This window comes from Thalassophryne amazonica, chromosome 11, assembly GCF_902500255.1.
Source record: "Thalassophryne amazonica chromosome 11, fThaAma1.1, whole genome shotgun sequence".
Taxonomy (NCBI): Eukaryota; Metazoa; Chordata; class Actinopteri; order Batrachoidiformes; family Batrachoididae; genus Thalassophryne; species Thalassophryne amazonica.
Genome location: NC_047113.1, coordinates 39417343 through 39543044, shown reverse-complemented (window position 1 = coordinate 39543044; position 125702 = coordinate 39417343). Strand labels below are relative to the sequence as shown.

The 125702-nt window shown below is 41.4% G+C and overlaps 2 protein-coding genes across 6 annotated transcripts; both read right to left on the bottom strand.

Moving 5' to 3' along the window:
• Positions 1–14584: 14584 nt before the first annotated feature.
• On the bottom strand, positions 14585–44559 carry kif3a (kinesin family member 3A). The gene is made up of 17 exons (XM_034181271.1): positions 44430–44559; positions 43713–43995; positions 40622–40766; positions 37791–37875; positions 37498–37603; positions 36624–36763; positions 36303–36500; positions 35904–36078; positions 35693–35791; positions 31498–31654; positions 31121–31301; positions 30346–30456; positions 24161–24286; positions 20476–20529; positions 19180–19248; positions 18675–18805; positions 14585–14688 (listed from the first exon to the last, which is right to left on the bottom strand). The coding sequence occupies exons 1-17, from the start codon at positions 44433–44435 to the stop codon at positions 14640–14642; spliced, it is 2115 nt and encodes a 704-aa protein (XP_034037162.1). The 5' UTR covers positions 44436–44559; the 3' UTR covers positions 14585–14639.
• An 11699-nt stretch (positions 44560–56258) lies between these two features.
• On the bottom strand, positions 56259–110453 carry sh3rf2 (SH3 domain containing ring finger 2). 5 transcript variants are annotated; one of them, XM_034181432.1, is made up of 11 exons: positions 110050–110453; positions 109512–109901; positions 103910–104041; positions 85446–85541; positions 84181–84564; positions 62097–62218; positions 61793–61963; positions 57693–57949; positions 57279–57583; positions 56865–57157; positions 56259–56783 (listed from the first exon to the last, which is right to left on the bottom strand). In XM_034181432.1, exons 2-11 carry the CDS (start codon positions 109866–109868, stop codon positions 56603–56605), a joined length of 2298 nt encoding a protein of 765 aa, XP_034037323.1. In that variant the 5' UTR covers positions 109869–109901; positions 110050–110453; the 3' UTR covers positions 56259–56602. The 5 variants fall into 5 exon arrangements, with proteins under 5 accessions (XP_034037323.1, XP_034037322.1, XP_034037326.1 ...); XM_034181431.1 differs by having other exon boundaries at positions 109512–109911; positions 110100–110453; XM_034181435.1 differs by having other exon boundaries at positions 110100–110453.
• Between the last annotated feature and the right edge of the window lie 15249 nt (positions 110454–125702).

The following is a 125702-nucleotide window of genomic DNA, read 5'->3' as shown; positions in this document are numbered from 1 at the left end:
CCTGCAGTGCCAGGAGTGTCCCCCTGCTTAAGCCAGTACATGTCCAGGCCTGTCTGAAGTTTGCTGGGGTCATCACGGTAACCACAACCCCAGCCCTGCCCTATGAGAAAATATCGTAAATTTGTCATTTTTAAACAAAGATTTCTCAGTTGAATGACAAATCTGGGCTTGCAGATTTACTTTACTACATTCAGAAGGATCTTATGTGTAAATATGTCATTTTTTGGTCCAAAGAGCTGACTGTATTTATTTCAAAGCAGGTCTACTTTAATGCTTACAAATTATACTGTATTTGTTGTCTTTCTGCCACCTGATTCTATTTTTTTTCTCTCTGTTTGAGGTGCAGCTCCATCCAGAAGTTCCCAAAATTTCCTGTGTATTTGTACGGTCAACTGTGTCAGTACCATGGTCCAAGCAGAGGGTCACCCCTTTGAGTCTGGTCCGCTTGAGGTTTCTTCTTCATTATCATCAGAGGGAGTTTTTCCTTACCACTGTCGCGTGTGTGCTTGCTCTAGGGGTTGGTAAAGTTAGACCTACTTGTGTGAAGCGCCTTGAGGAAACTTTGTTGTGATTTGGCACTATATAAATGACATATACTCAACAAAAATATAAACGCAACACTTTTGGTTTTGCTCCCATTTTGTATGAGATGAACTCAAAGATCTAAAACTTTTTCCACATACACAATATCACCATTTCCCTCAAATATTGTTCACAAACCAGTCTAAATCTGTGATAGTGAGCACTTCTCCTTTGCTGAGATAATCCATCCCACCTCACAGGTGTGCCATATCAAGATGCTGATTAGACACCATGATTAGTGCACAGGTGTGCCTTAGACTGTCCACAATAAAAGGCCACTCTGAAAGGTGCAGTTTTGTTTTATTGGGGGGGGATACCAGTCAGTATCTGGTGTGACCACCATTTGCCTCATGCAGTGCAACACATCTCCTTCGCATAGAGTTGATCAGGTTGTCAATTGTGGCCTGTGGAATGTTGGTCCAGTCCTGTGGACCAACAATGGCTGTGCAAAGTTGCGACGACAAACTGGAGTCAGGTCGAGACCCCGATGAGGACGCCGAGCATGCAAATGAGCTTCCCTGAGACGGTTTCTGACAGTTTGTGCAGAAATTCTTTGGTTATGCAAACCGATTGTTTCAGCAGCTGTCCGAGTGGCTGGTCTCAGATGATCTTGGAGGTGAAAATGCTGGATGTGGAGGTCCTGGGCTGGTGTGGTTACACGTGGTCTGCGGTTGTGAGGCTGGTTGGATGTACTGCCAAATTCTCTGAAACGCCTTTGGAGACGGCTTATGGTAGAGAAATGAACATTCAATACACGAGCAACAGCTCTGGTTGACATTCCTGCTGTCAGCATGCCAATTGCACGCTCCCTCAAATCTTGCGACATCTGTGGCATTGTGCTGTGTGATAAAACTGCACCTTTCAGAGTGGCCTTTTATTGTGGGCAGTCTAAGGCACACCTGTGCACTAATCATGGTGTCTAATCAGCATCTTGATATGGCACACCTGTGAGGTGGGATGGATTATCTCAGCAAAGGAGAAGTGCTCACTATCACAGATTTAGACTGGTTTGTGAACAATATTTGAGGGAAATGGTGATATTGTGTATGTGGAAAAAGTTTTAGATCTTTGAGTTCATCTCATACCAAATGGGAGCAAAACCAAAAGTGTTGCGTTTATATTTTTGTTGAGTGTAAATTGAATTGGAATATCATCTGATGTTTGAAAAAGTACATGGTGATGACAGGTGGAAAATGAGGGCACTAAAGCAACCATCCAACAAGCTGCATATACAAGGGTAGGCTGAAAAGTTCTAAGGCTCACTATGATACAGTTACCTCGTATGTTCATCACTGAGGAAAAAAAACAAAAACAGGATCTTAATCAGTAGAAATTTGAAAGCATGAGTATTAATGTTTCATATACTTTCACCTGTAAAGCCACAGTCACACAGAGATAAGACTGTGGGGAATTTAGCAGTCATCGACTGTCTCTGTCACAGCTCCTTCAAGAATATGACCGTTGATTTTGTTGAAAAAAAAACTTTCAGTCACATATGTATGACTATTTTGCAATTGCAACAAGATGAAGTCCAGATTGAAAAGATGTTCCTACACAGTAAAACCACCAGTGTTAAATTAACACTGACAGTGTACATATGGTCCCACTCTGGCCAGAGTTAGGACCATATGTATACTGGCAGTGTTAATTTAACATTGTCAGTTTTACACTGGTGATTTTACTGTGTACTAGCTTGGCTAGCAGGGAAATCCCTTTTGGCGAACCTGGTAGGACATGGTTCAAGTACTGAGTTACATTTTACTGACATAGAAGCCAAAAAACAAACTTTCTTATAACACAATAAAAATACTGTTTCTAGCTGAACAAAATACGTATCAATATATAATCGAAAGAATTAATACAAAATCTTTATCCAATAAAAAGTTATGTGAACTTAACCGAAGCTATAACTAACCTTGGCAGTAACTAAGTTTTAGAGACCTATGAGACAGACAGCGGTCTCACCATAGGTTGCTTAAACTAAATTCATCAAAATCTATGAACTTATTTTCTACAATATTCTTAACATTTAGTCCTGTCTCAGCTCAGACAGTATTTTCATTGCGAGAAGCCCTGCTTGCATCAACTCTATTCTCAGCTAGGAGATCAACATTTGAAGACCTAATCCTGCTGAAGGTTCCATTTCCATACCACTGCACAATGACAGTATCATTGGTTGACCTGAGCAGTGTGCTTTTTCTGAAATGAGTAGGAACATCATTCCTGGTGATAGATATATCTGTTTCAAAAATAGATCTAAACTCTCATGACATACACCATGTTTTCAAAAAGACCTCTACAGCACCACGGTGAAAAAAAAAAAAAATCGCAAAAAATACAGGAGATGCAGAAATCTAAATACAATCTCATTAATTGACTTATATTTGGCAATAGAAAGATATGTTTTTCATTTAACTAGGATGAAAATCTTTTGAGATTTTTTTTTTTACACAGGGCAGTATTTTTTCACACATTCAACTTCTGATATGGCTGGCTGTCTACTTTGTGACTTAAGCATGCTGTATTTACCAATAGATAAAAATTGATTATTTTGTGTATTAATATATTATGTTCAATCAATTTTTTTATTTCGAACTTAGTTGTCAATTCCAGTATCATGTCAGTTCACAATATAAGCAAATCAAATGAACAAAGCTTCTTTGTACTCTCTGTACCTCTACACTCATATGAAAAAATAAACAAAATCAAAAAAGCAAAACAAAAAATGACAACAAGAAAGTTTGAAAGGGAGTGGGAAGAAGTAAATACTTTTTAAATCCCACCCCCCGGTGCATATATCTTCAGTGGTTGCTTAATTGACAGTAAATACAACTGCAGTTAATTTACAATACCTCAATATATTTACAATTCCAATAACTAATGAATAGACAACAATTTCAATAATTTATCAATATACTTGCAATTTTAATAGCTCATGAATGGACTTACAATTCCAGTACCCGTGAATATGCTTACTCTTCAATCACTCATCAATATACTACAAATACTAAATAATTTAGTAAAGATTCAATATTCAATACAATACAATACCTTAACTCTGATATACTTATTGTTACTAAATGATTTAATGTTTTATGATCTTAATACTATAATGACTATAGTAAGAATTTTCACTGTGTAATGTACTGTAGTAAAATGTTTTCTTTGTATTTGGCTTTGAATTGGACATTGTTTGGACATTGTTTTAAATTCCATTCTAAACTATTCCACAATCGCACTCCACACATGTTCACAATGTTTGTGTGAAATATCAAAATTTTACCATGAATAATTTGGAGTAGACAAGTATTAGAAGTTCCGCTTTTGGCTCCAATGTCTAAATTTTGTTGTGATTTTCATCTTTGGTTGTTTGTCATTTGGCAATAATTTTCTTAGACAAATTGTAATGGAATACCTAAAAACTGGAGTTTTGACATTTCAAATATGGTTTGTGAGTACCATGCAAACCTTTTGGGTGCCTATATAAATAGAAAATGTATAACAGGCCAAAATAGGTGGCACTGTCTGAAATTTTCAACTCAAAAATACAGCAATTTCATGCGATTTTCACCATATATCAGTACTTTTTTTTAATAACATATTTTCATGACTACAGAAAGGTTATAGATCGAAAGCCAACTATTTTCTACTAATAATGCCACAAAAACGAAACAGATACCTAAAAAATTGGTTTCCTGAGATTTTTTTCACGCCGATGTCAGTAAAATGTAACTCAATGCTTGAAGCTTCTTGTAGAGCCTTGGTCTCAAGTATGAGTGATCTGGTGTTCAAACCCCATCATGACCACAAAGATATGTCATCTGGTCATATGATGTTTGCAAAAATGTTCACAATGGTGGCAATATTGTTGTGAGACAGCATGCAAATTTATAAGACAGTCTTCCTTATTTTCCTGAAATTTACATGACTGTGGCAGGACTGCGACTTGAGTGACATGCATCTGAAGTGCAACTGCATGTCACAGACAATGACAGTGCCACAGTTCAGCACCACAGCCAGCTGGTACTGAACCGTGGTGCTTTTTGTTGCACTAGACGGAGGACGTATCTTTTCCAAAATGTGCATCTGCAGCAACATGCAAAAATGTGTGTGCTACTGTATGTGGAGACACCACGCTATGCAATACACCCAGACACATATAGACACATCCTAATGCAGTTTTTCCATAGTGCACCCCAGCATATTTGTCTCATAGATGTGTACCAAAAAACTGCAGGTTTTATAATTGCAATCTGAGTTGAGTGTATTACATCTGCAAAGTCCAGTTTGTTTGAAAAGAGTGAGTAGATTCTTGTTCTTACTACTACTACTACTACTACGTATTGAATGATACAGTCTTTATTTCATTCAGCAACATTTGGGGTAAAAACAAGTCTGGTTTCTCACCTTACTGATGAATGTGCCTCATGGTCAGGGGCAAAAGCTGCATAGTATTTCCTCTTCTGTCTCCATGAAAATCTTATGTGTGCAGTATGACTAAGTGATAAATCCCTTATTACATGAATTATTCAAGTGTGACAGGCTTTTCGTTGGATTAGGTTAGATAAAACTTTATTGATCCCTTGGGAAGACTTCCTCAGGGAAATTGAGGTTGAAGCAATGTTGTACAGCAGTACACAGGGTAAGAAGCACACAGAGTATCAAAAGTGAAAAACAAAACAAAACAAAAAATAAAAATAAAATAAATACAAATATACAATCTAATAAATATCAGACATACTGGTTTACTGGGGAATGTTCCTCTCATTCTCATTTCTCATTTGATTTCTGGGAATTATTACCAGAAATCTTGAGTATTTTTGCACCATACCGACGATGGGGATACAGTCACTCCTTTCACCTTCTGTACAGTGATCCTCAGAAATTCCCTCAAGTTATAGTAATATTGTGTGAACACAAGTGTCTGTATAAATGGAGTTTTCTGTTGTTTCTATCGTGGCATGGTGGCGCATAAGAAGATGGATTTGAAAAATGCACTTTGCATCTTTAGCTTGTCTACATTGTTGAATGCACAACAGTCCAAGACTCTGAATGCAGATTAAAAACTATATACATAATCCAATCATATCTGTTTTCAATTCAATTTATTTATAGAGCACCAAATCACAAAAAATGTCACCCTGAGGTGCTTCACAAGGGTACGGTCTAACATGACAGTCCCCAGAAGCAACCATGTGGGGTAACAGTGGTAAGGAAAAAGTCTGGCATTTCTGAGGAAGAAACCTCAAGCAGACCAGACTCAGAGGGGTGACCAACTGCTTAGGCAACAGTAAGAATAACAAGAATCAGTTGAACACAAAACAACAAAGTACTGTCTTACATGCAAACAAAACTGAATGTCCAGTTGGCAGCACTGCCTATAGTTCATCACAAAAATGTAGCATTCAGCAGGGGACTGCCAGGTAGTTCAGCCATCATTGAAAATCAGCAGTGCCTCAAAACAGAGAGAAAAAATGGAAATCACTTAGTTGGAAAAACACCTCACAGACACTGATTCTCAGCATCAAAGGAACAACGTAACACACAGAATGCTCATGTGACGACCAGCAACTAGCCCTTTGTTTCACTAACAGTCCCAGAATTTAGATATGAGTGAGGTTGAGTCCTGCTCCATTATTAGTTACATAATTTAAGATGGAGGGCAAAGTAGTTCAGTACAACAGTAATACGATATTCATCCAACAGGGTGAACAGATGGGTCTTTGGTCTGAATTTGAATGTCTCGACAGAATCAGACTGTTTTGTCTCAGCAGAGAGACTGTTCTACAGAGAAGATGGACAATAAGAAAAAGCTTTGTGGCCTGAGGACTTCTTTTTATCCTTTGGAACACACAATAATCCTACATCCAGAGCATGGGCCAGTACATAAGGTTTAATTATCAGCCTGATTGGGGGGGGGGGGGGGGGGGGGGGGGGGGCACTAATCCATGAAGGATTTTGTATGAGAGTAACAAAACATTACAATCTGAAATTGGACAGACATCACTGGAGGGTGGGCCAAAATTGGTGTAATATGCTCAAACTTTCTTCTCATCTGAACTCTAGCAGCACCATTTTGAACCATCTGGAGACTTTTTATCCTGGACTGTAGTAAGACAGATAATACTCGTAGGGCATTACAGTATTCCAATCTACACAGAAAAATCACCAGTGTAAAACTAACACTGACCATGTTAAATTAACACTGCCAGTGTACATATGGTCCTACTCTAGTCAGAGTGGGATGAAAGGTCCCCCCAATATTTTTCACTTTATCACTATGATGAATAACACACAAGTCCAAGGATAATGTTAAAAGTTCAAATTGATGTCTGTGTCTTGCAGGACCAATGACCATCATCTCAGACTTATCAGAATTTAAGAGTAAGAAATTGCTAGACATCCAACTTTTCACTGAAGCCAGGTAGTCCTCTAAAAAGTCCTCGTGTGGGTGAGATTATCTGCATTTATTGGCATGTAAAGCTAAGTGTCATCAGTATAGCAATGAAAACCAATTCCATAGCTTTGCAATATGTGACCAAGAGGTACTATAAGAGGAAAGGATCTAATATTGGCCTCTGCAGTACTCTATATTTTATTGGAACAAGATTTGAAGTAATGTTGTTATACAGAACACAACAAGAGTGACTAAATAAGTAAGATGTCAACCATGAGAGAACATGGCTAGTAATACTAAAATAACTCTCAATCCCATCCAGTAATACACAAAGATCAACCATGACAAACAGGGCACTAAGATCTAGCAAGCAACACTGTGGTGGTTTCAGAGTCCACTGCAAGCAGAAGACCATTCATCACTTTAGTAAGTGCTGTCTCTGAGGAGTGGTGCATTTCTAAATGCTGACTGCAGTGGCTCAAAGAGGTCATTATCAGCAACAAAATCCACAAGCTGCTGTGAAACCACTTTTTCAAGGATTTTGGTGCAAAAGGATGGAATTGATATTGGTTTCTAATTTTTCAATGCACTCTGACTTGTTAGGTTTCTGAAGAATAGGTTTGATCACTGCAGATTTAAAACATGTAGGAACAGAACCCGATGTTACTGACATGTTAATAATATTCACCATATTGGGTCCAAGTGTAGCCCACATATCCTTAAACAGTTTAGTTGGTATCTGGTCAAATTCACGGGTTGGGACAACATAACCAGAGAAATAGCATAAGAATTGGTCTTGGCTTCCTAGCAGAGATAGTGCCTACATCAGTTACATACATGATCTAGTAGCAAGACTAGAGTTTATCCTCTGCATTGTGTTTTCCCCCTCAGGGTGCCAACTCACATCCTCCTGGATGGGAGGCAGTGACTCTAACCACGAGGCTGAAGCCCATGGGCTGTAGTGACTGTTGCTAGAATATCTTATGGTGTTGGGGAGTGAGGTTTTCTGACTACATATGTACAGCACTCTGGCTTACCTCCATCAGACCCACCACCCTAAACCTTCCATCCAGAATCACTGCACTAATTTAACATCTGTGTCGTGTTGACGCTGAGTCTGACTGTGTCACGAAGCATCGCTTCGTTAGTGCTGAATCAGGGACAGCTTGCTGCAATGTAGCATTATTGTTGGTAAATGTTGATCAAAAGAAAATGTTAGTGTGTTGTCAGATATAACAATATGAAATGGTATCTCTTTTCATAGCCGTTTCACGTACAAGCTGCAAAAAGCTTCATCATTTGGAAGGGTCATACTAACTTCTTCTAGTATATGCTTTGTCATGTGTCACCACAGTAGCTCATCGTCATACTGGCATCTACTGATCAAATAAATTGTAGCATAATACTAATATTAAAACTCATTTTTCTTTTGGCTTCTCCAGCAAATAATATTGCAGTCATTACTGATTATATACATAGAACCACTCTAGATCACCTAACACTTCATTTAATTTCACTGCTGTAGATTTTTCTTTTTGTTTTCACTGTATAATTTATCTTGCTTATATGTTGGGATATTTATTATTTCAGTGAAATTTGTCCATATTCCAAATTTACATTTCAATTAACTTTGTGTTCGTTGTGTACACCAAATATTACCATTTCAATTTAAAATGTTCAAAAATGGTGGCTCACAGCAAAAAGGTCATAGGATCATCTTCCTACCTGGTCCTTTCTGTGAGGAGTTTGCGTGGGTTCCCTCCAGATGCTCTGGTTTCCTCCTACTTCCAAAGACGTGCATATTAGGTGAATTGGAAACTTTAAATTGACCCTAGGTCAATTTAAAGGTCTGTTTCTATGTGGCCCCACATCCTGTCCAGGGTGTACCCCACCTCTCGTCGAGTGACTGCTGGCATAGGCTCCAGCTCCTCTGTGACCCTTCAATGGAACCAGTGGGTATAGACAATTAATTTCAAACTCCCCCTGGGTCTGTCCCTTTGCTCCCTCCCTTCAGAGGTTTCACTTATTTTAAAATTTTCCAACGATTTCCCCGAGTGTTGTGCCACTTTCTCAGTGACTGTTATAAATCCTGGTTTTACAGACCATTGTGTTTCCTCTGCATTGGTGTCTACAATTCAGAGCCTTTACAGTACAGTCTGGCCATATGCATTCTGTGGGGAATTTGGAAGTTAGGCAGTGCTCTGAACTCACAGGCTCACAAGATCCACGCTCATGAACAGATTCTAACTGAGTCAACATACCTGTCATTGATTACAGTTCTCAGAAGAGAACATACTTAAACATTGTGAACTGCTGACTGGCCAGCAGCCATCCTCAGAAGGAGCAAGTGAGGCTCCTCAGTTTCTAGGAGCCTTAATAATATCCCAGGGAGCAGCCATGTTCAGCTCTTCATCTCCAGTACCACAAGTTGAGCCCTCCCTGCCCTCCATCAAGTGATAAGATGGTAAACCAGAGACCTGTTGATCATTTTTGTCCCTCTGTCAAATGATCTTCAGCCTCAAGCCTGGTTCTTGTCCAAGAGATGGTAAATGGCCTGCATTTATATAGCACTTTCCATTTGCATCAGAAGCTCAAAGTGCTTTACAATTATGCCTTGCATAATGCCTCGCATTCCCCAGCACCGATGCTGCCTTCTTCATCCACTTCCGAGCTCCCAGAGGAACCAATGCAAATATGCCAATTTCGACTCAGATGTTAAGAATGCCAACAAAGATTCAAGTTGGGCCTATGCATACACTGCAAGTCTCCCAGTCACTTTATTAGCTAAGTGTTCACTAACAGTGGACAGGCTCATCACTGCAAGGAGGATGCATAATGAGTCACACCTCTAAGTCCTCTATCATCTGACCCATTGTAGGTGCTACTATACACATGCCTTCTATTCCCACAAACATCAGTGTGTTTATTGATTCTGGCATCAGTGAGAATTTCATTGACCTGTGAAGCTGGTCATTGTTTTTTAAAGCTGCTGTTGTGTTGTTTTTGTGTATAGCTGTTTGGAAAGTGCCATCACAATTTTATCGCAGAAATGCTATTCTATTCTATTCTAATTAGCCAAGCAGCTACAAGTGCCTCTCTAGCCCGTAGGAGAGCCCAACCAGGCATATGCTCTGGATGGGCGGCTGTTGGCAAGTAGTCACTCACATGACAACAGGTAACTGTTCAGAGTTAATCCATTTTTATGGTATTAGTTCTCCTCTTAACCCTTTGTTCTTGGTTATCCTTAGTTGTGGGTTAATGACCTACTTGGTGAATTTTATACACCATTGGTTCTCAAACCTGTCATCAAAGGACCACCTAACCTATACATTTTCCATGTTTCCCTGCTCTGCCACAAGCTGATTAGCTCATTCAGGTGTCTTTTAGTACTTGATTGGTTGCACACCTGTTCTACAGATGATATTTGTAGTTGGTCTAGAAGATGTACTTTTTTGTGAGACCCTGAGCTCCAGCCAAATACAGCCAGGTGGGACTAGCAGCTGGGATTGTCTGCCAGTCCTGATCACAAGCTGGAGCTGGCTTCTTCTTTGTAGAAAAGGACAAGAGTCTACATGCTTGCACCGATTACAGAGGTTTGAATGAGATCACTAATAAAAACAGGTACCCCTTTTATGTATTCCTCTTCATGTTCCTGTGATTTTCTGTCCATTTGGTTTTAGCCATGCTCTTATTCTGACATCTGCCTCAAGTTTTAATTCTCTTGTCTTTCATCAGCTGTAAAAACATCTCCTCCTCGTCCGCTATACCTGTTCTCTTGTGTTCGTCTTTGAGCTATTGATTCATTGCCATTCTGTGTTTGGTGATTTTTAACAGCTGTTTTGATTGTTTCCTGTCTACTGACCCTTGCCTGTCTTTTACACTTCTATTGCTCCCTATGAGGAAACCGTTACTGAGTGGATCAACCGTCTGTCTTACTGACTGTAGATTGTGTAAATGAAGACCAGAACTGTTTGATGACTCAAGAACTGTTGAACTGACTATTAGCATGGTGTGACTTCTCTCAGTGACTGCTTTAATAAATCCTGGTTTTATAAGCCAACGCTGTGATTCTCTGTATTGGGGTCCACTGTCCCAGTGACCTTTAACTCTGAAAAAGGAAAACTTTAAAGATTGATGTAATAAATTGTTCAAATATGCTTCAATATGAGGTATTTGAAAAGGGTCTTTTTATTATATTTTAAATATATATTGTCCATGTTTACTTCATTGCAATTAATAAAGGTTCAAAACAACAGCACGATCTGGATCTTCAATACTGTAATGCATTCAAAGATGCTTTAAGGTTAGTATGACTTTAAAACTGATGTACAGAAAGAAAAATCCAACACCACAGGCACACCAGGATCTCTCAGAGCCAAAAACAATTTATAAAATATGAAGACAGCATATATGAAATTAAGTTTGGTTAAAAGTCTCAGCAAGACAAAATTCACATAAAACTAGTGGCATTCTCCTGCCACATTTATCATGCTCAGTTTTTTTTTTATCTTGTTCAATATTCAGCTAGTAACAGAAAAAAAGATGTGGGAAAACAAAGCAAAAATCCTTTAAAGCGTACCTTAGTTTCTAATTTTATGATAAAGGATCGTTGGTGCAAATTGCATTGTGTTTTCCAGTCGCAGCACATAACTAATTTTTCTTTAATGGGATAAGTCTTTCATAATAAATACTTCACTTTGTTTATTAAATAATGGCATCACTTACATATTTTGAAGAGAAATTTATGCATCACTTTGTCACCGAGTGTAAAAATGAAACCTTTTAGTCAATGACATCCTGCAGGGAACCTATGACACCTTGTATTGTCACATTTCCCCCTTACTAATGTGGGAGATAAAAGTTTGACTCAAAAAATAATTCCCCTCCCTGTTCACACATGCCAGTAGTAGGCAGCCAGGAAGTTTGAATAAAATGTCTAAATCGCACAAAAGGCAGCACCCGTAGTAGTCTAATATTATGTTTTAATCTTTGTATCACATAAACTATAAAAACCTACTTCAGAAAAATATATAAATATGACAGTTTTACTGAAGCTTTTATGATGGAAATATTTTAGGTATTTCGACACACCATTTCTATCTTCTATCCTTTTTTGTCTTGTCATCAGAATAGCTTCCATAATAAAAAAAAGTCTCACAGCTTTGCTGACTCAGTTGAGATTAACTAGATAACAGGCGGAACTTTTGATCAAAAAACGTACATCCATCATCGATCTATTTAAATCACCCAAGTCCATATTTGGCCCTCAGGAAGAGCACAGCCTCTCTCTTAGATCTATAAGTACTGACTTGTTTGCGTGAGGTGGTTTTAACATTCCACCTAAGCCTGGCAGTGTTGAGATCGTAGTTGAAAGACATGAAGTGTGCGAGTATTTTCTACTGGTTTACATTTCTTCTTGCACTGATGATGCCGATTGCTACGGTAAATTCAGCACCAGCTACGCGACCCCATGAAGACAAATCACATCGAACACATGAAAAGCTTAAAGACGAAAAAGCGTTGCTGCTACAGATAATGCAAGAATTTCAACATATATCATTAAATGAGGTAAGATATCAAATTGTTAAAATTGCTTATTTGTTTAAAATTGTTTGTTTGATAATATCCTAAATTTCTGTTGTGTCTAGACGGACTCGCACAGAACTGAAGCAGTATGCACAGTACGTTGGAAGCTTTTTCAAAATTATAGCGCTCATCATCGAGCTAACAGTTAATAGTTCACATTGTCTTTTTTTAAGTAACTTCTCGATTCTATAACAGTAGTATGCAGCAACTGTAAACTTACAAGACAGTTACAGATTAACTTGACTGTAATTCAGTCCTACCGCCGATGACGTTTATTTCTCATTATTTTTTTTTTTTTTGTGACAGAAACCAAATTTCTTCTGTCTGGCAGAGAAAGCAACGCAGCTTCAACCTCTGCACCGCATGCTTCAGAGATACAACAAGGTACAGTAAACACTTACTGGTCAGGATCTCTGTTCCGTAGAAGAAATCAAAAGTTCAAACATTCTAATGAGCTGACCGTGATTTAAAATTCCTTTGTTTTAACAATGCTCATTGATTTCAGTAATGTTTAATGTCATTTTGTTCTGTGGTCAGCAAGGTCCTTCTGCATCACAATTAACGTTTGCAACATGTCTTTTTCAGCTAACTGGAACTTGTGTTTCGGGAAACCATGGGCATGGTCAGAATGACATATCACTGGAAGACATTCTGATGTGTGTCCAACTGCGCTGCATTGCCATAAAATGTTTTCCATAACAACTTATCTTATTTATTTATAGTACAAAATGTATTTATTTTCTTACTTATATTTGTAATATTCATATTTATGCAATAAATAAATTATAACAGTAGTATGCATCAATGTTTCTTCCTCCACAAAATTACTACATGCACTGCAATAACATAAACTCCACCTCCATGATAAACACATGACGTACCGTTAAGCTGCACTGTACCAACTTTTATACTGGTGAACAAGGCTGCCATTGAACTTCATGATTAACTGGTTTATACAGTTTAACCAAAAACAGGGGGGTGGGAGGGGGGAATTATGATAAATTATTATAATGTATATTAATAATTCCTGATTAACTTTTTAAAGCATGAACACAAAAGAGCAACAAGGATACACATTGAAAGGAAATGTAAAATAATTTAATATTCAGGGGCTTGTGATGTACACATCTGACATACATTATGGTGAAGAATATAGTTTGTCCCCACTACAGTGCAACATAAATTAAGTGTCACACAAACCTCTTACGAGTGCATTACACAAAGGCATACAGTATGAACGGTTTAAACACATGACACCTGTAAATAAAAGTGAATTTCTTAGCATTTGCCACTAATAATATCACCGATGAGCATGCATTCTCCTATTCTGACTTAAAGAAAAAAGCATAAAGCACAATTTTCAGTTACAAGCTGTACATGATATACTCATCACTGGAGTAAATTACTTTTTTTTTTTTTTTTGACAGAAGGCTTTCTCTCTGCATTGCTTGTCCCTCCATGGTCGAATGGATTTTGTGTCTTGCTGTCAGTGTCTTATTTATCTTCAACTGGACATACTGTTAAGACTACAACTTGGTTTCAGGTTTTTCTTTATGTGAAAATACATTCACATTAGAATTGATTGTTACTGGTATGGACTAATTAATATGAAACATTCTCTCAAAGTATGAAACCAGTGTTCATATTTTGTTTCTCATTTTCATCATGAATCACATTACCGTCATATTTTACTTTTTTCAACGGTTATTTATTTCCAAAACTATGGATGATGCTGTGTTGAAGCGAATTCTATTAATGGTAGAGTTAAACATTCATGCTACTGGGATTTATGCAAAACAGTCCAGTATAAACAGAGGCCATGGCTGCTGCCTAAAGAAGTTTTAAATCAACATTAAAATATTAGTCATCCTTTAAGACATCTTGCACGATATCACCAAATTGGGTACAAACTATGAATCTCATCATGGGTGTTCACAGAACAACCTCACACTCACATTTAAACTTTGACAGCTATACAGTGTATTCTGATAACCTTTTAAATAAAGATCAATAATAACGTCTCCTAAGGTAACATACAGCTTGCAGTTAACAGCTGAATTTGGTTGTGCTGTCGTCACTGCAGAAGCGATTCCATCACAAAGTCAGGCTTCGCAGATCTTTTCCTGTGTGGGAGATGAATATGTGATAAGTGCTATCACTGAAAAACTTCAGGGAACTTTCAGCCTTCTTATTTCTTAGAATGACAGTATATCATAACAACATCAATCACTAACATGTTCCTGCATCATATCAAGCATGCTATAAATTAATATACATTTGGTTGATTCTACTATTAAGAACTCATGTTTTTTTATGTGCTCACCTATGTTAAACCTGGCAGGGGTGGTGGACAAGTGGTTAGTGCAGTTCCAGTTCAAACCCCACCCTGCCACATTTCTCCATGTAATGTGGAGTTGCATCTGCAAGGGGATCCGGCTTAAAAATTGTGCCAAATCAACATACACTTGGATCTGCTGTGCTGACCACAAGTGAAAACAAGGGAGTTTCTTACCTATGTTAAACCTGTGATAACTACAAGTTGTGTTTACGTATAAATTCACGTGAAAATGATCCTTTACCTATGGATATTTGTCCATCAATTCCAAATTACATAGTGGAAAAGGAAATACTGGGGTTAGTTCTTACTTCTGTCCTCTTCATTAGGTTGCCCAGATCATATGGAACAAGCTACTGCACAGCCAGGTGGGATGTGAGGACAGCTATATCCAAGGGTTGAGGAAAGACTGGTTGTCTGCCGGGATGTGACAGCAGTGCATGCTCCCAAAACCTGATGGGATCTTCCTGGGACTTGATAGTTAAGGGTCCACAAACACTCCAGTGTTATTTTAAAGAATAAACTGCCCATTCTATATGCTTTGAGCCATCATAACCACGTCTAAAACTAGCTTCTAGACTGATTCAGGAAGTTCCTGAAGTTTGACCTGTCATTATGTCACAACATGACATTGTTCTTACGCTTTGTGATTTTAATAGTGTTTGGTGCCACTCTTCCTTCCATTTAATTGTAATTTTATCATCATGTGAAACACCCTAGCCATGACGAAGGGAACATAACAAAAAACCCCACCCCCCACCCCCCAGAGTTTCTGTGTGTATAGTGTGAACTTGGTCGACAAAATTGTCTCAGTCTATAGCTGTGGTAGGAAGTTTACAAACACTCATCATGGGCATGAATGTCACGGTAATTTGGGGCCATTAATAATTTCTCTGAACTAATGTTTTGCCAGGGTGGAATGATTGTACAGCGTACGTCATTAATGACTCAAAAAAACAAACAAACAAACAAACAAAAAACAAACAAACACAAAAAACAAAAACAGGGCGCACAAGTTTGAATTTTATTTGGGATCTTCCCCAATCATCAATCCCACATTTAGTGAGAGGAGGGGAGCAGGATCGCAACAGGGCCACAGATTTCTTTCAAGGACTGTTAGAAGTTTTTCATGTAATTTGCATCATTAAAATGTTAGACTTGTATTCCCTTAAAAGCCATTCATTTTTCAGCGTTCAGATTTTTTTTTTTTTTTTGCTGCAAGGAATTGCATGTAGTAGTAAAAGTAATTAAATGCTGGCCTAGTATTCTGGTACATGTACCTCAAATAAGTCTTGTTTTTCCACTGGTTGAGAGGGACCAGTTCATGGATCTTTTCTGCAAAAGCTATCAGGACGCTTCCTTTTCACTATTAGAGCACATACGCTGCTGTTTCATACATCACTGTATGGAAATGGTTCCACAAAACACCAAATTTTCTGAGTACAGAAGATAAATGTCTGTAACACTGTAAAAACATAATTTCGATCTAAAGCTGGAAATACAAAATGTGTGGTGTTTTTTTTTTTAATTCTTCAAATCTTTAGTGAATACACACTTTTATTTATCGGGACCAATGTTTTTTTAAATGGGTTTACCAATGTACAGTGGTCCCTCGCTATAACGCGGTTCACCTTTCGCGGCCTCGCAGTTTCGCAGATTTTTTTTAGTGTAATTTTGCATGCTTTTTTTTTTTTTTTTTTTTTTTAAGTGCATTGTGTTCTGCGTCCTTATCAGGCGGGCCGGTCGTGGCACCGGTCAGCATCACCGCGACTGCTCTCACTGCCTCCGATGCACTTTCTGCGGGCTCGGTAAACGCAGCAGCGGGCCACTCACACTGCCCTTCTGTCTGCTGTGCGGAAGTGCGCCAAATCAGACAACAGGTCCAGAGACTACGCTCGCTGTTTTGATGCGGATGTTGACCACAGCTACAGAGCTCCGTGGCCACCGAGAGAGGACTTGGATTCTTTGCGGGTCCCGCATCCGTACCCCCGGAGGCAGTGAGTGAAGGGAGCTCATGTGCATTGTGTTCTGCGTGTGTCTGTTTATAATCTTCTTGCACAGAAGAAAAAAAGAGAGTGTTTACACAGGAGAGAAAAGTGAGAAAATGTTAATGCCTGTTTGAGAAAAGTGCATAAAGTGTGTAGTGAGGGGTTTTACAGCCTTAAAACATCTATAATAATTGCAAAAAATAGCGCTGAGTACTTCGTGGATTTCGCTTATCGCGGGTTATTTTTAGAACGTAACTCCCGCGATAAACGAGGTACCACTGTATTTAGGTCACACAAGTAGTGTAATATATGAAAAAGACTTCACAACAATCCCCCATGTTTTTCCCTGACATTTTCTTTGTAAGACTAAATAAAAATTAAAAAAAAAGCATTTGCAGGTTGACAGGACTGTTCTTTCAAAGTTTTTGAGCATTTACAAGCATATTTCAGTGAGGATCTCCCACAAAGAGATATATCAGAATCTTGCAAGGACAGAGAAGAGACGCACCCATGTGACAAGCTCTGGCCACTAGGACTGGCTGATTTTACTGCTGAGAATTTGTAATTTCATGAAGTGGTTTAATTAAGTCTGCAACATTCCACTTCTGATCCATTAATAGAAATATGACGAAAAGAACACTTAGACATGCTGCCACATCCTGTGACCTCAGAGGGTTCAAATAATGATTACCATAGAAGAAATAAATTGAAAAAAGACAAAATACAGATGTATACCATTTCAGTTTACAACTGTATACACCTCTGTATATAGGTGGGTGTTGGACTTTGCCAGGCCTGCCCCACGTCACCAATCCTGTTCATTATGTTCATGGACAGGATTTCATGGTGCAGTCAGAGACTGGAAACTGTCCAATTTTGTGACCTTAGAATTACATCTCTACTTTTTGTGGATGATATGGTTCAGTTGGCTTCATCAGAATGTGACTTTCTATGTGCACTGGGCAGGTTTGAGGCTGAGTGTGAAGTGACTCGGATGATGATCAGCACCTCCAAATCTGAAACCATGGTCCTCTGATGTACAAGGGTGGACTGCCAACTCGGGGTCAGGCTAGAGTTCAAGTATCTCAGGGTTCATGAGTGGGGTAGGTTGGATTAGAAAAAGATATTCTGCGGATGCTACTGGACCATTGTGGTGAAGAAAGAGTTGAACCGAAAGGCCAGATTCTGGATTTACAAGCTGATGTACACACCTATCCTCACTTATGGTCATGTACTTTGGTTAATAACTAAAAGAACAAAGTCGTGGATACAACCGGCAGAAATGAGATTCCTCTTTGGGGTAGCTGGGCTTACATTCAGGGACAGGGTGAAAAGCTTGAATACCCAGGATGGACTCCGAGTAGTGCTGCTGCTTCTTCATACTGAAAGGAGCCATCTGAGGTGGTTCAGGCATCGAGTGAAGATGGGGCCTGTTTGTCTTCCCAGATAGGTCTTCCAAGCATGTGCAAATGGGAAGAGGCCATGAGGAAGAGCCAGGATATTTCCCAACTGGGTTGGGAATGCCTCAGGATCCCCCAGGAAGAGCTGGAGGACTTGGTCAAAGATAGGGAAGTGTGGGATGAGCTGCCTGATTGACTGCCACTGTGGCCCGGACTGAGATAAGCAGGAGGAAGTGAATAAATGAATGAATACACCTTTGTCAGCAGTCAAACACTGTAAATGTGTCCCATGTCTAAACAATGCTTTCTTAAAATAAAAGATTTATCAAAATATCCAAAATATGTAGAGGTGCAGGCTGTCTGTGGGCTGTATTAAAAGGGGTTACCTTCGGCCAGTCTTGGGCCGGCCACTCTTACTACTTTTTGAAGTTCTAGGCCTGTCTAGTTTCATCAGGGACTGCCGCATGCTCTCCTCCGTGTAGGCCAAATAAACATGGGATAGGTCCATCTCAAATGGCTAAAAGAAGCAGGAAGGAAGATTCAAAAGAAGGAAAAGAGAAGATCATCAATTTATCACACGAGGGAAGACTATATACATCTGCTGACGCAGTCAGTTTCTTTATCACCATATGATGCTCTGATCCCAGATCAATCATAAATCTATCAATACCCCCCCAATCAAAACTTTTTTACCATGTTCAATTGCCATTGTGTCCAATGCCATTGTTTAAATGAGAAAATACCAAATATCGCAATGGTAAAGAACTAGGTTAAAAATAATCCTTGTCGAACTTCAAAATTTAATGTGTTGTCAATGCCCTTTGCCGCAACCATCCTACTAAATTTCAGTACAATCACTTCAGGATTTTTTTTTTTTTGTCATGGACTCACATCTTTTTCTTTTTTGTCAGGAGCAGGGGTCTGCTTTCTCATATTGTTGCCAGTGTATGCGACACATTTCTGCAAGACAGCAGTTAACAAAAAGCAATGTTTGCAGTTTGCATCTTTGACTTAACATCAAATGTATCACAAACCACATTATGTACATACACTCAACAAAAATATAAACGCAACACTTTTGGTTTTGCTCCCATTTTGTATGAGATGAACTCAAAGATCTAAAACTTTTTCCACATACACAATATCACCATTTCCCTCAAATATTGTTCACAAACCAGTCTAAATCTGTGATAGTGAGCACTTCTCCTTTGCTGAGATAATCCATCCCACCTCACAGGTGTGCCATATCAAGATGCTGATTAGACACCATGATTAGTGCACAGGTGTGCCTTAGACTGTCCACAATAAAAGGCCACTCTGAAAGGTGCAGTTTTGTTTCATGGGGGGGGATACCAGTCAGTATCTGGTGTGACCACCATTTCCCTCATGCAGTGCAACACATCTCCTTTGCATCATCCGTGAAGAGAACACCTCTCCAACGCGCCAAACTCCAGCGAATGTGAGCATTTGCCCACTCAAGTCGGTTACGACAACGAACTGGAGTCAGGTCGAGACCCCGATGAGGACGACGAGCATGCAGATGAGCTTCCCTGAGACGTTTCTGACAGTTTGTGCAGAAATTCTTTGGTTATGCAAACCGATTGTTTCAGCAGCTGTCCGAGTGGCTGGTCTCAGACGATCTTGGAGGTGAACATGCTGGATGTGGAGGTCCTGGGCTGGTGTGGTTACACGTGGTCTGCAGTTGTGAGGCTGGTTGGATGTACTGCCAAATTCTCTGAAACGCCTTTGGAGACGACGTATGGTAGAGAAATGAACATTCAATACACGAGCAACAGCTCTGGTTGACATTCCTGCTGTCAGCATGCCAATTGCACGCTCCCTCAAATCTTGCGACATCTGTGGCATTGTGCTGTGTGATAAAACTGCACCTTTCAGAGTGGCCTTTTATTGTGGACAGTCTAAGGCACACCTGTGCACTAATCATGGTGTCTAATCAGCATCTTGATATGGCACACCTGTGAGGTGGGATGGATTATCTCAGCAAAGGAGAAGTGCTCACTATCACAGATTTAGACTGGTTTGTGAACAATATTTGAGGGAAATGGTGATATTGTGTATGTGGAAAAAGTTTTAGATCTTTGAGTTCATCTCATACAAAATGGGAGCAAAATCAAAAGTGTTGCGTTTATATTTTTGTTGAGTATATGTAATGCAAAGTGGGCTCACCAGCTGCCACTCTCCAATGTCTTCATTCCAGTGTACATAGTTCTCGATCATCTCCTACAAAGGAATATATGTGATAAGTTTAAATTTTTGTATGACAGGACATAGTCTTAGATGCATAGCACCCAGACACCACCAAAAGTCACCTGAGCTGCATGCGCAGCAGTTTTAAACAGATGTAATCGCCACTTGTGCACCATAAGAAATGTGAACTGACTAATCTTGTGTTCGGTGCTGAACATACAAACTAATGAAAAGTTGTCTAGTATTGAAATTCTCTTATATCTTTTAATTTTAGAATATTCGGCTACAGACTGGTGACTGTGTCTGCAGAAAAAACAGGGACACATTGTCATAATTATTCAATTAAAACACACACACGCACATACACACCACTTTATTCCATAAGAACCTCAACTACACCATTTCAATTTCATGTTCTGGCAACAGCATAGGGTTTGAACAGGAAAAATGTACATGAGTGGGTGGGATAGTTCCCATTCCAGACAGCTTGTGTAGACAATAACTCAAAATCAATAAATGTTATGTTGCAACTCAACAAAATAAAATAACACAATGAGAACAAACCCTGTTGATACACAATATCAATTGAAAAAGCAAATTTGTTTTGCCTATGTAGTATAACCCATAGTAGTGGTGCAACGAATCACAGTTGAGCCGTAATTCGTTCAGACCACCCCCCATGGTTTAGAATGCATGTGAGCTGTGGATTACTTGCAGAATTTACAAAAGTGTGATTTTGTGTTGTGGTCACTGTCTCTATCTCAATCTCTACCCTATGTATCCATAAGCCAAATGAACAGAGCATCACACTTGAAGTGCATCCACAGCCGAGGTGGCTGAAAGACCACCGAAAAAATAATGGGCACTCCCAACTGTTTCCAAGCTTTTGTGTGCCAGGATCAGTGGATAGGATGAATGTATCCAGAAATAAAATAAATAAATAAATAAAATTATTAGCATTACCTTCCCAGACCATAAAGACATCCTCATCTCTTACGAAAAAAAAGAAGTTGAAGCTATGAATTCAGATCCATGCTGCTCCTTTTCTTTTAGTTTTTTTTTGTACTTTTAACAATTTTGACAAAGGCTTTTATAATTCACTTTTTATACTGTTAACAGTTAAGTATTTCATTTTAAAATATTATGTAAAACACTGAACACCTTGTTTTCATTCAGGGCCACAAATAGATGTTATTTATTTTCATTATTCATTAGGTTATTTTTAAAAATAAAAAACAAAGGAAGCTTCCTTTTTTTGGCTGATCTGAAAAATGATCTGATCCGTGGCTATAAAGAAAAAAGAAAAGAAAAAACCTGTATCTGAGCCAAACTGTGGCTTTTGTGATCTGTGACAACCCTATTGCATAGATGTGTCTGTCACCTAATGCATGGTTATTGGATGCTGGATAGATTATCTAAAATTATGAACAGCTGCAGTTGAACTCATGTCTTTTGCGTACCTCCTGAACATCGGGTATAATGTGTGTTCATCGCCGCTCTCTGCTCATAATTTAAGGTAGCAACCATAGAGAGAACATTATGCCCACTCCATGGGAAAATCAGGGAAGAAATAAACTGTATTCTCCAGACCATAAGTCTAATTTTTTATTAGTTTTTTTTTTTTACTTGTTTGGTGACTTATATGTCAAAAAATATGGTATTACCATCAGAGGCAGGGAAGCTCAACTTCCCCTAAAATGTCAAAAAATTAAATGGTCAAATATGCAGTTTGTTATCATTTCATTGACTACAAATGCGTTACATGTTCATCTTGAAGACGGGTTCATTCAGAATGAGCTACTTATCACAAATCGAGTGCCTATTTTGTTAACTTCTCATAAATCTTTTTCTTATACGGTCTGTGGTCAATGCATGTTCCTGTAGAAGCCGAGCGTTCATTCACTTCAATGGGACTGCCTGGAAAGGTTTTCTTCATTGCCACGAAATGCAACGGTCATTGGATAAAGCCACCAGTATGTCCTGCCCCCAGACGCTGAGCGTCTCTGGGGGTGAATGGAGCTGTGGACAGGCCTGGATGCTGGAGTTCTGCACAATGATTGGATGATCAGTTGAAAGGCTGAATCCCATTTTGATTGACAGCTAGGAATGTAAGAATTAGTTTGCATGTGTTTGCGAATTTATGCATTTTTAAATTTATGCCAAAGTGCAAATCAGTCTGTTTTAAAGGTGCACACAGAAGCACACTGGATTAGACATTACGTGAGAATGTCAGGTGAGTTACTCTCTGCTTCGTTCTTCAGTAAGTGTTTAAAAGTCATCGCACATTAATTAATGCCCCACTTCGCAACACAACATCAAAATATTTGTGATTATAAGCCTATCCGGGCATATGTGGTAATAATTAGTGGTTGCTGATGTATTCCTTGCAATTGAACGTTGAGAAACTTTTTTCTGTTGGACTATTTTTTCATGCAATTGTTCATAAAGTGGTGATCCTTGCCCCACTTTGCTTATGAATGGCTGAGCCTTTTGGGGATGCTTCTTTTATACCTATTCATGACACTCGAAATTAGTGTCCTCAGTTCCCAAATGGTTAAGTGTTGTTAGAAGGAAAGGTGATGTAACACAGGGGTAAACATACCACTGTCACAGCTTTTTTGAAATGTGTTGCAGGCATCCATTTCAAAATGAGCAAATATTTGCACAAAAACGATAAAGTTTATCAGTTTGAACATTAAATATATTGTCTTTGTGGTGTATTCAATTGAATATAGGTTGAAGAGGATTTGCAAATCATTGTATTCTGTTTTTATTTACATTTTACACACCGTCCCAACGTCACTGGAATTGGGGTTGTATGTAATAGAGATATAAATTGTGAAATGATTGTACAGCTAGGGACTGTTATGACCATTTTACATATTTGAATTTACATATAAATAAAATGACAAATTTTATGATGTAAGCTGACAATGAGCTTCCCCTCTATGACAGACCAGCAGCCGCCACTGGTTAGCATCTACAGCTACAAGATGGCTACATGTATGACAACTAAAACTGGCTCTGTACAAAAGTAATAATTCGTGTTCTCAAAGTGACAGGCCACACTCTTGAATAAAGCTACGGAATAACCTTCATATGCTCTTGAATAAAGAGAGTGAATAACCTTCATACAAATCACCACTCCACTTGTTTGCACTTTGGGACAACCGGAACCGCAACAAGGATGGCTAGGCTACGGTAAGGCTAACTATGATGTTTTAAAAATATATAGTACCTTTATCAAGTTTATTTACAGTTTGTGAGGTGTAGGTGTGGTGGCCAAGTGGTTAGTGCACTTCAGTTGCAGAAGGTTCCCGGTTCAAATCCCACCGCTGTCACATTTGTCCATGTAATGTGGAGCTGCGTCAGGAAGGGCATCCGGTGTAAAACATCTGCCAATTCAACATGCAGCTCCATCTCGGATTTGCTATGGCGACCCCAAATGAAAACAAGGGAGCAGCTGAAGGCATGTTTAGCTGGTCATTGACATTTTTATGTGGTCAGTGGTGACAAGAAGCAGTTTAATCTTCAGTTCTTTGTTCATCACTAATTAGCCCGTTAGCTTCTGCTTGCTAATGCAGCATTTGCATTATAAATTAATAGTGCTGCAATTAAATTCATTTTGAGAGACACAGAGCTGAAAAATGTAATACCCACACACCTGATATTCCTGCGGAATAAAGTTGTCTATTATGAGCATCTGGAGTCGAAGTTCTCTGCTCAGCTGGCGGATGTTCTCCAGGAGGCCTTCAATCTCTCTGTGATGCTCTTGTTGCAGATCTGCCATCTTGAGGAGGAAGAAGTAAAATAAACTATGGCCTAACTTGCCTTAATTCAGTGATTTTATTACAACAACCTACAGCAATTTCAATGATGAAAGGAAAGGGGAAACGCCAGAAAATGTGCAAATTTATGACAGTCACATCAGTCTACTACAATAACTCCTCAGGTGTGCAGCGGTGTCGGTGTAGTGCTATGTGAGTAAAAAGATTAATCCAGGTTTTGAGTACATTTCTTATTGTTACATGGGAGACAAGGTACCAGTAGATTCAGTAGATTCTCACAAATCCAACAAGACCAAGCATTCATGATATCCACACTCTTAAGGCTATGAAATTGGGCTATTAGTAAAAAAAAAAAAAAAAAGTAGAAAAGGCACAATAATAGTAGTGTGGCATTCAGTCAATGAGTTTGTCAATTTTGTGGAACAAACGTGTGAATCAGGTGTCCCCTATGTAAGGATGAAGCCAGCACCTGTTGAACATGCTTTTCTCTTTGAAAGTCTGAGGAAAATGGGACGTTCAAGACATTGTTCAGAAGAACAGCGTAATTTGATTAAAAAGTTGACTGGAGAGGGGAAAACGTATATGCAGGTGCAAAAAAATTATAGGCTGTTCATCCACAGTGATCTCCAATGCTTTAAAATGGAAAAAAAAAAAAAAAAAAAAAAAAAACAGAAATGTGTGGAAGAAAACGGAAAACAACCATCAAAATGGATAGAAGAATAACCAGAATGGCAAAGGGTCACCCACTGATCAGCTCCAGGATGATCAAAGACAGTCTGGAATTACCTGTAAGTGCTGTGACAGAAGACGCCTGTGTGAAGCTAATTTATTTGCAAGAATCCCCTACAAAGTCCCTCTGTTAAATAAAAGACGTGCAGAAGAGGTTACAATTTGCCAAAGAACACATCAATTGGCCTAAAAAGAAATGGAGGAATATTTTGTGGACTGATGAGAGTAAAATTGTTCTTTTTGGGTCCAAGGGCCGCAGACAGTTTGTGAGACGACCCCAAACTCTGAATTCAAGCCACAGTTCACAGTGAAGACAGTGAAGCATGGTGGTGCAAGCATTATGATATGGGCATGTTTCTCCTACTATGGTGTTGGGCTTATATATCGCATACCAGGTATCATGGATCAGTTTGGATATGTCAAAATACTTGAAGAGGTCATGTTGCCTTATGCTGAAGAGGACATGCCCTTGAAATGGGTGTTTCAACAAGACAATGACCCCAAGCACACTAGTAAACGAGCAAAATCTTATTTCCAAACCAACAAAATTAATGCCTCGCAGATGTGAAGAAATCATGAAAAACTGTGGTTATACAAATAATACTAGTTTAGTGATTCACAGGATTGCTAAAAAAGCAGTTTGAACATAACAGTTTTGAGTTTGTAGCGTCAACAGCAGATGCTACTATTATTGTGAACACCCCTTTTCTACTTTTGTTTACTAATAGCCCAATTTCATAGCCTTAAGAGTGTGCATATCATGAATGCTTGGTCTTGTTGGATTTGTGAGAATCTACTGAATCTACTGGTACCTTGTTTCCCATGTAACAACAAGAAATATACTCAAAACCTGGATTAATCTTTTTAGTCACATAGCACTACTAGTATTTTGAACACTACTGTATATGGACACACACAAACTGAGTGACCATGCTGGAAGAAGATGAGTGAGTTAAACCACCAAGACACCCAGACAACTTTGAAAGAGATATAGGTTTCTATGGATGTGAGTGGAAATAATGTAACATTTGCCTGTTGAATTTCCAATCACAGTTTCATGATGGAATAGAGCAGAAAAGGCTTGTAAAACAGGAAATGGCTTAAATCTTGGCTCAGGTTTCCCTTATGGTGTCTTCTGGCAAACAACAGCTGAAATGTTGCATGTTCTCTTTTAGAAAGTTCTCCTCTACATCACTTCTTCATTAAAGCTGTATAACTGGTGATGCAAAAGACAAAAGTTGCACTGGGTTTTTGTGGCTTTCGTCACTAGTCTTCTATCAGCATGGTGATTTAATTTTTGAGAACGGCTTACTTGACACAGATTAATCACACAGTTCCATTACGTTTTTATTTCCCAATGACTGACTAAAAGTGATGACTGAATCCTTATATATATAAAACAAAATTGCCCTGTTCCTTTTTTGCAGGCCTTAAATGTAGTAATGGATGCATACTAACAAATTAAAATGAAGTTGCCCACACAAAATATGAAATATCTTGGATATATATATATATATATATATATATATATATATATATAGGGCAGCATGGTGGCTTAGTGGTTAGCATTGTTGCCTCACAGCAAGAAGGTCGTGGCTTCCATTCCCGTGGCCTTTCTGTGTGGAGTTTGCATGTTCTCCCCATAAGTGCTCCGGTTTCCTCCCACATCCAAAGACATGCGGGTTAGATGGATTGGAGTCTTTAAATTGTCCGTAGGTGTGTGTGTGGGTGTATCTGTGCTTGTTTGTGGCCCTGCGACAGACTAGCGTCCTGTCCTGGGCGTACCTCGCCTCGCGCTCTATGACTGCTGGGATAGGCTCCAGCCCCCCGAGACCTTTAATTGGACTAAGCGGTAGAAGAAGAATGAATGAATATATATATATATATATATATACATACATACATACATACATACATACATACATACATACATACATACATACATACATACACACAAGGTCTATTAGAAAAGTATCCAACCTTATTATTTTTTTCAAAAACCATATGGATTTGAATCACGTGTGATTGCGTCAGACAAGCTTGAACCCTCGTGCGCATGCGTGAGTTTTTCCACGCCTGTTGGTTGCGTCATTCGCCTGTGAGCAGGCTTTGAGTGAGGAGTGGTCCACCCCCTCGGCGGATTTTCATTGTCAGGAAATGGCGGAATGATTAATCGGATAAGCGGGGAATTTTAAAAAAATGTGCCAGGGAAACAATTTTTCTCTCCTTCCATCACTTTATTTAACAGTAAGTCCCTTCGGCTGCTCCCTTGTTTGCACTCGGGGTCGCCACAGCAAATCCAAGGTGGATCTGCATGTTGAATTGGCACAAGTTTTACGCCGGATGCCCTTCCTGACGCAACTCCACATTACATGGAGAAATGTGGGGGGGTGGGACTTGAACCCGGAACCTTCTGCACTGAAACCAAGTGCATTAACCACTTGACCACCACCCCCTTCATCACTTTATTTAACAACAGAACATTATTTGAAAACTTAAAATACTTGAAAATCAACAAATTGTCAAATGTCCCTTGGCTGTTGAAATATAAAATAATAAAGAATAAAACAGTTTATAATAAAGAACAAAAATAATTATTTCAAATGGCACTGCTTTATCAAAGGGCTGAGTTGCCATAAAACAACACTGAAACATATAAATGTTATAAAATACGTATACGGTGAAAAAAAGAGGTATTTTATTGCTGCAAATGAGCAATTAACATAACCAGTTAACCATAAAACCTAAATCAAAAACTGTAGCCTGACTCATTATATGTGCAACATTCTCTGTATAATTTGTAAACTATGTGGTCATTTCACAATGACACACGTGACTCATCCCACATATACGTATTTCTCTCTCTCTTTTTCTCTTTCTCCCTCTCTCTCTGTCTCTCTCTCTCTCACACACACCGTATTTGAGCAAACTTTGGAAACATGAAGACTTTCAACAGTAAAATAAAGCCTATAAATGAATTTCTGGAGCTATACATCCAGAAGGAGCTCGTTTTATGTGAAGACTTTGACGGAATTGTTTTCCGCTGCAGCGTCTGCGGGGGAGGGGGGGCGGCCACTTCTGCACAAACAGCCTGGCTGAATTTTTAAAAACGACCTGATAGCAGTGCAGAGTGTGACGGCGCTGTCAGAACACTGATGGCGCGGCGTCGTTGTTCCACTGTTTGGGGAGAACCTGGTGTTATCATGTTTTCCGATTGTCCGCTGCGTAGAGTGTGGCAGGAAAAACCGAAGACGCTTTCTCGCGAGGTGCGAGAAGGATTTGAACGTTTTAAACCAAGAAAAAAAAAAATGCCACTTGACCGGTCGGACAACAATTTAGAGCTATTACTTGTCCGATCACATTTTCACTTGTCCCGGACAATCGGACAAGCGTTAATGTTGATGGTAGGACTTTGACAACATTAATAAAAAACTGTCTGTGCTGTTACTGTTCTTTCTTTTTCTTTTTCTCTCCCTCTCTACCCCTCACCTTGCTGCTCTGGGAGACGCGCAGACAGCCTGAGCCTCCCGTGCCATTCGAGGTCCGACTTGCAAATGTTGCAGTTAACAAACGTCTTTGAGCTGTTTAACGTAAAGTGCACCCACACTTTCAAAGTCTTAACTTTATTTCATCTACTTGCATCTGCCATATTCTAACTGTGCAGTTGTACGAAACAGCATCTGATCTGCTCTGTGCACTGGTCGCTACTGGCGTCAGAAGCAGCCAGCAGTTTCTAGCGCCATAATCGCTCGACACAACGCATCGATCATGCAATGTGTTACCAACGCCTGTTGTAATCAATTTTTATCGATTCGTTGTTGCAGCCCTACTTTTCACAATTCCTGTGCTAGTCAGATGACGTCCCGGATAAAACACAGCGTCCAGTTTGGAAATGAACGGCACATTCCACTGTTACAGGAGTTTTTGTCATGGAAAGAGGAGCGGAGGCTTCGCGCGTCGCGGCGGTGCCGCATGGCTCAAAGCAACGCCATGATGAAGCCTCACGGGACATGTTCTGGCATATCCAGGCACATCCACAATTTCTCGGATAATCACTCGATGGAAAAACCACCGACAGCTGTCTGAACGCCATCTCAAAGCCGTCCTGTGAGACCAAAACGGAGGTGGTTTTGTCTCACTCCAGTAGTGAATCCATCGTGACGCGCGAAGCCTCCGCTCGGCTTTCCATGACAAAATCTCTTGTTAAAAATGAAATCTGCCGGAAAATGGTTGATGTCCAGCTCTTGTGATAACCAGAGAAATGGCACACGATGGTCACTGATCCAGACAGCCATCCGTTTAGAAATGAAATGGTCGTTCAGCCTGTCGATGGCGGCTTCGGAGCTCGGCGCGCCCCACAGCCGCTGGGGGCCGTCCTTAAAGCGACAGTAACACTCCTTATTCTCTACCAAGCCCGTAACATTTTCACCAAAAGCCAGATAAATTTTTCTAATGGTTTCCAAGCTGCCAGTCTCTAACAGTTTCTGAAAAAAGTCTGATGGAAAAAAAGCCCAAAATCATTCCGCCATTTCCTGGCAATGAAACAACGACGAGGGGGCTGGACCACTCCTCACTCAAAGCCTGCTCACAGACGAATGACGCAACCGACAGGCGTGGAAAAACTCACGCATGCGCACAAGGGTTCAAGCTTGTCTGACGCAATCACACGTGATTCAAATCCATATTGTTTTTGAAAAAATAATAAGGTCGGATACTTTTCTAATAGACCTCGTATATATATATATATATATATATATATATATATATATGTGTAAATAAACTGGGTCCTGCAGAGACGGAAGGACCGCTGAAAGCGGGCGTCATCCAGATGCAGCTCCTGCAGCAAATAATGATACTCCCCGAATTGGGAACGTCTCATGACGTTTGTCAGCTTTCCACACAACAACTCGCTCCGTGTGATCAAGGTCCGTCATGATAACTTGACTGACAACCAGCTCCTCCTATTTGACGACGCAATGGGTTGAATTTTCGCAGCGAAAGCAGTGTGACACACCAGGCGATGGTGGCGCATCTGTCGCCACGCGACCGACGCAAATTTGTGGCGTCCGGTCGCGCCCGGTGTGAACACGGCATGTCGGGAGCAGCCGAGAGAAAAAGAAGACGACGATATGAAAAAGTGTGGGTTGCAGGCTGTTCACAAACAAACACACAGGGGCAAAAACACAGCCCAACTTTGTTGGCAAAAGTAATAAACAAACACAAGGATCATAATCCTTCAAAGTACGATGAAAAGTTGAATGAAGGGGTTAAAAGACTTGCAGAGGAGGCTAATACACTGGGGCTAAACCACTGGCATTCATGTTGTACTTACTTCAGATTTTGCAGCCATAAGCATGGTCCATACTTTCTTCAGTTTTTTGGTCTTTCCTTGAGCTTCTTCCTGAAGACTTGTGTACTTCTCTTCAATATCCAGACGTTCTTGCTATTATAAGAAGCACAGAAATCAGTGCTATTGTACAACCCAGTGTCTTAATGAAACAAGTTGATGTGTCAACATAACTCTGCAACACTGACATATGTACATAAAAGGCAAGTGTCAACTTAATAATAGTTTAGAAGAATTTTCCAACATTTTTGCATCATTTGAAACTGCTGGGGTTCTTTTTTCCAAACCCTACTTATTAACATGTATATTTAAAAACATAAATATATGTTTTTAAAGGGCCTCTGACACACTCACTGACTCAAATCAGTGAGTGTGTCAGAGGCCCTTTCATTGGCGAGATAAGCACTTAATAGGTTACATGACATACCCTACAATGTGGAATCCTCCGGGTCATGAGAATAGCTGTGATTTTTATACACTTAGTGGTACACCCATCTGGCAACTGTGGTGAAAATGACTGAATGATCATCGATTTCACAACAAAAAGTAGGACTCTACAAGGTCCAGGATCCTGGTTTCAGAATGTAGAGCAGCACCCCTGAGCATGGTACTCTGGGAGTGCTGATATACAGTCATGTCCATTAGTATTTGGACAGTGACAGTTGTCATTTTACCTCTATATGACCACAATATGAAGTTTTGTATATAACACTGTGCTGTTCAAAATTATTGAACTCTACTAACTGTCTTCTATACTTACTTCTTTCTCCTCCAACTCTTTGCGCAATTGCTCTGCTCGCTGGCGACGTTCTTCGAGCTCATTGTTGGACTCCTCCAAGAGCTTCTCCTGCTCCTCAGCCTTTGCAAGGAGGTCCACTCCACCCACAATGACCTTCTTCTCTAAAGCAGACAATTTCTCTAGCAGCATATGATGCTCCTGCCTTAAATTAAAGGTGAAAGCAACACACTAGAACCTAGAGGTTTCACAGACTGACGACAACCTATAGTTAACGACTATGACATTACTACATGACTCACTAACAAATAACAATTACATTATAGATTAGTTTACTTGTATTAAAGTGTATGCTACATTTAAAATGTTCCTTAAAATAAATTTCACACCCATGGACTCACTGTGCTTTGAGCAGGTCCTTCTCTCTTTTCTCAAGCTCTGCTCTCGCCTTGTTCCTCTCTTCTTCCTCCATGTCCAGCTTGGCCTCCAAAGCCTTCCTTTCCTCTTCGATTTTTGCCTGCATCTCCACAATTTCATCTGGGGAAACCTTCTTTTTCCCTACAGACAAGTAAATTTTTGGTTAATAATAATAATTATTATTATTAGATATTTTAACTGACAATTACCAATGCGGATCTGGTTGTATCCGCTGTGGCGACCCCGAACAAAACTGGGAGCAGCCGAATGAGCAACAATTATTAGTTACTTTAACACCATAGAAATAAGTTATTCATAATACAGCAGAAACAACATAGTATCAATGATTGAAGCACAAACAAAAGAATTAAAATAATAATAATAATTTTAAAAATAAGGATACATATAAACAGAACTTAAAAACAATAAAATTTCCTTCCATGAATGATTAATAGGCAGTTAAGAACACATTTGTCTTTAGGTTTAAAAATGTCAACAAAACCTGACTAATCTCAACTGGCAGTTTGTAAAACACATTATCATATACCTATAAATGATACGCCAATATGATTGGATAAAACACTAAAGAATAAATAGCAATACACCGTTTTGGCGGATGGGTAATATTTTTCATACCACCCGATTAATCAGCCAATCCGGACAGCGGAGCAGTGCCACGACGAGGAGGCGTGGTCAGAGGAACTGTGAAATACTGGTGAGTCACTATTAACAATTTCTTACGTGTCCAACCTCATAGGTTGATTGTTAAAATTAAATTTGTTAGTTCTAAAAGCCATCATAATTATTTATAGGAAAACGTTCTATTTTTTTCTACTAAGGTTTGAATTTTGAATGTTTATACAGGAGAGAAAAGTGAGAAAATGTTAATGCCTGTTTGAGAAAAGTGTATAAAGTGTGTAGTGAGGGGTTTTACAACTTTAAAACATCTATAATAATTGTAAAAAATAACAGTGACTACTTTGCGGATTTCACCTATCGCGGGTTATTTTTAGAACGTAACTCCCGCGATAAATGAGGGACCACTGTATATGATAAAATTGTTATCAAGTTGTTCACCAATGAATATGGCTTTTTACACCCTTCAGAAAACCATACAACATTTATCATTTATAGGTAAATGATAAAATTGTTATCAAGTTGTTCACCAATGAATATGGCTTTCTAGACCCTTCAGAAAACCATACAACATTTATCATTTATAGGTAAATTATAAAATTGTTATCAAGTTGTTCACCAATGAATATGGCTTTTTACACCCTTCACAAAACCATACATCCTTCGGCCTCAAGGTGTATGGTTTTCTGAAGGGTGTAAAAAGCCATACTCATTGGTGAACAACTTGATAACTGATATTACCACATGCTGCTTTCTGCCTAATGAGTGGCATACAGAAAAACTTTGATTCAAGGAAACAGATGGCTTCTGAGAAACTGTGGCTGAGCTTTCAAATCTTCTTTTGAAGAAAATCCTTCTCTGTTCTACACCACCAAGATGTTGTGCAACTGGGGATGTAAAACATAAAACTTGCACAATTCCTAATTTCTCCACTGACAACCAAAGAAGAATTTAGTTCTTTCAGAGTTATGTATGTCTTGGTGGCTTCCCTCACTAGCCTCCTTCTTGCATGGTCACTCAGTTTTTGAGAAGGTTCTACTCTAGACAGATTTATCACAGCAGTAAATACAGCAGTATAATAATCAATTCTGGACAAACGCAAGGTTAACCCCTCAGTATCAGCTCTAAACAGAATTCGTCTTGTGTTTTAAATATTTATTTCTGAGGTGCAAAAGATTTTTGTGAAACACTTCACTTTTTGCTTAAAAAAAATCCAGACATGACTTATGTTAACAATGACAGAACCTATAATAACTGCTGAGTTTTAATATATTGTTGCATGTACCAGAACTAAAGCTACTACTCACTTTCAGGATGTAACAGAGTACAGGAAATTCCGTTTCTAAACTACACTCAAAAACCTCATCAACAACTAAACCACTGAAAGTTTTTTTTTTTATTTACAAAATAGACTGAAAACATGCAACCATATGCCATGAAGGTAGAGTTATTTTTTAGTTGTTGATTACACGTTGTATATTAATTTATAAATATTAATATCAGATATTTTTCATTAATTTAAAATTTTTTAGGGCTATTTAATGTGTCTAAAATTATTTTGAGCCACAGTTCCATACATTTTGTTCAGTACAGATTTTTTTTTTTAAGACAACTGATCACAGGTTTGGAAGGTTTTTTAATCACTTAAAGAAAATGTATGAAAACTTTAAATATACATCGTCCTCACATTTTCCAACACATCATCAGTAGTTTTAGTTCTAAGGTGTTTTTTGTTTTTTTTTGGGGGGGGGGGGGGGGGGGGGGGGGGGGGGGGGGTGTAAATAAATAAAACAATGTCACTTGTGTACAGTCCCGACATTTTATTTACTTATTTATTTATTTACTCTAAATGTTACAATCCAGATGTGTGTAGTTTTCTTGAAGCTAGCAACATTATTAGTTTAATGTGGGACACAGTCTTAGACAGTGGGGAAAATCAGTCAGTAAAGCAGAACATTGGCCTGTCTCCCTGGTTTGTTTGATCTCAGTGGGTTGTGACAGTTTGGAACTGAAACACGTGAAAAACTAAACACACCAAAACTACGAGACATAAACATAGATAGAATAGGTTTCTTAGCGCAAATGCATTGCCACTTACACTCAAACAAAACTGTCATCTCAAATCAATGTAGGAGTGTTAAGATATAAATATAGCTATGTCATACTCATACAAACTAAATTATTTGGTTACTAATTCAGTGTGGCCTACCACTATAGTATGTGAAAGTACACTACTGAGATTATTATTTGCATTTTTCCACATTTTGATGACCAAAATATGTGTTCATCTATATTTATTACTTCCCACATGGGAAACTCCTAAATGAAGACAGTGTTACATTATTGGACTCCACGTAAAGGGATGAATCCAGCAAGCAACTTTATAAAAACACCCTTTCCAAGGTACTGGATGATGACTCATATTAATCAGCATAAATCACTTGACTTGATACTTATAAGAGATACAACTAAACTAGCTGTAAGACAATTATCTGATCATACTTCAGCCCAACATTTAGAGGAGCAAAAACTCACACCCTCCACTGTATTAAACAAGAGTCATCAGGAGTTCACATATCCCCCGCAAATCAGAAATACAAAGTGCCGGGATAACCCAAATACACCCATATCTATCTAATATATAAAGCTGACTGCGTGTGCGTGTTCACTAAGCACAGCTGCAGTAATTGAGCAACTGGGGGCAGCAAAGGGGAGGTCACTGGGGCCTTAGGTTGAAAGCGCATGTGTGTGAACACACACACACACGATCAGTCTTATATAGTTGATCATGACCCACTCACTGGAGCCCTTATTTTCGCAGTTCACGTGGTAATCAGGTCAGGTAGCAAGCATCATACCTTACTTACTACGTAGCAGTGGCTGGCTCGGGTGCACTTTAATTACAATCTGAACAAGTCAGTGAGCACCGCATGTGAGTTAAGTTTTTTTTCCAATTAAAATGTACCTGCTGTGTACAGCATGCTAGAGCATTGCACTGATATGATGTGCTATCATCTTTTATCATCATTCACTTGAGTCTCATGAATCACAAATTGCTCTATGAAAATTAATGACAACAATATACACACAATGCAATGCAACTTAATAAACTTAAATTAAAGTGACATGAAATATACAATGACAAGCTGAAAATTCTTCTCTATTACCCGTATGTAGAACGGGTAACTCAGCTGGTACTAAATATCAATGAAATTAGTCAACTGGTTATTGAGGTATCACACTAACAAGGATGGCAATAGCAATAAACTGAATAATCTCACTGTGACCTTGAAATGACCCCAAGATCACCATAATCAACTGGTGTTGGGAGATAACCCAAGTACACGCTTATGCTAAGTATGAATGAAACTGGTCAACTGGTTCTTGAGATATTGCGCGAACAAGCGAAAATGGACGGACGGACAGATGGACATGCTGATGACTACATAAAAAGGCCACAGATTCATGAAAAGTGCAACAACAAATATTGTAAATTCTTGCAATGTTTAGAACTACTTGTGTTTGTCAGTGATTAATTCATACCTCTTCTTCTCCTGCGGCCATCTCCTACAACCCCTCCTTCTTCGTCAACTTCATCCATCTCTTCTGACCCACTGGCCTCTGAGCCAGAGATCTCTTCACCTTCATGTCAACAACAAAACCTGTTAGACTCATATATATGGCTGGCTCAAAAAACAAACAACCAAAAAAGCATCTTTGCAGCTGTACTATGACAAAAGATAGCAGCCAATACCTTCCTCCAGTTTCTTCTTAAGCTCTTCTATCTCCTTCTGAAACTGTCGCAATAAGGCATCTTTGGGATCCTCATTGATCCTGGCTTTGTTTTTGATGTTTTTGGCCCTGTTTGCGTAGCGCAGGGTACTAATGGTCTCATCATAATTATAGTCTGCAGGCCCTATATTTGCACACTATTGGAGAAAAGTACGTCATTTCTTAAATGCAAAAAGTTTAATGGAAAAATCTAACTGGAACAATCATTAGCTATTTGCAATAATAAATGGGCGCATTTATTGCTCAGAGAGCAGTTAAAAATTAAAGATGCATTTGACACTTTGAAGATGACTTCAACTTAAAATGACAAGACTGGATGCTATTCTACAAGTCATGCTGAAACATGCTTAGAGTATTGTACCATCATGGTCTTGGAGTTTCCTCCAAGTGAATCTTGTAGCAGTCGGGTAAGTTTGGAGTTCCTGTACGGTACATGGGTGCTCTTGCCATCCACCAGGGCAGAGATGACATTACCAAGTGTAGAAAGGGAGAGATTGATCTTTGTTGCTTCTTTTAACCGCTGGCCTGTAGCTCCAGTCTTCCCCTGTCTTTCTGAGCCCTGTGTGTGGAAGGTGGTAAAGGACGCGGTGGTTCAATGACTGCAAGTAATTAACACATTTGCAACATATTTTTCCCACCAAGCTTATTTCTGGTACAGAGTATTGGCTATATAGGTACATACTGCGAGATCAACCAAATGAAGCTTTCCCATGCGTACGTGCTGGTTTCCATCCACACCCTTTTCGCTGCACTCAATGGTGATAGTGAAAATGGCGTGGGACCGAGAACTGTGTTCATTCATGTTTGTGGCACCAACAGATCCTAAAGTTAAAACAGCCACACAACACACCATAATGGTATCAAATGTATTAATAAACTATAAAATGTGGTGTGATTTTTTTTTTTTTTTTTTATGGACTGTCAAAAAATGCAAGTAAGAGGTGGTGCAACATGAAAGAAGAATTCAGTTCCTTAAAACTCCCACTGATGTGTTTTATGACTATTTGTAGGATATACAGGTGTTTTTCTTTTCTTTTTTCCTGCACAATCAGGTCCAGTTCTGTTTGGTTGTGTTCATTTCAGGGAAGCATTTCATATTCATTTAACGGAGTGATTGTATTTAATATTTCTCTTATTGTTGGAAATATTTCCTCCCTCGTCTCCTTGCGTGGTCACTCAGTTAACTGCCTCCTCCAGACAGACTTAGCAAAAATGTTCATGTATCAATCCCTTGACTTGTCTGAAGAAAACTGGCTGTAAAAGTGATGATGTACTGTAGCTGTGTTATGCTTAATTGTATACTTATGTATGCCACTGTTTAGGGCTTTTGTATTTTTATTTTATTTGTCATGTTGTAGAGGTTGCTTTCACTATGTTTATAGTGCATTATTTCAGAATTTGTATTATAAAAAAGTCTGAATTATGGTTTTTAAATCTGATTTCATTCCAAAATTCAGATAGGTAACAGCTCAAAGGTTCTCAAACTTTCAAGCACCACTATGTTAGCTTATGTGGGTATACATTTGCATCTAAATGCTGTTAAATGCTCTACTTACGGTTTTTGTGGCCAAGTGTCATAATTGTATCCATGTCGTCAGCATTGTTCACAACATAAACAGAAAGATCTTTGATATATACACCAACGTCTGGCCTTTCTTTCACCTGTTATGAGAAAGAAAAAAATCTATATATCAGGAAAACAAAAACTGATAAATTATTCAGCTGCACTACCTTCTGTCAGATTTCAAAAGGAAAAGAATTACTATACAGATTTATCAACAAAGCAGATTTGTTGTTAATCAATGAAATCTATGGGGTAATGTGTTATTTCATCTAAATGTGCTTTTACCTCTAGCCTTTGCATCTGGTCCTTTCCAAGCAAGTCTCGCACTTCTTCATTGTAAATTTCAAGGTATGAGACACGAACCAAAAACCTGTAAGGGGTGTGTACTTGTATATAGTAAATGGGTAGTTGCTGGAAAAAGGTTAATTATAAACAAACAAATAAATAAGTGAGGACATGTCTCGGAGAATGCACGGGTGTCACATGTTTTCATATCAGGTCGAAGAACATGTGACATATGCAAACCAGTATCTCGACTGCAATCATACGTTATGACTGTGCCATGATGTTTAAGAATGAATGCTTCAATTTCTTATTAAGTAGGTCAAGAATCAAAAATGACTTGCTGACAGACTCCGCCTATAAATGCCTCGTCTGTCCTCACAGCAATCTTTCTCAGTTTGCTGTACAGCTCACAACTGCCACCAATCCACATTCTGTTAGCTGTCTGGATGGTAACTGGAGTGCCCTCTGAGATGAAACATCATCTGTAGGACATTTTCAATTCCGAAGCAATCCCTGGCAGCTTTCAGGTTCTTGTTGTCGAAGGTCTACCACACTGCATCATTTGTCATGCCCCAGACAGATCTGAGAGAGCAAAGCTATGCAGCTGAAGGTTTAAGTTAAAATATATGTAGGAACCAACATAGAATTGCTTCACACACAATGTAATGCAAATGACAAAATTAGTCTTTGAAAACATAGGTTCAAATAGTTAAACTAGATGCTTTTTTTCCTCAGACTATCCACTTACTTGCTTATCTTAAGTCAAACATGACTCCCTGGAGTCATACACCAGAGTGCTTATTTTCTCAATTAATTGTTTGGTCCATAAAATGTCAGAAAATGGTAAAAACTGTCAGTGTTTCCCAAAGCCCAAAAAGACATCCTCAGATGTCTTATTTTGTCAGCAACTATAATATATTCAGTTTATTGTCAGAGAGGAGTTAAAAAACAAACACAAAACCTAGTGTGTGTGTGTTATATATATATATAATGTTCAGAATAATAGTAGTGCTATGTGACTAAAAAGATTAATCCAGGTTTTGAGTACATTTCTTATTGTTACATGGGAAACAAGGTACCAGTAGATTCAGTAGATTCTCACAAATCCAACAAGACCAAGCATTCATAATATGCACACTCTTAAGGCTATGAAATTTGGCTATTAGTAAAAAAAAGTAGAAAAGGGGGTGTTCACAATAACAGTAGCATCTGCTGTTGACGCTACAAACTCAAAACTATTATGTACTGCTTTTTTAGCAATCCTGTGAATCACTAAACAAGTATTTAGTTGTAGAACCACAGTTTTTCATGATTTCTTCACATCTGTGAGGCATTAATTTTGTTGGTTTGGAACCAAGATTTTGCTGTTTTACTAGTGTGCTTAGGGTCATTGTCTTGTTGAAACACCCATTTCAAGGGCATGTCCTCTTCAGCATAAAGCAACATGACCTCTTCAAGTATTTTGACATATCCAAACTGATCCATGATACCTGGTATGTGAGATATAGGCCCAACACCATAGTAGGAGAAACATGCCCATATCATGATGCTTGCACCACCATGCTTCACTGTCTTCACTGTGAACTGTGGCTTGAATTCAGAGTTTGGGGGTCGTCTCACAAACTGTCCGCGGCCCTTGGACCCAAAAAGAACAATTTTACTCTCATCAGTCCACAAAATATTCCTCCATTTCTCTTTAGGCCAGTTGATGTGTTCTTTGGCAAATTGTAACCTCTTCTGCACATGTCTTTTATTTAACAGAGGGACTTTGTGGGGGATTCTTGCAAATAAATTAGCTTCACACAGGCATCTTCTAACTGTCACAGCACTTACAGGTAAATCCAGACTGTCTTTGATCATCATGGAACTGATCAATCGATGAGCCTTTGCCATTCTGGTTATTCTTCTATCCATTTGGATGGTTGTTTTCCGTTTTCTTCCACGCGTCTCTGTTTTTTTTGTCCATTTTTAAGCATTGGAGATCACTGTAGATGAACAGCCTATAATTTTCTGAACAATGTCTTGAAGGTCCCATTTTCCTCAGGCTTTCAAAGAGAAAAGCATGTTCAACAGGTGCTGGCTTCATCCTTAAATAGGGGACACCTGATTCACACCTGTTTGTTCCACAAAATTGACGAACTCACTGACCGAATGCCACACTACTATTATTGTGAACACCCCCTTTTCTACTTTTTTTTTTTTACTAATAGCCCAATTTCATAGCCTTAAGAGTGTGCATATCATGAATGCTTGGTCTTGTTGGATTTGTGAGAATCTACTGAATCTACTTGTTTCCCATGTAACAGTAAGAAATATACTCAAAAACTGGATTAATCTTTTTAGTCACATAGCACTACTATTATTCTGAACACTACTGTGTGTGTGTGTGTGTGTGTGTGACACACACACACACACATTTAATCATGTGAAATCAGAGAACGTGGACATTTGAGGGGAAAAAAGACAATGTTATTAATATCAATTGTAAAAACAGATGGGAATTATTTTAGCAACAGCTGATTAATCATTGCAGTAGAAATACAGTCAATATAATATATAAAATACAGTCACTGACTTCTCCAAAAGTTCAAACGTATTCTTGTGAATAGAGTAGATATGCCATTTTTAGATGTTGAAATTGATCAACAACAACTTAACAACAGTGAGTTTTAATGTTTTAATTATTCTAGTCATTTTCAAGCAATGATTATCTAGTGACAGCAAATGTTTATAAGAGTTGTAATCTGGACTAAGTACATTTTTTTAAGGAAAATAAACCTGGACCATTTATCACGTTAGCAAAAATAATTTTATTGTTTGTGAAGTCTTACCTGGTGTCACCCTCTGCCTTGGCAATGTGTCCAAAAATATGAGCAAAGGAATTAGGGATTATTCCCCTGAGCTCAGGCACTGCTCTCACACCCTCCATGGTGAATGTTTTTCCTGTGCCAGTTTGCCCATATGCAAAAATGGTCCCTGAAATGGACGAAAGAGAGAGCATAAAACAATAATTACTCTGGTGTATTATAGGTAATAAAGAAAATGACAGTTATAATATCACTACAAGGACCCAGCACATATAGAGTGCATACCTCCACTGGAGCAGTAATAGCCAATATCATTTTTGCCAAATGGCAGAAAAGCATTGTCAGGAACTCAAAACCAAACACACATACAGCAGGTAAAATAGGTATTGAACACGTTACCATTTTTCGCACTAAATATATTTCTAAGGGTGCTGCTTACATGAAAGTTTCACCAGAGGTCGGTACCAGACCAAGTAATGCATAGATGCTAAGAAGCCAAAACAAGTATGTACAGAATTAAGTTATGTGTCATAAAATTGAATGAATAAAATAGAATAATTAGCGAAGCTAACTTTTTGTTAGCTTTTCAGCAAACTTCGAAAACCATCAGTGGACCAATTAGCTCCTGCTAAATGTAGTTTTGCTAACTTTTAGTAGGCAAATGTTTTTTTGCTGGCATAGTTAGGAAAGCCGAATAATCAAAACTGTTTGTAAACCATAACATCATACATGTTAGTTCCTGTCTGTTATGTGTTTTGCAGCAGTCAGGCAGCTGTGAGGAGCTGAGCTCAACCCTACCCCAGCAGAAGGGGCCTAGCTGCCAAGCTGCTACAAAAAAAGTCTGTGGCAGAAGGCATCAAAAGCAAAGCCGTTTTGACTTATGGTTTTATTTTAAAACCAAACTAACTGACGTCAACTCTGTCATTTTTACACAGTGAAGATATCACACATATCTTTAGTTTTAAAGTAATGCGCTAATTCTGAAGGTCTGAGCATTAACACTCACATACGCCAAAAGGCCTTATGGGAAAATGAGACTCCTCATTACTGGTTGGTTCATTCATTTGTAAAAACAAAACAACAAAAAAAAAAACACACACACATACAGGTTACTGTAACGTGTATGTTGGTTTTTACAAATGTGTATCTGTAAATATGTATTTTTTTATTTGTAAAAAGGCATTTGCAAAACTGAAAATTCTGTTTGTTAAGTGTGATTCAGTGCAACGAATAGCGACCTTTGATAATTGGATGCCATTCACACTCCCATCCAGTAGATGGCAGTGTTCTATGCATTTTGGGTCAAAATCCATAGAACACTGAGATAGATGATGACTGGAGTGCAGTTTTAAGCAGAAACAAGGTGATAATCGGTGGATCGCAGCTGATGCTCCGAAACAATGCATGTGCGCTGAAGGCAGCGCATACCGTTTTTTAGGGGGGGACCGTTCGGTCGGCAACACTGGCTGCGGAAGCTGGACACTTCACTCCCATGCCATTTCAACTCAAATATAAACTGTGATATAATCAGCAAATAGTGTTGGGCTGGGATGTTACTGTTTTTTTTGAACAAAATTAATTAAAAAAAATTCATGTTGTTTTTGAGCACAATTACATAAACCAGACAGCATCCCATTACTTTAGATCACAGAACACGCCTGGATGACTGCTAGTTCTGTGTTTTGTTGTGTTATATTTTGTACATGAGTAAGTGAAACTTACACACACTACTATATTTATGGATTCTAAAAAATAATAAAACATACCAAACATGCACTGCCATACCAGCTTAATAACACTACCCATTTATATATTAGGAGTGAAAAGCATTGAAATGAAGTACCATGGACGCAAAACTGATCAGGTGCAAAGTGTCTAAGGAATAAGCCTTTTCACACTCTGGCTCTCTTCAGGGTCTCACACGTGAGGTCAAAGAGCAAGAGGTGTAAATGCTAGTCTCGAGGCATCATGACTGACTGTGAGGCAGCGAGAATAACAGAGATCTTGATTATTTTTCCTGTTGGAGTGTTGATTCCTTGAAAGATTTCTTATGAAAACATGACATTAGTGTCCAAGGAAGAAAAGCTGAAGCTTATGCTGCACAGGAACTGAAAATTCAGGTTCTGCACAAGTCGTCAACTGTGACCCAGGCAGTATCTAGTCATAAACACTGAATCAGCTGATCACTGTTTCACTTTGCGGGTATCTATGTATCTTGTGCACTATGTTCATATTTCCAAGAGTGTGAAATTAATTATCATAAAGAATAAAATAAAATAAAAAAAAATAAAAAATTATTCCCCGACCCAATACCCGAACTTGACTCCGGCTGGTTGGATGAGAAGGGCGCATGACTCAATGGCACATGCGTGCATTTAACCCGCGCACTGTAGCGCAATTCACCGTGCCAATGCAACTCGCTGTATGCTGCGTTTTGTGGCGCAGGATGCCTCGTCACATAAAATAATTATTTCGTAGCAGATTAATCACTTGCTGTCAGAGACTGGCTGATAAAACCATCTCTAATCACTCTGGAAGCACAGAGGAATTTTCTACAACAGCTTTTCTTGTGCGCTTTGTGAGATGGAGAAAGCGTTTGGGATAATCTTAAGGTAATTATTTATAATATTTATATTGTAATGGTTTGGTAAAACAGTTGCATTTTCCTTCTTATAAGTATCTGTAAAAGAGCCAAATATAAACTGTGCGTGCTCCTATACCCATCAATATAGCCATGTGGTATTATGTTTATTATGGATTTAGACAGTTGTTTTGACTGACACTATCACTGACCGACCAAGCGTATGTTTACGTTTTTACGAGTGTGAAAAGGCTTACTGTACCTGCCAGTCAGCTATAGTGGCTGATGTCAACAAAATCTACATCTGTTAGTCTGCTATATGCATGTCCAAACTTGTTCACTAGACTTTGTGAGCAAAGCAGCTGCTGGTCCTGACCATGCTTGTCACTTATATTTGGAGGCTGAGTCTGCATATACAAATGTTTTTTATAAAACCACACAAATACACCATGGTGTAGCACTTTTTATCTTTGTCATGTTACATGCACTTGATTTACATGTAATGTGATTTTATCGTTGACGCCATAAACTTACCATTGTAACCTTCTAGCACTGAGTCAATGATGGGGCGGGCTGTCAGATTGTAAACATCCAGCTGTTTGCTGTCTGGTCCAAAGACAGTGTCAAAGGTGAAGGTTTTTGGGGGCTCCTGGGGAGTCTCCAGTTTGTTTACAGTTATGGTCCCACGGATCTCGTCCACAATGACGGCCTGCTTGTTGCCCATCATCTTTTCTTTTTGGTTGAGGGGACGACATCTTACTACCACCTTAACATTATCACTGACGTCCAGCTTGTCGGGTTTGTCAAGTTTATTAATCTGAAAACAACAGTAACAGTCGCATGAGTTTAACAGTGGCTGAGAATAAAAAAACTGCACTTCACAATAACCCGCAGTGATTAAATGAACACACAGAAGCGAATCGAAACATTTTTTTGAAGATACTGGCCATTTCCTTGCTCCGTTGCTAGGCAGGCGAAACGCTAGGCTAATGATAGGCTAACACCGCAGACGAACTATAGCAATTCCCGATAAAGACCCATGTCGACACCGTATCTCGTTGACTAACCTGCGATGACTCTCAAAAATAATCTTTGCCAGTAGAGTTCTATTTCACAGAAACATAAACAATTAACAGTACAGAACACCGTATGCTAACGGTTGCTACCGGTTAGCATCACGTCGGTGAGGTTGGAAGGGAGGTTCCCTTCTGCAAACAAAATAAAAATTAACAAACAGGCTTAGAGACTTACCGGCATAGTGAGACCACAGAAAGGCAGTTACAGTATTTGCGTAATTCTTCGCGAGGTTTAGTTCATTTGCTTTTTGTGTTGCCTGGAGATATTCATTGTCAGAAGTCCATCTCCGTACGCATGCGCAGTAGAACAGCCAGCTCATTCCATCATTCACTTAAAATACGACAAAATTAAAATAAAACAATAATAAAATTGTAGATTGTCTTACATTAATTGTCTTACATCTAAAATTGTCTTACATGATTGACAAAGAGTTATGCAAATTCATTATTTGTCAATTGATTGATTGAATTTATTTAATGAAATAATGCACAAAATACATAATGTAATTGCATATTAAAATACAAGTGTTTTTCACATGAAAGTGAAAAAAACATTTGTTTCCATTGTGGTCCGACATTTATCTATGTGATTTATCTATATCATAATATATGATTCTGTGTGGGCTTGACGTTTGGGCTCCAAAGTGTTAGTGTTAATGACTTTATGACCTTGAGTTTGGCCTTTCAAGGTCACTCAAGGTCAAAGATATTGTAATTAATAGAAAGGTGATATATGACTTCATATTAGTTTTTCATTGTAAGCATAAGCACAGTCAACTAACCCATCAATATAGCCATTCTAAATATCATGTATTTAAAAACATTTGGCCAAAAGTTTGAACTTGGTCTTTGAGCTTGACTTTCAACTGATAGTGGAGCAGATAACTGTAACAATTGTTCATTTCTGGAAAGAAGCACCAAAGTTGGCACAAATACTCCTTAGACATTACTGTTTTGAAAAAACTGAGTAGCCACTTGAATTTTCAGTAGGCGGCCAGGTAGGGGTCAATTGAAGAATTACACAGGGGTCAAAATTTAAAAATGCTCCAATCATATTGAAAGCTATACCACATTATTTGTCTGATCACAACGATACCAAAAAGGTATAGTTTGGACTATCTATGACTGAATGTTATGGAGTTATGGGGTAAAAACAACAAGAATGGTGACAAAGGTCAATTTCAGTTTGTACAGGGGTTAGACGTTAAAGTTGCCCAATTTTGTTAAAGTGGTGCAAATTATTGGTTGAACTAATAGGATTAATAAATTAAATAGTTTTGACTGTGTTGAATGCTTGGTCTGCAAGGTAAAGGTAGAGCAATGTCGACGTCCATTGGATTCTATGACATGTGACATATGTTACCCTGTAACATGATAACTAAGCATGCCACATAGTGCAAACTATTCCTTTTTAAAACCCTATTAACTCAAACAATAATTTGCATCACATTTTACAATATATAGAGCAACTTTAACATCTGACCCCTGCACAAACTAATGCTGGCCTTTGTTACCATTCTTGCTGTTTTTACCCCATAACTCAATAACATTCAGTCATAGATAGTCCAAACTATACCTTTTTGGTATCGTTGTGATCAGACAAATAATGTGGTATAGCTTTCAATATGATTGAAACATTTTTAAATTTTGACCCCTGTGTAATTCTTCAATTGACCCCTACCTGGCCGCCTACTGAAAATTCAAGTGGCTACTCAGTTTTTTTCAAAAGAGTAATGCCTAAGGAGTATTTGTGCCAACTTTGGTGCTTCTTTCCAGATTTGAAGGATTCCTCTGTAAATATTCTGTTATCTGCTGCACTATGATTTTTTTCAAAATCAAGTCACTTTGCCTTTGGTGAAACCTCAATCACTCCACCATGTTTGGTCCCAATCAGATGAAAATTCTTTTGAGTTATTTTGTTCAAATGTGGACCGATAAACAGGACAGAAAACAAAACTCACACATGCTACCATGCACATATGTTAAATAAATAATGATGTGCATTATTTATTTCGTAAATCTGGGTTATATCATATCAGGTGCATATGCAGCATCTTACATGAGCAACAGAAAACAGACTGTGGGCAAACTGGAGCAAAGACAGCTTCCCAAGAAAAGCAATGGTGTTCATCAAGGGCACAATTTAGAACTAGAAATGGGGGGAGGGACAAAGTGCGAGGCCCGCAGGGCCGAAGCCTATAGGCCGGGGGTGTGGGGGCCGCTTTAGGCCCCCAGAAGCCAACAGTTTCTAGATAAGCTCAAATGCTTTCTGAGCATCCAGAACAGTAATTTTAATGGTTTGAGAAGACCATAAAGTGGACACCATTTGACTTATGTAATTTGAAACTGTGGATACTTTATTCTGAGAATAGCCAGCATTGATTTTATTAACATCCTGGTGTAAATAAGGTATCACCACATGTGTAGAACTCAAAAAGAATGATAGGCTGAATTTTCATAAAAAACAAAACAAAAACAAAAAACTGCAATGTGGTAAAATGTATCCATAAATATGAAAGAACAGGCTCTTAATAATTATTAACTATCGCATACTGTATTTTTTTTCTCAATATTTGTTTTTTTTATTAGTTTGAAAAAACAACACATCATAAGTTTAGGATATATTACTTATCATGAATTTAATTTTCAAAGTGGTACTAATGACAACACTCATACTGAACATAATTTTGCTTGCATAGACTGATTGTGGAGATCAAGCAATAATTGCAGATGGGCTTTCTGAGGTCCCAGATAGCTTTTCTAATTTCCTATTCTAGCTTTCAGAATTTAGTAAATTAGCATATGGTCCATTGATACTTATGTGTAGACACTAGTCCCTAGAGGCAACTATTTTTGGTTTCAAATCTGGGCAAATGCAGTCCCAGAAAATTCTGAATGTGACAAACAAGAAACAGTTGTTGTAAACAAGTCTATGCTGCTAAAAATACAAACTTGCAGAAACAAAGATACTATTCTGACATGGTTTTGCACATAAGACTGACATGGTTTGCACATAAGACTGGCATAGCATGTTTCAAGTACACACATATATGTCAGAAGGTGGGGGGACATACCATATTCTGTCGCCCCTAGTTGAAAAGGTGGGGGGGACATGTCCCCCTATCCCCCACCAAATTGCGCCCATGGTGTTCATAACAAATTGTGTTTAGTCATTATATTCTGTGTTGTCATTAAAAATTACAGCTAAGTGTGAGATTTCAATTACAAATACTTTAAAACTAAAATATAGCATCAATTACAGAATATGATAATAAAAAAGTTCTTGCCTGTTTGTGTGGACAGTAGAGCGACATACATTTTCTTTAATAGAACACAATGCAATGCCAATATTTAAACAAAAATCCAGAGGTTTTACAAACTAAATAAAATACAGATTTAGATATAAAAAAAAATTAAACAATGCTTTATCTAACCAAAGTATTATTTCTTTATAAGCTTTCTGATTTTGAATAACTGATTTTGTTTTTTGTTTGTTTTTACTGTTTAAGTTTTGGCAAACCTGTAATACTTCAGTTAAATCTCAGTCCATCACCTAAAAACTTGAACATGATGGGATGTTCCAAGAGGACCCCAAAAACCCATCAAGGCTAGTTATGGAGTGGATAAAGCACGTTAACATTAAGCTTTTGAATAGTCTTCCAAAAGTCCTGACTTCAATCTGTTCAGAAATCTTATCTAAAACTGTGTTTAAAAGTCCAAAAAACAAAAAGACTTAGAAACCTTTGAATGACTACCACAAGCCTCTGGTCAATCAGAAACTGCTAAAGGATATTCAGCTGAACATTACTTGTGCTCGCTGTATTAATTTGGTCCATAAAATGTCAGAAAATGGTGAAAACTGTCAATCAGTGTTTCCCAAAAACCAAGATGACATTCTCAAATGTCTTGTTTGTCAGAGGAGTTTGACAACTTTTACCTGGTGTCACCCTCTGTTTTGGTAATGTGTCCAAAAATATGAGTAAAGCAATTAGGGACTATCCCCTTTAGTAAATCAGGTCCTATGCGGCAGCTCCTTATCCACTGAGCTACCTCCCTATTCAAGGGAAGAATCTCTGTCTTGGGTCTGTCTCTCCACTGTCTGTGTTTTGTCACTCTTGTTCCGAGTTCTTCCAGTTATGTTTCCCCTGTGGTCTCCTGGTGTGCACTGTCCTCGGTTGTAATCCACATTGACTATGTGCTTAATTTGATTGTTTTTCCCCTTTAATAAGTTCATCTTCATGTTAGTTTTTCTACTGTAGCACTTTTATTCTATGCTGAGCTCCATGTTGCTTTTCTGTTTGAGTTCTTGACTTACGTAGCCTTTGGTTTTTGTACTGTTCTGTGATCGCCTCTTTTTTTTTCTTATGTTACACTTTTTACACCTTTGAGTTCCATGGTTGTTTTTACTTTTGTGTACTTGAATTTATATTTTGGTTCTTTACTCACCTTCCATACTGTTGTAGTTTTTTGTCAACTTCCTGATGTCTTTTGCATACGCCTGTTTTTCATTTACTCATTAGTCCTTTTGCATTTAAGCCACACCTCAGTTCCTGTTTTTTTTTTTTTTGCCAGTTGTTTCACGTTGCTTTTCAATTCTTGTGAGTATTCAGAGTTTGACTTTGTTACAGTGTTATTCCAAGCGATTGTTGATTCATTTCCTTGTGACTCAGTTTAGACTTTCTAGATGGTTTGTGTGATTTTGGACCTTTTAACCCATGCCTCACTTTTTGTCAGTGTTTGGAGTTTTTTTGGCTGTTATTTGGACAATGAATCACCTGTTGTTTTTTTTTTTTTAGACTTACCACCTGCCTCTTGCTGCCTGCATTTTGGGGTTCTATCAGACATTGCATCAAACCTAACAGGGTAATCAGGTTTTGTATATTCTGCAAACAAAACAACAAACCTATAAAACGTAACCTCCCATGCAAATGTCAAATTTGAAATGTTTTGTGCACGTGTGGAACTACAAACTGTGGCTCTCTACTTCATATCATAGAAAAAGAGAGACTGGAATGCCAACTCAAGATCTCGTTCCATTGAGTTCTGTTTGTGAGCTTGTGACCCCGAGATTTCAGCCACTCGGCCTCGAGAGTTGGGGTAATTTACTTCTGGTCATCTGCCAGCAATGTACTTCTAAAGAACAGTTTCTGCGTGTTTTCTACCATGGCTTCAGCAAGTTGTCCCCTGAAAGTGTGTTCAAAGTGTAACTTGAAGTTCTTGTTGCTTTTAAATCATATTCAGGACAAAACTTGCTGATATTATTGATAAGAGCATCCAGACTACCAGCAACTGTTGCAGAAAATCACGGTCAATAATAATTATTCATAAAACATGTATAAAAATACAATAAAAGCACACATCATTTGTTATTTAAAAAAGCACCATAGTACCAAAACTCATAAATATAATAGCAGTCAAAGTCATCAAACACCATAATAAAATCATCAATCACAATAAAAATGAAACACTGTAAAAATAATCGTAGTATTTAATCGTAGTATTTCTTTAAAGTAATAACACTTGGAGCATTTATCACCTGATGCAGGAGGCTGTTCCACAAAGTTACAACTTTATTTGAAAAAAATATTTTCTTGAGTCATATCTGCATCTTTGCACCTCAGCAATGTGAGAGTGACCTCTCAAACATAAATAAAGTCTATTTTGGGAAAAAATTCCGGCCTGAAATATGTGTGTGTGTGTATATATGCAGGGGTGGTGGCCAAGTGGTTAATGCGCTTGGTTTCAGTTCGGAAGGTTCTGGGTTCAAATCCCACCCTGGGCTCGACAATAGCACTGGTCCGATGGCCCGGCGGCCTTTTTTTACATGTTCCGGGCCACCACGGGCCAGTGAAGTTCATATTTCACTGGTCCGTATGGGCCAGTAAGAATTGAAATCGCTTTGGGCAGATTTATTAGTCTAATGCCGCGTTCACACCGGGCGCGATCAGATGCTACAAATTCGCGGGGGTCGCGTGGCAACGGACGCGCCTCCTTCACCCGGTGTGTCGCTCTGCTTTTGCTGCGAAAATTCGCCCCCGGTGCGTCAACAAATAGGAGGAGCTTCCATTCAGCTCGCCGGCTCCGGTTGTCAGTCAAGTTAACATGACGGACCTTGATCACACGGAGCGAGTTGTTGTGGAAAGCTGACAAACGTCATGAGACGTTCCCAATTCAGGCAGTATCATTATTTGCTGCAGGAGCTGCGTCTGGATGATGGCTGCTTTCAGCGGTCCTTCTGCCTCTGCAGGACTCAACTTGAGGACCAACTGTCCCGTTCACGCGCGCACATGTAAACAATTAAAAAAAAAAAGAAAAAAAAAAGAAAAAGAAACTCCGCTCCCGCTGCTGTGGGGCTGCTGCTCCTCCAAAAACTCTTGTCATAGTTGTGAAATAAAGGACAAAAGAGACATACGTCCTACTCACAGGCTGCTACCAGAGACAGGACATGTTGCACCACTTCGCAATGTTGCCGAAGTGCAGACAAACTTCGTCTGCAGGCGCATCTTCTGATGTGGCGCAAATTTCGCTTCAACATCGACGCGTCATTTTCGCTTAAGCAAGATCGAGCGCAGTGAATATTATGAATTTCTTGAAACCTCCTGCCCAGCAGCTATCAGCTATCACCCTCAAAACAAGCACAGAAGAGGAAGGCTGTTGATGCTGAATATGAGAAGAAAAGGGTGAGGAAAACTTGGCAAACTTCCTGGAAGAAAAGACGGCCATAGCTGGAGCGTGATGAGGAGAGTGAGGTTGTCTTCTGTGGAACTTGTAGGGCCATGCCAGAATATGCTAACAAGTAAGTATAAATATACCATGTCCTGGTAGACAATGTGGTATGATTTCATACGCCAGTTTAAAAGTCTAATCAGTATGCCCTTGTGGAAACCCCACGGTGACAACATTAGCAAGGGAACTTGGTTTATGAAATTTAACATATTAATTTTGTAAATGATCAAGAAATAAATTTATTTTTGTATTAATGTCTGAGTGTTGAAAAAATTCCTATCAGTTACCTACCGACATTTTTTTCAAAGTTTACTCACTTTAAGGTTTTTATCATGTAGTATAAGAATTTTGTGTTTGTTTTCAAGTGTTTTTACATTAAGGAAACCCAATTCTAATGTCTGAGTGTTGATTTAAAAAATTCTTATCAGTTACCCCCTGGTTCGGCACAGGCGTGAAAGTATGGGCCAGTGATATTTTCATCCGGGCCAGTAACTTTCAGATTCTACTGGCCCTGTGGGCCAGTGCATAAATTGCCTTATTGTCAAGCCCTGCCACCCCTGCCACATTTCTCCATGTAATGTGGAGTTGCGTCAGGAAGGGCATCCGGCGTAAAACCTGTGCCAAATTAACATGCGGATCCACCTTGGCTTTGCTGTGGCGACCCCGAGATGTGTGCAATATCAGAAGGATGCAGGCCTCACTGCAGCAATTTCTGTTTTTTCCCCCCCAGGATTTCAAAGAAATATTGGCTGGTATCAATCATGAAGATCCTGATATTGTTCCAGAAGAACCTCTTTTGCTGAACAACAAAGCACATTAAGAACAATTCACATTTTATTTTCAGTCATAAATTACGCGTGTCACTTATAAATTATATCACTGAGGTATCACACGGGCAATACGATGAGCTATGCATCATTTATTTCCATCCACACAAATCAAAGAAAATATGAGAGGCATCATGAAGGACCTGACACCTGCCTTCAGTTTCTATGAAGCTGCCAAAACTGTGGAAAAATCACCAGCAAGGTCAGCAGTTTTGTATGGTATTACATGATTTAAATTGACATAAGTTTTGTAGTTGCAGAACTGTGCACATTGCTAGAGAAGCATCTGAGTCCTTGCATCATCAAGACATCCAGGATATCTGGGATCAACTGCAAGGCCTCACAGGCGGCATTCCACCAGATGGCGGCTGACAGGCTGACAGGATGACGCAGGTAACAGCTGTCTCCAGAGACCACCAGCTGACCATGTGGCTGACACTGCAGGTGTTCACCAAACTGTTGGATGCCGAGTCAAGCAGTTCCCAGTCTGGTAATGTGGACAGTCTTGTTGGGTGCATCTCAAGCCACACTTTTTCCCCTCAAATAAAATAGTATTTAGAGTAAAACAGAAATCATCAGTATTTACAGAATTGAATGAGTTAATTTTGTAAAAGCAATATAAACACAGAAAGGTGAATATATCAATAATACACGGATAACACAATAAAGCATAAACACTTATTTCCATTGTGGTCCATGTGAGGCCAAAACTTGACACAGAGGAGCTCGATTACACGTGTACAGATTGCAAAGACATTATAATCTCCTCAACTAAGTAGCAATAAGTGTATAGTTTATATATAATCATGTACACTAGGATGCCATTGAAATAAAGTACAAATTGAACAGAGAAAAATAAGACCTTAATAAATTAAAATAAATAGCATGTATCCCTTTAGAAGTGTAGAACACAACAAATTTAGCACCAAGTTTCAGACAAGAAAACAGCAACAAATAGTAGAGATTTGCACTAGAAAATAATGGATTGGAAGATAAGCTCGTTTTTTTTTTTTTTTTTTTTTTTACCAGAAATCACATTAGAAAAAATAAAAACAAATAAAAGGGTGGCATTCCTCTTCCCTTCTTTGACTGAATAAAATTGACTTTAACTGTCTTTTAAAACTTGCCTTGTTGCTAATCGACTGCAAGATCTGTATTTTACGAGATATATTTTATCTGAATAGTTCCAGACGTGTGGGATACATAGTTTATATCTTGATCTTTCAACCTAACTGGTTGTTTGCAAACATTTGCACCAATAACAGTGCAGCATTGACAATACATCTTCATTTTGACAGCAGGGTGACTTTGTGAGCGATAATGGGGGCAGCTACAAAATGTAAGGCTCAGTGAATTATTTAGATTAATTGATCAAAATATGTTAATCTTTAACCTTATTTTGTGATGTTTGATATTGTCGATTCCCAGCAGAATACTGGAGTTTATAATACCTGAGAACAAATCGCTGGCTGCAGAGCAAAAGACCAGAAGAACCCAAACTCCTCTCGCACATGCGTGATACAACCTCAGTTCTCGAGATTAGAAGTTGACATTCCACCTCTCTACTTCTATGTTCATATCAATTAACAACATATTACATTATTTTCCTTGGAGATTTTGTGTACAAAATAGCCTTACCATGACATTCTGAACAATGTATACATTTTACTGCTAATAAGTATGCATTATATATATTTCAGCCAACAAAGTTGGAGGAGGTTATGTTTTCGCCCGTTTGTTTGTCTATCTGTCTGTGAACAGCCTGGAGCCCACAATTTTTCTTTTATTGTTATGAAATATTTACTGAAGATTTGTATGTTGATAAGCAAGCGCTAATTCAATTTTCAAGGTCATAGGTCAACATCAGGAAAAATCTGGAAAAATCCCCATTTTTGGCATTGAATGAATTTTCATAAATTCATACCTCTGTCAAAAGCCAGCCTTGTCACATCTCAGAAGCTAAGCAGTGTGTGTCCTGGTTAGTACTTGGATGGGAGACCTCTTCGGAACACTAGGGGCTGTGTCTGCTTCTCCAGAGAAACCTGGAGTTGCATCAGGAAGGGCATCCGGCAAAAAACTTGTGCCAAATACCAATGTGGATTTGACTGTATCTGCTGTGGCGACCCAAACAAATGGGAGCAGCCAAAAGGACAATAACACACCTCTGTCAAAAAGACTGAATTTCTTTCATATTTGAGAGCCTTATGTAGGATAGTATCCTTTATCAATTGACGAAGTTTGATCCAGATTACACATTTTTTTGGCCATTTAAATTTAACCTTGAAAACTCCATTTTATGTATATTTTACATTATATCTTAATCAAACATTCCGTAATCACTGTCATATTTGAACGTTAGGTGCAGACTGGCACTCACGATCACCTGACAAAGTTTGATCCGGATTGTGGATTTTGTGGACATTTGAATTTAATACTGAAATGCCCATTTGGTGTATCTTTTCCATTATATCTCAATCAAAAGTGCCTCAATCAATGTCATTTGTTACAATGAGGTGCAAACTAGCACTCTCAATTAATAAACTAAGTTTGATCTGCATCTCTTTTCATTTTATTTATACGTATAGTGCCAAATCACAACAAAGCTACCTCAAGGCGCTTCACACAATAAGGTCTAACCTTACCAACCCTTAGAGCAAGCACACAGGTGACAGTGGTAAGGAAAAACTCACTCTGATTTGACGAAACCTCAAGCAGACCAGACTCAAAGGGGTGACCCTCTGCTTGGGCCATGCTACTGACACAATTGACAATACAAATATACAGGAAATTTTTGGGAGTCCATGCTGGTGCACAGGACGGGAGGCCTGCAGAAGATGACGCACACTCCCACTTCTGGATGGAGCCACACCTCAAACAGACTGGGGAAAAAAAAAAAACAGAGTCAGGCAGCAGAAAGACAAGAAATAACGTATACTTTGTCAGTATTAAGCAACAAGGAAAACAGAAGAAATACTAAGGTGATCACCAGCCACTAGCCCTAAGCTTCACTAAAAGACCCAGACTTTAGATAAAATTGAGGCTGCGGGCTGCTCTCTTTAATAATAAAATGAATTTAAAAGGGTAGGAAGCATAATACCATACTATGCCAGTATGCTAGCCATACAAAACGTAAAATAAGTGTGTTTTAAGTCTGGACTGCATCTGATCTGTATTGCGGATTTGATTTTAACACTGAAAAGCCCCTTTTGATCTATATTTTGTATTTGATCTTAGCTTATGAAAAGCCACTTCTAACACGACTTTGACCTTGAAAATGTTTCCAAGGTAAAAATTTGTGGAATTGGAAACTCGTATTGGTGGAGGTTTGCACTCTACGATTGCAGTGTTCTAGTTTTACTTGCAAATACTGAATTGATTTAATAACATACCTCCATTATGGCATTGTAACTCCAATCATTTCACTTTTTTCCCTACTCTGTTGCACAAGGTAGGCCTCAGGGCTTCCTGACTCTGTGTGTGCAGGTATCCATGTGGTCAATGTGTGTTCGATACCTTGACAAGCACTTGATATCAAGGTGAAACCTACAACTCCAATTCCAATAAAATTGGGACGTTGTGTGAAATGTAAATAAAAACAGAATACAATGATTTGCAAATCCTCTTCAACCTATATTCAAATGAATACACCACAAACACAAGATATTTAATGTTCAAACTGCTAAACATTTTTGTTTTTGTGCAAATATTTGCTCATTTTGAAATGGATGCCTGCAACACATTTCAAAAAAACTGGGACAGTGGCAACAAAAGACTGGGAAAGTTGATGAATGCTCAAAGAACACCTGTTTGGAATATGCCACAGGTGAACAGATTAATTGAAAACAGGTGTGTCATTATTGGGTATAAAAGGAGCATCCCCAAAAGGCTCAGCCATTCACAAGCAAAGATGGGGCGAGGATCACCACTTTGTGAACAACTGCATGAAAAAATAGTCCAACAGTTTAAGAACAATGTTTCTCAACATTCAATTGCAAGGAATTTAGGGATTCCATCATCTACAGTCCACAATATAATCAGAAGATTCTGAGAATCTGGAGAACTTTCTACATGTAAGCGGCAAGGCCGAAAACCAACATTGAATGCCTGTGTCCCAGCTTTTTTGAAACATGTTGCAGGCATCCATTTCAAAATGAGCAAATATTTGCACAAAAACAATAAAGTTTATCAGTTTGAATATTTAATATCTTGTCTTTGTGGTGTGTTCAATAGAATATAGGTTGATTTTGCAAATCATTGTATTCTGTTTTTATTTACATTTTACACAATGTCCCAACTTCATTGGAACTGGGATTGTAGCACACAAGGTAACTTCACAAAGACTTGGCAACACAGGCTAGGGTAATTGCTCTTGTTTAGTCCAAGTCTGATTTAAGATGTCAATCTGCAAATATTCTGGAATTTCATTTCACATTCATTTACATTTAAAGTAATCTCTTTTCATGCATTTTGTTTCTTTAGCGGTTTTAACACAGGCACTAACCAATAGTGTAACATGGACATCAAAGAGGGAACAGACATTTGGTGGGTTTTTGTTTTTGTGCAAAATATTATAATAGTACATGTGCATACATAGATGGACAGAAAATATACTTCTTCAGGTTTACACAACACTCTTCTGAGGTCACTTATGAGTACACATCTCCTTCAAAGGGTAGTAATTTGGCAGGATTCATTAGGATCAGAACTCCCTTACAGTCTTTCACTGTTTGAAAGTCACATCTCTCGGTAATTTGAACATGTAGACTATATAAACAAATACTTCACTACAACACAGTCAGCTGAGTCTCTCGAGGGCTTGAAGAATACTGCTGTGGAATAAGCCTGTCTGGCCGCTATTCTCTTGAGTAATCAGAACTCGTCCATCAGGTCGAGGTCTGTGGACTAGGACGAGCTCTCCTTGCAGCAGACTGAGCTCAGAGTCTGCCTGGGCTAAATGTGTCATGGTCACTCTGTGTCTGGAAAAACGAAGGAAAAGAGGTTACTGTTGCTTTAATTCACACTGTCTGCTTCTAAACAAGTCTCTGCTCTCTGTTTACCTGCTGGGGCTGAACTGAGCTGACACAGCTGGTAACGAGGACTGTGACAAAAGTGGCTTCTGAAGATTAGAATTCAGATCTGAGATGGTTGTTTCTAGGTTTTTCCTGAGAATGGGAGCCTTTCCTTCTTTGAGAATGATCCCTGGCCCGTCTCTTCCCAGGGTGAGAGATGGGGCCCACACTTCTAACGGCGGGGGGCCAGGGCGACTGTTATACGAAGCCTGACTTCCTGATGTCCGAAGTCTAGAAGAAGGGAATTCGTCCTCCGTGACAAACCGTACTGACTTTGCAGGCTAAAAAAGTAACATATTTAGTGTTAAAGACATGCTGAACTGTGATCACAGAAATTATATACCTATGCACTCTGAAAGAATCATAAAAACAGCACATTATTTTAAGACATCACAGCACTACCTTATCTGCGCTGTTCTTGTGTGAGTCTGGTTTGACTAGAATTGATTGAGGGGCACTGAATGGCTGTCTGTCGCTCACAAAATGTGTTTCTTGTGGCACAGTGAACTCCCTGTCCATGAAGATTGCAGCAGTAGAGGGCGCAGCAGACTCAGTCATTCGGCCCAGAGTCCTGCTAGGGATGGACAGGATGTTACTTTTCTTCTTTCTCTGTAAAGCAGGCGAGTATCCAGAAACCCTGACCTGTGCAAAGTGCTGTGAGTTGTTGGAGGCGTGCAGATTGGAGGGATGACTGAACTGGATTGAGCCTACACAAAAACAAACAATGAAACAAACAAAAACCCCTTAAGAATCAAGGACAATACATCAAAACTTGCTAAACATTCTAGCATACAAAAGGTGTTGCACGTGACTTACGATCATTTCTACGTGGGTTAAAGATACGCCTTACTGTGTCCCAGCCTTGTGAACCTCCATACAAGAATGGCTTTCCAGCACCAGCAGATGACACTGCATGCTGCACTCCATTTGGTACAGGTGGGACCTGTGCTGTTGAGTACATTGCTCCATCTGTGTTTACCCTATTTTTGGAAGTGGGGAGTTTCTTTCCAGATAATGCGTTGTGCTGTGAGGACGAAGAAGCTGTTTTGGTCTCAACGAGTCGTGCCGAGGTTCTGCAATGAAGCAATAAGGTACGCTTGTGTCAACTGAAGAACCTATGCTACTGATCTAATTCACAGACCTAACAAATAGGAAGAAATCAAAATTTAAGAATAAAAAAGTAGTGCAATATATTCCTCTCTGTGTATGTGTGTGTTTACTCCCATGGACTAAGGACCCACTGGCTGTATGATCTAAATTCAGGTTCAATCATGTTTTAATGGAGCACTTAGTCAGAAACTGAAATGTTACCATGGTAATAGACAAAAACGCAATATTCACCCATTACTCGGATCTTTGTAATCACACCAGATCCCGTGAGACTCCACGTTTTGTCACTTGTTCTCTCTAACATAATAACCTGTCATGCATCGTGAGCTCATCTGTCACTTTAATCAGTCACATCACTCATAGAGACCCAGCAAATACAGTACATAAATGCAACTTTGTGTTTTGGTTGAAGTTAATGTTGCTGCAATAGCCTTCTGTAGATTCTCAGCAACTTTGCTACAATGTTGAAGATGACCAAATGTATACATGTTGTTGTAGTTCTGAACCATTTCTCATCTCTTCATGGAGAGCCAAGGTGGAGCAAGGATAAGACATTTAATTGCTATGTGAGGTAATCGCAGCTGGAAGCATGGAAGCGTTCCCATGACTTCAAAGGTGCATAGACATGGCTTTCAACATGAGTATTTTTGGAGTAAAACCTACTAAATATTTTCCAGTAAAATGCCAACAAAAGATTTCTTTCACTGGCTGTATAATGGTTATAGTACAAGTATAACAATGTTGTATTACAACACTGTTCAACTTCTCCACAACTCTACACATTTACAGTTGTGCTCAAAAGTTCAGAGAAAATGAATAACACAAACTTTTTTGTCACTCATAGTTAGTGGTTGGATGAAGCCATTTATTGTCAAACTGTTTGTTCACTCTTTTCATAATGACAACAGAAACTGCCCAAATGATCGTGATCAAAAGTTTACATACCCCTGTTCTTAATACCGTGTATTGCCCCCTTTAACATCACTGACAGCTGTCTACTCCATGCTGATTTACCATAGAGTGCCATACTGTTTGCATTTCTTCATAACTGATGCAAAGTCCAAGTCATATTCAGTGGCAGCTTTACCATCACAGAGCCTCATCCACAACAACCACAAAACTCCAAGCTGTCAGTGATATTAAAGGGGGCAATACACGACATTAAGAACAGGGGTATGTAAACTTTTAATCAAGGTCATTTGGGTAGTTTATTATGATTAAAAAATGGGAAATACAGTTGTTTGACAATAAATGTCTTCACCCAACCACTAACGAGTGGAAAAAGATTTTATCATTCATATTCTCTGAAAAATGGCCAAAAAAACAACAACAAACAAACCAAAAAAAAAACAAAAAAAACATCCTGCCAGAGTATGTAAACTTTTGAGCACAACTGCATGTTGGTGAAATCTAGATTCCTTACATCACTACACCTTTGCCACAATGTTGTAGGAATGTAAAACTGACAGTTTCATCAAACTGCATTTTTTGGGGGGAAATATAAGTTTAGTAATGGTCTCTCCTGCCAGTAAGGATATGACATACAGTAGATATTATATCCATGTTAAAATGCTTTGCCTATTGACTTGCTCCCTAGCTGTCTGCGGGACAAAAGTTGGGTTACTGCTCTAGACTGCCCCTGCCGCTTTTCCCCCTTGGATGCTGCCCTACAACTTCTTGTTTGAGTGGGAGGTGTAGTTGGTATGAAGTTATTGGTATCTCCTATCTCAATGAGTGAGCTTCGTCAGGACCATCACACTGGTGTAGGAGACATCAACCCAAACTTCCACCTCTGTGAGGTGCGTGGGTGTGGACAGACTGTCATCTGATTCTTCCTGTGTGATGAGAAAGGGTCCAAATGGGCGCTCTGGGAAAACCTCAGTCCAATAGGCCGCAAATCTTACACTACAAAACCACTTGTGACACATTTTTTGAACAACTCTGTGATGGAGACTTACATCTCTTTGTATCATGACAGTCCTGTCACTTTGCTATAGCAAAATGGTTTTTTTTAATCCATTTAATCATTTACACATTGAAGCAAACTGCTTCCTTATTTTAGCAATTGAGTCTCAAGTTAAATGAAACTGTGTTGAAAATATTCTTTATTCTCCCTGCCCCATCACTCACTTTATCAGGTCCCTTAATCCTACTGTTAAAATGATAGTCTACTCTACGAAAATGTTCTTACACCTTGTTGCAGTGAAGTCAATTGTATTATTCCAACATTGTGCATAACAAGCTATATTTTGTTGTGTCAGTTGCAATATTGCTGTTATTTACTGCATATTCAGTCTTGTTTTGTGCCTTTTGTTCTGTCTTGCTAAATTGGCCTGAGCAGATGGCTAACCCACTGATTCTCGTCTGCTTTAAGTTTCTTCTTGTAAAATAACAAAAACTGCAGAGGGAGTTTTGAGCCTGTCAATGCAGAGGTGCATCCGCAAAAGTTTTGTATAATTTCGTCCACACTCTTTTGAAAACTGTTCCCTAAGCAGAAAAATCTCAAAATGCAGCCTTTGTGTCTTCGTGTGTACAACCAATACACAGCTTTTGTGAAATGATGATGCCACAGCTCCACCTCTCTAACGTCACAACCTTAACCTCAGCTGCAAGACGTCACATCTTTCTCTGTCGGGTGTCTTGGATGCCGCGCCTGAAATGCGTCTATTATATTGGCATTTTTGGACTGACCCGATTCCCAGTCAACATTCTCTTGTAGTTTAGCCAACTTTATAATCCAGTGTGATTTGAAATAGAAGTTCGACTTTGTGAGAATGTGCTCCCCATCTTCTTCTGTTTTTTTTTTTTTTTTTGTGGGGTGCGTTACAACGCCACATACAGGACTGGCATATAAACTACAGTTTTTTCAGTGGTTTCGTGTGCATACAGTTATTTTGTGAAACCATGCAGTGTTTACTTAACACTTTTTGAAAATGACAAAGAAAAAGATCGTATCGGGAAAGTTCTGTTTCTATGTGGACAAGACCTTTGTCACAGTTCTCAGTTTTCACATCTCTGGAGTTTTATGATCTCTTTTCAGTGTTGCTTATAGTGTATTTTATATATATTATAGTGTATTTTATTCTTTGTAGCTCCTATTGAATCTTCCTCCGTGTTGCTGTTTCCTCCTGTACTTTTATTCTGGTAGATTGTTCCTTGTGCACTCCATTGGCTTTACTTTCTGTCTAATGGACACTGGCATTTCACATGCACACTCATTTCCTGCTTATTAAATCACACACTATTTAAATGACACAACCTTTCCCTCCTGGTCCAGATTGTTTTGCTCGTATATTTGCTCTCACACAGTGCTTTCATGTTTGATTCCCAGTTGCTGATGCATGATGCCTTCCTGTGTTTCTCGAACTTTGCCTGCCGTCGACCGGATTTAACCCAGCTCTTTGTTTCCACCTGATCAACTGTTGTGAATGGACTAGTTTTCCTGTATTCCTTCAATTGCCTTTTTGTAAAGGCTGCAAATAAAGACTGGCTGCTTCTTAAACCAGTGTGGTTCTCCACTCAGGGGCCTTTGACTCTGCCTTATGCATTAGTTTTTCCTTACCAGTTTTGTCAGTGTGCTTGCCCACAGGGGAAGGTCTACACCTTACTTGTGTATAACACTTTAAGGTAACTTATGAGATGATTTGGTGCTATATAAATGAACTGAACTGAATTTATCAACATAAACAAACCTCAGCATTAATAATGAAATGTGTGCATGGCACCATGTCTTTCTGCTCTAAACACAAGTGAAAGTCTAAACCTGAATGGCATTAACTCCCACATGCAGTCAAGGATCCTTTTACCTGAGCACAGGCGTGATGTAGTTGTTGGGCAGAATGCCTACTTTGCCTGTCCTGAGGGATAACCCACGCAGCCAGCCTTCTCTGAACTTGCTATACACTCCCACCATCTCGCCTTTCTTCAGCTCGAGCTCCTCTGGTCGCCGTGGCTTATAGGAGTAGAGGACAGCACACCTGAGAAGATGCAGAGGAGTTATTGGCTTTTATCCAAATTAAGTCATTGGTTGATATTAATTTTTCCGCTTGTTGTGACTGTAATCCTTTATTACCAGGCTATTATAAATATTAAAGCATTAATGTAGCTCACACACTGATGGAGAGCTGCTGCGCTGAAGCATTTCTGCTATCTGTCATGGCCGGGGCCATTTGGGGGTTGATGAGTGCCATTGAGATGGTAGGTGGTGTCTCACTGGTCATCTTCTTCTCACTCTGAGTTGGGAAGGTTCAAAATTATTATCTTATGGAAAAACTGCAAATGTCAACACAGAACCTACATCCTTCTTTCTTGATGTCTCTGTATACAGTATACATCAAGAAAAATGGCATAGACAAGTTCGTATATTTAAAGATATTTTAGCAAAAACAAATCAGTTTTGTTGGAACAAGAGTCAAGCAAGTTTATTTCGATTCATACTGTCATACTTTAATAAACATTCTTCAGTTGAAAATTGAATATATACTATAAATCAATTGTGTCAGGTGAACCTTCAGCTTGTTCTGCCTTTACTTTCACCATCATCTTCATCAACTCCATCATCATGCATTTAAGAATTAAATTTATTAAAGCTAGTGTGTAGGATTTAGTGTCATTTAGTGGTGAGGTTGCAGATTGTATTAAATGGTAAATGGACTAGATTTATATAGCGCTTTTCCATCTATATCAGAAACTCAAAGCGCTTTACAGCAATGCCTCACATTCACACCAATGTCAAGGTGCTGTCATGCAAGGGGCTCACTACACACCGGGAGCAACTTGGGGATTAAGGACCTTGCCCAAGGGTCCTTAGTGATTTTCCAGACAGGAAGGTTTGAACCAAGGATCCTCTGGCCTCAAGGTCACTGCTTACCCACTAGACCATCACCTCCCCGATACTTATGCTGTCACTGGACATAATTTTGTTTTCCTCTACGTTTTTGTTTGCTCCCTTGCCTTTTTTAGTGATAAACATGATCCTTATTTTATATTATTTACTAGTGGCTGCAGTCTGGGGTATTTCTACAGCTTCTTTTCACATAATAGCGGCATACTATAGCAGTATAACAGCAGCGCACTTCAGTGATGTACAAACCGAACATATGCCGCTGATTCACATGTATCTCACAGCTCAGTGAGCTAGTACCATTAGGCATTTCTTTTCTGATGGCAGAATTAGTCTTTCTGTGTCTACGAGTAGTGTTCATGACCTACACCCAAACAGAAGAATACAGAGCACCAGAGATTTCAGGAGCCTATAGTTGGTGACTAAGCCATTGTTGTTTTTCCACACTCTAGTGAATGTAGCCATCGCTGCAGTGGTTGTAGCAACGTGGATGCAAATTTCTGTTGTGCTGCTCCCCGCATTGCTTCACTGTACAATCAAACAATAAAAATTATGGATAAAAAGCCAATTCACTACCATCACTGAAACATTCTTTCGAAGTATAAACTGCTAAGCTTTGAAAGCTTTAGTAATCTATGCTTTCTCAAACTGTTATTTAAATGTTAATAATCAAGCACCTGAGCCACTCAGTTCATTTGTTCGGAGACCAAATGGAACCAGAGGTTCCATAAATAAGAATTGTAAGATCTCACAGTGTCGGACCTCATTTGGTCAGTCTGCCTTTTCTTTTAAAAGCATAAAGCTGTGGAATTCATTACCGCTTGAGCTCAAGACCATATCTGAGTTTAGGATGTTCACCTCATGGCTCAAGTTTTGGCTTACAAGTCACCGAAGTTGTAACCATGAGTAAATAGCACTGTGAGTGAAAGAGTGGGTGAAGGAAGGATTGAATGGAGTGTGTGTTAACACAGAGAAATTCAATTTTTAGATTTTGTACATTATAGATGTGTGTTGGTAAGTGTGGAAATGCAAGAAAATTTTAGATGTGAGAAGGTGGACCAATGATTGAATGAAAAGTTGAATGAAGTCATTAATTATGTATGCTGTCGAAAGGCCCAACCAGCACAAGAGCTGTGAATTAGCTGCAGCTATAAACTCTCGGTGCATCATAACAGTTGCAAACACTGCTTGCTCTATGTCTGATTGTATTGTTCCTGATCAAATAAATAAATGAAATGAAATCCTTTGACAAGGTCACTCTGCATTTTTGAAGCTTGACACTTATTCTCACAGCATGGTGATACTGGCACTCATGCTGCTTAAAGGTAATATAAATGGTATTTAAAGATGAATATAGCAGCCAACAACTATTTACTATGTAAAGATGTAGTATTGTAATGGTGTCCGACGCAGAGAATGAAACAACACTCTCTATATGCGTGCAAGCTTTTCTGTCCCTTGTTTATACAGCTGGAACTGTAACATGTGCATACTTAGTGCACGTGAGTCCTGCCGTGTGAAACTATTGCCACTTGCTGCATTTATAAAGAGACATTAGTGACATTGAACATTGATATGTACATGAACCAAAAGCAGAGCACAGCAGGGTGCTGGACACAAAGGGGTTGGATAAAGTCATGTGATTTGTCACAGGCATATTTTGGGCATAGCATTAAAATAAACCAATCATCGTATAATCTGTCACTGCCTTTAGGACATATAGTAGTGTTCAGAATAATAGTAGTGCCATGTGACTAAAAAGATTAATTCAGGTTTTGAGTATATTTCTTATTGTTACATGGGAAACAAGGTACCAGTAGATTCAGCAGATTCTCACAAATCCAACAAGACCAAGCACTCATGACATACACACTCTTAAGGCTATGAAACTGGGTTATTATTAAAAAAAAGTAGAAAAGGGGGTGTTCACAATAATAGTAGTGTGGCATTCAGTCAGTGAGTTTGTCAGTTTTGTGGAACAAACAGGTGTGAATCAGGTGTCCCCTACGTAAGGATGAAGCCAGCACCTGCTGAACATGCTTTTCTCTTTGAAAGCCTGAGGAAAATAGGACATTCAAGACATTGTTCAGAAGAACAGCTTAGTTTGATTAAAAAGTTGACTGGAGAGGGGAAAACTTATACACAGGTGCCAAAAATTATAGGCTGTTCATCTACAATGATCTCCAGTGCTTTAAAATGGACAAAAAAAACCAGAGACACGTGGAAGAAAATGGAAAACAACCATCAAAATAGATAGTAGAATAACCAGAATGGCAAAGGCTCACCCACTGATCAGCTCCAGGATGATCAAAGACAGTCTAGAGTTACCTGTAAGTGCTGTGACAGTTAGAAGACGCCTGTGTGAAGCTAATTTATTTGCAAGAATCCCCTGCAAAGTCCCTCTATTAAATAAAAGACGTGCAGAAGAGGTTACAATTAGCCAAAGAACACATCAACTGGCCTAAAGAGAAATGGAGGAATATTTTGTGGACTGATGAGAGTAAAAATGTTCTTTTTGGGTCCAAGGGCCGCAGACAGTTTGTGAGACGACCCCCAAACTCTTGAATTCAAGCCACAGTTCACAGTGAAGACAGTGAAGCATGGTGGTGCAAGCATCATGATATGGGCATGTTTGTCCTACTATGGTGTTGGGCTTATATATCGCATACCAGGTATCATGGATCAGTTTGGATATGTCAAAATGCTTGAAGAGGTCATGTTGCCTTATGCTGAAGAGGTCATGCCCTTGAAATGGGTGTTTCAACAAAACAATGACCCCAAGCACACTAGCAAAGGAGCAAAATCCTGGTTCCAAACAAACAAAATTAATGCCTCGCAGATGTAAAGAAATCATGAAAAACTGTGGTTATACAACTAAATACTAGTTTAGTGATTCACAGGATTGCTAAAAAAGCAGTTTGAACATAATAGTTTTGAGTTTGTAGCGTCAACAGCAGATGCTACTATTATTGTGAACACACCATTTTCTACTTTTTTTTTTACAAATAGCCCAATTTCATAGCCTTAAGAGTGTCCATATCATGAATGCTTTGTCTCAGTAGATTTGTGAGAATCTACTGAATCTACTGGTACCTTGTTTCCCATGTAACAATAAGAAATATACTCAAAACCTGGATTAATCTTTTTAGTCAAATAGCACTACTATTATTCTGAACACTACTGTATGTGCCAAGTCATTGTGCACTGCTACTGAGAGCGTGCACTATGAAGTAAGAGATTTTCTGGCTAGAAAATTAATCAATGTGCATGACATGCTTGTGCAAGAGATGCAATAACGGGAAGTTACTGCTATGACAGCTGGATTAACATATGTGGTGTCCACTTCTATGTGTGCACATTATATGCATACTATGTGCATACATAGTATGCATAGTATGCTATACATAGTATGCACGCAGTGTATTCCATTTTGTTAGCTTTGATATTATTTGATGTATATGTTATAGAGATTTGTTTTGACTCAGTTTAAATGGCATCATTTCAGAAGTTTCAGTTCATAGATAAATGAGTTATTAACTGTATTCAATTATTATTTATTCTGAATTAGATTTGTTACAAAGAAAATTAAATGTGTAAAAAACACAAGATGCCCAAAATTTTTAATGCCACTTCCAGAGTAATTTGTCATCATCTCCTTTTTTAATTTCGAAAATATAATTTCTGTGTAATTTACAAGATTATTTTTACAACTAACAATTTTGACAATTTCCAGATTGCAGAAATAGTACATATTGTCTTTGACATGTTCAATAATAATTTAGATTTTCTGAAAGAACATTCTTCTTCTTTGTCTTTCGCCTCACTGGTGCAGAATGGTTTAAATATGACTAGACAAATGTCCCTCAAGAGACAGCTTCTTCTTCTTCTTCTTTGTCTTTCGGCTGTTCCCGTTAGGGGTTGCCACAGCAGATCAATCGTTTCCATCTCACCCTGTCCTCTGTATCTTCCTCTGTCACACCAACCACCTGCATGTCCTTTCTCAGCACATCCATGAACCTCCTCTTTGATCTCCCTCTTCTCCTCCTGCCTGGTGGATCCATCCTCAGCATCCATCTCCCTATATACACTGGGTCCCTCCTCTGCACATGTCCAAACCATCTCAATCTCGCCTCTCTGACTTTGTCTCCAAACCGTCCCACCTGAGCTGTCCCTCTGATATGTTCATTCCTAATCTTGTCCATTCTTGTCACTCCCAAAGAGAATCTCAACATCTTCAGCTCTGCCACCTCCAGCTCTGCCTCCTGTCTTTTTGTTGCCACTGTCTCTAAACCATACAACATAGCTGATCTCACTACTGTTTTGTAAATTTTCCCCTTCACTCTTGCTGATATTCTTCGGTCACAAATCACTCCTGCCACCTTTCTCCACCCACTCCACCCTGCCTGCACTCTCTTCTTCACCTCTCTACCACACTCTCCATTACTTTGAACAGTTGACCCCAAATATTTAAACTCATCTACTTTCACCACTTCTACTCCTTGTAACTGCACTATTCCACTGGGCTCCCTCTCATTCACACACATGTACTCAGTCTGCTTCTACTGACTTTCATTCCCCTCTCTCCAAAGCATATCTCCACTTCTCCAGACTAGACTCAACTTGCTCTCTACTCTCACTACAGATCACAATGTCATCTGCAAACATCATAGTCCATGGGGACTCCTGTCTGATCTCATCTGTCAACCTGTCCATCACCACTGCAAACAAGAAAGGACTCAGAGCTGATCCTTGGTGTAATCCCACCTCCACCTTGAATGAGTCTGTCATTCCGACTGCGCATCTCACCGCTGTCACACTATTCTTGTACATGTCCTGCACTACTCTAACGTACTTCTCTGCCACTCCAGACTTCCTCATACAATACCACAGCTCTTCTCTTGGCACCCTATCATATGCTTTTTCTAAGTCCACAAACACACAATGTAACTCTTTCTGTCCTTCTCTGTACCTTTCCAACAGTATTCTCAGAGCAAACATTGCATCTGTAGTGCTCTTTCTCGGCATGAAGCCATATTGCTGCTCACAGATCTTCACCTGTTTTCTAAGCCTAGCTTCTACTATTCTTTCCCATAACTTCATGCTGTGGCTGATCAGCTTTATGCCTCTGTAGTTACTGCAGCTCTGCACATGACCTTTGTTCTTGAAAATAGGAACCAGCACACTTCGTCTCCACTCCTCAGGCATCCTCTCACTTTCCAAGATTTTATTAAACAATCTGGTTAGAAACTCTACTGCCATCTCTCCTAGACATTTCCATACCTCCATTGGAATGTCATCTGGACCAACTGCCTTTCCACTCTTCATCCTCTTCATAGCAGCCCTCACTTCTTCCTTGTTAATCTCTTTTACTTCCTGATTTACTCTCACATCATCCAGCCTTTTCTCTCGCTCATTTTCTTTATTCATCAACTCTTCAAAATATTCCCTCCACCTTCTCAGCACACACTCCTCACTTGTCAGCACATTACCATGTGCATCTTTTACCACCCTAACCTGCTGCACATCCTTCCAGCTCTGTCTCTTTGTCTGGTCAATCGGTACAAGTCCTTTTCTCCTTCCTTACTATTCAACTTCTTGTACAGCTCGCAATATGCCTTTTCCTTTGCTTTTGCCACTTCTCGCCTTACGCCGCATCTCCTTGTACTCCTGTCTACTTTCTTCATCTCTCCGACTATCCCAAAACTTTTTCGCCAACCTCTTTCTCCTTATGCTTTCCTGGACCTCTTCATTCCACCACCAAGTCTCCTTGTCTTCCTTCCACTGTCCAGATGTCATACCCAGTACTGCCCTAGCTGTCTCCCTCACCACATCTGCAGTACTTTTCCAGTTGTCCAAAATTGCTTCCCCTCCAACTAGTGCTTCTCTCACCTGCTCGCTAAATTTCACACAACAGTCTTCCTCCTTCAGCTTCCACCATCTGATCCTTTGTTGAGCTCTCACTCTCTTCTTCTTCTTTACCTCTAACATCATCCTACAAACAACCATCCTATGCTGTCTAGTGACACTCTCTCCTGCTACCACCTTACAGTTTGTGATTTCTTTTAGCTTGCATCTCCTATAAAGAATGTAGTCCACCTGTGTGCACCTTCCTCCACTCTTATATGTTACCCTGTCCTCCTCCCTTTTCTTAAAGTAGGTATTCACCACAGCCATTTCCATTGCATGATGATAATATTACGTTTGGATTAAAAAAATATGTGTGAGAGGTGAAGATAATTTTACTTTCCAAGCTTCTTTTATCCTCCCAGTGACATCCACAGCTTGCTACTATTTAGAGCACAGCTATAGTCAATTAGCACTTAAAGCATTATTGCTGCTCTGTGAGCTATCACAGATTCCTGTATACTGTACATCCAAGTAGCTTAAAGCTCTTCCTCCATTAAGCTACAGTACATTCTCATCATAAATAATAGAAGCACATATTGAGCATTAAGAAGCAGGCATTGCTATCAGCATTGTCTGATTTCACTTATCTTATTATCTTATCTTATCTTGGCTTGCCTGCCTGTGTACTGAACCCTGGCTGAACTTTTATTAAACCCTGTTTTACTGACATATGAATCCAGCATTTGTGTCCAGCCACGCCGTTCCAGTAAACCTGACAGCTATTAAACAACCTTGGATACATCTGATACGGTGGATCACCGGGACGTTGTGTAAAAAGTAAACAAAAACAGAATACAATGATTTGCAAATCCTCTTCAACCTACATTCAATTAAATACACCACAAAAACAAGATATTTAATGTTCAAACTGATAAACTTTATTGTTTTTGTGCAAATATTTGCTCATTTTGAAATGGATGCCTGCAACACGTTTCAAAAAAGCTGGGACAGTAGGTACGACTTCAGCTGTTCAACAGTCCAGGGTCTCAGTTGTCGTATTTTGCGCTTCATAATGTGCCACACATTTTCAATGGGCGACAGGTCTGAACTGCAGGCAGGCCAGTCTAGTACCCACACTCTTTTACTACATGCAGAGTGTGGCTTGGCATTGTCTTGCTGAAATAAGTATGGATATCTTTGAAAAAGACGTTGCTTGGATGGCAGCATGTGTTGCTCCAAAACCTGGATGTACCTTTCAGCATTGATGGTGCCATCACAGATGTGTAAGTTGACCATGTCATGGGCACTAACACACCCCCATACCATCACAGAAGCTAGCTTTTGAAATGGTGCCATCACAGATGTGTACGTTGACCATGTTATGGGCACTAACACACCCCCATACCATCACAGAAGCTAGCTTTTGAACTTTGCACTGGTAACAATCTGGATGGTCTTTTTCCTCTTTTGTCCGGAGGACATGACGTCCATGATTTCCAAAAACAATTTGAAATGTGGTCTCATTTGACCACAGCACACTTTTCCACATTGCGTCTGTCCATTTCAAATGAGCTCAGGCCCAGAGAAGACGGCGGTGATTCTGGATGTTGTTGATGTATGGCTTTTGCTTTGCATGGTAGAGGTTTAACTTGCACTTGTAGATGTAGCGACGAACTGTGTTAACTGACAATGGTTTTTGAAGTGTTCCTGAGCCCACATGATAAGATCCTTTACAATGATGTTGGTTTTTAATGCAGTGCCGCCTGAGTGATCGAAGGTCATGGGAATTCAATGTTGGTTTTCGGCCCTGCTGTTTATGTGTAGAAAGTTCTCCAGATTCTCTGAATCTTCTGATTATATTATGGACTGTAGATGATGGAATCCCTAAATTCCTTATAAATGAAAGTTGAGAAACAATGTTCTTAAACTGTTGGACTATTTTTTCATGCAGTTGTTCACAAAGTGGGGATCCTCACCCCATCTTTGCTTGTGAACAGCTGAGCCTTTTGGGAATGCTTCTTTTATACCAAATCATGACACTCACCTGTTTCCAATTAACCTGTTCACCTGTGGAATGTTCCAAACAGGTGTTCTTTTGAGCATTCATCAACTTTCCCAGTCTTTTGTTGCCTCTGTCCCAGCTTTTTTCAAATGTGTTGCAGGCATCCATTTCAAAATGAGCAAATATTTGCACAAAAACAAAAAAATCTATCAGTTTGAACATTAAATATCTTGCCTTTGTGGTGTATTCAACTGAATATAGGTTGAAGAGGATTTGCAAATTATTGTATTCTGTTTTTATTTACATTTCACAAAATGTCCCAACTTCATTGGAATTGGGGTTGTACTTGATAGGCTGGAGACTTATTTTGAGATTACTGGGAATGCCCATGCATGGTTGATCTCTTAACTGACTAGTTGCTCTCATTGTGTCCTGTACAACAACACGACCTCTAACTTTGGTGACATGAAATATGGGGTTCCACATGGGTCCATCTTAGGCCCCCTTGCTTTTCTCCTTTTATATAGCACCCCTCGGGCATATACTGTGGTGTTATGGGATTACTTTTCACTGCTACAGTGATAACACTCAGTTGTACATGCCGATAACTACTGGTAATCTTGTACACATAAAGTCCTTAGAGGAGTGGCTTGCCTCAGTGAAAACCTGGCTGTCCAGCAATTTCTTACTTTCAAACTTGGTAAAGACCGAAATGATGGTTCTTGGTCCAGCGAGACGTCGGCATCAGTTTGACCAGCTAATGTTTAGCCTAGACCTGTGTGTCATACATCACACTGACAAAGTGAGGAACCTTGGGGTGATTTTTGATTCCATGCTGTCCTTTGACCTACACACTATATATTATGAGGACTGCTTTCTTCCACCTGCTAAATATAAAAGATTCACCCCATCCTGTCTATGGCTGATGCAGAGACTCTGATCCATGCATTTGTCTCTTCGAGATTGGACTACTGCAATATTCCATTTTCTGGGTTATCGCAGTCCAGCATTAGGGGTCTCCAATTGGTGCTGCTGCCAGAGTTTTGACAGGAAGCAGAAAGTTCGACCACATTACACCCATTTTGGTGTCTCTTCACTGGCTTCCTGTTTCTGTGAGGTCGGATTTTAAGGTTCCGCTACTAACCTATAAAATTATGCATGGACGAGCACCTCCCTACTTAGCTGACCTAATTAAACATTACGTACCAACACGGGCTCTACTTTCTCTGGGCACAGGACTACTTTGTGTCCCTACAGTGAATAAAAATGTCTGTGGGCCACAGAACCTTCTCTTATCATGCCCCTGTTTTGTGGAATGATCTCCCTATGGAGATAAAACAGTCAAATTCTGTAGAGATATGCAAGTTCAGACTTAAGATGCATCCATTCTCCCTCTCGCATGGTTAGCACACTGGAATAGTACGGTTTAGTGCTTGTTATTCCTTTAAATCATCTCATTAGCAACATACAGGTCCTCGCCTCACTTCATCTAAATTCTGGGTCTGTCAGTGAAACCTATGGCTAACGGCCAGTGATCACCTTAGTACTCTCTCTGCGTCCCTGTCGAATTATTGCTGGTGAACTCATACCTTAGGTGCAGTTTTCCAGCTGACTAATTCTGCTCTTTTTCTCTCTGTCCGAGGAACAGATGACACCTCACAAGGTTGACAGCTGCAAACTAGAGGCTGACATTTTTTCGGGAATCCCACGGGTCACGGGATTCCCGCGGGATTCTCACGGGACGGAAGTCAACTTTGCTATTTATCACATGATTGGGACGGGTACAGGATTAAATGTTATCGGGAGCAGATGGGCGCGGGAACCAAGGTTTTAGGCAGTGAGTCATCCTGCTGTCACTTGGGCTGTCAATTTTAAAAAAAGATGGCCGAAAAAAATACCCCTGCCTAAAATTTGAGCCGTCTGTATGTTGTTTGTGTGGGTGGGTGGGTGGGTGGGGTAATGAGTCGCTTCAGTCAGTCCATGGAGAGCGCGCGCGTTGAGCACAGAGTGAAGAAACGTGTTAAGAAAAGAAACAAAACTGTGGCGTTGCCTTTATTTCTCCATCCCTCTGACAGTACATCCTGTTCACACCGTGTGCGTGTGTCAGTGACAGTTATACTGAAATTATGAGATGAAATAAATAGTCAAAATTCTTTTAAAAAATGAGAATATATGAATGAACATTATAAAAATCACACACGTTAAAAAACCTTGATGTGGAGAAACTGCAGTGATGTTCAGAAGCAGAAATCACATAAAGCAGCTGAGAACTCTGAACTTTAACAGGCTGTTATTTTCCAAAGATATTTATTTTAGATGGCTTAATGTAGTTGTTTTATGTTCAAGCACAAAAGGTGACTGAGGAAGAGAAAAACAGGAGCTGCAGCTCTGCGTTTCATTTATTTCAAAGTAAGTTACCTTTTTTTTTTTTAAATCAGGAGAGTCAAATCAGCCTGCATTGTTCAGTTTTTCCTGCATGTTTGTGTATTTTTTCCTTCTTTATAAGAGTTTGGTGTTTGCGTTTGTTCTACAAAATCTGAAAAAACAATAAAATGTTAACACTTTTCTTTATAGCAGTTCTGTAATTTCAGAAATGCAACAGAAACAACCACAAATCAGAAAAAAGTTGGGACTGTATGTAAAATGAAGATAAAATAAAAATGTTGCACTATTCCCAGTTTCTCCACTCACACCCACAGAAGCCAAAAGTTCTTCCAGAGTTGTGTCTTGGTGGCTTCCCTCACTCGTCTCCTTCCAGCATGGACATTTAGTTTTTGAGAACTGCCTACCTGACACAGATTTACCATAAAGTACCACACTGTTTGTATTTCTGAATGATTGATATAAATAAAGTCTAAGAAATATTCAGTGACTCGGAAATGTTCATGTTTTCATCCTTGTTTTTCTCAAGAAAACTGGCTGTAAAAATGATTAATTAATTCTTATATTTAGAAAAAAATGGCAGGGAGGGGTGGTGGCCAAGTGGTTAATGCGCTTGGTTTCAGTTCAGAAGGCTCCGGGTTCAAATCCTACCCCTGCCACATTTCTCCATGTAATGTGGAGTTGCGTCAGGAAGGGCATCCAGCGTAAAACCTGTGCCAATTCAACATGCAGATCCACCTTGGATTTGCTGTGGCGACCCCGAGTTCAAACAAGGGAGCAGCCGAAGGGACTTTACTTTTTATTTAGAAAAAAATGGCCTGTCCCAACCTTTTTTTCTTAGAAAATGCTGCAGGCCTTAAATGTAGGAATGGATATATATTAACAAAAAATAAATAAAAATGAAGCTGACCACACAAAGCATGAAATATGTCAGTTTCATACAGTCTGCAGTTACAGAAATAGAAGTCAAAGTAAATGTCAGGATCATTACATGTCCAGCACCATCACATTTTGAAAAACTATAAGACCACAGGCCATGCATTATTTATGTTTTGTGTCTTTTACTGAAGTTTTTTAAATTTGGATTTAGGCAATAAGTGCCTCCCTGTATTACCACAGATAAACTGTTCTTGTTGCCATATCTTCTGAAATAAAACTGCAGAACACAAAGTAATCCAAAAAAGAATGGGGAGAAGATCAAATCAAATTCAGTGTATTGCCTAAAAACTAAAAGAAGGAAAAAATGGGAGCAGTACAGGAGTGGGAGTCATTCTGAATGGGAGCAGTACAGGAGTGGGAGTCATTCTGAATGGGAGCAGGATGGGAGTGGGAGTCATTTTACCAGGAATGGGATGGGACAGGAATTTTTCTGGGGGAGTGGGATGGGACAAGAGTGAAAATCTACTCCCGTGTCACCCTCTACTGCAAACCACAGGATGCTGGACTGACTACGAGATGCCATGGCTGAAGCTGATGCAGCACATTGTGTTGCAAACTCATGAATCATATTTTCAGATGTAATGTTGTGATGTCCAACTCTGTGTCAAGCAAACTCGAAAACAGCAACATTGATGCTGAAAACCTCTATATGCTTTCATTTTTTTCCACACAGAAAACACATCAGGAATTGCTAAGCAACTCTAAAACAAATTGGACTGACAGGCAGTCAAAAACGACATTGATATCAATAAAATTTTTATATAACGGCTGAGTGGATCCTTGTCATTTGATTTGTGCTTTGTATATCACGTGACATGGATTAATCGTCCCATTTGTGTTGCGTTGCATTTAGAGTGCAATTTGGTTCCATTCATTCATCTTCTACCGCTTAGTCCAATTAAGGGTCGCGGGGGGCTGGAGCCTATCCCAGCAGTCATAGAGCGCGAGGCGGGGTACACCCAGGACAGGACGCCAGGCTGTCGCAGGGCCACAAATAGACAAACAAACACAGACACACCCACACACACACCTGCGGACAATTTTTTAAAGATTCCAATCCACCTAACCCGCATGTCTTTGGATGTGGGAGGAAACCAGAGCACCCGGAGGAAACCCACGCAAACACGGGGAGAACATTCAAACTCCACACAGAAAGGCCAAGGGAATTGAACCCACGACCTTCTCGCTGTGAGGAAACAGTGCTAACCACTAAGCCACCGTGCTGCCCCAATTTGGTTCCACTTAGCGTGCAATTTTGGTTACATATGTTTGGTACCATTGCACTCTGCGCACACACACACACACACACACACACACACACACACACACACACACACACACACACACACACATGCATGCGCATATACACACACAAAACACGTGTGCACACACACAAAACAAAACCCTGGCACTATAAGCCATCTGGAGGCATGAGTAGCTGTCAGGAGGAAGTCAGAATGAAAAGCTGGACTAATTTTTTTTGCTGCACTGAGGAAGTACACAGTCTGTTTTTTTTGGAAGTACACGAAGTTGGTGCACAGCATCACGGACGACATCGTCAGAATTATTTTTGGACTCCTATTTAAAGTTGGTGACGAATTGTTCATGTCAGAGGAGCCCTGATGCACCAAAGCTAGACAAATTTCTGACGTGACTTTTCGCTGGAGTGAGGAAGTACACAAACTTTTTTTTTTTTGGAAGTACACAAAGTCAGTGCAGTGCCGCACCAAAATGTATGTCCCTTTTCTGTTGTTTATAAATTAATATAAAATCAAATGACAAGGATCTATTTTAGCTGTTATATAAAACAAATAATGAATGTTTTTACATTCTTTCAATGGAACAAATACTTCATGACGTGAAAGCTGGAACATACCACTGAAATCGGCTTCACCTTATTGAAAAGCATGTTCCAGCTTTCACCTCATGAAAATTCAGTAACTTATATCTTATATATAAAATTCCAATTCTAAGGTGGAACTATTTTGAGGTGCCTGGTCTTGAGAACCAGGGATGGTAGGTTGAAAAGCTTTTTTTATCCCATGGGAACTCTACCTACACACCCAAGCAGCTCAAGAAAAAGTATATATAATAATAAATAATAAGACATAAGAAAGATAAGACATCATATATAACTATATTTAAATATTAAGGGTAATAAACAACATATACAATAAATATGGTACTATATAATATACAGGAGTAGATATTGAAACCTAAATATTAATACAGGAGAAGATCATGAAATATTCGTACCACTGAACTCAAACATTCATTATTTGTATACTATGCCTATAGTTACTTTACCATAACCACTGACCAGACTGACTATCCAGCCATTCTTCTTTACAGCCTGTTTCTGCTTTTCCCCAAACAGTGCAAATAACTGGAACGGATCAGCAATGGTGCATCAGATTTTCACTAAATAAATTGGTGCTGAAATAAATCAATAATGCAACTTGCATATTAACTACAAAGTCATATTTTACAAACGTAAACCAACCACATATCTGATGTAGCATGCACAGAACAGATAATATCATTGCTGTGTGACGATCAGAAAGTGAAAATATGCATAATTTCAGCCACAGTTGATGGAAAACAGCATCACGACAAAGCCAGAAGTGAGAACAAAAAAACAAACAATGAAGAGGTGAACCTCATCTTTTGTCATTCTTTACAAAAAAAACTGCATAGGCTCATCACTGGCCTACTGATTTGAAAGTGAGCATTACCTGCTTAGTGAAGAGGAAGGAGTCTGACGGCAGTGGAGAGAGGGGTCTGTTATATAACTAACTTCACCAGTGACTCATCATCATCAGCATGAAAGATAAGAGCGCACACACAGCTAGGAACTCTCTAAGCCTCCCACTCCATAAATCGCTCTCTTTTTTGTCCTCTTCCTACTTCTTGTGTTTTGCCTTTCTACAGCTCGCACATTTTGTTTTGATTCAGCTGCTCCACCCAACACTGTGCTTTGCTTTTTTCATCATTTTCTCTCCATGTTTTAGCGCTTCCTGTTTTATCACTTATTCATTTCCTGAAAACCTTTCTTAGCACAACAAGCATGAGGTTTAGAATGATGAGGTTTAGAATGATGAATGTGTGATTGTTCTCTGTAGACTGTTTGAATTTTTCAGCTGAATCAAAGGAAATTGTTATCTCACGGGGCAGGGCACTTGGCAACAATTTATATTAATAAACCTTGCAGAGGCGTTCGGCACTGCACTCAGGCACTAGCAAGCCTTGATGCAGTATTCCTGAAGTATTATGTTGAATTTTAATGTCAATGAATGCTAGGATGTGCTGCTAATTTGGCAATATAAACTGTCAACATATCACCTGTATTTATTGCTGTAAATGTTGCAAATCACATTTACCTATATATATATATATATATATATATATATATATATATATATATATATATATATATATATATATATATACACACACACACATGCCCAGCCGGCATTAAGCTGCCTTTTCATGTCCGCAGCAGAAAAACTGTCACAGCAGAATTCCGTTTGCAGCGGCATTCTGCAGAAAAGTGACGCGCAGTCATTTTTCAAAGATAACACAAAAAATCATTTACTTGATTGAAATATTTTGCACAGCTTTTACATTAAAACAGGAAAACCTGGCTCTGATGGTAGCTTAATGATGGTATCATAGAGATTATTCCTACCTGTTTAAAACCAGATGGTTCTCTGCACTTAAACATTTCATCTATTTTTTTTCTTCTTGTTAAAGATAAAACAACATCCATTTGGCATAGGAGGTGGAATTTTCCCATCAGCATCTCAATGAAAATAATGAAACATCCAGTTTGCCTTTGTCACTGACTGCTGACATGGGAAAGCAGCTTTATATGTGTGTTATTTGTTTGTCTTGTATTCGCGACCAGAAACACTGCACACCAGCAGTCTATGTTTACCCACTCATTCTATCAGAGCCCGAAATACCCCAAAACCTGCTGCACTGGACGATTTTTGCTACAAGACAAATTATTAATTAAATCTCTTCTGTCAGTTAACTTAATCCGTCGCAGTGTGTGAGCACTGCCTCTGTGCAAGATCTGTTCCAGCTCTATCTGCTGCAGCTCTATCACCGCAAACTTTAAAACTGCTGTCACTGTCATATGACTACAACCCCTGGGAAAAATTATGGAATCATCGGCCTCGGAGGATGTTCATTCAGTTGTTTAATTTTGTAGATAAAAAGCAGATCACAGACATGACACAAAACTAAAGTCATTTCAAATGGCAACTTTCTGGCTTTAAGAAACACTATAAGAAATCAGGAAAAAAAAATTGTGGCAGTCAGTAACAGTTACTTTTTTAGACCAAGCAGAGGGAAAAAATATGGAATCACTCAATTCTGAGGAAAAAATTATGGAATCATGAAAAACAAAAACGCTCCAACACATCACTAGTATTTTGTTGCACCACCTCTGGCTTTTATAACAGCTTGCAGTCTCTGAGGCATGGACTTAATGAGTGACAAACAGTACTCTTCATCAATCTGGCTCCAACTTTCTCTGATTGCTGTTGCCAGATCAGCTTTACAGGATGGAGCCTTGTCATGGACCATTTTCTTCAACTTCCACCAAAGATTTTCAATTGGATTAAGATCCGGACTATTTGCAGGCCATGACATTGACCCTATGTGTCTTTTTACAAGGAATGTTTTCACAGTTTTTGCTCTATAGCAAGATGCATTATCATCTTGAAAAATTATTTCATCATCCCCAAACATCCTTTCAATTGATGGGATAAGAAAAGTGTCCAAAATATCAACGTAAACTTGTGCATTTATTGATGATGTAAATGGTAAATGGACTGCATTTATATAGCGCATTTCCATCTGTATCAGACGCTCAAAGCGCTTTACAATAATGCCTCACATTCACCCCGATGTCAGGGTGCTGCCATACAAGGCGCTCACTACACACCGGGAGCAATAGGGGATTAAAGGCCTTGCCCAAGGGCCCCTAGTGATTTTCCAGTAAGGTGGGGATTTGAACCCATGATCTTCTGGACTCAAGCCCAACACCTTAACCACTAGACCATCACCTCCCCGATGTAATGACAGCCATCTCCCCAGTGCCTTTACCTGACATGCAGCCCCATATCATCAATGACTGTGGAAATTTACATGTTCTCTTCAGGCAGTCATCTTTATAAATCTCATTGGAACGGCACCAAACAAAAGTTCCAGCATCATCACCTTGCCCAATGCAGATTCGAGATTCATCACTGAATATGACTTTCATCCAGTCATCCACAGTCCACGATTGCTTTTCCTTAGCCCATTGTAACCTTGTTTTTTTTCTGTTTAGGTGTTAATGATGGCTTTCGTTTAGCTTTTCTGTATGTAAATCCCATTTCCTTTAGGCGGTTTCTTACAGTTCGGTCACAGACGTTGACTCCAGTTTCCTCCCTCATTTGTTTTGTTGTGCATTTTCGATTTTTGAGACATATTGCTTTAAGTTTTCTGTCTTGACACTTTGATATCTTCCTTGATCTACCAGTATGTTTGCCTTTAACAACCTTCCCATGTTGTTTGTATTTGGTCCAGAGTTTAGACACAGCTGACTGTGAACAACCAACATCTTTTGCAACATTGCATGATGATTTACCCTCTTTTAAGAGTTTGATAATCCTCTCCTTTGTTTCAATTGACATCTCTCGTGTTGGAGCCATGATTCCTGTCAGTCCACTTGGTGCAACAGCTCTCCAAGGTGAGATCACTCCTTTTTAGATGCATACTAACGAGCAGATCTGATTTAATGCAGGTGTTAGTTTTGGGGATGAAAATTTACAGGGTGATTCCATAATTTATTCCTCAGAATTGAGTGAGTCCATATTTTTTCCCTCTGCTTGGTCTAAAAAAGTAACCGTTACTGACTGCCACAATTTTGTTTTCTTGATTTCTTATAGTGTTTCTTAAAGCCAGAAAGTTGCCATTTGAAATGACTTTAGTTTTGTGTCATGTCTGTGATCTGCTTTTTTTCTACAAAATTAAACAACTGAATGAACATCCTCCGAGGCCGGTGATTCCATAATTATTGCCAGGGGTTGTACTACCACAGCACACTGATGACATTGTCAGAAGTAAGATGTGGAAGAGACGAAAAGAACATCGTGAAAACTCAATATGTTTTGCTTTTTACCATGTCTTGCAGTCACAAAATGTATTTATTTTAGGGTGGGCATTTAATAAACGTTAACAAGCAATTTAATCTAGGGTAGGCATTTAACCAACATTCTTCAAAATAGGGGGTGGGCTGATGCTCTGGTCACTCACACACACACACACACACACACACACACACACACACACACACACACACACACACACACACACACATTTTATATATATATATATATATATATATATATATATATATATATATATATATATATATACTCTCTTTACAAACACATCAGTTCATGAACATATTTTTCAAGTGAAAAAAGCACCAGTTTGTGAATAAAATCTCAGTTCATGAACAACATCTGACCTTCTGCCAACCGCCATTGAATTTCAAAGAAGAAGAACATCCAGCCACCAATATAGACGTGCGCTAGTCACTCTGCACCTGTTGCTCTTTGTACGCTGTATGAACTCGCACGCTCAACTGGATTTTGACATACGTACAATGAATTTTCTTTATTTTATGGCTTTTATTATTTGTTGTCCGTTAAGAAGCCACTACGGAGCCAAAGAAGGGAAGCAAAGGTGAAAACCCAAAGAGAAAAGTTGTGAGAACCACAATAGAGGTGACGAAAGAGATCATATCGAAGCAAAATTGTCCATCTCTATCACCATACTGACAAACAAAGGGGCAATAAAGTGAGCTTATGTTGCCACAGGAGTGACAATAATTACCAAACAAAGATCACAGACACTGGAAGAGGTGGAAAAGTTGTTGCTGATGTACCATGTATGCCATCAAGTCTCCTCTGAACAGGCAAGGTGAAATTAAATTGTCTTTTAATTACTGTACAGTATTTAGTATAAGACGTCATGCATATTCATTGTTTTTGTCTGCCTTTTATGCATGAAATGCTGAAAAATGTAAAACACAGTGTTGTTTTTGGGGCCAGGAACAGATTAATCCATTTTACATGGTTTCTTATGGAAAAATTTGTTTGGGTTTCAGGAAACATTTTGGAACTAATTAAGTTCTAAAACTGAGGTTCCTCTCTCTCTCTCTCTCTATCTATGAAATCTGTCCATTGGTTTTTAAGATATGCTTCCTTTTTACAGACAAACAGACTGAGGTGATTCACATAACCTCTGCCCTGCCTTTGTCAGTTGGTGGAAACAATAGTCCAAAGTAATACAAGCGTCATCATACTGAATCATGCAAAAGGTATGCAGCATGTGTCAAGTGGTTGAACTGAAACTCGTTGTGTGGGCCACCAGAAGAGGAGGTACTGCTGACCCACCACCAGAGGGCGCCCTGCCTGAAGTGCGGGCTTCAGGCACGAGAGGGCGCTGCCGCCATGGACACAGCCGGGGGTGACAGCTGAGCGACAGCTGTCACCCATCTACTCAACATCATCTCACTCCATAAAGACCAGACGTCATCTCCACCTCGTTGCCGAGATATCATACTTCATTGGAGGTAATATCCTCAGCCATTTGTGTTTCTAATAAGCTGTATATTGTGAGTGTTTGCAGGAGTACTGGTCCCTCTTCTTGTGGAGGCTGAGTGAGTGCAGGACGGCACTCTTTTCCTCTGAGGGATCACTGTAAATACCTCAGCATTCTGAGTGAGAGGTGGAGGTGGCATTCCCACCGTTGTTGTTACTGGGTGTACACACACCCACACTTGACTGTCTTTGTTCTTTGCCAGCAGTACCAGATCCGACAGTCGGGGACGGTGATCACCTGGGAATTCGGGACTTGGCGGCTCCAGTATTCACCAGGTTCTGGGGCGGCGGAAATCGTGTGGTTCCGGCTCTTCTTGGGACAGACGTCTTCTATCCTCGAGCCTGCCCACACGTCACTTTTGTGTATTGACTGTTATGATATTCTGAGATTGTCTGTATGTTCGTTGTGCACATTCACAACATTAAATTGTTATATTTTGGCTCATCTATTGACCGTTCATTTGCGCCCCCTGTTGTGGGTCCGTGTCACTACACTTTCCCAACACTCATGCTTTGTAATTTCTCACATTTTGTGTTTACTTGAAAAAAGTTGCGAAATCAATTATCTCACTTTGCCCAAGTAAACACAGAAGATAAACACCAAGTTATTTACTTCACATGGAAACAGTTATTTGATTTCCCAACTTTGGGTTATTTGTGCAGCTAATTATGCTTATAAACCTCAACATCCAAAAATTATTATCAAATGTTACATGAATGATGTTATAGTTCTTTTCCATATGTATTTTTCTCCCAGCATCAACTCTGCACAAGAAGAATAAATAAATGACTTTAAAAAGGAAAAAAAAAAAATGGGTGCAATTTGTTACAGCAGTCCTAAAGTGTGGGTCGCGTCCCCCTGGTGGGAGGTGGAGGTACTGCAGATGTGCAATGAAAAAGCATAAAAAGAAATAGATATTTGTCAATTTTGTAATAAAGTTTACCTGGAAATATGATTATGTTTATTATGATCACTGTGGTGATGCTCAAGGTCCAGTTTCATAAAGTGGTCTAATCTTTTTGTCTACCAAACTTACTTCGTCGACTAAGGGTAATCGCCCAACATTATCCGTCTAATAACTGTTTCACATCAACAGATAAACTTGTAGATTAACCGTCTTACGTTAGTCAACAATTTTCAAGGTCATAACGGCTTTGCGAGTGGCGTTGCCAAGAAACGCCTCCAATGCATGAGTTTTGTTTTTTTTTTTTACTTGGTCATTGTCACGATCTATCTAGCCTTTGCTTCACGAGCTGGCTTTATTAACATTTACAGACACATTACAAACTGCAGAACGACGTGCTTAGCTCTTAGCCTAGCAGTTCTTCTTCTACATACTTACAGCACTTCCATCAAGCCTTTTTGTGCACACAACACTGCTCAGCATAACAGCAACGTCTGGTGGCTAATGTGAGAACTGTCACAAACACATCATGACAGTCATCTGCTACAACCATGGCCAAAAGCGGAGGAAGATCTCCTTTTGGAGGAATACAAGTGAGGTAGGGGTGCTCTTGAGTGCTCCATCAAGTGGTGGTACATCATAGCCGCCATTTTTGAGGTAAGACTCTGAAGTTTTGTTGACTAAAATAAGATTAGCCTCCTCTGTGCCAAGGTAAAAACTTTAGTCGGGTAACATGAAACTTGGCTGACTAAGTGCTTTGTGCAACGATTAACGTAAAAAAAATGAGTCAACTAAGGGAGTTTACTTGACTAAAGAAGATTAGACTGCTTTATGAAACCGGACCCTGGTTTACATCACAGATCTCTGATTAAGGATCTCTGAGACTTTCCATCCCCTTGCCTCACTCCTTTCCCCCGAGCATGTTTAAGTAAAAAAAAAGTCCAAGCACTTTTCCACATTTGCCTTCCATCATGTGTCTAAATGAGAGCTTATTAATCAGGGTAACAGCAAACATAAGGGTGATGCTGAAGTCTCACTCATTCCTCAAGTCATGATTCCCTCCCTGCATTCCCGAGGACGGTTTGACCTCTGGGTGGGTCAACTATAAACGCATTCCTTTCATGAAAAATGTGATGTTTGCTAACAGTGTTTTCTGTTAAAAGACCAAAAAGGCTTCATGGATTTACTGCATGTTACTGAAACTGAAGAGTACTTTCAGCATTTTTTTTTTTTTGCATGTTCACATTTTAGTCATTTGAGAACTTACAAAAATGATGGCATAAAATTGTTCATAGTTAAAAAAACAGTTGACATATGTCAACCGTGCTTTTAAAATAAACAGTTTGATTGTAAAAGTGGAACTGCACCATGTAATTCATTTAAATTAAGGTTAACAATTTACATGGACATTTCGGAGTAGAATGGCAGTAAAATAAAGAAGTCAGAATAACTTAAATGAAATCATTTCTCTACCTAATAACACCAAAACCTTTTTTTAAGTTGAGTAGAGTATAATTACGGGACAAAGTTATTAAAAAAAAAATCTCAAAAAGAAACTTTATGACATCACCATGACAAACATTATGATGTAGTACTGTGATGTATGACTCACCTGTGACAGGTGTCTGCGTGTGCTGTCAGACCGGTGTTTGGTGCGATAAGAGTTCACCCTAGACGGCTGAGCGTGTCCGTGTACAGCAGAGAAACGTGCTGGAGCCTGATGGTTCACTCTGTAGGTGCTGATGTTGGTGCTCTTGCCTTTGGCTGCCTGATGAAAGTGGCTGCTGAAGCTGGACTGCTTCCGTTGGTTGGAGAAGGGCAGGGCACTGATGACGGGTGTCTTTGTAGGGACCTGAAGCACTCCGACATGTGTGGCCCAATTCGATATGTCAGCGGCCTTGTCCTTGCCCCCGCTCCCTGTCCGAAGGTGAAATTCTGCAGAGTCACTGGCTCTTCGACTCTTTCCCTCTAGAAGTTTTGCAGCCACGGAGTTGGGCTAAAAAGATGAAGCGCACACAGTCAAGATTAACAACGGCATAAATCATGACAATTTGTAACACAGAAGATCCTCCCGGCTCCCTCCTACCTGCTGCTAACGCTTGTCAACCACTGCTCTTGCAAAACAGCTGTCTATATACATCCACTTATCGCCACACTGCCAACTCTATAACTTGTTGGACAGACAAGCATGCCGGAGGATAAGTACCAGCCAAAAGCAGGACGCAAAGTGAGGCACGGAGCCTCAGAGCCAGGCATGCATGGCGGCGTTAATGCTTTCACTCCCCACAGTGGTGTGCTGTTATGCCACCCAAGCAGTGAAAGCATTAGTGTGTCTTCACGCCTGGCTGCCTGACACAAAGACAGGCAGGCTCAAAAAGAGAGGGAAGAGCAGCAAAGTGGAGGATGAAAGAGCAGCATAGTGAGGTAAAGATAGACGAGGGTAACTGTGAAATTGTGGGCTTTGTAAAAGACGTTTGTAAAAGAAAAAGGTCACAGACCAGAGGACTCCAGAGAAAAAAAACAGAGTAGAGGGGCAAACCAAATTAACCCTTCTGTGGGAGCGTGTTTGTGTTTCCTGGCATGGATGAAGGTTATTTCTCAGAGGAAAACAACAGCCAGCTACAGCAAGATAGGCCAACTCTGCAAACCGGAGTAACGCACACAGTCAAAGGCTAACGGACACGAAAAGTAGCTCTCCGGATCTGCACTTTGCAGCATAGGAGTGAAATTCATACATAAAACTCTGAATCAAACTTAAGGTAGTGACCTGGAAGAAATAAATGTTGGCACCAGCATCACTGACTCGCTTTGTTTGACACGGACTGTCAAACAGCAGGCATCAACCTCGACCACAGAAAACAATGTAACCGAAATTACCTCTGTGAACTGCAGAGGGCAAATTCCAACTTTGTCTCCAAGTTTCGCCTCAATCCAGTCTTCATCTACTCTCCTGATGACAGTTAGGATGTCTCCCTGTAAACCACAAATAAATGACACAGACACTGAGAAACATGGATTTAAAGAAAGTAGAGACCAGGTGAAAGCTGGCTAAAAAACAAAATAAAATGGTGCCAGAGTCTTATAATAGAGTGTGCAGGCTCTGGAGAGGGAGCACTCAGCTCAGAAACAGTCTGAGCACTGTTTTCTCCAGTACCATATGACATCAACCCCTTTTGAGTCTGCAGGTTGAGTTCTTTCTGCAGCCTGCCTGGCTGTACAGTTGGTCATCTGGTTTTTAAATAAATAAATAAATGAATGAATAAAATGGCTGAAGTGTACCCTAATGGAAACGATACAAGTACTGAGTCCTTTATACAACTCCCTCAGGGTAAGCAAGTACTACTGCAGTGGAGATTTGATCTTCCAGCTCTTTGTGTCTCTCCAAACACAGGAAAGGCCAATAAAAGTAATGACGTTTAGTATCAATATAGGGAACATGTTGTACTATAAACACACAGAAATTGTAAATAAAATACAACAAAAATAATTAAAAGCCATAAAAATATAACCAGTAAAAATAACAACCATACAATAAAATCAAATAAATGAACACAACTTTTTAGTACATGTCAAAGGCCAAGGAGAAGAGATGGGTTTTCAGCAGAGATGAGGGCTGTGTAATCTGCTGAGGCAGGTCGCTATATAATTTTGGAGGTACTAGGTGTGTATGTATATATATATATATACATATATATATATATATATATACACACTCAACAAAAATATAAACGCAACACTTTTGGTTTTGCTCCCATTTTGTATGAGATGAACTCAAAGATCTAAAACTTTTTCCACATACACAATATCACCATTTCCCTCAAATATTGTTCACAAACCAGTCTAAATCTGTGATAGTGAGCACTTCTCCTTTGCTGAGATAATCCATCCCACCTCACAGGTGTGCCATATCAAGATGCTGATTAGACACCATGATTAGTGCACAGGTGTGCCTTAGACTTCCCACAATGAAAGGCCACTATGAAAGGTGCAGTTTTGTTTTATTGGGGGGGGATACCAGTCAGTATCTGGTGTGACCACCATTTGCCTCATGCAGTGCAACACATCTCCTTCGCATAGAGTTCATCAGGTTGTCAATTGTGGCCTGTGGAATGTTGGTCCACTCCTCTTCAATGGCTGTGCGAAGTTTCTGGATATTGGCAGGAACTGGTACATGCTGTCGTATACGCCGGTCCAGAGCATCCCAAACATGCTCAATGGGTGACATGTCCAGTGAGTATGCCGGCCATGCAAGAACTGGGACATTTTCAGCTTCCAAGAATTGTGTACAGATCCTTGCAACATGGGGCCGTGCATTATCCTGCTGCAACATGAGGTGATGTTCTTGGATGTATGGCACAACAATGGGCCTCAGGATCTCGTCACGGTATTTCTGTGCATTCAAAATGCCATCAATAAAATGCACCTGTGTTCTTCATCCATAACAGACGCCTGTCCATACCATAACCCCACCGCCACCATGGGCCATTCGATCCACAACATTGACATCAGAAAACCGCTCACCCACACGACACCACACACGCTGTCTGCCATCTACCCTGGACAGTGTGAACCGGGATTCATCCGTGAAGAGAACACCTCTCCAACATGCCAAACGCCAGTGAATGTGAGCATTTGCCCACTCAAGTTGGTTACGACGACGAACTGGAGTCAGGTCGAGACCCCGATGAGGATGACGAGCATGCAGATGAGCTTCCCTGAGACGGTTTCTGACAGTTTGTGCAGAAATTCTTTGGTTATGCAAACCGATTGTTTCAGCAGCTGTCCGAGTGGCTGGTCTCAGACGATCTTGGAGGTGAACATGCTGGATGTGGAGGTCCTGGTCTGGTGTGGTTACACGTGGTCTGCGGTTGTGAGGCTGGTTGGATGTACTGCCAAATTCTCTGAAACGCCTTTGGAGACGGCTTATGGTAGAGAAATGAACATTCAATACACAAGCAACAGCTGTGGTTGACATTCCTGCTGTCAGCATGCCAATTGCACGCTCCCTCAAATCTTGCGACATCTGTGGCATTGTGCTGTGTGATAAAACTGCACCTTTCAGAGTGGCCTTTTATTGTGGGCAGTCTAAGGCACACCTGTGCACTAATCATGGTGTCTAATCAGCATCTTGATATGGCACACCTGTGAGGTGGGATGGATTATCTCAGCAAAGGAGAAGTGCTCACTATCACAGATTTAGACTGGTTTGTGAACAATATTTGAGGGAAATGGTGATATTGTGTATGTGGAAAAAGTTTTAGATCTTTGAGTTCATCTCATACAAAATGGGAGCAAAACCAAAAGTGTTGCGTTTATATTTTTGTTGAGTGTATATAAGGGTGAGGAAAATAACCATTTGAACACCCTGCAATTTTGCAAGTTCTCTCACTTAGAACTCATGGAGGGGTCTGAAATTTTCATCTTAGTTGCATGTCCACTGTGAGAGACATAATCTAAAAAAAAAAAAAAAAAAAAAAAAAAAAATCAGGAAATCACAATGTATGATTTTTTAAATAATTTATTTGTATGTTACTGCTGCAAATAAGTATTTGAACACCTGTGAAAATCAATGTTAATATTTGGTACAGTAGCCTTTGTTTGCAATTACAGAGGTCAAATGTTTCCTGTAGTTTTTCACCAGGTTTGCACACACTGCAGCAGGGATTTTTGTCCATTCCTCCATATAGATCTTCTCCAAATCTTTCAGGTTTGGAGTTTCAGCTCGCTCCAAGGTCTGTAGAATGGCCAGGCCACTCCAGGACCTTGAAATGCTTCTTACAGAGACCCCTCCTTAGTTGCCCAGGCTGTGTGGGGTCATTGTCATGCTGGTAGACCTAGCCATGACCTATCTTCAATGCTCTTACTGAGGGAAGGAGGTTGTTTGCCAAAATCTCGCAATACATGACCCCATCCATCCTCCCTTCAATACGGTAGAGTCGTCATGTCCCCTTTGCAGAAGAGCACCCCCAGAGTATGATGTTTCCACCCCCATGCTTCACGGTTGGGATGGTTTTCTTGGGGTTGTTCTCATCCTCTAAACATGGTAAGAGGAGTTGATTCCAAAAAGCTCTATTCTGGTCTCATCTGACCACATGACCTTCTCCCATGCCTCCTCTGGATCACTGGTGAACTTCAAACGGGCCTGGACATGTGCTGGCTTGAGCAGGGGGACCTTGCTGCCCTGCAGGATTTTAAACCATGACAGCATCATGTGTTACTAATGTAATCTTCGTGACTGTGGTCCCAGCTCTCTTCAGGTCATTGACCAGGTCCTCCTGTCTAGTTCTGAGCTTTCTCAGAATCATCCTTACCCCACAAAGTGAGATCTTGCATGGAATCCCAGACCAAGGGAGACTGACAGTCATCTTGTGTTTCTTCCACTTTCTAATAAATAATCATAACAGTTGTTGTCTTCTACCAAGCTGCTTGCCTGTTGTCCTGTAGTCCATCCCAGCCTTGTGCAGGTCTACAGTTTTGTCCCTGGTGTCCTTAGACAGCTCTTTGGTCTTGGCTATGGTGGACAGGTTGGAGTGTGATTGATTGAGTGTGTGAACAGGTGTCTTTTATACAGGTAACAAGTTCAAACAAATACAGGTAAAGAGTGCAGAATAAGAGGGCTTCTTAAAGGAAAATTAACAGGTCTGTGTGAGCCAGAATTCTTGCTGGTTGGTAGGTGATCAAATACTTATTTGCAGCAGTAACATACAAATAAATTATTAAAAAACATACATTGTGATTTCCAGATGTTTTTTTTAGATTATGTCTCTCACAGTGGACATGCAACTAAGGTGAAAATTTCAGACCCCTCCATGATTTCTAAGCGAGAGAACTTGCAAAATCGCAGGGTGTTCAAATACTTATTTTCCTCACTGTATATATACCCTGAGTTAATATTTACCTATGATAGCTATCCCAGGGTGGTAGCTACAACCTCTGGCAAAAATTATGGAATCAAAGTCATTTCAAATGGCAACTTTGTGGCTTTAAGAAACACTATAAGAAATCAGGAAAAAAAAATTGTGGCAGTCAGTAACGGTTACTTTTTTAGACCAAGCAGAGGGGAAAAAAATATGGAATCACTCAATTCTGAGGAATAAATTATGGAATCATGAAAAACAAAAGAACGCTCCAACACATCACTAGTATTTTGTTGCACCACCTCTGGCTTTTATAACAGCATGCAGTCTCTGAGGCATGGACTTAATGAGTGACAAACAGTACTCTTCATCAATCTGGCTCCAACTTTCTCTGATTGCTGTTGCCAGATCAGCTTTGCAGGTTGGAGCCTTGTCATGGACCATTTTCTTCAACTTCCACCAAAGATTTTCAATTGGATTAAGATCCGGACTATTTGCAGGCCATGACATCGACCCTATGTGTCTTTTTGCAAGGAATGTTTTCACAGTTTTTGCTCTATGGCAAGATGCATTATCTTCTTGAAAAATGATTTCATCATCCCCAAACATCCTTTCAATTGATGGGATAAGAAAAGTGTCCAAAATATCAACGTAAACTTGTGCATTTATTGATGATGTAATGACAGCCATCTCCCCAGTGCCTTTACCTGACATGCAGCCCCATATCATCAATGACTGTGGAAATTTACATGTTCTCTTCAGGCAGTCATCTTTATAAATCTCATTGGAACGGCACCAAACAAAAGTTCCAGCTTCATCACCTTGCCGAATGCAGATGTGAGATTCATCACTGAATATGACTTTCATCCAGTCATCCACAGTCCACGATTGCTTTTGCTTAGCCCATTGTAACCTTGTTTTTTTTCTGTTTAGGTGTTGATGTCTTTCGTTTAGCTTTTCTGTATGTAAATCCCATTTCCTTTAGGCGGCTTCTTACAGTTCGGTCACAAACGTTGACTCCAGTTTCCTCCCATTCGTTCCTCATTTGTTTTGTTGTGCATTTTCGATTTTTGAGACATATTGCTTTAAGTTTTCTGTCTTGACACTTTGATGTCTTCCTTGGTCTACCAGTATGTTTGCCTTTAACAACCTTCCCATGTTTGTATTTGGTCCAGAGTTTAGACACAGCTGACTGTGAACAACCAACATCTTTTGCAACATTGCGTGATGATTTCAAGGAATCAAGGAATCAAGGAAATTTTATTGTCATATGCACAGAACAGAAGAACATCTTCCCTGCACAATGAAATGTGGCTACTGCATTTAACCCATCCTATTTGCCAGTAGGAGCAGAGGTCGCCATTAGGCGCCCGGGGACCAGCTCCAGATGTACATCCCTGCCTTGGTCAACAGCAGGGCTGAGCAAACCAACACCGACCCATAACAAACAACACACACAACACACAACACATAGGCCGGTCCGGTACATAAAACATATATATGAAAGCAAAACACGAGGGAAAAGGAGAAGAAAAAAAACCCTCATAGCTGCTGCATTACACAGCGGCAATGAGGAAAAAAAAAATCCCATCAGCACAAAAAACAATAATCACAGAGACAAAACAAGGACACAGGACGACAACCGAGATTTGAAAGGACCAGTTTATCAGAACACTCCGGAAGGCAGCCAGTTCGGCGCCGTCAACGGCCTTGTCCGACAGTCTGGAGGGGGAAGGGAACAGCCCTGCGCAGTCTGAGAAAGTCCTGGACAGTTCACAGTTCACGTCAGAGCTGGAGAAGCTGAGGGGAGGGGGGAAGACCAGGGAGCGAGGCTTAAGTGTTGATCTTCTGAGGAGGTTCTTATCACAGCGACCTTGAAGTGCAGCTGTATTTGGGGAAGCCAAATGAATAGCCAGATTAACAGACGCCTGAATGATTCCACAGTTCTGAGAACAGAGTGGCTCTCAATGCATCTGAAATGTAGAATGTGGTCTTCACAGACAGTCATAGCAGGTTTCCAGGGCTGCGATCTTCCTCGAGATGTTTTCCAACGCGCGGTTAACCCCCGCCGACTGCGCAGCCACTGCCTTCCCAATCGAATCAATCATATAGGGCAGCTTGGAACGACCAATCAAAGCTGCTTCCACTTTCTTGATTTTCCGGTGAACCAGCAGAGTTTACCCTATTTTAAGAGTTTGATAATCCTCTCCTTTGTTTCAATTGACATCTCTCGTGTTGGAGCCATGATTCATGTCAGTCCACTTGGTGCAACATCTCTCCAAGGTGTGATCACTCCTTTTCAAAGGAATTTTATTGTCATATGCACAGAAGAACATGTTCCCTGCACAATGAAATGTGTCTACTGCATTTAACCCATCCTAATTGCCAGTAGGAGCAGAAGTCGCCATTAGGTGCCCGGGGACCAGCTCCAGATGTACATCCCTGCCTTGGTCAACAGCAGGGCTGAGCAGACCAAGACCGACCCATAACAAACGACACACACATAACACACAACACACATAGGCCGGCCCGGTACATAAACATATATTGAAAAGCAAAACACGAGGGAAAAGGAGAAAAAAAAACCCTCATAGCCGCTGCGTTACACAGCAGCAATGAGGAAAAAAATCCCCATCAGCACAGAAAAACAATAATCACACAGACAAAGCAAGGACGCTTGACGACAACCGAGATTTGAAGGTCCAGTTTATCAGAACACTCTGGAGGCAGCCTATTTGGCGCCGTCAACGGCCTTGTCCAACAATCCTGGAGGGGGAGGGGCTCAGCCCTGAGCAGTCCACTGTCCACAGTCAACGTCAGAGCTGGAGAAGCTGAGGGGAGGGGGGATGACCAGGGAGGAGGTTTTTTATCACATTGACCTTGAAGTGCAGCTGTGTTGGGGAGGCCAAATGAATAACCAGATTAGCAGACGCCTGAAAGATTCCACAGTTCTGAGAACAGAGTGGCTCTCAATGCATCTGAATGTAGAATGTGGTCTTCACAGATGGTCAAAGCGGGTTTCCAGAGCTGCAATCCTACCCGAGATGTTTTCCAGCGTGCAGTTAACACCCGCCGACTGCGCAGCCACTGCCTTCCCAATCGAATCAATCATGTAGGGCAGCCTGGAAGGCCCAATCAAAGCTGCTTCCACTTTCTTGATTTTCCGGTAAACCAGCGCCATGCCCGCTCCACACAGCAGAAAGCCGGTCACCACCAAGCCGAATATATACACATCTTCGACGTCCTCCACAGAAAGCATGTAAAGGCACATGACCTGCCATCTCCTCCACGAGTCCATCACGTAACCCATCACATGCATCCCGGCAGGACAGGTTGGGTCCTCCGCCCCCGAATGTCTTGTAGAAAAAATAGTGTCAATTGCGTTCAGAGACCACTTTAACAGATCCATTTTTGTCGTTTTCCAGAAGAGCAAAGCTGCAGCCTCACAGACAACACGCCACAGAAGCAGGAAAGATAAGGAGGGAGGGAGAAGAGAAAAGTGCGTCCGTCTCCGCCGAGTGCAAGCTGGCAAAAAAAACAAAAAAAATGATGCAGACTAACGAGCAGATCTGATGTGATGCAGGTGTTAGTTTTGGGGATGAAAATTTACAGGGTGATTCCATAATTTATTCCTCAGAATTGAGTGAGTCCATATTTTTTTTCCCTCTGCTTGGTCTAAAAAAGTAACCGTTACTGACTGCCACAATTTTTTTTCTTGATTTCTTATAGTGTTTCTTAAAGCCAGAAAGTTGCCATTTGAAATGACTTTAGTTTTGTGTCATGTCTGTGATCTGCTTTTTTTCTACAAAATTAAACAAAAGAATGAACATCCTCCGAGGCCAGTGATTCCATAATTTTTGCCAGGGGTTGTATAGCTAGGTATGGCCAATGAAGGATTAAACAGGGGGTGAACATTTAAAAAGACTCCAATCATGCCACGTTAAAAGTAAGTCCCTTCAGTTGCTCCCTTGTTTTCATTTGGAGTCACCACAGCAGATCCAAGGTGGATCCACATGTTGATTTGGCACGTTTTCCACCGGATGCCCTTCCTGACGTGGACAAATGTGGCAGGTGGTGGAGTGTGAACCGGGAACCTTCTGCGCTGAAACCAAGCGCACTAACCACTTGGCCACGACCCCTGCTCTGGTAATTTTACCACATGATTTGTTCAAAAAAGTATAGCTTGGACTATTTATGATTGAATGTTATTGAGTTATTGGGCAAAAGCAGCAAAAATGGTTATAAACATCAGTTTGTTTTTGTATGAGGGTCAAAAGTTAAAGTTGCCTCAGTTTTGGTGAAATGTGATGTAAATTATTAGTTGAGCTAAAAGGATAAATAAATGGAAGAGTTTTGACAGTGTCACATGCTTGGTCTCCAAAGTCATGGTCAAAAGAGATCAACATTGGATTCAGTGACGCATGACATACGTTACCCCATAGCATGATCAGTACGCATGACAGATGGTGCAAAACGTTTCTTTTTAGAATCCGATTAGCTCAACCAGTAAGTTCCATCACATTTGACCAAAATTGGGGCAACTTATCTTCTGACTCCTGTAAACACTGAATTTACATTTGTCACTAGTCCAAATCATGCCTTTTTGGAACCACTATGATCAGACAAATGATGTGGCATAATTACGTCCGCCAAGGACGTAATAAAATCATCAGCATTTATTTATTTATTTGTCTGTCTGTTAGCAGGATTACGTCAAAACTACTGCACGGATTTTCACAAAATTTTCAACACAGATACATATTAGGCCATGGAAGAACCCATTAAATTTGGGAGGTGATCCGTATCCGGTTTTGGATTCAATTTCAATTTAATCAGCTTATAAAGCGCCAAATCGCAACAAAAGCCATCTCAAGGCACCTCACACAGAACAGTTCAACATTTAAAAAAAATTAAATAAATAAATAAAAATGAAAAAATTAAAATACATAATTAAAAACAGAAGTAAAAGAATAAAACAGACAAAAAATAAAAACTATTCATAAGAAAGAGAATAAAAATATGTTTTAAGTCTTGACTTAAAAATGTCCATGGACTCCACGGTCGCAGGAAGACTGTTCCACAGAGCGGGTGCACAATAAGAAAAAGCTCTTTGACCCGCTGACTTGTTTTTCACCCTGGGAACATGGAGAAGTCCCACATCCTGCGACCGCAAAGCCCGGGCCGGCACGTAGGTTTGCACCAGCTCGGCCAGATAAAACGGCGCCAGTCCCTGAACAACCTTATAAGTCAATAATAAAAACTTAAAATCTGCTCTCACAGAGACAGGGAGCGAGTGTAAAAATGCCAAAATGGGTGTGATATGTTCAAACCTTCTGCTTTGTGTCAAAAGTCTGGCAGCAGCGTTCTGAACCAGCTGAAGACCGTAATGCTGGACTGCGATAACCCTGAAAATAGGACATTACAATAATCTAGTCCAGAAGAAACAAAAGCATGAATCAGGGTCTCAGCATCAGCCACAGACAGGATGGGGCGGATCCCTGCTATATTTCACAGATGGAAAAAAGCAGCCCTAATAACATCCCTGATGTGAAGGTCAAAGGACAACGTGGGCTCAAAAATTACCCCAAGGTTCCTCACTTTGTCCGTATGATGTGTGACACATGAAACCAGGCTGAGCGCCAGCTGGTCAAATTGATACTGATGTCTCGTTGGACAAAGAACCATCATTTACTGCTTGGCAATAATTCGGACTCATTTCCGGAGGAGGTTCGGCCTCTGCCAGGGCTGCGCCTTGTCACCAATCCTGTTTGTGACATTCATGGACAGGATATTGAGGCGTAGTCGGGGGAGGAGGGTTTCCGGTTTGATGGGCTCAGGGTCTCATCACTGCTTTTTGCAGATGATGTGGTCCTGTTGGCTTCATTGGCCGGTGACCTCTAACACTCACTGGATCGGTTCACAGCTGACTGTGAAGCAGCTGGGATGAGGATCAGCACCTCTAAATCTGAGGCCATGGTTCTCAGCAGGAAACCGATGGATTGCCTACTACAGGTAGGGAATACGGTCTTGCCCCAAGTGAAGGAGTTCAAGTACCTCGGGGTCTTGTTCACGAGCGAGGGGACAATGGTGCGTGAGAGTGACCGGAGAATCGGGGCAGCAGGGGCAGTATTGCATTCGCTCTACCGTACTGTTGTGATGAAAAGGGAGCTGAGCCAAAAGGTGAAGCTCTCGATCTACTGGTCAACCTTCGTTCCTACTCTCACCTATGGTCATGAGAGTAGGGTCATGACCGAAAGAACTACAACCCCAATTTCAATGAAGTTGGGACGTTGTCTGAATTGTAAATTAAAAACAGAATATAATGATTTGCAAACCCTCTTCAACCTATATGCAACTGAATACACCACAAAGACAAGATATTTAATGTTCAAACTGATAAACTTTTACAACTTTGTTACATCACCTTTCCTTCTAACAACACTAAATAAGCGTTTAGGAACTGAGGGAATTGTGAGTGTCATGACTAGGTATATAAGGAGCATCCCCAAAAGGCTCAGCCGTTCACAAGCAAAGATGGGGTGAGGATCACCACTTTGTGAACAACTGCGTGAAAAAATAGTCCAACAGTTTAAGAACAATGTTTCTCAACAATCAATTGCAAGGAATTTAGGGATTCCATCATCCACAGTCCATAATATAATCAGAAGATTTAGAGAATCTGGAGAAGTTTATGCACGTAAGCGGCAAGCCTGAAAACCAACACTGAATGCCCATGACCTTCGATCCCTCAGGCAGCACTACATTAAAAACCGACATCATTGTGTGAAGGATCTTACCGTGTGGGCTCAGGAACACTTCAGAAAACCATTGTCAGTTAACACAGTTCATTGCACATCTACAAGTGCAAGTTAAAACTCTACCATGCAAAGCGAAAGCCATACATCAACAACATCTAGAAACGCCACCACCTTCTCTGGGCCCAAGCTCATTTGAAATGGACAGACGCAAAGTGGAAAAGTGTGCTGTGGTCTGATGAGTCCACATTTCAAATTGTTTTTGGAAATCATGGACGTCGTGTCCTCCGGTCAAAAGAGGAAACAGACCATCCAGATTGTTACCAGCGCAAAGTTCAAAAGCCAGCATCTGTGATGGTATGGGGGTGTGTTAGTGCCTATGGCATGGACAACTTACACATCTGTGATAGCACCATCAATGCTGAAAGGTACATCCAAGTTTTGGAGCAACACATGCTGCCATCCAAGCATTTTTCATGGACGTCCCTGCTTATTTCAGCAAGACAATGCCAAGCCACATTCTGCACATGCTTCGTAGTAAAAGAGTGCAGGTACTGCCTGCAGTCCAGATCTGTCACCCATTGAAAATGTGTGGCGCATTTATGAAGCACAAAATACAACAATGGAGACCCTGGACTGTTGAACAACTGAAGTCGTACATCAAGCAAGAATGGGAAAGAATTCCACCTACAAAGCTTCAACAATTAGTGTCCTCAGTCCCCAAACGCTTACTGAGTGTTGTTAGAAGGAAAGGTGATGTAACACAGTGGTAAACATACCACTGTCCCAGCTTTTTTGAAATGTGTTGCAGGCATCCATTTCAAAATGAGCAAATATTTGCACAAAAACAATAAAGTTTATCAGTTTGAACATTAAATATCTTGTCTTTGTGGTGTAGTCAATTGAATATAGGTTGAAGACGATTTGCAAATCATTGTATTCTGTTCTTATTTACATTTTACACAATGTTCCAACTTTACTGGAATTGGGGTTGTAGATTGCAGGTACAAGAGGCCGAAATGGGCTTCTTCAAGAGGGTGGCTGGTGTCTCCCTTAGAGATAGGGTGAGAAGTTTGGTCATCCGTGGGGAGGTTGGAGTAGAGTCACTGGTCCTTTGCGTTGAAAGGAGCCAGCTGAGGTCATTCAGGCATCTGGTAAGGATGCCTCCTGGTGTCTCCCTAGGGAGGTGTTCCAGGCACGTCCATCTGGGAGGAGACCCCAAGGAAGACCCAGGACTAGGTGGAGAGATTATATCTCCACACTGGCCTGGGAACGCCTCGGGATCCCCCAGAAAGATGTGGTCAATGTGGCACGGGAAAGCCAGAAAAGCAGTTGAAGATGAGTGATGAGTAAAATCCTCCGGGGATTTTATGGGAATGAGATTTCCCGCAGTTATCAGCATGTACAACTGAGTATCATCAGCATAACAATGAAAGGCAATCCCAAAACACCGCAGTATACACTCAAGGGGTGCTACATACAAGGAGAAAAGTAAGGGGCATAAAATGGATCCCTGTGGAACCCCGAATCTCATGTCACTCAGGTTAGAGGTAGTGTTATTAAACAAAACACATTGAGAACGACTGGACAGGTATGACGTCAACTACGCAAGGGCACTTCCCGTAATCCCAAAAAGATTCTCCAACCTATCGAGCTAAATATGATGATCCACAGTATCAAACGCAGCACTAAGATCTAACAACACCACATCAGTAGTGGTGTCTGAATCCATTGTTCCCAGAAGATCATTCACTACTTTAGGGAGTGCTGTCTCTATGGAATGATTTTTCCTCAAAGCAGACTGCCACGGCTCAAAAAGATTCCCAGTGAGGTGGTCTACGAGCTGCCGTGAAACCACCTTTTCTAAAATTTTGGAATAGAATGATAGATTTGATATCGGCCTGTAATTTTTCAATACACTAGGGTCAAGATTTGATTTTTTAAGTGATGGTTTAATCACTGCAGATTTAAAACATTTCAAAACAGATCCAGAGGTTAATGACAGATTGATAATTTCCAGTACAGTTGGCCCAAGAATAGGCCACAGATCCTTAAACAGTTTTAGTGTTACCTTAAAAAAAATCACCTGTTAAGGTACTTTCTTTGAGTTCAATTCTTGTGTGTTCCATATCAAAAAGTTCAGAACAATTTCAGCTTTTGTGAATGAGAGACAAATATTTGTCTTGACACTGTGTAAAGACATGATCTATTCATACAAATATCAAATCAAATCAATTTTATTTATATAGCGCCAAATCACAACAAACAGTTGCCCCAAGGCACTTTACATTGTAAGGCAAAAGCCATACAATAATTACAGAAAAACCCCAACAGTCAAAACGACCCCCTATGAGCAAACACTTGGCGACAGTGGGAAGGAAAAACTCCCTTTTAACAGGAAGAAATCTCCAGCAGAACCAGGCTCAGGGAGGGGCAGTCTTCTGCTGGGACTGGTTGGGGCTGAGGGAGAGAATCAGGAAAAAGACATGCTGTGGAAGAGAGAGAGACAAATGTGATGAAAGGTTGACCAGGATGCAGGACAGTGTCATCAGGGCTCTGAGAGTTAAATCAACTCAGATGAGTAGTATCACATTTATTGAAAAGGATTGTCATCTGCAACATTATGGCTATGTGGCAAATTTCAGTGGATCCCAGTGGATTTCAGAAGATGGAAGAGATGCTCATTTTTCACATTTCTTGCATCAATGTTGCAAAGCAATTTATAACAAATTTTCAGAAACACTTGCTACAAACAAACACATTCCCAGAAGGGAAACCCAGAGCTAAAGCACATATGGCCAATAGAAAGGTGAAATATGACTTCATATTAGTGTTTCACTGTAACCAAAGGTGTATGTTTACCTATTTTGATCTTGGCCTCTGACTTTGACTTTTAACCATTTTCTTCTGAGAATCAAATCATTCTGTGCTTGGCTGACCTGAAATCATTCCAGGTTTTATCCAAATCAGATCAAAACTCTTCCCGGTAATTTGATCACATGCAGACCACACACAGGCCTGAAAACAATACCCCAAGTGGAATTACATATCACCAAAGTGGACTTCAGAGAAAAAAAAGTGTCCAAGACTAATTTGAGAGACAACATAGACCATACCTGGGCAAACTGCGGCCCGGGGGCCACATGCGGCCCTTTGCATGTCTCTGTCCGGCCCTCATGAGGTCTGTGATTATTATTAAATATATTAAAAATGTCAAGCTTGTGTGTTGCAAATCAGAGAGGTTTATTTAGGTATATTTAAATATTTGTGGCGCAGGTGGTACAGGCCTGGATGTAACCCCGGACGTCGGCCTCCAGGGACGCCCACCAGAAGCGCTGCCGGACGACTGCCACGGTTCTTCGCACCCCAGGATGACAGGAGAGCTTAGAACCGTGACAGAAGTCCAGAACTGCAGCCCTGGCTTCTGGTGGGATGTAGAGTTTGTTCTTCGGTCCGGTTCCGGGGTCCGGGTCTCGTGTCAGGGCCTCCCGGACGGTCTTCTCCACGTCCCAGGTGAGGGCGGCCACGATAGCGGACTCCGGGATGATGGGATCCGGGGGATCCGACGACTCCGTTTTGACCTCATCTTCATGTACCCGGGACAAAGCATCCGATCTTTGATTTTTGGTCCCGGGACGGTAGGTGATCCGGAAGTCAAAACGGCCGAAGAACAGTGACCAGCGGGCTTGCCTGGGATTCAGCCGCTTGGCGGTCCTGATATACTCCAAGTTCCGGTGGTCAGTGAAAACCGTGAATGGCACGGACGTTCCCTCCAACAGATGTCTCCACTCCTCAAGAGCCTCTTTCACCGCAAGGAGCTCTCGATTGCCGACGTCATAGTTCCGTTCGGCTGGGGTCAACCTGCGGGAAAAATAGGCACACGGGTGAAGGACCTTATCGGTCTTCCCGCTCTGGGACAGCACGGCTCCTATCCCTGAGTCCGAGGCGTCCACTTCAACCACTAACTGGCGACTAGGATCGGGCTGCACCAGAACAGGTGCAGACGAGAAGCGCCGTTTCAACTCCTTGAACGCGGCATCGCACCGATCTGACCAGGTGAAGGGGACTTTTGGTGAGGTCAGGGCTGTCAGGGGGCTAACTACCTGACTGTAGCCCTTAATGAACCTCCTGTAGAAATTAGCAAAGCCGAGGAACTGTTGCAACTTCCTACGGCTTGTGGGTTGGGGCCAGTCTCTCACCGCCGCAACCTTGGCCGGATCAGGAGCGACGGAGTTGGAGGAGATAATGAACCCCAAGAAGGACAAAGACGTGCGGTGGAACTCACACTTCTCGCCCTTCACAAACAGCCGGTTCTCCAACAACCGCTGCAGGACCTGACGTACATGCTGGACATGGGTCTCAGGGTCCGGAGAAAAGATGAGTATGTCGTCTAGATATACGAAGACGAACCGGTGCAGGAAATCCCGCAAGACATCGTTAACCAACGCTTGGAAAGTCGCGGGAGCGTTTGTGAGACCGAACGGCATGACCAGGTACTCAAAGTGACCTAAGGGGGTGTTAAATGCCGTCTTCCACTCGTCTCCCTTCCGGATCCGAACCAGGTGGTACGCATTTCTAAGATCGAGCTTGGTGAAAATCTGGGCTCTATGCAGGGGTGTGAACACTGAATCCAACAGGGGCAACGGGTATCGGTTGCGAACCGTGATCTTGTTCAACCCCCTATAATCAATGCATGGACGAAGTCCGCCGTCTTTTTTACCCACAAAAAAGAAACCTGCACCCATCGGGGAGGTGGAATTCCGGATCAACCCGGCAGCTAACGAGTCCCAGATGTAGGTCTCCATTGATTTGCGCTCAGGCCGTGAGAGGTTGTACAGCCTACTGGACGGGAACTCACTGCCCGGAACCAAATCAATGGCACAATCATACGGACGGTGGGGGGGAAGAGTGAGAGCCAGATCCTTGCTGAACACGTCAACAAGGTCGTGGTACTCCACCGGCACCGTCCCCAGACTGGGCGGGACTCTGACCTCCTCCTTAGCTTGGGAGCCGGGAGGAACCGAGGAACCTAGACACACCCGATGGCAGGTCTCGCTCCACTGCACCACTACCCCGGACGGCCAATCAATCCGGGGATTGTGCTTCAACATCCAGGGAAATCCTAAAACCACATGGGAGGTGGCCTGGGTCACAAAAAACTCGATCACCTCCCGGTGATTTCCTGACACCACCAGAGTTACAGGAGGTGTCTTATGCGTGATCGGAGGGAGTAGGGAGCCATCTAGCGCCCGAACCTGAACAGGCGAGGTAAGCGCCACCAGAGGGAGCCCTATCTCCCTGGCCCATCTGCTGTCCAACAGATTCCCTTCAGAGCCCGTGTCCACCAGTGCTGGGGCCTTCAGGGTTGAGTCCTCATAAAGGATCGTGACTGGGAGTCGTGTGGCAATGTGGGTGTGTCCCACGTGAATGTCTCGGCCCACCCCTAGCCCAGTCTCTAGGGGCGGGCGTTGGAGTTTTAACCGCTCGGGGCAGTCTCTCACATGGTGCTCTATGGCACCACAAACAAAACAAGCTCCGTGGGCGCGTCTCCTCTGTGCATCCGGTGCCCTAAATGTTGCCCTACTCGTGTCCATAGCTTCGTCAGTAGGGGGAGCTGTGGTCCCACGGAGCGCAGGGGCCGTGGAGCGTGGGGAGGGCGGAACGCGGTCGGAACCGGAAGGGAGAGGGACGGCGTGTGCCCGGCCACGCCCTTTGTCTCGTTCCCGCCGACGTTCTTCTAACCGGTTGTCTAACCGTATGACGAGATCGATGAGCCCATCTAAATCCCGCGGTTCGTCCTTAGCCACCAGATGCTCCTTAAGAACAAATGACAGTCCGTTTACGAAGGCGGCGCGGAGCGCAGTGCTATTCCAGCCGGACCTCGCAGCCGCGATGCGGAAGTCGACTGCATAGGTTGCTGCGCTCCGATGCCCCTGTCTCATTGACAGTAGCACGGTTGAAGCGGTTTCGCCTCTATTAGGGTGATCGAACACGGTTCTGAGCTCCCTCACAAACCCATCATATGTCAGAAGGAGCCGTGAATTCTGCTCCCAGAGCGCTGTAGCCCAAGCGCGTGCCTCACCGCGAAGCAGGTTTATTACATAAGCTACCTTGCTAGCATCGGTCGCGTACATGACTGGACGCTGTGCGAAGACGAGCGAGCACTGCATAAGAAAATCTGCGCACGTCTCCACACAGCCTCCGTACGGCTCTGGGGGGCTTATGTAAGCTTCAGTGGAAGGTGGGGGGGGTCGTTGGACGACCAGTGGAACATCGCTGTTACGCACAGGGTCGACGGGAGGGAGAGCCGCAGCGGCGCCCAGGGGGCGCGCTTCCACTTGTGCGGCAAGAGCCTCCACCCTGCGGTTCAGGAGGACGTTCTGCTCGGTCATTAAATCCATCCGAGTCGTGAAAGCGGCGAGGATCCGCTGCAACTCACCGATCACCCCTCCCGAGGACGCCTGCGCGTCCTGGTCTTCCATTGGCCGTTCAACAGCCGGTTGACGCCCCTCGGGATCCATGACGTTGGCCGAGATATCCTGTTGTGAAAGTGTAGGAACACGGACCCACAACAGGGGGCGCAAATGAACGGACAATGGAGGAGTCAAATAACACTGTTTTTACTGTTGTGAAACAGGCACAACAAATACAACCGATTACAATATGGAGATTGAGCTTAATTACAACGGTGTCGTGTGGGCAGGCTCGACGATAGGAGACGTCTGTCCAAGTCGAACCGGAACCAACCCGATTTCCTCTGCCACCGAACCCCGGGAATACTGGAGCCGCCAAGTCCCGAATTCCCAGGTGGCCACTGCCTCCGCTCGTCGGATCCGGTACTGCTGGCAGGAAACAGAAACAGTCAGGTGTGGATGCGGCTGCACCCAGCAACACGGAGGGTGGAGAGTCCACCTCCACCTCTCGTCAACAACAATCAAGAAATGTAGGAAGGTGAGTACTTATCCAAATGCTGTCTGGTAGTCAGCTGTCCTACAGATAATCAACAAGAATACACTTAAAGTCACACGTATGTGTAGGCTGAGATTGTTACCTCTTTGGTAAGGCGATATCTTGGCAAATGAGGTGGAGATGCCGTCCTGCTGATATACCTCCTTATTGATTGGGATCAGCTGTCTCCAGTGATGGGTGACAGCTGTCATCCTGGCTGCTCCTGTAAGGCGGCAGCGCCCTCCGGTGCCTGGAGCCCGCACTCCAGACAGGGCGCCCTCTAGTGGTGGTGGGCCAGCAGTACCTCCTCTTCAGCGGCCCACACAACACATTGCATATTTTTCATGAAAAATTGGTGAAAATCCCCCTAAAATGCTTGCATCATTGACATAGGTTTAAAAAAAAAATGCAATCACACCAAAATTTCATGGGTATTAGGGCCACACTCCAGCTTTCCACCATGGTTCATAGTTTTTTTTTTAATCAAAAATTTATGGGTGAAAACTTCACTTCCTAAAAATACATCGACTGAAAACCGTTAGAAGCCCGATAAGTGATGTCTACGAATATACAGAAAATTCCACTTTAACCTCACCAGCAGCCAAACTCATTCCAACAAATTTTAGTTTCATAAATCTTTAACCAGCACATTTTATATTTTTACTTTAAAAGCTACTGAAATGAGTAATTACCACAATGGTGTATTTAGATTACTGCTTTAGGTTCAAGTGTACACATGCAGTCTTTACACCTGTGTGAGCTTGCAGTTTGAGAAGCAAACCTTGAGGAAGCTGAGGCAATATTGAGAATCCTCCAAGTTCATCTCTTCAGGGTCAAAGTCGTACACCGCTCTGCAGAGAGCCAGCAGTTGGGGCTCCTGGTGTGGCTGCAGCATCTGGGCGACGCCCTGCACCTGCAATGTGATGGGAGTGACAGAAACACTGTTACTGTCACTGGCAGTTCTATGGTGCCAGCTCTCTTACATTATGTTTCAGGGTGACGCTATTACCAGGATCTCTGACAGGTACCCAAAGTGGAAAAAGTACACATAGAAACACGATGCTCCGTAAAAGCAACAGTGTTTTCTTTTAAACATTTAACAACCATAATCAAGACTATGAAATAATTATCTTTATGAATTTTATAGAGCAAAGTCCCTCTAGGCTGTACTCTCTACATTTCATTTGACTGGCATCTATGTTTGGCAGAGAACCTGGCAATGAAGGCAAACGTATGACAAAGTGAACAGGGTTTAAGCCTATAAGTATCAGAAAAGTTTTTTTTAAGCCCTTGACATTTTTAAAAAAAGGAGCACTATGACACCATAACATTTTATGGTCTCCACAGGCTTGGTTGGTGTTCACACATAGAAAATCTTTTATTCTAGATAGTATTTACAGATTTCATTTTTTAAAAGAAGTGTTTAAAAGTAAAAGATCCCCACAACAGAACAATTTACTTCTGTCTCCAGTCTCATTATTTTGATTACCTTGTAAATTTGTTATAAGATATAGTTTAATTTATTAACTGTGTGGAGATATTTAAATCAAGATTAAAGACTCATCTGTTCTTTGTATTTTATAATTAACGTATAATTAGTCATACTGTCTCACTGCCTTTTCCTGTCACATCTATTAGTTGGGTTACTGGTGGAGAAGAACTCAGTTCCATTGCAAGCAAATCCTTGGGGAGTGTTAATAAAGTCTAGGACTCTATTGCGGGAACACGTTAGCATTCTGTCCAGTAGTTCACTGGTTATGTGGTACTGGTTATGTTACAGTGAAGTGGTCATTCTGGTGAACTGATTTCTGCTTTGTTTTGATCTTTGCTGAGATCCTGCCTGGAGGAAATGTGGCTGTCCTGGCTTTATTTGGCGGATGAAGATGGAAATCAAACTTGACAAGGCCCACCAGAACCAGGACCAGGCCCAGGAGGTTCCTCTCCCGCATTCCAGGCCAACCCATTCTCATGCCAAGTGCATGACAGCATCATGAAAAGTGATTTAATGTAATGGGATAAAATTAATGAGTGAAGGGCGACTGCATCCTGAAAACGTAATACATTTTGTGACGGAATCACGAAAAAAAAAAAAATGTGACACTGGGCTGTTCCAAGCAGGAGCAGAAGAGATGCGAGGAACACAAGTACCTGTCAAAAATCTGAGGGATCCATCCATCCAAAATCCACCCAGCACTGGGCCATGTGGAGTCTATATGGAAGCTGTTTGAGAGCCCGGGCATTCCTACGGGTTAGGGGACTATGATGTAGTAAAAAAAAAAGAAACAGGGATGGAATTTTACTGGGGCTCTGCTTTTCACCACTTGGTTGTCTTTTGAGCCATTGGTAGGTATTTGTGTATTTCATTTCTGTCTATACATGTTTGATAATTCCTTGTTATGCTTTTGTTTTATTTCATTATTCTGTTATTGTTGGTATAACCAAAGCAGATGGTCACCCCAATCAGTCTGGTCTGCTTGAGTTTTCTTCCTGTAATCAGGATACTAATAAGTTACTCATGAATGGGATCAACTTTGAGGGCAGATTTCCTCTTGTTTTTATATCTGCTCCCTCTCTCAGACTGAAGCGCAGGATGAGCCTGGTGAAGTGACTGTTGTGGTGCTCAGATGTCATCCCATAGGATGACGCAATGCAGAGACAGAGTTTATGCACCTTACAACCAAACACAGGATATTTATATTAACAAGAATGGGAGCAGAAGAACAAGAACAGTGTAATTATGTATTAAATCGCTCCTGCTCAGGATGTTTCACAATCAATGTCTGGTTTGGTTCAGTACACTCTGTTCTTACTTTTCAGGATATCTGGTGATAAAAGTATACTTTCACACATTTTGCACATAGATATGATGTCCTTCCTGACACAACTCCAAACCCAGGGACCATACCGATTTAGAATTTTAAGGTTAAATCTCTTCGAAAATGTTCCTCACACAGTGACTGCGTGAATTATAGTTTGACACTTGAAGCCAAATGAACAAATGCTTAACAAAATGATTCACTGCTTTGAGACACTTCATTTTTGCACATACAGTTGTGCTCGAAAGTTTACATACCCTGGCAGAATTTTTGCTTTTTTTTGGCCATTTTTAAGAGAATATGAATGACAACACAAAAACGTTTTTCACTCATGTTTAGTGGTTGGGTGAAGCCATTTATTGTCAAACAACTGTGTTTTCTCTGTAAATCAAAATGACAAGAGAACTACCCAAATGACCCTGATCTAAAGTTTACATACCCCTGTTCTTAATACTCTGTATTGCCCCTTTAACATCAATGACAGCTTGGAGTCTTTTGTGGTAGTTGTGGACGAGGCTCTCTGATGGTAAAGCTGCCACTGAATATGTCTTGGACTTTATTTACATTAATTACAAAGAAATACAAACAGTGGCTACGTTTACATGCCGTTGATATTAGAGATAAGGTTAATATTCCAGTTTCTGAATCATTAGGAATAACCCATTTACATGCTTAAGCAGACAGAGTTACTCCTGTATACATAGTCAGTGGTATCATTTGTAATATCCTCATCTAAACAGCGACGCACGTCTTCCACCGCTGCGTGATTTGGTCTGGCGTTCGTGTAAATCCTGCTTCGCGTAACTTTTCGGCCACCTTCTTGTAAATGTCACTATCTCTGTACTTTATACCGTCAATAAAAGACATTATATTCATGTCTTTCACAATACCAATGAAGTACTCGGTTTCCTCCTCGCTCCAAAAGTGTGGTGCTGTGCTGCCGTGTCTGGATTTCCCCATGCTTGTTTACCTCTGCTTCTGTGGTGTCCGGTGGGTTGCGCGCGGCACATACAAGTAGTTGTTGTACTCAAAAGACCAAGATTCCTTGCGGATAGGACATGCACAGAACACAAAATAATGTTCTCTTCTATGGGGATATTCCGATGCGTTTATATGACCTGATATTCGGGTTTGAAAAGGAGTAAACCATGGGTCATATTCAGGTTTTTAAAAACCGGAATATGAGCATATTCGGGTTTTTGAGGGTGTTTACATGGCCATGCGCAACTGGGTTATTGCTAATATTCCGGTTATGAAAGGGTTATGAAAGGGTTATTGGCTGCATGTAAACGTAGTCTGTATGGCACTTTATGGTAAATCTGCATGGAGTAGACAGTTCTCAAAAACTGAGCGACTGTGCAAGAAGGAGAAGAGTGAGGAAAGCCACCAAGACACCCAGAAGAAGTTATAGGCTTATGTGGCTGTGATTGGTGAAATTGTGCACAGTGCAATTTCAGACTACAATATAAATGTCACTTTTGACTTACTTGAGTGTTTATGGAGGGGCTGTTGCAAGTATAAATTTGCACCCGCCACATGCGGGAGGGGCAGGTGCATGCTTTGGGCACAAGTGCATGTACAACCCCAGTTCCAATGACGTTGGGATGTTGTGTAAAATGTAAATAAAAACAGAATACAGTGATTTGCAAATCCTCTTCAACCTATATTCAATTGAATACACCACAAAGACAAGATATTTAATGTTCAAACTGATAAACTTTATTGTTTTTTTGCAAATATTTACTCATTTTAATTGGATGCCTGCAACACGTTTCAAAAAAGCTGGGACAGTGGTATGTTTACCACTGTGTTACATCAACTTTCCTTCTAACAACACTCAATAAGCTTTTGGGAACTGAGGACACTAATTGTTGAAGCTTTGTAGGTGGAATTCTTTCCCATTCTTGCTTGATGTACGACTTCAGTTGTTCAACAGTCCGGGGTCTCTGTTGTCGTATTTTGTGCCACACATTGTCAATGGGCAGCAGGTTTGGACTGTAGGCAGGCCAGTCTAGTACCTGCACTCTTTTACTACGAAGCCACGCTGTTGTAACACGTGCAGAATGTGGCTTGGCATCGTCTTGCTGAAATAAGCAGGGACGTCCCTGAAAAAGACGTTGCTTGGATGGCAGCATGTGTTGCTCGAAAACCTGGATGTACCTTTCAGCATTGATGGTGCCATCACAGATGTGTAAGTTGCCCATGCCATGGGCACTAACACACCCCCATACCATCACAGATGATGACTTTTGAACTTTGTGCTGGTAACAATCTGGATGGTCTTTTTCCTCTTTTGTCCGGAGGACACGACGTCCATGATTTGCAAAAACAATCTGAAATGTGGACTCATCAGGCCACAGCACACTTTTCCACTTTGTGTCTGTCCATTTCAAATGAGCTCAGGCCCAGAGAAGGCGGTGGTGTTTCTGGATGTTGTTGATGTATGGCTTTCTCTTTGCATGGTAGAGTTTTAACTTGCACTTGTAGATGTAGAGCGACAAACTGTGTTAACTGACAATGGTTTTCTGAAGTGTTCCTGAGCCCACGCGGTAAGATCCTTTACACAATGTCGGTTTTTAATGCAGTGCCGCCTGAGGGATCAAAAGTCACAGGCATTCAATGTTGGTTTTCGGCCTTGCTGCTTACGTGTAGAAAGTTCTCCAGATTCTCTGAATCTTCTGATTATATTATGGACTGTAGATGATGGAATCCCTAAATTCCTTGCAATTGATCGTTGAGAAACATTGTTCTTAAACTGTTGGACTATTTTTCTTGCAGTTATTCACAAAGTGATGATCCTCACCCCATCTTTGCTCATGAACGGCTGAGCCTTTTGAGGATGCTCCTTTTATAGCCAGTCATGACACTCACCTGTTTCCAATTAATCTGTTCACCTGTAGAATGTTCCAAACAGGTGATCTTTGAGCATTCATCAACTTTCCCAGTCTTTTGTTGCCACTGTCCCAGCTTTTTTGAAATGTGTTGCAGGAATCCATTTCAAAATGAGCAAATATTTGCACAAAAACAAAAAAGTCTATCAGTTTGAACATTAAATATCTTGTCTTTGTGGTGTATTCAATTGAATATAGGTTGAAGAGGATTTGCAAATCATTGTATTCTGTTTTTATTTACATTTCATACAATGTCCCAACTTCATTGGAATTGGGGTTGTATAAATTCCAGCCTAATCTGAACTGGCGGGAAGGCTCTAAAGAGGAACGTCAAATTCAGATCCGTAAACGAAAAACTAATGAAGCCCTCATTGCTCAAGTGCAGCAGCTTAAGGATGAAGAAGTAGATCCCAAACCCACTCTAGATGAAGAAATCATCATCATCCAGGAAGGAATCTGTGCTTCAAAAAAGGAAACTATTGTAATATGGCAAGGTAAGCTGATTTTAATTTTTTTTGGCCAACCTTATTAACTCAGTTTCAGGTAACATGCGGTCCGATTTTGTGGACCTCAACTCACGCGAATTAACATGGCTCAACTGTACTATGATGGCAACATATGCCCCCCATGAATTCCTGACTCCGCTCCTGGTACAAGGTACAAGTGGTGCACTGACCTCACTGTGACCTTGTTTCTCCCTGTGTAGGCTCTCCTGCTCCTGATCGTCCCTGGCTGTCAAACTGGACATGGGCACCATGTAGTGTGGTGTCTGTTTGATCCTTCTGGGCCCCCCAGAGCCTTGGAGCCCCTCCAGGAGCTGCACTAGCAGGATGTTAGTAGGAAGCTCCTCCAATGTCCTGGCTGGGACGGGAGCACGGCATTCCGGACAGAACAACTGGGAATTGGTGGCTTCATGCCTCTGGAGGCAGGACACACAGAATGTGTGCTGGCAGGGCAGGACTTTGGCTGACACATCCAACTGCTCAAAACACAGGGGGCATTCCAGCACGGCCCGCAGAGCCAACTCCTCCATTTTACTGTTACCTCTGCTTGGACATCAGACAGACTGGAATACACTACAAAAAAACAAAAAACAAACTGCTTCAGAAACAACACGTGAAACCAAACACAGCATGAATAACCAACGCTCCATAACACACAGAGAATATGGACTAAATCTATTCACAGAGATAACATAAATTTGTAGTAAACACCGCACGCGCAGCTGGCGCGTGATGTTGCGTCGTAGCGTACGTCGACTCACCTGGACGCACAGGTGAGACTATCAGGAAATATTTCTCTGGAAAAAAAAAGAAAAGAAACGGTCGTCTCTTTACCTCTGGAATGCTGTTTAAAATATTTTTTATGACTTACACGTGTTCCATCCAAAGTCACACTCCATAAACTCCGATTAGGAAGTGCGTCTGTCACTGCCGCCGTCGCAATGACGCAATGCGCTACGACGCTGGTCGCGAGCGCCGCGCGAGCCTTTCATCAGCCGCCGCCAACAAAACTTAACTCTAACACTTGTTACAAAACGGTAATAACGCGCCCTTTGTGAGCCAGAAGGCTTTTTCATCAGGAAAAGTGTCGTATTTCGGTCACGTCCGATTGAGTTTAACCCTCAACGCGTCGGTTCTGGAGTTTACTAGGGGAGGCCGGGGACGAGTGTCACATTCTGTACAGTCATTGGTATGTTTTTCCACTATCAGCTGGCTGTAGACCTTATTTCTCTTGTTAAATATGCACTGTCTCAGTTTTCGTCTAGCAGGATGTGTTCTCCTCTAGCATAGTGCAATAGAATATTTGAAATTTTGCATTTTTGTAAACCAAAATATTTATATGTCTTAGTGTGTGCAAAATAGTGTTTTCTTTCTAAATATGCCACAACTTTGATGCAAAAGGTTGAGCAAAATAAAGAAAAGTGGCATTAGTGACCACATTTTTAATTTGAGATATAAAATGAGTTTTCATTTTTAGGAGTGATACTCTATGGGTTTTGTAACCAAGTGGTAAATTGGTCACATGACCTGCGAATGCTGATGTGCACTTGTGTGGGTAATTTTGGACTTATTGTTTCAGGTTTACCCAGTGGCAGTAAGGAGCTTAATATGCCACCTTTCTTGAGTTATAATGATTTCCATCTCTTTTAAATTAATCAAGTGATTCGACAAGTATTTAATATTTATTCCACAAATGCTTACTTTCATACGCTTACCAAAAAAGTCACCCACAACCAGCCTCAATGACCACCCTGTAGCCCTCACACCCTGTAATAATGAAGTGCTTTGAGAGACTTGTTCTCCAGCACATCCAAGACTTGCCCCCCCTCCCCCCCACTCACTCGTCTCCCACTAGTTTGCATACCGAACAGATCTACAGAGGATGCCATCGCCATAGCTCTGCACACTGTGCTGAGTCACCTGGAGCAACAGCAGAGCTACGCCAGGATGTGAATTACAGCTCGGCATTCAGCATGATCACCCCGGACATTCTGACCACCAGACTGGACACCTTGGGCCTCCCCCATCTCACATATACCTGGATCAAGGACTTTCTGACCAACAGACCCCAGACTGTGAGACCTGCCCCCCACTTTTCCTCCACCTGCACACTGAGCACCGGTTCACCACAGGGCTGCGTGCTGAACCCCCTCCTTTACTGTCTGTACACCTATGACTGCAGTCCATCCCACAGAAACAACATCATAGTCAAATTTGCTGACGATACCACAGTGGTCTGACTGATCTCAAAGGGAGACAAGGCAGCCTACAGAGAGGAGGTCCAGAAGCTAATGACTTGATGTTTATACAACAACCTGGCACTGAACACCAAAAACAAAGGAGATCATCAAGGACTTCAGGAGGAACATCTGACCTGCCCCCCTCTACATCAACAGCAAGTGTGTGGAGAGGGTCCACAAATTCAGGTTCCTGGGAGTGCAGTTCTCAGATGACCTCTCCTGGATAGACAACATCTCAGCTGTCATTAAGAAGGCCCAGCAGTGTCTACACTTCCTGAGAGTCCTCAGGAAGAACAACCTGGACAGGAAGCTGCTGCTGGCCTTCTACCACTCATCCATCGAAAGCCTGCTGATGTCTTGTGTTTCCACATGGTTCAGGACCTGCACTGAGGCAGACAGAGCGAGGCTTCAGAGGACAGTCAAAGCAGCACAGAAGATTGTTGGTTGCCCCTCCCTGATGTACAACTACACCATCCGATGCCTCAGCAGAGCTCAGAACATCATCAAGGACAGTTCACATCTCGGCTCCCAGATGTTTGACCTGTTGCCCTCTGGCAGGCACTACTGGTGCATCAAAGCAAGGACAAACAGACTGAAAAACAGTTTCTTTCCAAGAGCCATCACCACCCTGTACTCTGACATGCAACAACCCCAGTCTTCAATATAAGGTATAATGTGTGATATGTATATCACTGTCAGTGCTGCTGCTTTTCTTTAAACACTACCTCAATACTTATTCATTTCATGCAATACAATCATCTTATATTCTTATCTTTTATTTGCACATAGAGATCTCCATTGCACTGTTCTGTAGGACATTATATTTATAACTATTTATACTTTTTTCCACTTTATCTGTTTTCACTGAAAAAGGATAGATAAAAACTGTAGCAGAAATTGCACTGTATTTTTATGAACAGTGCGAAAGCCATGTCCAGAAACCCAATCAATGAGCTTCATGTCTACACAAAAGTTGTGTCCTTCTTGTTGGACATCACATTGAAGAATGTCAATTTTGATGACTTGCCCCAACACAAATTATATAAATAATTATAATGTGGCAGCTGTACTGAGAGTTAAAAAGCCACTGTATGCCCAAAATAGCAACAAAATAATGTGACACAAGTACTTTGTAATATTCAGTGTATTCATGGTAGAACAATATTTGAGGAAACATGGCCAACTATTTCTATTTTGTTTTTCTGCGGGTAATAAGCTGGTTAATGTCAGCCCCGGCTGGACCAGTCGTGGAAGCAAGTTTGTTTACCACAGATGCTAAGGGCAGTAAGTAGTCTAGAAATAAATTTAACAATATCAACAGCAACATATTTTGTAAGTATCAAATCAAGTATCAAGAATCAAAAAAATGCTGAAACATGTTAATACCGCCACTATACAGTATCAAAGTTAAAAAAAAACAGAGTTTTGAGTTATTTTAGAGTCCTACTGCAGGTGTTTTATTGGTACTGATTTTCTACAACGTAATTGCATAAGGTGAATCGAGCACTCAGAGACTTGATAGCTAACAAATAAGGTTGTAAAAAAAGTGAACTTGTCCCTTAATTTGTTCTAAGGCATGCAACCCTTTGGCAGGTCTCCTGCAAATCACTAAGTAAAACATTCCCTTCAGTGTTCATACAGTGACATGTGGGGAGTTGACTTTTGGTGAAGAATGTGATATAATGATGACCTAATACTTTTACTACCATAGGGTGGTGGTTGAGTTTAGGGTGTAGGTTTAAGTTAAACATTTGGTCATTATGTCCATGATGTAGATAAGTTCAGCTCACCCTGCTTTGCTACATAGACACATCTGCAGGCATGTTGGGCTTCCAAGGGGCTCTCACAACGTGGCCTTATTTATCTCATTGTAACAGCACTGGGCAACACTTTTCCATCTTTAAAGCAAAATCAATGCCGAAGACAGCACAACACAGATTTCAGTTTTTCAATTTATTTTCATTTATATAGCGCCAAATCACAACAGAGTTGCCTTAAAGCGCTTCACACAGGTAAGGTCTAACCTTACCAACCCCCAGAGCAACAGTGGTAAGGAAAAACTCCCTCTGAGGAAGAAACCTCAAGCAGACCAGACACAAAGGGGTGACCCTCTGCTTGGGCCATGCTACAAACATAAATTACAGAACAATTCACAGAACAATTCACGGACGAATATACAAGAAATGCTATTGTCGCACAGGACAGGAGGATCGCCAACACGAACACAACTCCCATCTCTGGATGGAGCTGCACCTTAAACATAGAGAAAAAACAGAATCAGGCCTTAGAAAGACAAAAAATACTGTATAATTTGCCAGCATTAAACAACAAAAAAAAAAAACAGAAGAAATACTAAGGTGATCGCCGGCCACTAGCGCTAAACTTCACTAAAAGACCCAGAACTTAGGTAAAGTTGAGACCGTGGCCCGCTCCAATTACTAATAAAATGAATTAAAAGAGTAAGAAGCGTAAAACAAAACTGTACCAGTATGCTAGCCATATGAAAGGGAAAATAAGTGCGTCTTAAGTCTGGACTTGAAAGTCTCCAACAGATGTTGGAACTTGACATTTTGGCGTGGAGAACAAATGCCTCATCAAAAATGTCTGTATTTTTAAGATACATTTTTTTAATTGGTGAAGATTAACCCTAAAGCTGACAGTTGTTGCCCTCAGTTTGAATAGCACCCTCTAAGAGTAAGACCTAAGACCCTGTACACACATGAACCTGTAATTTCAAAACAGCTTTTTCTATGTCTTTTGACCTTTGGCACGTTTTAAGGCAACCAAAAATGGTACTTTTGCAGAATTCCTTCCAAGGTGAAGCTTTTCAGAATCTCCATTTCATTGTTCACATGTAGGCATAGACAAAGAAAACAGAGTTTTTGTGTTTTTCTTCCAGGGTTTTGATTGGTCAACATGGCTATACATTCAAGGTTATATTGCGACCTGTTACTCTGGCATGCTCTTGGCAGTGCTTGACAATATCTTTTACATTTTCATTTGGTCATAGGTTATTTTTAAAACACTGCTTGTGTGGACATGATTTTTTTTAAACTAAAAGCAAATAAATAAATAAATACAAAAAAATCCCTATTTTCAAAAATACCTGTGTACACGTGGACTTCGCCTAAGTGATGGCTGTCCACCCCATTTCTCTCTATATCACAGTCTATCATCACATCCAAATTTGGCAGGGAGTTTAGAATGATACAAATATTAGATGTTCCACATTTCAAACAAAGCTGTGACAGTTTAATCACTATGATAGTTTTAAGAACAACAACAAAAAAGCCATTTTATTTCCCGATTCTGCCCTTTTTCCATTTTAGACTCTTTGATGTCTACGCTTAATGACTTCATAATGGAGAATAAAGGGTAGATCAGATCTGTGGTTCCAGTGATGTGACATGGACTCCCTCTGCTGGTGCCTTCACTGACCAGCTCCAGTCCACATCAGTCCTCTTAAACAAGTATAAGAAAACCAGTTTTACAGCCAAATTCATGTGTTTACCGCTGATATTCATCACTTCTGCAGACTCTGTGCTGTGCACTTGTAATGCTGGAGATAACGACGATGTTGCACAAGTCCTCTGTGTGTGTTTTTACACTCATTAATTGTTTGGATTTCATTTAACCCCACAAACTCAAAAATTTCCTTTCTTGCACCCCAGGAATAAATATTTTAATACACATTTGCTATGTACAGAAAGTTCAGGACATCCGCTTCAATTTTTTAAACAAACATGAATCTTTCATTTCTTTTTACACGTCAGCAGGACTCAGGGAAATCTAAAAATGTACGTGGCTTTTAGTGAGAGAGAGAGAGAAACAGAGAGAGAGAAACAGAGAGAGAGAGAGGGATTAGCCATGAAGTATTTCCATGTTCATATCAATGTTGATACAGGTTCCTTTCTGACATATAGGAGCTTGAGTTATTTATTTGTTTTTTTCTCTTTTTATTTCAGGAATGCATGTTGACTGCGTGATGACAGGGTGATTTCTGACTGCTGTACGCTTTGATCCTTCCGTGTGAGGGATACAAACAAAGGGCGGTGTCTGTGTTTTAGCTGCTCACACTAGAAGACCGGCTTCCTGCCACCTCTGTGGAGCCTCAGGCCGTGCTTGATGCTTCTGATAGCTGATGGCCAGGAAAGGTTTTCCCCAGGGGGACGCCTCTGAGCCCAGCGTGCTGTCTCTCAGAATATCATGGCCTGTCACAAGTGGCTTATGTGGAGGTGTCCCGCCTCCTCCTCCTCCTTCTTCTTTTTCTTCTTCTTCTTCAGCTTTCATGGTTTATTTAAAATGGTTTCTCCATCAGAGAATGCCTCTTTTCCTGTCTGTCTCTTTCACAGTTGATGTCTGTATGCATGTTTGATTGCTTGCCTGTGTGTATGTGTGTGTATGAGCTCCAGCATTTTCACTTGATCTAGGTGTCAGTGAAAATGCATACTCCTCGTGCAGCAGTCAGTCGAGGATTAAGTCCAAATCAAACAGCTCTTTAGGTGTGTCAAAGCAGAGTCATTAACTTCTCCCTTTCAGAGGGAACTAATCCTCCAGATGAAAATTAACACGCTGTCGCCGCCACAGCGGCTCCCAGGTGCTGACACATTTGGTTGTTGTTACTCCCATTCAGTAATGAGCAGATTCCATCAAACCAACTTTCTCTCACGAAACAAAAACAAGGTGAGGCTGCAGGTTTTGTGTTTGGAGGGAAAGCACAGCGTTCAAGTCAAACTGGCTGGACTGGATCATCAGCAGTTTTCAGGAGAATAGTGTGCCGGCTGTGTTTGGACACAGCTACTTTTTTTTTCTTTCTTTTTTTTTTTGGTCAGATTCAGGTGAGGTGTCCACTTCCATCATCATGCAGACAAAGTCAGCTCAACACCAGCGTGACGTGTTAATGGCTCACACTGCGCTGTCATTCTCTATCAGTCATACTGCTATCTGAAAGCCTGGGAATGTAATTTAGGAGGAAAATGTATGCTGAGCAGCCGTCAGCCCTCCACCAGATGCTTTTTATAACATCCATAAAGCAACTCTGAAATTCTTCCACCCACAGTTTGTTCTGCCTGCTCCTCTGCTGCTCGCAGATTGAACATTATAAATATTTTATGTTTGATAAATAAATGAAACAACCTCTTTTCTTACTTCTGGGTAGTGCACTGTGTTGCTCCCTTATGTACTGTATACTGCAGCTTATTATGGAAGCTGTAACATGGTTTCAGTCATTGTCTAAATGGGGTTGTGCAGGTTGTTATTCTTCTTTCAGGCATGCCTCATATGCATAACTCTGCTCATTTAAAAATGGTCATTTCATGCATTATTTAACAACATAATAATGACACAACAGCATGGATGACATAGTAAGTAAAGTGAGTCCCTTCAGCTTCTCTCAAGTTTTGACTCAGGCTTACCACAGCAGATCCAAGGTTGACCTGCATGTTGATTTGGCACAAGTTTTATGCCGGTTGTCCTTCCTGACACGACTCTATATTACATATGGTCCTACTCTGCTCAGATTGGGATCATATGTACACTGGCAGTGTTAATTTGACACTGGTGATTTTACTGCGTAACCACTTGGCCACCGCCTATACATAACATAATGATAACTGTAATAATAGCTTGCAAAAGTTTTAATGTGTTATTTCGAGTCAAAAATGATGTTTTAAAGTGCATCCAGAAAGTATTCACAGCACTTCACTTTTTCCACATTTCATCATCTTACAGCTGTTGTGTGGGCCGCCAGAAGAGGAGGTACTGCTGGCCCACCACCAGAGGGCGCCCTGCCTGAAGTGCGGGCTTCAGGCACGAGAGGGCGCTGCCGCCACGGACACAGCCGGGAGTGACAGCTGTCACTCATTAATTCCTGACAGCTGTCACTCATTCTTCATCATCGCACTCCATAAAACCCAGACGTCATCTCCACCTCATCGCCGAGATATCGTATTTCTTTGGAGGTAATATTCTCTGCCGTACTAAGTAATTATAACTTATGTGTGCTCTGTTAACAGCCATTGTCCTGTGGTGCCTTGTCAGCTGGGTTGGCGGTTTGTGAGAGTGCTGACGTCTTCGCCTCTCACTCCTTCCAGATAAGTGCTTTAACAGGAGATGCATGAGTGTGTGTTAGAGGTGGAGGTGGCATTCCCACCGTTGTTGTTACGGGGTGTACACACACCCATACTTGACTGTCTTTGTTCTTCGCCAGCAGTACCAGACCTGACAGTCGGGGACGGTGATCACCTGGGAATTCGGGACTTGGCGGCTCCACTATTCACCAGGTTCGGTGGCGGCGGAAATCGTGTGGTTCCGGCTCTTCTCAGGACAGACGTCTTCTATCCTCGAGCCTGCCCACACATCACCTTTGTGGATTGACTGTAATCATATTCTGAGATTGTCTGTATATTCATTGTGCACCTTCACAACATTAAATTGTTATTTTTTGGCTCATCTATTGACCGTTCATTTGCCCCCCCTGTTGTGGGTCCGTGTCACTACACTTTCACAACAGGATATCTCGGCCAGCGTCATGGACTCCGAGGGGCGTCACCCGGCTGTTGAACGACCAATGGGAGAGCAGGGAGCGCAGGCGTCTGCAGGAGGCGTGATTGGTGAGCTGCAGCACATTCTCACCGCCTTTACGGCTCAGTTGGATCAAATGACCGAGCAAAACATCCTCCTGAACCGCAGGGTGGAGGCTTTCTCCGCGCAGGTGGCGGCGAGCGCTCAGGGCGCTGCTGCAGCTCCTCCTCCTGCCGACCCTGTGCAGGATATGAACGTTCCAGTGGTGGTTCAGCAACCCCTCCCACCATCCCCTGAAGCATACATAAGCCCTCCTGAGCCGTACGGAGGTTGTGTGGAGACGTGCGCGGACTTTCTCATGCAGTGTTCGCTCATCTTCGCACAACGTCCCGTCATGTACGCGTCAGATGCTAGTAAAATAGCTTATGTGATTGCTCTGCTTCGGGGTAAGGCACGCGCCTGGGCTACGGCGCTCTGGGAACAGAACTCACGGTTGTTATCAGCATACACTGGGTTTGTGGGGGAGTTCAGAACAGTGTTTGATCACCCTAACAGAGGAGAGACCGCTTCAACAATGCTGCTGTCAATGCGACAGGGGCGCCGGTGCGCAGCCGTATATGCAGTCGACTTCCACATCGCGGCTGCGAGGTCCGGCTGGAATAACGTTGCGCTCCGCGCCGCCTTCATAAACGGACTGTCATCGGTCCTGAAGGAGCATCTGGTAGCTAAGGAGGAACCGCGGGATTTAGATGGGCTTATCGATCTCGTTATACGGTTAGACAATCGGTTGGAGGAACGCCGTCGGGAGCGAGGCGAAGGACGTGGCCGGATACGCGCCGTCCCTCTCCCTTCCGGGTTCGAAAAGGGGCCGCCCTCCCCACGCTCCACAGCCGCAGCGCTCCGTGGGGCAACAGCTCCCCCTGCTGACGTTGTTAGGGAAACGCACAGGGCCAAAATGAGGAGGCTGATCCGCGGGGAGTGTTTTCTCTGCAGCTCAAAGGAGCACACACAGAAAAACTGCCCCAAACGGCCACAACAACAACCGCCCTCAGAGACTGGGCTAAGGGGGGGGTCAAAACATTCACGTGGGACACACACAGATTGCCACACGACTCCCAGTTACAATCCTGAGCGGGGATTTAACCCTTCAAGCCCCAGCACTGGTGGACACGGGGTCAGAAGGGAATTTGCTAGACAGCAGATGGGCAAGGGAGGTAGGGCTCCCTCTGGTGGCGCTTCCTTCGCCATTGCAGGTGCGGGCACTAGATGGCACCCTGCTCCCTTTAATCACACACAAGACACAACCAGTAACTCTGGTGGTGTCTGGAAACCATCGGGAGGAGATTGAGTTTTTTGTAACTCCTTCTACCTCCCGCGTGATTTTGGGCTTCCCATGGATGTTGAAGCACAATCCCCGGATTGATTGGCCGTCTGGGGTGGTGGTTCAGTGGAGCGAAACCTGCCATCGGGTGTGTTTAGGATCCTCGGTTCCTCCCGGTTTACAGGCTAAGGAGGAGGTCAAAGTCCCTCCCAATCTGACGGCAGTGCCAGTTGAGTACCACAATCTTGCTGACGTCTTCAGCAAGGATCTGGCACTCACCCTTCCCCCGCACCGTCCGTACGATTGTGCCATTGATTTGGTTCCAGGCGCTGAGTTCCCGTCCAGCAGGCTGTACAACCTCTCACGACCTGAGCGCGAATCAATGGAGACCTACATCTGGGACTCATTAGCTGCCGGGCTGATCCGGAACTCCACCTCCCCGATGGGGGCAGGTTTCTTTTTTGTGGGCAAGAAAGATGGCGGACTCCGTCCATGCATTGATTACAGGGGGCTGAATGAGATTACGGTTCGCAACCGATACCCGTTGCCATTGTTGGATTCCGTGTTCACCCCCCTGCATGGAGCTAAAATCTTTACTAAGCTGGATCTTAGAAATGCGTATCACCTGGTTCGGATCCGGAAGGGAGACGAATGGAAGACGGCATTTAACACCCCGTTAGGTCACTTTGAGTACCTGGTCATGCCATTCGGCCTCACCAACGCCCCCGCAACGTTCCAAGCCTTGGTTAACGACGTCTTGCAGGACTTCCTGCACCGATTCGTCTTCGTATATCTGGACGATATTCTCATCTTTTCTCCGGATCCTGAGACCCATGTCCAGCATGTACGTCAGGTCCTGCAGCGGTTGTTAGAGAACCGACTGTTTGTGAAGGGCGAGAAGTGCGAGTTTCACCGCACGTCTTTGTCCTTCCTGGGGTTTATCATCTCCTCTAACTCCGTCGCCCCTGATCCGGCCAAGGTTGCGGCGGTGAGAGATTGGCCCCAACCAACAAGCCGTAGGAAGCTGCAACAGTTCCCTGGCGACGCTAATTTCTATAGGAGGTTCATTAAGGGCTACAGTCAGGTAGTTAGCCCCCTGACAGCCCTGACCTCTCCAAAAGTCCCCTTCACCTGGTCGGATCAGTGCGAAGCCACGTTCAAGGAGTTGAAACGACGGTTCTCTACTGCGCCGGTTTTGGTGCAGCCCGACCCTAGCCGCCAGTTCGTGGTTGAAGTGGACGCCTCTGACTCAGGGATAGGAGCCGTGCTATCCCAGAGCGGAGAGACTGATAAGGTTCTTCACCCGTGTGCCTACTTTTCACGCAGGTTGACCCCGGCTGAACGGAACTATGACGTCGGCAATCGAGAACTCCTTGCGGTGAAAGAGGCTCTTGAGGAGTGGAGACACCTGTTGGAGGGAGCGTCTGTGCCGTTCACGGTTTTCACTGACCATCGGAACCTGGAGTATATCAGGACCGCCAAGCGGCTGAACCCCAGGCAAGCCCACTGGTCACTGTTCTTCGGGCGTTTTGACTTCCGGATTACCTATCGCCCCGGGACCAAGAACCAGAGGTCGGATGCCTTGTCCCGGGTACACGAAGAGGAGGTCAAAACTGCACTGTCGGATCCACCGGAGCCCATCCTGCCTGAGTCCACTATCGTGGCCACCCTCACCTGGGACGTGGAGAAGATTGTCCGGGAGGCCCTGGCACGGAGCCCGGACCCAGGAACAGGTCCGAAGAACCGTTTGTACGTCCCACCAGAGGCCAGAGCTGCAGTCTTGGACTTCTGTCACGGTTCCAAGCTCTCCTGTCATCCAGGGGTGCGAAGGACCGTGGCAGTTGTCCGGCAGCGCTTCTGGTGGGCGTCTATGGAGGCCAACGTCCGGGAGTACATCCAGGCCTGCACCACCTGTGCCAGGGGCAAGGCAGACCATAAAAGGTCCCAAGGACTTCTCCAGCCGCTACCTGTGCCTCATCGCCCCTGGTCCCACATCGGCCTGGATTTCGTCACGGGCCTCCCGCCATCCCAGGGCAACACCACCATCTTCACGATAGTGGACCGATTCTCCAAGGCGGCCCACTTTGTGGCCCTCCCGAAGCTCCCAACAGCCCAGGAGACAGCAGACCTCCTGGTCCACCACGTCGTCCGTCTGCATGGGATACCCATCGACATCGTCTCTGATCGTGGTCCCCAGTTCTCCTCACACGTCTGGAGGAGCTTCTGCCGGGAACTGGGGGCCACTGTGAGCCTCTCGTCTGGGTATCACCCGCAGACCAATGGACAGGCAGAACGGGCCAATCAGGAATTGGAGCAAGCCCTGCGTTGTGTAACGTCCACACACCCGACGGCCTGGAGTAAACATCTGGCTTGGATCGAGTATGCGCATAACAGCCAGGTGTCCTCTGCCACCGGCCTCTCCCCGTTTGAGGTGTGTTTGGGGTATCAGCCCCCATTATTTCCCGTGGTGGAGGGAGAGGTCGGCGTGCCCTCGGTCCAGGCCCACCTGCGGAAGTGCCGTCGGGTGTGGCGCTCCGCCCTTTCTGCCTTGTTGAAGGCCCGGATGAGGGCGAAGACCCATGCGGACCGCCGGCGATCCCCAGCCCCTGCTTACCAGCCCGGGCAGGAGGTGTGGCTGTCCACAAAGGACATCCCCCTCCAAGTGGACTCCCCTAAGTTGAAGGGCCGATACATTGGACCATTTAAGATCCTCAAAATCCTCAGTCCTGCCGCAGTGAAGCTCCGTCTCCTGGCTTCACTGCGGATCCACCCGGTCTTTCATGTGTCCAGAATCAAGCCTCACCACACCTCACCCCTCTGTGCTCCCGGTCCGGCGCCGCCTCCTGCCCGGATCATTGACGGGGAGCCGGCTTGGACAGTGCGCCGGCTCCTGGACGTCCGTCGAATGGGCCGGGGGTTCCAGTATTTGGTGGACTGGGAGGGGTATGGACCCGAAGAACGCTCCTGGGTGAAGAGGAGCTTCATCCTGGATCCGGCCCTCCTGGCCGATTTCTACCGTCGACACCCGGACAAGCCTGGTCGGGCGCCAGGAGGCGCCCGTTGAGGGGGGGGTCCTGTTGTGTGGGCCGCCAGAAGAGGAGGTACTACTGGCCCACCACCAGAGGGCGCCCTGCCTGAAGTGCGGGCTTCAGGCACGAGAGGGCGCTGCCGCCACGGACACAGCCCGGGAGTGACAGCTGTCACTCATTAATTCATGACAGCTGTCACTCATTCTTCATCATCGCACTCCATAAAACCCAGACGTCATCTCCACCTCATCGCCGAGATATCGTACTTCTTTGGAGGTAATATTCTCTGCCGTACTAAGTAATTATAACTTATGTGTGCTCTGTTAGCAGCCGTTGTCCTGTGGTGCCTTGTCAGCTGGGTTGGCGGTTTGTGAGAGTGCCGACGTCTTCGCCTCTCACTCCTTCCAGATAAGTGCTTTAACAGGAGATGCATGAGTGTGTGTTAGAGGTGGAGGTCGCATTCCCACCGTTGTTGTTACGGGGTGTACACACACCCACACTTGACTGTCTTTGTTCTTCGCCAGCAGTACCAGATCCGACAGTCGGGGACGGTGATCACCTGGGAATTCGGGACTTGGCGGCTCCAGTATTCACCAGGTTCGGTGGCGGCGGAAATCGTGTGGTTCCGGCTCTTCTCAGGACAGACGTCTTCTATCCTCGAGCCTGCCCACACGTCACCTTTGTGGATTGACTGTAATCATATTCTGAGATTGTCTGTATATTCGTTGTGCACCTTCACAACATTAAATTGTTACTTTTTGGCTCATCTATTGACCGTTCATTTGCGCCCCCTGTTGTGGGTCCGTGTCACTACACTTTCACAACAACAGCCTTTTCCCAAAATGGAGTAAATTAATTTTTTTCCCTCAAAATTCTACTCAAAACCCCATAATGACAACATGATTTTTTTTTTAAATCAAGGTGCTTTTTGCAGAGGTCAAAAGCTGCTGTTTAGGTAACACAGGTGGCTACACATCTGTTTCTAACTCAACATAATTACTAATTGTGTACTCATTCATTTGAGTTAAAGAGCTATGTGGATAAGGCTATGTGCTGTGACTGAAGCAATGCTTTGTAGTTGCAGTTTCCCTGTTATACCACTAGATGCTGTGCATATATTTACACACATTTCTAAGTATGAGTACAATTTGAAATGCTGGTACATATGGTTTAAGCACAAATTTGTGCATACAAACGGTTGATATATGAAGCCCCTGGACTCCTGTTTGTGCTCAGACATACACACTGAGTCAGTCTTTGTTCTGCATGACACATCCACAGTCTGGATGAGAGATGGCGAGAGGGCCCCTCCCTTAAGTGAGAGAGGATGTGGCAAGCAGCAGCTTCTTTCCATTTAACTCATCAGGTGCAGACTTTCAGACTTCTTAGTGGGGATGCTGTTCCATACCAGTCTGCATCAAAAAGCTGATTTGCGCTCTGACTTCTAGTTATACATCTGTGATTTAGAAATCGTACGGCACAAGAAATAAGACTGGAATCTGTAATTCCAAAATTAATACCCCAAGACCAACAGATTTCTTCACAGGAAAACAGTATCAACTAATTTATTTATTTGTGTGTTTTTTTTTTAGATATATATAATACGTTAAGTACGAGGGCTGTCAATAAAGTATAGGTCCTTTTTATTTTTTTCAAAAACTATATGGATTTCATTCATATGTTTTTACATCAGACATGCTTGAACCCTCGTGCGCATGCGTGAGTTTTTCCACGCCTGTCGGTGACGTCATTCGCCTGTGAGCACTCCTTGTGGGAGGAGTCGTCCAGCCCCTCGTTGGAATTCCTTTGTCTGAGAAGTTGCTGAGAGACTGGCGCTTTGTTTGATCAAAATTTTTTCTAAACCTGTGAGACACATCGAAGTGGACACGGTTCGAAAAATTAAGCTGGTTTTCAGTGAAAATTTTAACGGCTGATGAGAGATTTTGAGGTGATACTGTCGCTTTAAGGACTTCCCACGGTGCGAGGCATCGCGCAGCGCTCTCAGGCGCCGTCGTCAGCCTGTTTCAAGCTGAAAACCTCCACATTTCAGGCTCTATTGATCCAGGACGTCGTGAGAGAACAGAGAAGTTTCAGAAGAAGTCGGTTTCAGCATTTTATCCGGATATTCCACTGTTAAAGGAGATTTTTTTAATGAAAGACGTGCGGACGGGTCCGCGCCTCGGGACGCAGCCGGCGCGGTGCGGCGGCACAGGAAAAACACCTCCGTGTTGATAACCATTTGTAAAATCCAGGCGGCTTTTGATGGCTTTCAGTGGAGTGAGTATATGAGAAATTGTTTAACAGCTGGACATGTTCCAACTTGTCCTTAAGGCTTCCAACGGAGGTGTTTTTCCTGTGGCGGAGCGTCGCGGCGGCTGCGAGCCGACGCTGCAATCCGTCCGCACGTCTTTCATTTAAAAAAATCTCCTTTAACAGTGGAATATCCGGATAAAATGCTGAAACCAACTTCTTCTGAAACTTCTCTGTTCTCTCACGACGTCCTGGATCAACAGAGCCTGAAATGTGGAGGTTTTCAGCTTGAAACAGGCTGACGACGGCGCCTGAGAGCGCTGTGCGACGTCTTGCACCGTGGGAAGTCCTTAAAGCGACAGTATCACCTCAAAATCTCTCATCAGCCGTTAAAATTTTCACTGAAAACCAGCTTAATTTTTCGAACCGTGTCCACTTCGATGTGTCTAACAGGTTTAGAAAAAATTTTGATCAAACAAAGCGCCAGTCTCTCAGCAACTTCTCAGACAAAGGAATTCCGACGAGGGGCTGGACGACTCCTCCCACAAGGAGTGCTCACAGGCGAATGATGTCACCGACAGGCGTGGAAAAACTCACGCATGCGCACAAGGGTTCAAGCATGTCTGACGTAAAAACATATGAATGAAATCCATATAGTTTTTGAAAAAAATAAAAAGGACCTATACTTTATTGATAGACCTCGTATATCAGAGTGTAATGGTTTGACAGAGGACCCCAACCCAGAGAACAACAACAGAAGATGTGAAAAGCTAGTTTATTGTACTGTGGTGCATATAACATCATGAAAACACATAACGGGAACCGTCTGTACCACGATGTTGTCCTGGTAGAAGCAGGTGAGGCAATCGGTTGGTGAAGGCGAAGGTCTGAGGCATGGCAAAACAGTTAGACAGGCAAACGTGTACTTTAGGGGAACAGCAGAAGATATGCAGATGGTCGACACACAATGAACAAACATGCCAAGCAACCAAACCGGGGATT

What these genes read in the sequence shown, in the direction of transcription:
- kif3a (XM_034181271.1), bottom strand. An exon ending in AGTGCTAGAAGGTTACAATG is followed by an intron (nt 40,767 to 43,712) that starts GTAAGTTTATGG and finishes CGTCCATTTCAG; the next exon opens with GGACCATTTTTGCATATGGG. An exon ending in TGGCCGCAGGAGAAGAAGAG is followed by an intron (nt 31,655 to 35,692) that starts GTATGAATTAAT and finishes ACTTGTCTGTAG; the next exon opens with GGAAAAAGAAGGTTTCCCCA.
- sh3rf2 (XM_034181432.1), bottom strand. Translation starts at nt 109,868, where the DNA reads ATGGAGGAGTTGGCTCTGCGGGCCGTGCTGGAATGCCCCCTGTGTTTT. An exon ending in TACATCACGCCTGTGCTCAG is followed by an intron (nt 57,950 to 61,792) that starts GTAAAAGGATCC and finishes GCTTCATTGCAG; the next exon opens with AACCTCGGCACGACTCGTTG. An exon ending in TAACCCACGTAGAAATGATC is followed by an intron (nt 57,584 to 57,692) that starts GTAAGTCACGTG and finishes GTTTTTGTGTAG; the next exon opens with GCTCAATCCAGTTCAGTCAT.